General features: G+C 38.7%; 1 protein-coding gene and 1 pseudogene across 2 annotated transcripts; both read right to left on the bottom strand.

Annotated features, from left to right (window-relative positions):
* Positions 1-40,793: 40,793 nt before the first annotated feature.
* On the bottom strand, positions 40,794-41,341 carry LOC129501229 (glyceraldehyde-3-phosphate dehydrogenase-like; annotated as a pseudogene).
* Positions 41,342-57,966: 16,625 nt separating this feature from the next.
* CHD1L (chromodomain helicase DNA binding protein 1 like) lies at positions 57,967-140,430 on the bottom strand. Of its 2 annotated transcripts, XM_055312448.1 has the most exons (23): positions 140,282-140,430; positions 118,701-118,813; positions 115,807-115,913; positions 115,146-115,260; positions 114,513-114,544; positions 103,388-103,469; positions 100,313-100,475; positions 98,607-98,762; positions 97,837-97,929; positions 96,229-96,325; positions 93,259-93,332; positions 85,004-85,114; positions 82,164-82,278; positions 81,493-81,646; positions 79,290-79,455; positions 75,341-75,489; positions 74,173-74,336; positions 73,419-73,624; positions 72,271-72,369; positions 62,225-62,295; positions 60,188-60,302; positions 59,175-59,283; positions 57,967-58,277 (listed from the first exon to the last, which is right to left on the bottom strand). In XM_055312448.1, exons 1-23 carry the CDS (start codon positions 140,412-140,414, stop codon positions 58,202-58,204), a joined length of 2,700 nt encoding a protein of 899 aa, XP_055168423.1. In that variant the 5' UTR covers positions 140,415-140,430; the 3' UTR covers positions 57,967-58,201. The 2 variants fall into 2 exon arrangements, with proteins under 2 accessions (XP_055168423.1, XP_055168422.1); XM_055312447.1 differs by lacking the exon at positions 98,607-98,762.
* Positions 140,431-144,179: the final 3,749 nt, after the last annotated feature.

Below are 144,179 nucleotides of genomic sequence, written 5' to 3'. Positions count from 1 at the left end.
AAACCCAGATAACACGAAAGCTGCTTTGAATACTTGAAGAGCTGTGAGACAAATTTGGGAATGGAATACGTGTGGCTCTGAGTCCAGCAAAAGGCACAATATGTGAACCTCACTGGGAGACAAATTTCAACACAGGATAAGGAAGCACTTTCCAGCAGGGAGGGCTGTCCAAAAATGGGATGGGCTGCTTTGTGAGACAGCGAGCTCCTCATCCCTGGAAATATCCATGGAGAGGCTGAATAGCACTTGCCCTAGAGGTTTGAGAGGAGATTCATCCCTGGATGTGGGATTATGTCCTGTGACCGCTCAGATCTCTTCCAACTTTGAGAATTTCTTATTCTGGTACAATAAACAGGTATTAGAAAGCTACTATGCAGGGGTCCCTGGGTCAGTTAAGTGTCTGATTCCTGATTTAAGTTCAGGTCATGATCTCAGGATTGTGTGATTAACCCTTGCTTGAGATTCTCTCCCTCTCTGTCTACCTTTCCTCGTCTCTCTCTCGCGCGCACACACAAAATAAATAAATAAAGATAAAATAATAAAAATTTTAAAAAGGAAGCTGCTATGCAAGAGACATGAAATCCGTGCTTTGAAGCATAAAAAATAAACAGGACATGATGTTTGCCTTCAAATTACTTACCAAATAGTGGGCAAAGAGGTTAAAAAATAAATATGGTAATGCATAGTTCAAACTCCCCTTTAATAGCTGAGATTAAAGCAATATTTACATCTCAATTATTGATGAAAGAATTGAGGTTGGAAAAAAAAAGAATTGAGGTTGAAAGGATAGGATGGATATTGGACCAGGTATTGCACATGATGAAATGGAAATCCTATTAAGGAGTGACATTGATACTGTATTAAAGGGATATTTCATTCAGAAGTTTCAGGGATGATCAAACCCTACCCCTGCCCCATGACCTCTCCATTTAAAAGATTCTGATAGTTACAGACAAAGGACAAAATAAACCAAAGAAAGGTAAAGAAACTTTGTGTAATACCTGTAGATTAATTCCCAAATTCCAGGGGCCTAAGCTAAGAAAAGTCCTTTCTTTAAGTTGGCTTGAATGACCTGGAAAGAAAGTAGTCTGTTGGACCTGCTCTTTGCACCTTCCACAAATCCAATCTTCAATCCCCGTTCTGACAACCATCATGGATAACAAGGAAAAGACAAGTCTCTGCTGCAGTTCCCATGTGGATTTATAGACTTGGCTTCTGTTGCTGCCTGTCTTGGGTTCTTAATCCTGAGCTCTAGTTCCTGCAGTCATGTGGGAGAACAGAAAGAAGGACGGTGGGGCCTTCCCCAGGAAGGAAGCAAAAGGAGAGAAGAGGAAACACCACATTCATGTAGGCTGAGTCTCTTCTCTTCAAGAACTTCACCTGCTGGCAGCCAGCCAATCCAAATCTGGACTCTTTTTTAGGGGAGAGAGTTTTCTTGGATCCCAAATACCTTGTGAGAGGGCAGGATGCAAGGAAGTGTTCAGAAAGAGGCTAAGAGGGCCTTTGACTATCTCACAGAGGTCAACATTGCTGTTTCTAAGTTACCCTATAGGACTATTTAGCTCATTCATCACATCTTTTTAAGGGCTATGAGTTCTTTGAAGAAGTGCTGTCAGTGCTATGGCTTAAGACTGAACATGAGTTGGAATCTGAGAATAATTTTTTAAATTCCTAGACAAAAATTTACTGAACATAAATTATATACTAGGCAATCTGTCAGCATCTACTAATAAATTTTAAAATTTATTTTCATAATAACCCTTTGATTTAGGGGTTATTACTAGAAAAAGAAAAGGTTTTCATTTCTATCACACTTAAGTTTCACACAAATGTACTTCTTTTCACTCTGTGACAAACTATTTAAGCAAAAACTTCCGATAGTGTAGTTCTTAGTAATCTGAGGTGTGTTTATGTTTCACAGGTGTGTTTGATCCACATATATTTCATGTATCTTCTTTGCCAATACCCAGCCCTGGGTAATTCCTTATGTCTGTTTACTCTGTTGCCACTCCCAGGCTGCTCAGGATTTCTGTGAATAACCACAAAGCCATACTCTCAGGGTCCACCCTGATACATGCAATCTCTCCTGGACTGGACTCTCACTGTGTTTCAGACAATCACTTCACTTGTTGCTTTTTGACTTCGTGATACATTCTTCACAGTATCTATTCCAATTTTTTTCCACACTCCTTGAGGCATCCCCACTCCCAGCTCTGATCCCAGTCCTTTTTCAGGACCTCATTCTTGGATAGCAATTCTACTGAATATGGCTCCTCCATTCCTTCAAATGGATGCTCCCCTGACTTCACTCCATAGAGACTTGATCACCATGGCAACCACTGCCTGCTCTGGTTCATTTCCTCAAAAACCCCAACTGGCAGAGATGGCTGAATCAGGGAACTTCTGCAAGGATATGCTGGGCGCACTTGGTACTGGGAGCTGAAATCTTAAAAGCAGCTCTAATTTAAATAACCAGAAAGAAACAGATTCCATGAGCACAAAAGAATTGCTAAAGGAGGTCTGGAAATAGCCATCTCTCTTGTCCTGCCAGCCTTTTGAGGGAAGTCATAGGTTCTATGAAAAATAGGAGTAGAGGTCAGTTGGAATTTGAGATCCTAATAACAAATATTAGCATGCCTTGTTTCATTCATTGCCTTGAATACACAGTAAGGTTGCAAACTTTAAAGGAAGAAAATTAATATCTTGTATTATTTCTCCTTTAACTATAATTTCAAAACTGATTTGTGGAGTTATGGGGGTGGAATATGATACTTTGAGCCTATTCAGCAAACATTTGCTGCTGTCCTTTTTGTGCCAGTCACTGTGCTGGGTGACAGGAAAGAATGAATACAACACAGAATTTATCCTAACAGGAGATATACACACAGTAGGGAAAACAAGAAATACCAGGGGCATTTCTATCACAAAACACAAGCATTCACAAGCTTACATGGCATCTCCATGAATTTGGAGAATGCTGTCCAATAAAGAAACCATTCAACCTTCATAGCACAATCAAGTGATCAAAGCAGTTTATTCTCCTTTGAATCAGTTCACGGTGAGGCACCCTGTAAGTTCTCTATCAGGGACTCATCCTTTATAGTTCTTGGGTGTTTGAATTTTTTCTTTCCTTCATCATTCTTATCTTTACTTATACAGCAGCTAAAAAAGAAGCTCTCTCTTTACCGAAATTGAGGACAACAAGTTTGGGTTACACAACAAAAAAAATATATAATAAAATATGCTCACACTGTAACCCATGTAAGGACAAAGGAGAGTGGGAACATAGAAAAGGGGGTAATTTATTTGTCCTGGGGACTTGGGAGAAGGGCTAGCAAAAGCTTCATAGAAGAAAAAATATATGAGCTGTACTTTGTCTACCTCCTTTATTCCTAAGTGGTATTTTAAATTATATTCTCTTTTTTTGGAAAATAAAAATAACATTTCATATCCCAAGAGAAACACATATTCATAGAAATTAGAAAATCCCATAATAATTCAGATTCCAGTCCTCTGGAATGGGTAGGTGACCATGAAGCTTAAGGAGACACTCTGACAGTAATTTTGAGTACAGAGGGTTTAGAAGCTAAGTAATCATTAAGTATTTGTTAATAATCAGAACTGTATAATAAAAATAAAAATAACAGTAAGTGAGAATGGGAAAATTAGAAGAGAAGAGGAACTATCCAGAAAGCTAATTCCCTTATAATTCTTCCCAGCCTCAGTTTAGACTTGCCAGAGGGTCTTTGCCAGGTTATGGATTTGAATGTTTTTATTAAGGATGGTGTGGGATTATTCCCTCTCTATCCCACAGGACAGCAAACACTGATTCACTCTTATCCCTTAAGCCTTCATGACTTAATTTCTTTCTTCCCATTAAATTAGAATTAAAAAATCCCTTCATTTCCTCAAAGTGTTTTGGAAAGATCAAGGAAACCATCAAATTGTAAGAGTGTTGAAAACCTTGGGGGCACACATTGCAGTCAAATACTAGAGATGATATCTACTATCATTTTTTAAAATGTCTTTCATTATTCTGTCATATCCTGAAATCCCATAAAAGCATAACAGAAATAGGCTTGGGTGTTTTACTAAATTAAAATGTGTAAAGGAGGAGAAGAAATGATGGTTTACTTGATTTTCATTGTTGTTCATTCCAAATTCCAGGAAAAAGTAAATGATTAGTTAAGACAATTAGATGATTCTATATAGGAAGCCAAGGCAAGGTGTTCAAAATTTAACGGGGCTGATGAAAACAGAAAAAAATCAGCAACCAATCAAAATTTTAAGTTTCTCACTGGCCGTACTTTCTGTGCCACCCCCCAAAATGTCTCAGGACTCCACTTATACTTAGAAACCTCAACATTGCTGAAAGCACTTTAAGGTATTATCTTACTGAGTTTCCTAATTAGTTATGGTGCACATTTCTAGAGAATTGGAAGGAATTGAATATCAGGAACCCCTCCTTGATGACAGGAAACCAAGTGAGAGAAGAGAGGGGATTTGTCTCAAGACATCTAAAGGCAGATTGGAAATGACAGCTAGATTCAGATTTGGTTCAGACTGAATAAAGAAAAATGCCACCTCATTCACTGACACCAAAATATTCACCTTCACCTACAAAATGACTTCTTTCTGGCATGATTTTTTTCCCTTCGTTCAGCCTCAGAGATAATACTAATGATTACCAGCAATGGTAGTGAAAGCCAAGCTTAATCACCATAATTGACAATTAAGTTGGGTAACAACACAGAGACAGGTGATTTCACACAAGGCTAATGAAAATGGGCTATTAAAATCCACACACGTTTGGCAGCAATTATGAGCTCCTGGAGCCATTTGCTTGGAAATGTGCACATTTCACAGGCGGCTGCCTGCCAACGAGATAACTGAGAAGGACCAAGAAAGAAGAAGGAAACGATAGGCACCGGGGATTTTTGTAGGTGCGATCTCCCTTCAGTGGCTTTCTGGATCTTAATTATTACATGGCTGATATTTTAAAGTCAAAGAAAGATGCATAGTTCACAACTTCAGGAAACAATGCTACATTTTCCTACAAAACCATAACGGATTTGCAGAGGAGAAGGGAGTGAGTAATAACAAATGCATGGGCAGAGTGGAGGAGACCTTGGAGTAAGTGCAGGCCATGTGAGAGAGAACTAGATTTTCTGCCTACAGTGTACTGGAGCCCCTTATCTTAACCGTTTTCTCAAAATAAACTAGAAGTAATAATCCCTGGTTCCCAAGGATAATAGAGAATAGTTAAATGATCTCGGTTCTTTAAAGATACTTAGATTCAGGTGAGGTCACTTGACTGCAGTTTCATTTGTCTCCTGGTTCACCACTATTTTTATGAAGGAAAAACTTGGTGATAAGCAATTTGAAAGGAACAAATTATGTGCTGCTGTCAACACTTTGCTAGTAGCTTTTATGAATCAATTATTACTTTGAGTATAGAATATGCTTAAATATCAAAGACCCTAGAGATTTTTAAAAATCTCCTAGAAATTACATTGAGCACATATTATAACTTTCTGAAATGGCAGAGATTTATAGGTATCATACTGACTTCTCTGCAAGCTAATTGTTTTCCTTGGCAGTGTCCACTTTACTGATGAGCTCATCAAATGCGTTCTTCATTTCTGTTATGGTGTTTTTGATTTCTAGCATTTCCTGTTGGTTGTCTTACAGTTTCTTTCTCTTTGCTTATGTTACCCATGTGCTCTTGGATGTTTTTTACTTATTACTGTAGAGTCCTTAACCTATTAAACACTGTTATTTCAAATTCCCTGCTTGATAACTCCGAAATCTGTGTCATCTCTGAGTCTGGTTATGAGGCATGCTTTGTCTCTTCAGACTGTTTTTAATTGTGTGTGTGTGTGTGTGTGTGTGTGTGTGTGTATGTGTGAGTGTGCACCCATGCGTGTTTTAGTGTGTCTTATAATTTTAATTGAAAGCCAGACCTATGTACTGGATATAGGAACTGAGGTAAAAGGCCTTTAGTGTGAGGTATTATGTTACTCCAGCTAGAATTTGGGCTGCTTACTCTTTGCTGTAGTTACTGGTACCAGAAGCTTCAGATTCCACTGCCCTAGTTTTTCTCTCCTCCTTAAATATTGACTATGCCTTGTAGCTCTTTTAACTATAATCCGCTGTTGTTATTCTGGAGCCCTATTCATGTGGTAATAAAGTGTGGGGGAGGAGAAACATTCTATAAACTTGTGATTAAATCTCAGCCAGTGTTTCTAGACTGTAACCCCCACAACTGTGCTTTAACTTCCCCATAGGTGATAGAAGCTTAAGGTGGCTGGAGTTGAAAATCGTTCGGGGAGGAGTTAAGATAGCAGAGGAGCAGGGGGACCCTAAGCTTGTCTTCTCCCTTGGACACAGGTAGATAAATAATAAATCATTCTGAACACCCAAGAAATAGATCTGAGGACTTAGAAAACAAAACTCTACATCTACAAGTACAAAAATGACCACCTGGTGGACGGTAGGAGTTGTGGAGAGTGGATTTGGGGGAGATAAAAACTGCAAAAGGGAGGGAGCCCTGGGAGACTACCCCCAAGTTATTATAAGCAGAAGCAAAATCTGAAGTTTTAGAAGTCTGTGCCTGGATGGCTTAGCAATGCTCTTATGGGGAAAGAGGGCCGAGACCTAGGCGTGGACAGTGTGGTCTGAGGATCCCTTGTGTGGGAGAAAGTTCCCCTGCTTGGAGTGCATTGGAGTGGGAATGGCAGTAGGACAAAATAACTGGTGGCACCAATGTGCTGTGCTGCACTGTTCCCAAGTATAGGAATGAGGGAGCTGGCTGAGGGCAGAGCTCCTGGGTGCTGGCTTTCTCCTACGCTGTTTGATAAACTCCAAACTGCTGTGCAGTCCAGTGACCCCTTTTTAGGGACAAACCAGCAAACAGTAGAAGTGCTACAAGACCCTCTCCCAGAGATCAACATGGATCTGCACCTGTGTGAGCCCCTAAAATTTGGAGTTTTGAAACCAGCCACATGCCTGAGATAAAAGAGGCATACTGAGCTGTCTGGCAGACAGACAGCTCAAACAGACAGAATGAAGGCGGGATCTAACGGAAGCTGGGTACTCTGAGGGATGACTGCTCTTTTGTGAAGCCTTTCTGAAGACTGGTGGGCCCAAACTCTCTGTCCACGGGAAGACAGAGCAGGGGCAAAGCCATCCATCAGCACTGATGAGCTAAACAGGGCCGCCAAGTGGATACCAGCTGCTTACACCAAGCCCTGCCCACCTGAGCCCTGTAGGAGTATCTCCACTAGGGCAACTCTACCTAAGAATGAGCACAACAGTCACCTCCTCTAGAAGACTAGCACAAACCCCTTGCAAGCACCAAGTCAACTGATCATAGAGTGCTGCAAACCTTCTGTGCTAGGGGAAATAGGATCTAGCTTCCTTTTCATTTTTATTTCTATTTTTAAATTTTAAATTATATTTTTTATTATGTACATAACTTTTATATATTATACATAGCTTATATAATAAAAAAGTTATAATATATATTATGTAGCTTCCTTTAATAAGCAGACCAAAACACCTAGAATCTATCTTCCTTTTTATTTTTATTATACATACTTTAAAATTTTTTAATTTCAAATTTTATTTTTATTATTTTATTATTTTATTTTTTGGATCTAGCTTCTTTTAACAAACAGACCAAAACACACCTAGGATCTAGCTTCCCTTTTTTTCCTTTCTTTTTTCTGGACAAAACAACAAGACAAAAATTTACCCCCAAAAGAAAGAACAGGAAGAAGTAATAATGGCCATGGATTAATCAATACAGATATAAGTTATCTGAACTAGAATTTAAAACTATTATAAGGATGCAAAAAAAAAAAAGGATGCAGCTAGGCTTGAGAGAAACATAGAAGGGGCACCTGGGTGGCATAGTCAGTTAAGTGTCCAACTCTTGGTTTTAGCTCAGGTTGTGATCTCAGGGTTGTGAGATTGAGCCCCATGTCAGACTGAGCTCAGTGTTCAGTCTTCTTAAAAGACTCCCTCTCCTTTTCTCTCTGCCCCAACTCTGGCACTCATGCACATGCATGCTTTCTCTCTCTCAAATAATTTTTTTTTAAGGCATAGGAGATACTAGAGAAAAGGGTACTAAATGAGAAGAACATGCAGCCAAGAATACTATATCCAGCAAGGCTCTCATTCAGAATAGAAGGAGAGATAATGAGCTTCCAAGATAGGCAGAAACTGAAAGAACATGTGACCACCAAAACGGCTCTGCAAGAGATATTAAGGGGGACCCTGTAAAAGAAAGAAGAAACCCAAAGAAATAATCCAGAAAAACAGGGACTGAATATGTAATACAAGGACACTAAATTAATATCTTTCAGTAGTTACTCTGAACGTGAATGGGCTAAATGATCCCATCAAAAGATGCAGGGTATCAGACTGGATAAAAAAGCAAGACCCATCTATTTGCTGTCTACAAGAGACTCATTTTATTTTTTTGTATATTTTTTATTGGAGTTTGATTTGCCAACATATAGCATAACACCCAGTTGCTCATCCTGTCAAGTGCCCCCTCAGTGCCTGTCACCCAGTCACCCCATCCCCCCACCCACCTCCCCTTCCACTACCCCTTGTTTGTTTCCCAGAGGAGTCTCTCATGTTGTCACCCTCTCTGATATTTCCCACTCATTTTCTCTCTTTTCCCCTTAACCCCCTTCACTACTTTTTATATTCCCTGAATGAATGAAACCATATAATGTTTGTCCTTCTCTGATTGACTTACTTCACTCAGCATAATACCCTCCAGTTCCATCCATATCGAAGCAAATGGTAGGTATTTGTCATTTCTAATGGCTGAGTAATATTCCATTGTATACATAGACCACATCTTCTTTATCCATTCATCTTTTTATGGACACCAAGGCTCCTTCCACAGTTTGGCTATTGTGGACATTGCTGCTATAAACATTGGGGTGCAGGTGTCTCGGTTTTTCACTGCATCTGTATCTTTGGGGTAAATCCCCAGCAGCGCAATTGCTGAGTGGTAGGGTAGCCAAAAGACTCATTTTAGACATAAGGACAACTACAGCCTGAAAATGAAAGGTTGGAGACCATTTACCATTCAAATGGTCCTCAAAAGAAAGCACAGGTAGCCATCCTCATATCAGATAAATTAAAGTTTATCCCAAAGACTGTAGTAAGAGATGAAGAGGGATACTATATCATACTTAAAGGGTCTATCCAACAAGAGGCCCTAACAATCATGAATATTTATGCCCCTAATGTGGGAGCTGCCAAGTATATCAATCAATTAATAACCAAAGTTAAGACATACTTGGATAATAATACACTAATAGTAGGAGACTTCAACATGGCACTTTCTGCAAATGACAGGTCTTCTAAGCACAACATCACCAAAGAAACAAGAGCTTTAAATGATACACTGGACCAGATGGATTTCACAGATATTTACAGAACTTTGCATCTGAATGCAACTGAATACACATTCTTCTCAAGTGCACATGGAACTTTCTCCAGAATAGACCACATACTGGGTCAAAAATCAGGTCTCAATTGATACCAAAAGACTGGGATTGTCCCCTGCATATTTTCAGACCACACTGCTTTGAAACTAGAACTCAATCACAAAAAGAAATTTGGGAGAAACTCAAAGACATGGAGGTTAAAGAGCATTCTACTAAAAGATGAATGGGTTAACCAGTAAATTAGAGAAAAATTAAAAAGATTCATGGAAACTAATGAAAATACAACTGTAAAAAATCTTTGGGATCCAGCAAAAGCAGTCCTAAGAGGGAAATACATCATAATACAGGTCTCCCTCAAAAAATTGGAAAAAACTCAAATACACCAGCTAACGTTGCACCTAAAGGAACTGGAGAAAGAACAGCAAAATAACTAAAATCTAGTTGGGCCAAAATTAACAATGCTGTAGCTGAGATGCAAAACTGAATGGATGCCATGATGAGGATAGATGGATAGATGAAGCAAACGAATGATTCAGTTATATAGAAGATAAAATTATGGAAAATAATGAAGCTGAAAAGAAGTTAGAAAGAAAGATATAGACTTAGGGAACTTGGCAACTCCTTAAAGCATAATAACATTCATATCATAGAGTCCCAGAAGAAGAGCAAGAGAAGGGAGCAGAAAGTTTATTTGAGCAAATTATAGCAGAAAACTTTCCTAATCTAGGGAAGGATATAGGCATCGAAATCGAAGAAACAGAGAACTCTCATTAAATTCAACAAAAACCAACCATCACTGAGGCATATCATAGTCAAATTCACAAAATACACAGAAAAGGAAAGAATCCTGAAAGCAGCAGGGAGGAAAAAGTCCTTAACCTACAAGGGAAGACAGAACATGCAGCAGATCTGTCCATAGAAATGTGGCAGGCCAGAAGACAGTGGCATGATGTATTCAACATGTTGAATGAGAAAAATATGCAGCCAAGAATACTTTATCCAGCAAGGCTGTCATTCAGAATAGAAGGAGTGATAAAGAATTTCCCAGGCATGTCTGGAGTTGGGTAATTGTTTTTATTCTCTAGATGGGATAAACCTCTGATAAAGCTTTGTCCTGGAAGAGTAGGTCTTTATTATGGTGAATGCCCAGGGCATATTCCAAAATGGTTACTTTTCCCCTCCCCCCTGCCAGAGCTTTGAGGAAATTTTTTTCTTGGCTCTTCACTATGAAAGCCTGGTGGAGTTTTGGGGGGTGCAACCTACAGAGAAGTAGAGACACCTTTAAGACTATAACCACAGGAGTTTCTCTTTCTCATACTAGGTCACACCCAACCTCCACCAATTCATCAAAATTACCATTTAGTGTGGTGTCTGTTCAATTGGATGGGAACCCCCAAATGTGGGCTAACAATTGGGTGGAAGCCAGTGGTATACACAGTGAAAGGATTCACCTGAGGCAGAACAAAGGCAATAGAAATTTATTGAATACACTGCAAGGGAGCTGCAGGCAGGACAGTGGAGGAGAGGCTGTCTCCCACAAGGCAGTGAGTGGGAACTGTTTTTAAAGAGGGCAGATGAGGAGATATGACAACTATGGCATTTTCCCTTTTTGATAACTGTGCCTGGTTGTAAATAGCCCTTTGGTCAGTTGGGGTCTATGAATATTTTGAGATGGGTCACCTGATGGGCCTGTCTGTAATCAGCCAGGGGGTCACTGTGTATCCTTTTGCCTTGCTCGAGTTTCCATTGCTCAAGCCTATTGTCTAAAAGTAGTTTGTGATCCAGGTAAGCAGATCTTGGCTGTGATTCTCTGTACTTGTATCTCTCCAGAATTCAATGTGGCAAGTTTGCCCTGAAACTTCATTTCTCTAATGGGTCCAAGATAAGTGACTGAATTTCACTGACTTGAGTAGCTTTTACTTTATGATAAGAATGAGAGTGACTATTTCTAAGCTCTGAATCTTTTTTTTTTCCTTTTTGGGGTCCGAAACTGCAAATCCAATGTATCTCATTTTAGTTGTTTAAAAACTGATAGTTGATTCAGTTATTGGAAAATTTTAAGCATGTTTCAAAAAATTTAGGCATGGGAATCTGTTTTTCATTTTTTTGGGGGGAGGAATCTGTTTTTCAACTGTATATTTTATTAAATCCAAATACAGATCATGTGTTTCCAAATGGGAGATTTACCATTTGAATTGAGATGTGCAGCAAAATATTCAACCAGATTTCAAAGTCTTAATATGAAAAAATGTGAAATATCCTGTTAATAATCTCTTGTATGGATTACATATTGAAATTGTCAGTATGAAAAGCATGTGTCTTGGCTCTTAGAACAGAGGTCATAAAAATTAGAGATTGGTGACCAAAGTGAAAGCAGAAATCAGTGTCTGAGTCTCCCACTCTCAAAGTGGGAGAGTTGGTAAGCCCAGAGATGGCAACAGCCCTGAGGTTGGAGGGGTCCTCTCCTTTTATGTGAGCAAGGTCATACATCAGGGACCGGGTGGTCTCTAATGGACGCTGCTTTTAATCATTTGGGGGATTGCTTCCACAGATTGGGGCGGGCGGTTGACCTTACAAAGTTTGTACCAGAACAGTCATGGTAGCCTTTCCCCATTGGGGGGCTATACCCACAATGCAAATGCATTATAATAAGTCCATGGGTTACTGTGGAGTAGATGTGGAAGAGGAAAGTGCATACTCTGCTCTTGTAGCTCTTGGTCTGTTAGTCTCAGGGTCTTAGAAGCCACAAGGTCAGGATGTTGTGTCCCTGGACTTCTAATATGCAACATATTTATCACTGTCCTTGCCTCTAGTTCATGTGTAGCTAACTGCCTACTCTATCATTTCCCCCCTCAAGAACTTGGGACTCTCAAATCTTCCAGGTCAAAGAATGAAGGTTCCTCACAGGACATTTCTTCCATTGTTCATTTCTACATTGGTTTAAATTAAATATATCATTGAAACTAATTTTGTTTCTTTTTACATCTTTAGTGTGGCTGAAAGAAAATTTCAACTTATATGTGTGGCTCACACAAACCTTCATTTGCCAACACTGCTCTATAGTTTAAAATACACATCTTTTACTTATCACAGTCTACCTTTAAATGATAGAACACTGCACATATAATTTGAAAAAACTTACAGTAGCATATATATTTTTCCTCTCCTGTCCTGTGTATTACTTACTTTCATATATTTTTATTTCTGTATATTATGAACCACACTAAGTTGTTTTGCTCTTAGTCATCAATTATCTATTAAAAACATTAAAAATGGGGGCTCCTGCATGGCTCAGTTGGTTAAGATCTGCCTTTGGCCCAGGTCATGATCCCAGGATCCTAGGAATGAGCTCCCATAGGGCTCCCCTACTCAGTGGGGAGTCTGCTTTTCCCTCTTCCTCTCCCTCTGTCCCTCTCTCCCACTCTCTCTCAAATAAATAAATACAATTTTTAAAGCATTAAAAATTAGGGGGAAAGTCCATATATATACTACTTGGACTTTTAAAATATATCCATATATATATATACTATTTCCAGCATTCTTCAATTCTCCATGTAGATACAGATTTACAAGTAACATCATTTTCCTTTTGTCTGGAGAACTTCCTTCAATATTTCTTGTCACACAAAGCTACCACTGCTAAATTCTCTTAGCTTTTGTTTATTTGGGAAAGAAAGTTTTTATTTAGTCTTCATTTTTGAAGGATGAATTTACTGGGTAGAAAATTCTATGTAGAAAGGGTTTTTTATTCTTTCAGGACTTGAAGTTGTTCCATTTTTTTTTCTTTTTTTGTAACTTAGAGCATTTCTAATGATAAACCTGTAAAACTTCTTATCTGATATGTACAATGCCTTTTTCTAGTTGCTCCTATATATGTGTTGTGTCTTTTTCTAGTTGGTCAGTCTTCTGGTTTCAGTAATTTGATTGTGTTAGGCCTTGGGGTTATTTGGTGTATGTGTCTTAGAGTTCATGGATATTCTTCATTCTGTGTGATCATAGATTTCCAGAAAGAAACTGTTAAGCCATTATTTCTTCAAATATTTTTCTGCCTCATTCGCTCAGATAAGAAAGACAAAAATTTTGGATATACTGTAACTTCAACATTTTTCCACAGATCACTGAAAACTTTTTAGGGGAGTGTCTTTTTTTTCTCTTTGATTCATTTTGGATAAATTCTATTTTTATGTCTTCAAGTTTAACAATATTTTCTTCTGTAGTCTCTGAACTGCTATTAACCATATCCAGTAAAATTTCCATTTATGCTATTTTGTTTGTCATCTCTAGGAGTTCATTCTTAAATCTCCAACTTTTCTCCTTATTATGCTCATGTTTCTTTTACATTTTTTGAACATACGAACATATTTATAATCTCTTTTAACATCTTTGCCTGCTAATTCTATAATTTCTTTCATTTCTGAATTTGTTACTATTGTTAGAATTTTCCATGCTTTGTTCAGGTTTTCTCCCTGTGCCATAGTCCAAGGAAAAAGTTTAGGCGTGGTAGGATTCACTTCATTTATTTCTTTTCTCTCAATGATCATAGTTCTGAGCTTCCTATTATCCAATGTCTGAAAAACTTAAAAAAAAACCATAACATTTTGTCCAGTTGTATAATTGTCTGTGATGGGAGCATAAGTTTAGACTCAATTACTTAGAAGTCTACCCAACAACTTTTTCCTACAATATTATCAGTCAGAACCTAGTGGCATCACCACTTTTAACTCAAGGCAGCTGTAATTGTAATTGTTTAAGTGGATACATTTTGTACTCTCATATGCCCTTTCAGACACTTATGCCCTCTCAGACATGCTCGCCCTCACACTCACTCTCAGACACATCCCAGGTATAAAGCATTCTGTAGAAGAAAGGAAGTGGAAGTGGAAGAAGGAAGAATGGACATATTGAGTTGCCTACTAGCAGTTTCTGCTACAGCTACTTATCTTGTTTTTATAAATAGTATAAAACTCTTAAATGGCTACAAAATGTTTTGCAATATGGATGTATCATTTATTTGACCATTCATGCTCTATTAATGGACATTCAGTTTACCTGCAGGTTTTGGTGGGTTTTTTTTGCTACTACCACACTATATACATACATCCCCCTTTATATTTATGTCATTAATGCCCAACCTTATAACAACAAAGGAAATAGATTATTTCATGGAAATAATAATTACCAAAAACTTGACCTAAAAAAAGAAGTAGAAAGCTAAAATAAAAATAGATTAATAGGAGAAAAAAGCAAATAGAAAACAGAACAAGTCCAAATGGTTAGTAAATATATGAAAAGGTGTTATAGTTTGCTGTAGTTAAACTACAGTAGTTAAACTACTGTATGTTTTTGTCCTAATATCACCTGATGTTTCTAATATCACTAGTATATAATAGACACATGTGTATATGTACATATGTATAAGTATGTATGTGTATGTGTGTGGGTGGGCATTGGCAGAAATTAAAGTGATTATTAGCAGTGTGCTAGCAATAGACATTATCACTCTGATTTCTGGAAATATTTAGAATAAGAAATAATATTGTTACCTTAACTTTGTCCTAACTAGATATTAGAAATAATAGTAATCGATATGACATGGAACCCAACCAGCCATAAGTTTCACTAGCTCAAACAGAACAGATGTCACCTGTATACAAATGGCATAGTCATTTCAGTGTTCAGTGATGAAAACCAGCTGTGCATGCATATGTGTAAACATAGCCTTACATATTTGTACTAGATTCTAAAGATTGGAAATGTGCAGAAGGGTATGTGTACTTTAAATTTTAACAGATATTGTCAGATGGCATTCAAAAAAGCCTGCAATACCTCCTATTTCCATGAAAAATGTATAAGAGTAGCCTGTCTCTATGTTCACTGCCAATATCATTCAAATGATCATTTGGTCATTCTTAAAGATGATTACAATCCATTTAGATTTAAATATACACGTATGGTGGGTATTGTCAAGGAGGAGGAAAGAGAGAGAGATCAAAATTTGTTGTATCGTTTTTTCTTTCTGCTGTATCTTCATCACATTCTACTGTGAAATCTCTGTTTGATTCATTTGTTCTTTGGTTTAGAACCTTTCCTCAAGTCTTACCTCAAGTCAAGTCCTCAATCTATTATGCTGATGATATGATCTTTGAAATCCTTAGTATTTGTAAATATCGTTCTTTCACTCTGACAGCAAATGATTATATTGGCTGGGTTTAAGGTTCTTAGGTCATAGTCCTCATGGTTGGCTGTTAATGCTGTTAATGCTATTACACTACACTCTAGCTTCCAGTGTTACAGGTGAGAAGTCTGATGCAAATCTCATTATTTAAAACAAAACAAAAACAAATCTCATTATTTACCCTTTGAGAAAAACTTGATCTTTCTCTTTGGGAGTTTATAAGACTTATCTTTGTTCCTGGAGTCCAATAATTTTACTAGCAGGTATGCCATCTTTTAATATAATATACTTCTAAGTTCGGGGGTATTTCTTTTACTTAATCTTCCAGACCATCCTATTCTATAGTCTTATCCTACCCTAAAATTAATTTATTGTGAATTTTTAGTTCAATAAACCATATTGTTAGTTCCAGGAACTAACTATTGTTAGTTCCAGGGAATGTTCTAACTATTTTTTTGTTCAAACTGTTGTTAATGTCTTCTAGCTGTTGTAATTAATAAAGATTGTATTCTTCCTTCTTGCTAGATGCTAGTCCCTCATAGGTGTGCTGTTCTGTCTCTTGTCTCCTTAAATTGGCTTATATTTATCTGCCTTACATTGTAGAAGATTCACAAGTAATATAACGCATTAGAGTCTCTGCCCCTGTGAGTCAGTGAGGCAGGTTAATGTCTGGCTCCAGTCAAGGTACTATGAAGAAGCCTCTTTTCTTATTTTCCTGAAGCTTTTCCAGTCTTGGGTGTGGAGAGAACTCAATCCTCCAGTTCAGAAATTCAGTTCCCTCTGCCTCTCTGATTGAACCCTGACTGATACTGGTTGTGTCTGCCAGATTCCACCACCATAAATTTATCATTTCCTGATTTATTATTAGTAAGTAATTTGTGGAGAGATACTTAGTGACTATGTTCCTTTTTGAAATTCCAGCAACTAGTTCTAGCATCCATTGATGATTTTCTTTTGATTCAATTACTTCTATGATTTTTACAAAATGGTTATTTTCTTTTTTTTATCTCTATTATTCCTTTTACATTTTACTGGAAATTTGTTTGTTTATTACCATTAGTATGAACTTCAAATTTCCTATTTTACTTAATGGGTTTTAATTCATTACCATATTTATTTATTTACTTATTTATATGCTCTTTATTTTTATATTGAAATATAATATATAATATATTCATTTTAGATGTACAACATAATGTTTTCATGTATGTATATATTGTGAAATGATTACCAGATTGAGTTTAGTTACCATCCATCACCAAATATAGTTACAATTGTTTTCTTTCTTTTTTTATTTTATTTTATTTTATTTTATTTTATTTTATTTTATTTAAATTGTTTTCTTTTGAGGAGAACTTTTAAATTGAAGCATAAATGACATATCATATCCTATTAGTTTGGGGTATATATTATAGTGATTTGGTATTTGTATACATTACAAAATGATCCTCATAATTAGTCTAGTTACCATCTATCATCATACAAAATTTATTACCATATTATTGACTCTATTCCCTCTGCTGTACATTATATCTTCATGATATATTTATTCTATAATTGGAACTTTGTACCTCTTGATCCCCTTCCTCTATTTCACTTGCCCTAAACAGTTTAGTAGCCAATAGTTTATTTCCTTGTCTGAGTTTCTTTGTGTTTTGTTCTTTTTATTTTAAAGATTCTATTTATGTACTTACATAGAGAGAGGGTGTATGAGTGAGAGTATTAGGGGAAGAAAGGGAGGGATAGGGACAAGCAGACTTCTGTGCTGAGCACAGAGCCTGACACTGGGCTTGAACCCACAATCCTGAGATCACAATCTGAGCCAAAATCAAGAGTTGGCCACTCAAGCGGCTGAGCCACCCAGGCACTACTGTGTTTTGTTACTTAAAAAAAAAGATTTCATTTTTAAGTAATCTGTACACTCAATGTAAGGTTTGAATTTACAAACCCAAGATCAAGAGTCACATGCTCTAGAGACTGAACCAGCCAGGCACCCCTGTTGTTTGTTTCTGTTTTCTAGGTTTCACATAAAAGTGAAATAATATGGTATTTTTTTTGTCTTACTTATTTCACTTAACATAATACCCACTAGATTCATCCACACTGCTGTAAATGGCAACATGTCATCCTGTTTATGGCTGAGTAATATTCCATTGTACACATGCACACATACCACCCTACATCTTTATCCACTCATCTACTGGTGGATACTTCGGTTGCTTCCGTATCTTGGCTATTGTAAATATGCTGCAATGAACATAGGGGTGCTTATATCTCTTCAAATTGTTGTTTTTTCTTCTTCAGATAAATGCCCAGAAGTGAAATTGCTGGATCATTTGGTAGTTCTCTTTGCAATATTTTGAGGAATATTTCAACTGTTTTCCATAGTGACTGCACCAATTTACATTCCCAACAACAGTGTACAAGAGTTCCTTTCTCCACATCCTTGCCAACACTTGAGTTGTTGTTTTGTTTTGTCTTTTTGATAATAGCCAATCTGATAGGTGTACAGTGATATCTAATTTGCATTTCCATGATGAATAGTGATGTTGAGCACCTTTTCATGTGTCTGTTTACCATCTGTGTGTCTTCTTTGGAAAAAATGTCTATTCAAGTTTTCTGTCCAATTTTTAATTGAGTTATTTGGCTTTTTGACATTAAGTTGTGTGACTTTTTAATATATTTTTAATATTAACCTTGTATCAAATGTATGAATTGACAAATATTTTCTTCCATTCAGTAAGTTGCTTTTCGTTTTGTTGATGGTTTCCTTCATTATGCAAAATCTTTGGTTCAGTGTAATCCTACTTGTTTATTTCAGTTCTTGTTCTTGCCTAAGGAGACTGGCCCCCAAAAATATTGCTAAGACTGATGTCAAAGAGCTTATTGTCTAGCTTTTTTCTAGGAATTGAATGGTTTTAGGTCTTAAATTCAAGTCTTTGACCATTTTGAATTTATTTTTGTATATAGTGTAAGATAGTGGTCCACTATCATTCTTTTCCATGTAGCTGTCCACTTTTTTTTGGCTTATTTATTTATTTTTTTTATTGGAGTTCAATTTGCCAACATATAGCATAACACCAGTGCTCATCCCGCCAAGTGCCCCCCTCAGTGCCCATCACCCAGTCACCCAAACCCCCGCCCACCGCCCCTACCACTATCCCTTGTTCATTTCCCAGCGTTAGATGTCTCTCATGTTTTGCCACCCTCACTGATACTTTCATTCATTTTCTCTCTTTTCCCTTTATCCCCTTTCACTAATTTTTATATTCCCCAAATGAATGAGACCATATAATGTTTGTCCTTTTCCAATTGGCTTATTTCACTCAGCATAATACCCTCCAGGTCCCTCCACGTCGAACCATAAGGTGGGTATTTGTCGTTTCTAATGGCTGAGTAATATTCCATTGTATACATAGACCACATCTTCTTTATCCATTCATCTTTTGATGGACACTGAGTCTCCTTCCACAGTTTGGCTATTGTGGACATTGCTGCTATAAACATTGGGGTGCAGGTGTCCCGGATTTCACTGCATCTGTATCTTGAGGTAAATCCCCAGCAGTGCAATTGCTGGGTCGTAGGGCAGGTCTATTTTTAACTCTGTGAGGAACCTCCATACAGTTTTCCAGAGTGGCTGTACCAGTTCACATTGCCACGAACAGTGCAAGAGGGTTCCCTTTTCTCCACATCCTCTCCAACATTTGTTGTTTCCTGTCTTGTTAATTTTCACCATTCTCACTGGTGTGAGGTGGTATCTCGTTGTGGTTTTGATTTGTATTTCCCTGATGGCAAGTGATGCGGAGCATTTTCTCATGGGCTTGTTGGCCATGTCTATGTCTTCCTCTTCACAGAGGAAGACATGTTCATATCTTTTGCCCATTTCATGATTGGATTGTTTGTTTCTTTGCTGCTGAGTTTAATAAGTTCTTATAAAGATATTGGATACTAGCCCTTTATCTGATACGTCATTTTCAAATATCTTCTCCCATTCTGTAGGTTCTTTTAGTTTTGTTGACTGCTTCTTTTGCTGTGCAGAAGCTTTTGATCTTGATGAAGTCCCAATAATTCACTTTTGCTTTTGTTTCTCTTGCCTTCCTGGATGTATCTTGCAAGAAGTTGCTGTGGCCAAGTTCATAAAGGGTATTGCCTGTGTTCTCCTCTAGGATTTTGATGGAATCTTGTCTCACATTTAGATATTTCATCCATTTTGAGTTTATCTTTGTGTATGGTGCAAGAAGAGTGGTCTAGTTTCATTCTTCTGCATGTGGATGTCCAATTTTCCCAGCACCATTTATTGAAGGGACTATCTTTTTTTCCAGTGGATAGTCTTTCCTGCTTTGTTGAATATTAGTTGACCATATTGTTGAGGGTCCACTTCTGGATTCTCTATTCTGTTCCATTGATCTATGTGTCTGTTTTTGTGCCAGTACCACACTGTCTTGGTGACCACAGCTTGACCAACCTGAAATCTGGCATTGTGATGCCCCCAGCTATGGTTTTCTTTTTTAATATTCCCCTGGCTATTCAGTGTCTTTTCTGATTCCACACAAACCTTAAGGGGATTTGTTCCAACTCTCTGAAGAAAGTCCATGGTATTTTGATAGGGATTGCATTAAATGTGTAAATTGCCCTTGTAACATTGCCATTTTCACAATATTAATTCTTCCAATCCATGAGCATGGAATATTTTTCCATCTCTTTGTGTCTTCCTCAAATTCTTTCAGAAGTGTTCTGTAGTTTTTAGGGTATAGGTCCTTTATCTCTTTGGTTAGGTTTATTCCTAGGTATCTTATGCTTTTGGGTGCAATTGTAAATGGGATTGACTCCTTAATTTCTCTTTCGTCAGTCTCATTGTTAGTGTATAGAAATGCCACTGATTTCTGGCCATTAATTTTGTATCCTGCCACACTGCTGAATTGCTGTATGAGTTCTAGCAATCCTGGGGTGGAGTCTTTTGGGTTTTCTATGTACAGTATCATGTCATCTGCAAAGAGGGAGAGTTTGACTTCTTCTTTGCCAATTTGAATGCCTTTTATTTCTCTTTGTTGCCTGATTGCTGAAGCTAGGACTTCTAATACTATGTTGAATAGCAGTGGTGAGAGTGGACATCCTTGTCTTGTTCCTGATCTTAGGGGAAAGGCTCCCAGTGTTTCCCCATTGAGAATGATATTTGCTTTAGGCTTTTCGTAGATGGCTTTTAAGATGCTGAGGAATGTTCCCTCTATTCCTAGACTCTGAAGAGTTTTGATCAGGAACTGATGCTGTATTTTGTCACATGTTTTCTCTGGATCTATTGAGAGGATCATATGGTTCTTGTTTTTTCTCTTGCTGATATGATCAATCACATTGATTGCTTTACGAGTGTTGAACCAGCCTTGCATCCCAGGGATAAATCTTACTTGGTCATGGTGAATAATCTTCTTAATGTGCTGTTGGATCCTATTGGCTAGTATCTTCTTGAGAGTTTTTGCATCTGTGTTCATCAGGGATATTGGTCTATAATTCTCCTTTTTGGTGGAGTCTTTGTCTGGTTTTGGAATTAAGGTGATGATAGCCTCATAGAATGTGTTCAGAAGCACTCCATCTCTTTCTATCTTTCTGAACAGCTTTAGTAGAATAGGTATGGTTTCTTCTTTAAATGTTTGATAGAATTCGCCTGGGAAGCCATCTCGCCCTGGACTTTTGTGTCTTGGGAGGTTATTGATAACTGCTTCAACTTCCTCCCTGGTTATTGACCTGTTCAGGTTTTCTATCTCTTCCTGTTCCATTTTTGGTAGTTTGTGGTTTTCCAGAAATGCATCCAGTTCTTCTAGATTGCCTAGTTTATTGGCGTGTAGCTGCTTATAATAAGTTTTTAAAATTGTTTTATTTCCTTGGTATTGGTGGTGATCTCTCCTTTCTCATTCATGATTTTATTAATTTGAGTATTTTCTCTCTTCTTTTTAATAAGGCTGACTAATGGGTTCTCTATCTTATTAATTCTTTCAAAGAACCAACTCCTGGTTTTGTTGATCTGTTCTACAGTTCTTCTGGTCTCTATTTCATTGAGTTCTGCTCAAATCTTTATTAATTCTCTTCTGCTGGGTGTAGGATCTATTTGCTGTTTTTTCTCCAGCTCCTTTAGGTGCAAGATTAGCTTTTGTATTTGAGTTCTTTCCAGTTTTTGGAGGGATGCTTCTTGTGCAATGTATTTCCCCCTAAGGACTGCTTTTGCGGTGTCCCAAAGATTTTGAACGGTTGTATCTTCATTCTCATTAGTTTCCATGAATCTTTTTAATTCTTCTCTAACTTCCTGTGACCCTTTCATCTTTTTTTTTTAAATTATTTATTTATTCATGAGAGACAGAGAGAGGCAGAGACACAGGCAGAAAGGAGAAGCAGGCTCCATGCATGGAGCCCGACGTGGGATTCGATCCCGGGACTCCAGAATCGGGCCCTGGGCTGAAGGCGGTGCTAAACCGCTGAGCCACGCAGGGATCCCGACCCTTTCATCTTTTAGCAGGATGATCTTTAACCTTCACGTGTTTGAAATCCTTCCAAAGTTCTTCTTGTGATTTAGTTCTAATTTCAAAGCATTATGTTCTGAAAATATGCAGGGTACAATCCCAATCTTTTGGTATCAGTTAAGACCTGATTTTTGACCCAGTATGTGGTCTATTCTGGAGAAAGTTCCATGTGCACTTGAGAAGAATGTGTATTCAGTTGTGTTTGGATGGAAAGTTCTGTAAATATCTGTGAAATCCATCTGGTCCAGTGTATCATTTAAAGCTCTTGTTTCTTTGGAGATGTTGTGCTTAGAAGATCTGTTGAGTGTAGAAAGCACTGTGTTCAAGTCACCAAGTATAAGTGTATTATTATCTAAGTATGTCTTAACTTTGGTTATTAATTGATTGATATACTTGGCAGCTCCCACATTCGGGGCATAAATACTCACGAATGTTAGATCCTCTTGTTGGATAGATCCTTTAAGTATGATATAGTGTCCCTCTTCATCTCTTACTACAGTCTTTGGGATAAACTTTAATTTATCTGATATAAGGATGGCTACCCCTGCTTTCTTTTGAGGACCATTTGAATGGTAAATGGTTCTTCAATATTTTATTTTCAGGCTGTAGGTGTCCTTACATCTAAAATGAGTCTCTTGTAGACAGCAAATAGAAGGGTCTTGCTTTTTTATCCAGTCTGAAACCCTGCGCCTTTTGATTGGGTCATTAAGCCCATTCACGTTCAGAGTTACTATTGAAAGATATACATTTAGTGTCATCATGATACCTATTCAGTCCCTGTTTTTGTGGATTGTTTCCTTGGACTTCCTCTTTCTTTTACAGAGTCCCCCTTATTATTTCTTGCAGAGCTGGTTTTGTAGTAACATATTCTTTTAGTTTCTGCCTATTTTGGAAGCTCTTTATCTCTCCTTCTATTCTGAATGAGAGCCTTGCTGGATAAAGTATTCTTGGCTGCATGTTCCTTTCATTTAGTACCCTGTATATATTATGCCAGCCCTTTCTGGCCTGCCAGGTCTCTGTGGAGAGGTCTGCTGTTAACCTAATACTTCTCCCCATAAAGATTAGGGATCCCTTGTCTCTTGCTGCTTTAAGGATCTTCTCTTTATCTTTCAAATTTGCAAGTTTCACTATTAAATGTCTAGGTGTTGAACGATTCTTATTGATTTTAGGGGGGGATCTCTCTATCTCCTGGATCTGAATGCCTGTTTCCCTTTCCAAGTTAGGGAAGTTCTCTGCTATAGTTCTCTGCTATAACTTTCTGGTCCTTTGTCCCTTTCGGCGCCCTCGGGAACCCCAATTAAACGTAAATTTTTCTTTCTGAGGCTGTCATTTATTTCCCTTAACCTATCCTCATGATCTTTTAATTGTTTGTCTCTTTTTTCCTCAGCTTCCTTCCTTGCCATCAACTTGCCTTCTATGTCACTCACTCCTTCTTCTACCTCGTTAACCCTCATCATTAGGACCTCCAGTTTGGATTGCATCTCATTTAATTGATTTTTAACTTCAGCCTAATTAGATCTAAATTCTGCAGTCATGAAGTCTCTTGAATCCTTTATGCTTTTTTTCTAGAGCCACCAGTAGCTTTATAATTGTGCTTCTGAATTGGCTTTCTGACATCGAATTGTAATCCAAATTTTCTAACTCTGTGGGAGAGAGTACCACTTCTGATTCTTTTGTGGTGAGTTTTTCCTTCTAGTCATTTTACTCAGTGCAGAGTAGCTAAAAACAAGTTGTACTGGAAAAAGAAGAAAAAGAGAAAAAAGGAAAAAAAGGGGGGGGGAGAAATAGAAAACAAAAGAAGGATTCTATATACTGTAAATCCCTGGACTTCCCCCTGGAACTTTCCAGCGCTGCTTGGTCAAGAACTTGATCTTCTCCTGTCCTTCCAGCTGGTCTTCTGGAGGAGGGGCCTGCTGTGCTGATTCTCAGGTGTATGCACCTGGGGGAGCTGCCCAGCCCCCTGCCAGGTGCACGGCTCAGAGGGAGCTGTTTATCCTGTGAGGCCCCTGCTCAGTCCCAGGTACAAGGTGACACCAGGGGGAACAACAACAGTGGCGGCAGCCAGCTCTCCAGCCCTGGAGTCAGCTTCCGAAGTAACTACTGCAGTCTCCCAGTCCACAGGGGCCTGGATGCTCCCAGTCCACAGGGGCCTGGGGGCGGGGGGCCCAGATCTGCACAGCTCAGGGCCGCCCGGTGGCAGGAGCATCCTTACTGCCCTGTGTCCTCCCCGCCTCCATCTGTGGGGTGTGTGTGTGTGTGTGTGTGTGCAGGATCCTGGGCTGTGTACCCCCGCGCCCTGGGCTCCCGGGCCTGCGAGGCTGGAATCGCGCTCCAGGGGCCGCGCAGCCCCCTTTGCGTGGAGGCGCCACCTGAGCCACTGCCTGAGCTGCTCCCAGGCCACACAGCCCCCTCCGCCCGGATCCACTGCCAGAACTAATGCTTGTGTTCCTCCCGGGGCCCTGCCGGGCACATGCTGCAGCCCTTTCTGGTGCCGGTGGTGTGGCGCGCTCCCCCCTGGGGCGCAGGTCCTCTGTTAGTGCCCCTGGGAGCCTGAGGGCATCCCCGCCCCTCCTGGGATCCTGCCCCAGCTCCCTGCGAGTGCCTTTCCATCCGGGAAGATTGGTGAAGCTCCTGCTTCTCCAGCCGGTGCTTTTCCTGTCCTGGGGGCTCTTGCCATGGGACCTTAGCCAGCTCCTCTCAGGGCTCCTCCCCCCTGGATGCTTTTTTATTTAGTTACTTTTTTCCATCTTCCTACCTTGATAGAAGCACGAACTCTTCCCTCTGTAGCATTCCAGCTGTTCTCTCTTTAAATCTCAGGCCAAATTTGTAAGTTTTCAGGATGATTTGAAAGTTATCTAGGTAAGTTGGTGGGGACGGGTGACTTGGGGACCCTACTCTTCCGCCATCTTGCCCCGCCTCCGCTGTCCACTTTTCCAAACATCATTTATTAAGGAGACTATCATATATTCTTGCCTCTTTTGTCATAGATTAAATGGTCAATATGCAGGGACATAATTCTGAACTCTCTTTTCCATTCCATTGATTTATGTGTCTATTTTTATGTCCATACCATATTGTTTTCATTATGATAGCTTTGTAATATAGTTTAAAATTGGGGAGTCTGCAGGATCCCTGGGTGGCTCAGTGGTTTAGCACCTGCCTTCAGCCCAGGGCATGATCCTGGAGTTCTGGGATTGAGTCCCGCATCAAGCTCTCTGCATGGAGCCTGCTTCTCCCTCTGCCTGTGTCTCTGCCTCTCTCTCTCTCTCTCTCTCTCTCTCTCTCTTTCTGTGTGTCTCATGAATAAATAAATAAATCTTTTTAAAAAAATAAAATAAAATAGGGGAGTTGGAGACCTCCAACTTCATTCTTCTTTTTCAAGATTGCTTTGGCTATTTGATGTCTTTTATAGTTCCATGAAAATTTTAGAAATTTTTGTCCAATGTCTGTGAAAAATGCCATTGGTGCTTTGGTGGAGATTGTATTAAATCTGCAGATTGCATTGAGTAGTATGGACATTTAAAAAATATTAATTCTTCCAGTTCAAGGCCATGGTATATCTTTCCATTTATTTGTGTCATCTTCAATTTCTTTCATCAATGTCCTAATTTTCCAAGTAACAGTCCTTAACCTCCTTTGTTAAGTTTATTCCTAAGTATTTTGTTCTTTTTTCACAAAATTGTAAATGGGATTCCCCCCCTAATTTTTCTTTCTGATAACTCATTATTAGTGTATAGAAATATAACCAATTTCTATATATTAATTCTGTATCCCTCAACTTTACTGAATTCATTTATTAGGCTTTAACAGTTTTTTAGTGGAGTCTTTAGGGTTTTCTCTATATAGTTTCATATCACTTGCAAATAGTGACTGTTTTACTTTAAATTACAGTTTGGATTTTTTTTTTTTATCTATATCTTGCTGGATTGCTGTGACTAAAACTTCCAATAATGTATTGAATAGAAGTGAAAATGGGCTTCCTTGTCTTGTTCCTCATCTTAGAGTAAAAGCTTTCAGCTTTTCACAATTGAGTATGATGTTGGCTGTGGGTTTGTCATATATAGCTTTTGTTATATTGAGGTACATGACTTAAGACAAAACTTCTCAATAAAATAGGTATAGAAGTGGATTTTGAATTTCAATTTTGTCAAATGTTATTTATGCATCTATTAAGATGATCATATGACTTTTATCCCTTTTTATGGTACATCACATTGATGTATTGATGTTGAACCATCCTTTAAATAAATCCCTCCATCTGATCATGGGTTAAAAGGCTTTTAATATGCTGTTGAATTTAGTTTGCTAATATTTTCCTGAGGACTTTTGCATGTATGTTCATCATATATGTAATGTATGTGCCTGTGTTTGTATTGTATGGATGGAGGTTTCTGTGATTCATCCTGCAATAACTGACCACCCAGAATTGTATGTATGTTGGCAGGCTAAAGCATGTTGTTTTTGAGACTTGTGCTGCATGAGTGACCTTGGGAACCTGATTAGTTGACATTAGCTGGCCTCCAGGTCAGAACTGGCCCTTTTGGCCTGAACATCAAGAGCTATAAATTTTGCCTTACATCTCCTCTGGCTCCATGCTGGCCTCGCCCCGTAGAATGGAATCCAGGAGAGAAGGCAAGCATACCTAGCCTAGGCTCCTTGAATATGTAGACATGATAATATAAAAATGCAGCTCACTCCAAACTGCATGTAGGCAAACAAATGTTTAACTTCAGACTCTATCATTTGTCCTATAAACAGGTCCTTATGGGGATGGTCAGTTGGAAGTCTCACCTGAGGGGAAGGACACTACTCAGGCCTTTCAGTTGAGACTCCAGGCTGGCTATCTCCATGGGGCTTCCCCAGATAATGAGGTTGAATGTTGTAAGTGCCCTATTTGATGTTACTCTCTTATTCTCCTTTTTTTGCTTGTATTGTCCTAATTTATGTGTAGATTTACCTTTTCTTCTGTTTTTACCTGTTTTTTTTTTCTACTTTATAATATAGATAAGGTGTTTTTTTCCCCTTTGAAACAGAAAACAGAGCTGTTGTGAATCTTTTCTTTAGAACAGTGGTCCCTGTCTGGTTTGGGGTCATGCTAGCTTCATTAAGATGTTTTTCCTCTTTAATTTTTTAAATAATTTGAGAAGAGCAATAATTTAAAGACCTCTTCTTTAAATGTTTGGTAGAATTCTCCCATGAAGCCTTCTGGCCATGGACTTTTTGGAGGGAGTTTTAAAACTACTGATTCAATTAATTACTTATAATCTATCCAAATTTTCTATTTCTTCATGATTCAGTCTTAAAAGCTTGTACATTTCAAGGAAGTTATCCAGTTTTTCTAGATTTTCCAACTTGTTGGCATATAATTGTGATAGTCTTCTATGATCCTTTGTATTCTGTGGTGTTGGTTATAACTTCTCTTTCATTACTGGTTTCATTTATTTGGGCCCTCTCAAATTTTCTTGATGCAGCTGCCCAGAGGTTTATCCATTTTTGTTTCTTTTTAAAGAACCAGCTTTTATTATTATTATTTTTTAAGGAGTGTACTTGTGATAAGCACTGGGTGCTGTATGGAAGTGTTGAATCACTATATTGTACACTTGACACTAATATTACTACACTGTAATGTTAACTAAGTAGTATTTAAATAAAAAGTTCAAAAAAATCAAAGATCTCATTGATCTTTTCTAATTTTTTTTCTTGGTCTCCATTTCATTCCCGTTCACTCTGATCTTTTATTATTTCTTTCCCTCTACTAACTTGGACTTCATTTCTTCTTTTTCTAGTGCCTTTAGTTGTAAAATTAGATAAGGTTTTTGTTTCTTGAGGTAAGCCTGTATTGTTGTAAACTTCCCCTATAGAACTACCATTACTATGTTCCCCAAATTTTCAACTATTTTGTTTCCATTTTCATTTGTCTCCAGGTATTTTCTTTCTTTCTTTTTTTTTTTTACATGTATTTCTTCTTCTTCTTTGATTTCTTCATTGACTCATTGGCTCTTCAGTAGCATGTTGTTTATCCTCCATGTGTCTGTGTTTTTCCCATTATTTTTCTTGTAATTGACTTTTGGTTTCATAGCACTGTAGTCAGAAAAGATGCTTGATATGATTTCAATTTTCTTAAATTTATTGAGATTTCTTTTGTGACCTAACATGTGACCTATCCTTGAAAATGATCCATTTGCACTTGAAAAGAAAGTGTATTCTGCAGTTTCTGGATGAAATGTAATATATATATATAGCTATTAATTCCATCTGGTCTAGTGTGTCATTTAAGGCCGATGTTTCTTTGATTTTTCTGTCTGCATTATCTATGCATTGATGTAAGTGGGATGTTAAAGTTCCCTGCTAATATTTGCTTTATATATTTTTGTACTCCTATGTTGGGTAAACAAATATTTACAAGTGTTATATACTCTCCTTGGATTGACTCCTTTATCATTATGTAATACCTTCCTTCGCATTTTTTGCAGTCTTTTTTTAAATTTCTTTTTAAATTTTTATTTATTTATGACAGTCACACAGATAGAGAGAGAGAGGCAGAGACACAGGCAGAGGGAGAAGCAGGCTCCATGCACCGGGAGCCCGACATGGGATTCGATCCCGGGTCTCCAGGATCGCGCCCTGGGCCAAAGGCAGGCGCTAAACCGCTGCGCCACCCAGGGATCCCCAGTCTTTTTTTTTAAAGTCTAATTTGTCTGATATGAATATTGCTAGTCCAGATTCTTTGGATTTCCTTTTATATGGACTATAATTTTCCATTCCTTCACTTTCAGCCTTTATGTGTTTTTAGATCTGAAGTAAGTCTCTTGTAGGTTGCATATTATGGGTCTTGTTTTTTTTTTTTTTGTTTTTGTTTTTGTTTTTAAATCCATTTAGCCATCTTATGTCTTTTGATTAGTGCATTTAGTCCATTTACATTTAAAGTTATTATGGATATGTAGGTACTTATTGCCACTTTGTTAATTGTTTTCTGGTTGTTCTTGTAGTTCTTTTCTGTTCCTTTCTTCTCTTGGTTTCTTCTCCTGATGGTTCTCTTTAGTGTTTTGTTGGGGTTACTTTCTCTTTATGTGTTATGTATCTATTGTAGGTTTTTGGTTTATGGTTACCATGAGGTTCGTAGACATTGACTAATATATATAGCAGTCTATTTTAAACTGTTAGCTGCTAAAGTTCAAATGGTTAATTTTGTTTGGGACTCTGAGCTTCTTGGATGTGGTTGTCTGTTTCAATCCCCAGGTTAGAGAAGTTTTGAAGAATTATTCAGATAAGGTTGTTTCCTCTTACTCTCTCTCATCTCTTTCTGAGACCCCTAGAAAGCAAATGTCAGTACATTTAATGTTGTCCCAGTGGTCCCTTAAACTATCCTCACTTAAAAAAAATTATTTTATTTATCTGTTTGAAAGAGAGACCAATCGAGAGAGAGAGTGCACAAGAGAGAACAAGCACAAGTGGGGGCAGGGGCAGAGGGGGAAGCAGACTCCCCACTGAGCAGGGAGCCCAACATGGGGTTTGATCCCAGGACCTTGGGATCATGACTCAAGTTGAAGGCAGACACTTAGCTGAATGAATCACCCAGGTACCCCAAAATATCCTAATTTTTAAAAAATTCTTTCTTTTCTTCTTCTCCTTTCTTCTTCTTCTTCTCCTTCTCCTTCTCCTTCTCCTTCTCCTTCTCCTTCTCCTTCTCCTTCTCCTTCTCCTTCTTCTTCTTCTTCTTCTTCTTCTTCTTCTTCTTCCTCCTCCTTTCTTTTTTTTTTAGTTCTGATTAGGTGATTTCCACTATTCTCCCGTCCAGATTGCTGGTCTTTTCTTCCTTATTTAATCTGCTGATTGATTCCCTCTAGTATATTTTTCATTTCTGTTACTGTGTTTTTCAACCCTGATTGGTTCTTTCTTATATTTTCTAACTCGTTCTTGAAGTTTTCACTGTGTTTGTTCATTCTTTTTCTGACTTTGTTGAGCATTTTTATGACCATTACTCTGAGTTCTTTCTCAGGTAAATTACTCATCTCCATTCCATCAGGGTTTTTTTTTTTTTCTTATTCTTTCATTTGTAATGTGTTGATATTTTTCCTCTTTTTGTTTGACTTTCTATGTTTCTATGAATTAGGTGGAACAGCTACCTCTCCCACCTGAAGTAGTGGCTTTATAGGAGCACCCCTTATGTAGACTGCATTGCCTGGAAGCTTTGACAGTGCAGCTGGAACTGGAGCAGACACTGTCAGGAGGGGATACCAGGGTGTGCCATACCAGGGCCACCCTGGCAGGCACCTGGGTCACCAGGCTCGCGGGAGTGGAGTAGCCATTCCACAGCTGCCTTGGCAAGATGGCTAGAGCTGGGGCAGGCATGGGTGAGGGTTCTGTGCATACCATGCCAGGGTCACCTTGGGGGTTGACTTGAGCTGGTGTTCACCAAAGTCCAGGGGAATGCTTGGGGGGTCCTAGAAGGCTTGCTAGGGCAACTGGACCTTATTTCCACCTGTACTATTAAGGTTAAAAGGGGGACATAATGGTGCTTCAGTCTGAGTTACAGCAGTTCCCTGCTTGTTTGGTGACCACTCTAGGGTTGGTAAATAGATTTACTTCATTTATAGGCCAGTTACCTTTTCAACCACTGTTTTTTCACTGTACCTCAGCCTGGATGAGTTTGTCTGTGGGTCCTTAATGATATCCCTCCCTACAGCAAGCCACTGCATCAGGGTGGGGGGTTCCCATTATTACTATTGTCTCTGTCTCTCCCACCACTCTCTGTGTGGTTCCTCTATCATTTGTTGTGCAGAATCTATTTAGCCCTCAGTTCTACTTCAGGAAGAATCAATCTATATGTAGGTGTAAATTCAGTGTGTCCATGGGAGGAGGTGAGTTCAGAGTATTTTTATGCTGCCATCTTGGACCACCCTCTGCCTGGTAATGAGAACTTTATGATTTACTTCATCAACTTTCAAATATAAAATTCAAATATAAAATTCATAAAATTAACTATAGTCACCATGCTGTACATTATATCCCCAGGACTTACTTATTTTACAACTGGAAGTTGATACCTTTTGACCCCCTCTACTCATATTACCTACCCCGTCCCCCACCTCTGGCAACCATCAATATGTTCCCTATATCTGTACCATTATATATGTTGATGCTCATATTGTCCCAGATTTGGCCTGTGTGACCTGTTTCAAGTTGGCTTCTATGTCCTTTTAGCAAAATGCTGTTTATTTCCTATTTTCTTGCACCATCCCTGGAATCTGCCATTTCTTCAAGAAGCCTTGGTTCCTTTTACTAGGAAAAGATATTTAGAAGCCAAGGACTGAGCTTTAGGTTTGTCCCTTGCTACCTGAGTATCATTACTTCTAGGCCCTTTCAATAGACAGAGCTGAAAAAAAAAAATTGCAAGTTTGCATTTCTAATATATAAAAGTAAAATTTCTTATATATATGATTTAAGATCATATATATTCATTTATAATGTACAAAAATTATATATTTTAAATTGTTGAGTATTTGATAGCTCTAATTCCAGTCCACTGCTGCAGGATTCTTTCTTGCCTTCCCCCTATTCATACTTGTAATTTCTTTTTTTTTTTTTTTTTAAAGATTTTATTTATTTATTCATGATAGACACACAGAGAGAGACAGAGAGGCAGAGACACAGGCAGAGGGAGAAGCAGGCTCCATGCACCGGGAGCCCGACGTGGGACTCGATCCCGGGTCTCCAGGATCACGCCCCGGGCCAAAGGCAGGCGCCAAACCGCTGCGCCACCCAGGGATCCCATCATACTTGTAATTTCATTCTCCGTCTGGGAGTCCTACTTCCCAATAATATCAAATATTTCTTATTTGCTCAACTCTATAACACATGCAAAGATGTTTTGGAATCACTGCACTTTTAGCACTATTAAAAACAAGCCTACCAAGTACAGTTCAATATTAATTTACTTATTTTAATTTTAGACTAAGGACTATTGTCAAAAGTTACTTAAAATAATTATTTCCTTCCTTCAGAATGATTGTAACTTATTTTAATTACACTTAGATTAATTTGTTTCTGTCTGTGCTGAACTTGAGGATTTTTTTCCTCCTATCCCATTTTTTTGGAATATATAAAACATTAACATGGTAAAATAAAATCACTATTAAAAGATATACTTGGAGAAATGTCACTATCTCTAATTCCTTTGCCATTTTCAACCATTTCATGTAATCAATTTTAAGTTTATTTTTCCCTGGATTTCTTAATAAGTTAAAAAATGTGTATCTTCTATCTTTTGTCACATAAGAGGTAGCAAATCATACATACACATTTTTGCATTTTTTCACTTAATATATGCCAGAAACCTCTCCATATTGATCTAGAGATACGAATCTTCCCCCTCCCTTTTTTTGGTTTACAGAGTACTCTAATGCATGATTGTGCCATGTTTTTCAACCAATATTATATGTATGGGTATTTAGGCAGCTTCAATATTTTTGCAACTAAATATAATGCTAAAATAAATAAACTTATGTATTTGTATTTCTTATTAGAAATGTATCTTCAGGGTAAATATCTAGAAGTGAGATTGCAGTTCTGTTAAATATTCCCCTATAGGGGAATTTGTATTCTAACCAGCAATATAATGAATACCTATTAACTTATATCTCTAAAAAAGTTTGTCTGACTTTTGAATGACAATCTGATAAGTGAGAAATTGCTTTAAAGGGTAGTTTTGAGTTTCACTAATCATGTGTGAGGTTAAATATCTTTTAGGACCATTTTCATAAAATTTTGGTGAATTGACTGCTCATCTTTTTGTCCATTTTTCTGATTTTTAAAATCATTTTATCCCAATTTAGGAGTTCTTTTGTATATTAATAACATAAGTTCTCCATTGATAGTTATAAATATTTTTCTGCCACTTTATCACTTGTCTTTTGAGTTTGCTTATGGTGCTTTTTGTTATGAGGTTTTCTATTTTAAGTATTTGAATTTATTAATTGTTTTGTACTGTATTTTAATTTTTGAGTTATAGTTACAAAGCCTTTATCAAAACGCAGCTTGTAGAAGAATTCTCCCATATTTTTCTAGCATTTATATATTTCCTTTTTTTACACTTAGATCTGATTCATTTGTCATTTATTTTTGTGTATGGTATGAGGTATGGTTCCAATCTTATCTTTTTCCAAATGGTTAGCCAATCCCAGCACTATTTATTTTAAAGTCCATTTCCAGTAAGTTGAGAATTCCAATTATATACTAATTTTCATTACATTTGTTTCTGGAGTTTCCATTCTATTCCAAGTCTCTGTCAAATACTGTAACATGATCCTTTCACTTATAGAGACTATCATGTTTTAAAGTCTCATTTCAGCTTTTCTTCACTAAATACTAAATATCATGAACTTTACTATAAAGCTTAAGGGGAAAAAAAAACACTTGTTCATATTCCTACTTGGATTGCACTGAATTTCTATATTAATTTAGAGAATACTAGTATCATTTAATACTGACTTGTCCTATTCAATTACAAGGAAATGTGTTTTCATTGGTTCAAATATACTTTTCTGTCTTGCAGGATTATTTTACACTTCTCCTTGTATATAGGCTTTCTTATTTCGTATTGATTTTATTTTTTTTCCCCCAAGTTTTTATTTAAATTCCAGTTAGTTAACATACAGTGTAACATTAGTTTCTGGTGTAGAATGTAGTGATTCATCACTTACAACACCCAGTGCTCATCACAAGTGCCCTCCTTAATGTCTATCACCCATTTAACCTGCCCCCCCACCTACCTCCCCTCCAGTAACCCTCACTTTGTTCTCTAGTCAAGAGTCTGTTTTCTAGTTTGCCTCTTTCCCCCTCCCATGTTTGTCTGTTTTGTTTCTTAAATTCCACATGTAAGTGAAATCATATGGTATTTCTTTCTCTGACTTATTTCACTTAGACTAATACTTTCAAGCTCCATCCACATAATTGCAAATGGCAAGATTTCATTGTTTTTTTTATGACTAACATTCTAGTGTGTGTGTGTGTGTGTGTGTGTGTGTGTGTGTGTACGTATATATACACACACATACATACCACATCCTCTTGGAGATATATATACACCACATCCTCTTGATCCATTCATCAGTCAATGGATATTTGGGCTCTTTCTATAATTTGGCTATTATTGTTAGTGCTGTTATAAACCTTGGGGTCCATGTATCCCTTTGAATCAGTATCTTTGTGTCCTTTTGATAAATACATAGCAGTGCAATTGCTGGATCATAGGATAGTTCTAATTTCAACTTTTTGAGGAAGTCCATACTGTTGTTCAGAATGAGTGTACCAGTTTACATTCCCACCAACAGTGTAATAGGGTTCCCTTGATGATGAGTGACGTTCAGCATCTTTTAATGTGTCTATTAGCCATCTATATGTCTTTTTTTGGAAAAATGTCTATTTATGTTGTTTCCTTTGCTTGCAGAAACTTTTTATTTTGATGAAATCCCAATAGTTTATTTTTTGCATTTGTTTCCCTTGCCTCAAGAGACCTATCTAGGAAAAGTTATGGCTAATGTCAAAGAGGTTACTGCCTGTTATCCTCTAGGATTTGGATGGTTTCCTATCTTACATTTAGGTCTTTCACCTATTTTTAATTTATTTTTCTGTAAAATGTGAGAAAGTGGTGTATCACACTGATGGATTTGCAAATATTGAACCACACTGGCAACCCAGGAATAAATTCCAGTTGATTGTGGTGAATGATTCTTCTAACGTACTGTTAGATTCAATTTGCTAGGATTTTGTTGAGAATTTTTGCATCCATGTTTATCAGGGATATTAGCCTGTAGTTCTCTTTTTTAGTGGAGTCTTCGTCTGATTTTGAAATCAAGGTAATGCTGGCCTCGTATAATGAGTTTGGAAGTTTTCTTTCTGTTTCTATTTTTTAGTTTGAGAAGAGTAGGTATTAGTTCATCTTTAAATGTGTGTGGTGGAATTCCCCTGGGAACTCATCTAGCCTCGGAATTTTGTTGGGAGATTTTTTCTATTGAGAGGATTGGGCATAAATGTTTACAAGTTTGAGATCTTCTTGTTAAATAGATCCCTTTATTATAATATAGTGTCCTTCTTCATCTCTTATTATAGTCTTTATAATAAGTTAGTTTAAAATCTAGTTTGTCTGCTTCCAAGATCCTTACATATTGAACTGGAAAACAAAAGTCCCCCTAATCATTTGATTTTAGTTTTTTTAGAATCACATTTTTATTGTTCTTGCAAATATTTTGTCAACATATTGATATATTTGTGTGTTAATAAAATTTAATAAAAAAATAAAAAGAACTGTCAAAAAACAAATAAAAAGAATATAAATAAAAAAATAAAATCTAGTTTGTTTGATATAAGTATGGCTACTCCATCTATCTTTTGACATCCATTTGCATGATATATGTTTCTCCATCCCCTTGATATCAATCTGCAGGTATCTTTAGGTCTAAAATGAATCTCTTGTAGGTGGCATATAGATGGGTGTTCTTTTTTTTAATCTATTCTGACACTCTATGTCTTTTGATTGGAGCATTTACTCCATTTATATTCAGAATAATTTTTTAAATTAAAAAAATATTTTTTGTTTGTTTGTTAGGTACACTTCATGCCCAGCTTGGAGCCCAATGTGGGGCTTGAACTCATGACCTGATATCAAGATCTGAGCTGAGATCAAGAGTTAGACAGTTAAATTACTGAGCCACTCAGGTGCCTTCAGAGTATTTATAAACAGATATGTAGTGCCATTCTATTACTTCTTTTGTCATTTTCTGGAGATTTTCTCATTCCTTTCTAGCCTTCATCTCTTTTGGTCTTCCCTTCTGACTCAAAGAGTTCACTTTAATATTTTTTGCAAAGCTGTCTTAGTGATCACATACTCCTTTGGTTTTTGTTTTTCTGGGAAACTCTTTCTCTTTCTTTCTATTCTGAATGATAGCCTTGCTGGATAGAATATTATTGGCTGAACATTTTTCCCATCCAGTATTTTGAGTATATCATGCCACTCTCTCTGTCTTGCCAAGTTTCTGTGGACAGATCTGCTGCTAACCCCTTGGATCTTTCCTTAAAATTTAGCTACTTCCTTTGTCTTGCTGCTTTTAGGATTTTTTTTCTTTATGTCTATATTTTGCAAATTTAACTACAATATGTCTTGGTGTTCATTTGCTTTTGTTGATTTTGATGGGAGATCTCTGTTGCTTCTATATTTGGATGTCTGTTTTCTTCCCCAGATGAGGAAAGTTCTTAGCTATAAGTTCCTCAAACATTCTGCCTCCTTTTCTCTCTCTTCTTCTGGGACTCCTATTATACATATGGTATTACATTTGATGAAGTCACTAAGTTCCCTAAGTCTACTTTGGTGATTTATTTTTTTCTCTTTTGTTCAGCTTCATTATTTTCCATAATTCTCTCTTCTATATCACTTATACATTCTTTTGCTTTTTCCATCCTTGTGGTCATTGCATCCAGTGAGTTTCACATCTTGGTTATTGTATTTTTCATTTCAGCCTGATTGGTTTTTTTTTTTTTGGTCCCTTATCTTTGTGGTAAGGGTGCCCCTGATGTCATCCATGCTTTTCTCAGGCCCAGCTAGTACCCTTATGATTGCTGTTTTAAATTCTGGGTCAGGCATATTATTTATATGTTTTGATTATATTAGATCCCTGGTTATGACCTTTTCTTGTTCATTCTTTTGGGATAAATTCCTCCATATTGATATTTTGTCCAGGTGTCTGTCTTCCTGTGTGTTGGGAAAGCCCATTATTTTTCCTGCTCCTGAGAGTAATGGCTTTATGAAGAAGAGTTTCTATGATGTTCAGGGCCCAGTGCTTCAGGAAGTGTCTCTGGTTTGTGGTGCGTGCCCTCTGTGCTCCGTTTTGGTTGCTCTATCCCTTAAGTCAGTTCTCTGCAGAGTTTTTCCTTACCTACAGTAGGGAGTGTTAGGACATTGGCCAGAGTGTGGTGATTTTTAACTAAGTGTACCCTCGTCTGATTGCTAAAGGTACTATTAGCAATACTATTTCCATTAGAACTGAAGTCTTGCAGGGATTCCTGGGTAGCTCAGTGGTTGAGCTTTTGCCTTTGGCTTAGGGCATGATCCTGGGCTCCTGGATCAAGTCCCACATCAGGCTCCCTGCTTCTCCCTCTGCCTATGACCCTGCCTCTCTTTGTGTGTCTCTTATGAACAAATAAATAAATCTTTTAAAGAACTTAAGTCTTGTAGAACTCTCTGGTCAGGAGACATGATGTGGGCAATGGCTTTTGTTGGTCTTCTGGGAAAGAGGCCTACTGTGCTATGAGACAAACTTGACCGAGAAGGGCAATAACAGCAGAGTGCAGGGGTGTGGGACCTGGTGTAAATGTTAGGCAGCCAGTGTAGGTGCTGTGCTGTTTCCTTCAGGTGGCTCTGTGTTTATGCTGAGGAGCAGGGGAGGGAAATGGTACTAGCCTACTCCTTTGTCCCTGGAGAAGGGAGCCTATGCCTGCTGCCCTAAGGGAAGCACTTTCAGAGGAGCGAAAATTTTACCCTAATGCAGAACAGGCATTTTTTAGATCGCTAAATTAGATCGCTAATTTCACACTGCCTGTCTCTGAGTCCCTTGCCTGCCTGCAGCAGCTCAGTGTACCTTGGGCTCTACCCTAGCCAGACCTGCTGATTTTTAAAATTCCAAATTTCAGGGGCCTGGTTGGGACCTGCACTGATCCTCTGGGAAAGGGTTTCACTGCATTGGGACTAATGCAGGTTTGGCCCTAGAGGTCTATCACACCAGAGTGCAGGGGTGTGGGATTTGGAGCAAGCAGCTAAACAACCAGTATCCTGCTTAGCTGCCCTCAGCAGGTGTCTCTGCACAAATGCTGAGGGGCAGAGAAAGGAAATGGCGTCTGCTGGTTCTTTTGTCCCCAGAGAGACAATGCCACTTCTCACAGATGCGCTCCAAAAAGTACAAACAGTCTCTCCCTGGATTCCTTAAGTGATCCTCAGATAGTGCAGTCTGCCCCCAGGGTTGTTTCCCTGTGTCCTCTCTAGGAGTAGAGCAGTGCTCTCAGGGATCTACCAGCCAACCCCAGGAGCCTCTAAAACTCTAATCTTAGAGACCCACTAATTGCAAAAACTCATGAAATTCACTCGGTCTTATTTTCCCTCATCAATATCTTTGGGGAAGTGTTCTTGTGCATATACCTGTGAGCTCCACTCTCGCCTTTCTCCACAACCAGGGCTCCCTCCCCTCTGTAGTACCCATGACCCATTTCTCCTCCATACCATATCTCCACAGTTCCTATCTTCCTCAAAGTGGCTTCTTCTCTCCCTTTAGTTGTACCTTTTGCCCTTTCAGTCCTCTGATTGATTTCTTGAATAGTCAGAATAGTTTGATATTTATCTAGCTGTGTTTAAGAGACAAGGCAAGCCTTGGGTCCTCCTACTATGTAACCATCTTAGTTCTTCCCATGTTGATTTTATTCTTGTGTATTTTATCTTCTTTGTTGCTATTTTAGATATGCTCTTTTCCTTTCCTATATTCTAATCAGTTATAGTTGGTATATATGAATACTTGATTTTTATGTACTTAATTTTACATCCTGATACTCTGAGGGGTCTTTTTATTGCTTGAGTTTATCATCAATTCTCTAGGGTTTTCTAGGTATACTGTCATATTATCTACGAACATAGATAGTTTTACATCATCTTTTCCAGTTAGACATAATGTCTAATTGTTTTGTCTTTCTATTTGCATTGGCTAAAACCTCCAGGGTAATATTAAATAGTAGAGAATGTAACAGGTATTTTTTCTTTGTTATTGACCTTAATAGAAATGGCTTTAGTGTTTTCTCATTTAGTAAATACACTGGCTGTAGGAATGAGAGTGTACACACACACACACACAACACACACAATTGAAGTGTAGTTGACATGTAATATTAGCTTTAGGTGTACAATATAGTGATTTGACAATTATATACATTACAAAATACCACAATAAATGTATTTGCCATATCATCATACAAACTTATTACAATCTTACTGAGTTTATTCCCTATGCTGTACTTTACATCCTTGTAACTTTGTTATTTTTTAACTGAAGTTTGTCCCTCTTAATCCCTTTTACCTAATTCTCCAATGCCCCCATCTCTCTCCCTTCTGGCAAGCACCACGTTGTTCTCTTTATTTATGAGTCTGTTTCTTTTGTTTGTTTGATTTCTTTAGATTCCATATATAAGTGAAATCCAAGGCTCTCTTTCTCTGACTTATTTCACTTAGCAAAATACCTTCCAGGTCCGTCCATGTTGTCGTAAATGGCAAGATTTCATTCTTTTTTTATAGCTCAGTATATTCCATTGTGTATAAATACCACATCTTGTTTATCCATTCAACTATAAGTTGACCCCTTTATCATAGATTAATTAGCCATATAAGTGTGAACTTATTTCTGGGTTTTTTATCCTATCCATTGATCTATGTGTCTATTTTTGTGCCACTACCATACTTTTATTATTATTACAACTTTGTAGTATATCTTGAAATCGGGAATTATGACACCCGCAGCTTAGTTTTCTACAGATTGCTTTGGATTTTTGGGTCTTTTATGGTTCCATACAAACTTTAGTATTATTTTTTTCCTAGTTCTGTGAAAAATGCTATTGGTATTTTGATGGGGATTTGAATCTGTAGATTGCTTTGGGTACTATGGACATTTTAACAATATTAATTCTTCCAGTCAATGAACACAGAATATCTTTCCATTTGTTCCTGTCACCTTACATTTCTTTCATCAGTGTTTTATAGTTTTCAGAGTACAGGTTTTTTACCTCATTGGTTAAGTTTATTCCTAGATATTATTTTTTGGTACAGTTGTAAAGGGAAATGTTTTCTTAATTTCTTTTTCTGCCACTTTGTTAACAGTATATAGAAGTGGTATATATTTTGTATTCTATGCAACTTCATTGAATTTATTTATTAAGCTAGTAGATTTTTGGTGGGGTCTTTTTTTTGGCTGGGTACAGTATACTTTATTGATGGTACATTACAAGATAGGGCTCTCCAAGCCCCTCCCCTTCCTCGGGGTCTGGGATGTAAATTGGAGGTCAGGAGATTCTCAGTGTGTTGGGGGATTAAGTTGGGGCAGGGATTCCCCAGCAGCTGAGGGCCTCTCTCTTCTTCTTGTTCTTGCTGGGGCTGGTGGTCCAGGAGGCTCTTACTCCTTGGAGGCCATGTAGACCATGAGGTCCACTACCCGGTTGCTGTAGCTGAATTCATTGTCATACCAGGAAATGAGCCTGAAGAAGTGGTCATTAAGGGCAACGCCAGCCCCGGCTCGAAGGTGTCACTGTTGGAAGTCACAAGAGACAACCTGGTCCTCAGTGTAGCCCAGGATGCCCTTGAGGGGGCCCTCCGAGGCCTGCTTCACTACCTTCTTGATGTCGTCATATTTGGCAGCTTTCTCCAGGTGGCAGATCAGATCCACAACTGACACGTTGGGGGTGGGGACACGGAAGGCCATGCCAGTGAGCTTCCCATTCAGCTCAGGAATGACTGCCCGCAGCCTTGGCGGCGCCAGTGGAAGCAGGGATGATGTTCTGGGCAGCCCCTCAGCTGTCACGCCACAGCTTCCCAGAGGGGCCGTCCACGGTCTTCTAGGTGGCAGTGATGGCATGGATGGTGGTCATAAGGCCCTCCACGATGCTGAAGTGGTCATAGATAACTTTGGCTAGAGGAGCCAAGCAGTTGGTGGTGCAGAAGGCATTGCTGACAATCTTGAGGGAGTTGTCATACTTCTCGTGGTTCACGCCCATCACAAATATGGGGGCATCAGCAGAAGGAGCAGAGATGATGACCCTCTTGGCCCCGCCCTTCAAGTGAGCCCAGCCTTCTCCATAGTGGTGAAGACCCCAGTGGACTCCACAAGTACTCAGCACCAGCATCACCCCAGTTGATGTTGGCGGGATCTCGCTCCTGGAAGATGGAGATGGGACTTCCCGTTGATGACAAGTTTTCCGTTCTCAGCTTTGACCGTGCTGTGGAATTTGCCGTGGGTAGAATCATACTGGAACATGTATACCATGTAGTTGAGATCAATGAAGGGGCCATTGATGGCAACAATATCCACTTTGCCAGAGTTAAAAGCAGCCCTGGTGACCAGGTGCCCAATACAGCCAAATCCGTACACTCCGACCTTCACCATCGTGTCTCAGGGACGCGGCTGGCCCTGCACCAGAAGATGCGGCTGTCTGTCGAACGGGGAGGAGCAGAGAGCCCACCATTTATTTTATTTAGTTTTCTCGATGCATTTGCTAAAGGTTAATCAACTTTATCTTTTCAAAGAACTAGCTCTTAGTTTTTATTTTTAGTCTCTTTTCATTTACTTCCACACTAATTTTTATTTCCTTTCTTCTGTGTTTGGGCAGTGGCATCAGTGGCTGCTCTTTCTTTTCTTTTTTCTTTCTAGTTCTTTCTTTTCTTTCTTTCTTTTTCTTCTTTTCTTTCTTCTCCCTCCTCTTTTTCTTCTTCCTCCTCCTCCTCCTTCCTTGTTCCTCCTTTTCTTCCTTCCTTTTCTTCTTTGGCTTTGTTCTTCCTTTTAAAATTTCTTTAGGTGTAAAGTTAGTTTTAAGTTGTTCTTTTTTCTTAAGGTAGACCTCTATCACTATAAACTTTCCTCTTAAAACTGCTTCTGCTTTGTCTCAAATATTTTGACCCATGTTTCCATTTTCATTTGTCTCCAGGTACCTTTTGATTTTTCTTTCTTTTTTGTTGTTGTTGACCCATTGATTGTTTAGTAGCATGTGTTTTTTTCTTAGCTTCTGGGTTTGTGTTTTTCCAATTTTTCTTCTTTTAATTGATTTTTTGTTTCATACTGTTGTCACTGAAAAAGATGTTTGACATGACTTCAGTCTTCTAAAATTTATCGAGATTAGTTTCATGATCTAACATGTGATTTGTCCTGGAGAATTTATTCCATGTGCACTTTAAAAGTATATGTATTCTGTGGTTTTTGAATGGGCTATTCTGTATATATTTGATTTAATATGTCACTCAAAGCCATGGTTTCCTGATTTTCTGTCTGTATGATTTGTTAATGATGTAAGTGGTGTATTAAAATTCCCTACCTTTTTGTCTTATTGTCAATTTCTCCCTTTATGTCTATAAATAATCGCTTTGTATATTTAGCTACTCCTAAACTGGATGAATAGTTATTGACAATTCTTATATTCTTTTGTTGGATTGGCCCCTTTATCATTATACAATGCCCTCTTTGTCTCGTTATAGTCTTTGTTTAAAATGTATTTTGTCTGATGTAAGTATTGCTACCCCAGCCTTTTCATTTTATTTGTATGGAATACCAGTTTTCATCCCTTCACTTTAAGTCTTTAGACTTTATTCTGAAATGAGTCTCTTATAGGCAGATATAGATGGGTCTTTTTTTTTTTTAATCTACTCAGTCACCCTGTATCTTCTGATTGAAGCATTTGGTTTATTTATATTTAAAGTGATTATTGATATGGATGTACTTGCATTTTTCCCGGTTGTTTTCTGGTTATTATTGTAGTAATGTTCTTTTTCTCTTGCTTTCTTCCATTGGAATTTGACGACTTTCTTTAGTGTTATACTCAATTCCTTTCCTTTTATTTTTGTGTATCTATTATAGACCTTTAGTTTGTGTCTACCAAGAGGTTCAGCTATAACATCCTACGTATATAGCACTCTATATTAAGTTCATGGCCACACATACTAAAAACATTACATTTTTTTCTTCTCTATGCTTTACATAGAAGATATTGTATTTTACATCATTTTATTTTATATATCTTTAACTTGCTTTTGTTGGTATAATTGATTTTACTACTTATGTGTTTTAACCTCCATACCAGCTTTATAAGTGACATCTCCTATTTTTATTGTACATTTGCTTTTACCAGGGACATTTTTTTCCTTTCATAATTTTCTTACTTCTAGTTGTGACCTTTTCTTTTTCATTTCAAGAAGTCCCTTTCATTTTTCTTCTAAGGCAATTTCAGTGGTGATGAACACCTTTTTGTCTTGGAAACTTTATTTCTCCAATTCTTAATGATAATCTTGCCAGGTAAAGTATTCGTGCTTGTAGGTTTTGTCCTTTAGGCGCTAGGTATGCTCTACTACTCTCTTCTGGCCTGCAAAATTTTCTGCTGAAAAACTACCTGATAGCCTAATGGGGTTTACTTTTCTCTTTTGAGATTATGCCTTTATCTGTATTTTTTGCCATTTTATTATGTTCCTTGGTCTGGACATCCTTGGATAGATCTTGTTTGGAGCTCTCTGTGCTTCCTGAACTTAGATGTTTGTTTCCCTCTCCAGGTAGGTTAAGGAGATTTTCAGCTATTACTTCAAGTAAATTTTCTGCCCCTTTCTATCTTCTTCCTTTGGAATGTTTATAATGTGAATGTTAGTACACTCAATGTTATCAAGAGGTCTCTCTCTAAGATTTTACTTACTTATTTATTCCTAAGACAGAGAGAGGCAGAGACATAGGCAGAGGGACAAGCAGGCTGCAGGGGGCCCGATGTGGGACTCAATCCCAAGACCCCAGGATCATGACTGAGCTGAAGGCAAATGCTCAACCACTGAGCCACCCAGGCATCCCAAGAGTTCTCTTAACCTAGTCTCATTTAAAGTTTTTGTTGTTCAGCTTGGTTGCTTTTCACTACCCTGTCTTCCAGACTGCTAATTTATTCTCTTGCATCCTCTGATCTGCTGATTCCATAGGGTATATATTTTTCATTTACATTATTCTTCAGTTCCAACTTACTTTTTTATGTTTTCATTGAGTTCATTGATTCTTTTTAAAACTCTAGTATCTTTATGACCATTACTTTGAATTTTTTATCAGGTGTAAATTGCTTGTTATCAAAACCAGGTGCTCCAAGGATATCCCTGTGTAAGCTTGGGCAATCTTTTATTTTGGCTGGACCATGAGAACTTCTGGCATGCTGATAGGTGGGATAGCTCATTACACACCTAAGTTAGAGACTCTGCTATAGCTACTGCCAGGACACTGGTGGGTGAAGCTAGTGCCCTACTCCCAGGACAGCAGTTCTTTTTTGGGCAAATGCCATTCCTGAGGCTGCCCACTGGATGTGGTGGGATGAGACTCGGATAGAGGGTTACCTGCAAACCCAGTATAGATGGGTTAGGTAGGTAGGGTCTGCAGCAAGAACACCAGGAAGGGCAAGCAGTGCAGCAAGGTAGAGGGGCAGTGTCAGAATTGGCTCTCACATTCTTCCATCCCACTAGGCTGAAGGAAGGCAAGAAAAAAAAATGGTGCCCACCAGCCTTTCCATTTCTGGAGAAAGCTCCTGCAAGTCCATGCCTCTTAGGTACACATCCTAAAATTAGTCAATAAATTTTCATGTATACCCCAAGCACTTTTTAAAGTGGTGCTTCTATGCTGTGTCTCATGATGAGTGTTATAGTGCCCTGGCCCTTTTAGAGTGGAGACTCATTTCCTATAGCCCTACACCTCTCCCAGAGCCAAGTCTCACCGATTTTTCAAATCCAGATGTTACAGTGCTTTGTCTTCCCATGAAGGTCCCCAGGGCTGGGGGTGCCCAGCATAGGATTTGATCCCCTCACTCCTCCATTCCTGTGATACCCCTCCCATTTGTGGGTCATTGCTCTAGGAATTTGGTTTCTGTCTCTGCCATTCCTATCCTTCTGTGTGGCCTTCTCTTTATCTCTCTAGCACTGAAAGATCTCTTCTTCCAATCAACAGGTTGTTTTTCAAGTGAGTTGTGTTACATATAGTTGTTGCCTTGGTGTTTCTGTGGGAGATGAATTCAAGATCTTCCTAGCCTACCATCTTCCCCTGCTCTCATATTTCATCATGTTTAGGCTTTTTCCATCAATTCCTATTTGAGTATTTTAAAAAATCACGATGATTACTGAAGTTTGCCCAAGATTTTCTCAGCATCTGTGGTGATAATCTTATAATTCTCCCCTTAGATATGTTAGAGAATATTGCCTCAATTTTCCTCTCTCTCTCTCTCTCTCTCACACACACACACACACATAAGATATATTGTAGGTATAAAGTTAATGATAGTTATATTTCTCTTATACATTTCATTCATTTAAGGTATCTTTCTTTGGTCCTTTGTTTTGAATTATATTTGGACTAAAATGAACATTTGTCAATCTCAATTTTTTGCTGTTAGTATTCCTTGGCATATACTTTCTACATTATTTTATTATAACAAAGGAAGTAATAGCACATCTCATACATTGTGCAATCCTTTAGTGGCAACCCAAATATTAGTTGACTTCTTCCCAAGTATGTGCAAACTATATTATATTTCTGGGATCAAATTAATGGGAAGTTCAGAAATTCCATTTTTATTATACCTAGTATCTATAAGTGTTAAATGGCTGTTTTCTTGTTATCTGTATCAGTAAGCTCTTACTCCATAGCAAACAACCACAAACTCTAAGTGCTATACAGCAATAAGCATTTATTTCTTCTACGAGCCCTCTGCTTTAGGCTGAGGGAGACCTGCCTCTCACTACAGTTCTGTAGGTCAGCTGGGGATAGCTCTATTTCACATGTGTGGCTCTAAGGCATAGGCTAATGGGACAGCAGCTACTCAGTGGAACATCATATGGAGACAGCATAGGGAAAGAAAGCAATATAAACAACTGAGGCCTTAAGACTGAAGGTCAGAATTGCAGAGTATCACTTTTACTCATATTACATTGATCAAAGCAGGTCACATAGCCACCCAAAGTCTAGGAGTGTTGATGTATACTATCCTGATGGCCAGAGACAGATGTGGATGCAAGAAGTGTTAAGAGTTGATGACAATTTAACCTCTACATTGACCTTGTACCTATAGTTTTTTTCCCCCCAAGGATTTTTTGTTAAATCCATTTATCTCCATATAGCAATACAAAAATAAATTTTATATTGTTTAACTCTCTCTCACTCATCTCTTGGGATAGCTGATCTATTTAATCTTATCCCAAGTTATTTAAGTTTATCCTCTTTTCTTTATAATGGCCTTATGGAGATATAATTGACTTAAAAGACTGTATGATACTCAGTGTACATTTTGATTTGTAATATGTATACATTGTAAAAGTATTCCCCACATCTAGTTGACACATCTGATACCTCACCTATTTTTTTTAAAAGATTTTATTTATTCATGAAAGACATACAGAGAGAGGCAGAGACACAGGCAAAGGGAGAAGCAGGCTCCCTGCAAGGACCCTGATGTGGGACTCGATCCCAGACCCTTGGATCATGCCCTGGCCGAAGACAGATGCTCAACCGCTGAGCCACCAACGTGTCCCCCACATATTTATCTTTTTTTTGGGGGGGGATGTGATAACATTTTAGTTCTCTTACCAAATTTCAGTTATACAATAGTGCTGTCAACTATAGCCACCATATTGTTCATTACATGATCAGACTTTATTCATTCTATAGTTCAAAGCTTGTAACCCAAATTCTCCTTATTTCTTCTACCTGGGGAACGCTTTTCTACTCTGCTTCTATGAGTTTAACTTTTTTTCTTTTAGGATTCCACATACCAGTGATACCATGCAGTATTAATCTTCCACTGTTGGGCTTATTTCACTTAGCATAATGTCCTCAAGCTCTATCCATGTTGTTAGCAAATGGCAGGATTTCCTTTTTCTCATGGTTAATATTCCACTGTGTGTGTGTGTGTGTGTGTGTGTGTGTGTGTGTATCATGCCTACTCTATCCATTCATACACTGATGGACACTTAGATTGTTTCCACCTTGGCTACTGTGCATAATGTTGCAATGTACATGGGGATGCATGTATCTTTTTAATATTATGTTTAATTTCCTCTGGATATATACCAGGAAATGGGATTGCTGGATTTCATGTTAGTTTTTTAAAATTTTTTGAGGAACCTCCATATTGTTTCTCTTAATAGCTGCACCAATGTACATTCCCACCAATGATGCACAATGGTTCCCGGTTCTCCACCCTCACCAATACTTACCTTTAAAAAAAAAATGATAGTCATTCTAACAGGTGATGTAATATCTCTTCATGGCTTTAATTTGCATTTCCCTGAAGATTATTGATGTTGAGCACCTTTTTACATGCCAGTTGGCTATTTATTTGTATGTCATCTTTGGAATAAATGCCTATTCATAATCTGCACATTTTTAAATCAAATTGTTTTTTTTAAAATTGAATTCTATGAGTTTTGAATACTTTTATATATTAACCCTTTATTGGTAAGTGATTTGCAAAAATGTTCATCCTACTCCATACGTTTTCTTTCATTTTTTCATTTTGATGATTTCTATGATGTGGAGTTTTTTCTTTTTAAGATTTTATGTATTTATTCATGAGAGACACAGAGAGGCAGGCAGAGACACAGGCAGAGGGATAAGAGGCTTCCTCTAGGGACCCTGATGTGGGACTTGATCCCAGGACCCTGGGATCATGCCCTGAACCAAAGGCAGACAGATGCTCAACCACTGAGCCACGAGGCGTCCCTGGAGAAGCTTCTTAATTTAATATAATCCCACTTACTTATTTTTGCTTTTGTTGCTCTTACTTTTAGTGTCAAACCCAAAATATCATTGCTCGGACTAATGTCAATGAGCTTATCTACTATGCTTTCTTTTAGGAGTTTTATCGTTTCAGGTTTCACATTTAGTCTTTAATCCATTTGAGTTGATTTTAGTAATGGAGGAGTTCAATTTCATTCTTTATATGTGGCTATCCAGTTTTCCCTACACCATTTACTGAAGAAAATGTCTTTTGACCATTTTATACCCTTGACTCCTTTGTTTTAAATTAAATGGGTTTATTTCTGGTCTCTCTTCAGTTCCATTGATCCATATTTTTGTTTTTATACCAATATCATACTGTTTGGTTACTAATAGCTTTGTATTATAGTTTGAAATCAGGAAACACACATTAGTAGCTTTGTTCTTTCTCAAGATTGTTTTGGCTATTTAGGATCTCTTGTAGTTTGATGCAAATTTTTTTTCATGCTTCTGAAAATTTTATTTTTTTTAAGATTTATTTATGATAGACGGAGAGAGAGAGGCAGAGACACAGGCAGAGGGAGAAGCAGGCTCCATGCCAGGAGCCCGACGCAGGACTCGATCCCGGGACTCCAGGATCGCGCCCTTGGCCAAAGGCAGGTGCTAAACCGCTGAGCCACCCAGAAATCCCCCTGAAAAATTTATTTTAATAAAAGATCAATCTGGAAGCACCAGGTACACCAAATGTGCAGTAGCAGTGAATACAGATTTGTCAGAAACAAATCCCTCAAGCCACTATAAATTTTGTCTCTTGTCTAATTTGCTTTGTAAATGGGGGAGAGTAGGCACAATAGCATCTACTTTTATTTTGGTAAGATATAATTAAAATATATCTTGTATTGCATATTTCCAATTATCCATGCATATTTTAAGATGGTTTGTTCTGTTTCTGTGAAAAATGCCACTGGAATTTTGATAGTGATTGAATTGAATCTATAGATTGCTTTGGGTATTATGGACATTGTAAATTATTCATTCTTTCAATCCATGAACACAGAGTATCTTTCCATTTATTTTATTTTATTTTTTTAAAGATTTTATTTATTTATCCATGAGAGACACAGAGACAGAGAGAGAGAGGCAGAGACACAGGCAGAGGGAGAAGCAGGCTCCATGCAGGAAGTCCGACGTGGGACTCAATCCCGGGTCTCCAGGATCACACCCGGGTCTGAAGGCCACACTAAACCGCTGAGCCACCGGGGCTGCCCTCTTTCCATTTGTGTCATCTTCAGGGTTTTTTTTTTTTGGCTGTTGTTGTTGTTTTAATCACTATCCTATAGTTTTCAGTATACAGGTCTTTCATCTTTTTGGTTAAATTTACTTCTAGAATTTTGTTTTTAGTTTTAACTTCTAGGTATTTTTTAATGCAATTTTAAATGGGATGGTTTTCTTATTTCTCTTCCTGATAGCTCCTTATAAGTGTATAGAAACACAGCTGATTTTTGTATTGATTTTATATCCTGCAACTTTACTAAATTTATTTACTCTAATAGCTTTTTGGTGAAATCTTCAGGTTTTTCTATGTTTAATATTAAGTCACCTATAAATAGTGATAGTTTTACTTCTTCTTTTCCAATTTGTATGCCTAACTGTTCTGCCAAGTACATCCAATACTATGTCTAATATAAATGAGACTTGCCATCCATGTCTTGTTCCTGGTCATAGAGGGAAAGTTTTCAGCTCTTCACTGTTGAGGATGTTACCTGTGAGTTTCTCATATTTGACTTTTATTATGCTGAAGTATATCTACCCTATACCCACTTTATCGAGTTTTTATCATAAATGGGTGTTGAATTTTCTCAAATGCTTTGTCTGCATCTAATGAGATGATTATGACTTTTATTCATTTCTTCATTTTCTTCTTCATTTTATCTCTAGAGTAAATCCCAGTTGATCATGGTGTATGATCATTTTAATGTGCTCTTGAATTCAGTTTGGTAATATCTGAGGATTTTTTTTTTTTTTTTAAATCTCCACTCACTAGTGATATTGGCCTGTAGTTTTCTTGTTCTTGTCTGGTTTTGGTATCAGGGTAATGCTTGTCTTGTAAAAATGAGTTTGGAAGTATTTCATTCTTCTTTTATTTTTCAAAGAGTGTGAGAAGGACTGTTTTTTTTTTCTTTTTTAAAGATTTTATTTGAGAGAGCATGAACAGAGGAAGGGGGAAGAGAGAGAACAGATTCCCCACTGAGCAGGGAGTGGGGCTTGGTCCCAGGACCCTGAGGTCATGACCTGAGCTGAAGGTAGATTTAACTGAGCCACCAAATGCCCCAGATTGGTATTAATTTTTTTAAAATATGTGGTAGAATTTACCAATGAGGCCATCAAGTCCTGGATGTGTATTTATTAGGTTTCTGATTACTGATTTAATCTCCTAACGAGTAATTGGTCTGTTCAAAATTTCTACTTTTTCATGATTCAGTAGTGCAATTGTTGGATCATAGGGTAGTTCCATTTTTTTTTTCTCTTAGAGACAGAAATAGAGTATGAGGAGGAGGGGGAGAGGGAGAATCTTTTTTAAATTTTATTTATATATTTATTTGTTTATTTTTATTTATTTATTTATTTATTTTTGGGAGATAGAATCTTAAGCAAGCTCCACACCCAGTGTGGTAACCGAGGTGGGGCTTGATCCCATGATCCTGAGATCATGACCTGAGCCAAAATCAAGAGTTGGATGCTTAATAAACTGAGTCACCCAAGCACCCCATTTTTAACTTTTTGAGGAACTTCCATACCATCTTCCATAGTGCCTGTACCAGCTTGCATTCTCACCAACAGTGCATGTGGATTCCTTTATCTCCGCATCTCACCAACATTTGTTTCTTGTGTTTATTTAGCCATTCTGACAGATGTGAGGTGATATCTCATTGTAGTTTTGATTTGCATTTCTCTGATGATGAATGATGAGCATCTTTTCGTGTATATATCTGCTTTGAAGAAATGTCCGTACATATCTCCTGTCCATTTTTTAATTGGATTTTTTTTAGGGGTGTTGAATTGTATACTTTCTTTTGGATACTAACCCTTTATTGGATATATCATTTGCAAATATTATCTACCATTCAGTAGGTTGTCTTTTTTATTTCCTTTGCTGTGTAGAAGCTTTTTATTTTGATGAAGTTCCAATAGTTTATTTTTGCTTTTGTTTCCCTTGCCTCAGGAGACCTATCTAGAAAGATGTTGTTACAGAGGAGCTTAGTCTTTTAATTGGACATTACTGTATTTGCATTTACTGATTAACAACATACTGATTTGCTTCTACCAGTTTACTTTTTTTATGTCAATCTGTGTCTGGTTCTTTTTTGTTTTGTTTTGAAGGGAGTTGTTAAATTGATATTTATAGCTTCTCTCTAAATAAAGAGACCACTTCTTGGTTTAATCCCCACCATACCCTCCAATTCTCACCTGCAACAGCATATGCAAAAATACAATGAGGTACCTTTTTAAAATACTAAAAGAAAGAACCTTCAAACAGATTTCACATCTAGCCCAAAAGTCATTCATACCTGTATGAATAGTAAGAAGATCCTCAGATATATTAAGTTCTTCAAGTAGGATGAGGGAAGCATCTTAGCAATGTAGTACGTTGTCCAAGGCAGCCTCTGCTGGTTTTATTCCTACTTGAATAATTCTGTCAAGTGTTTTTAAATTTTCTTGTGTGTATGGTGAACTTTGAGGCTTTTGAGATTATACCATAATATGTCTAGCAGTAGGGGGTTCTTATCTCTTCTAAGGTGTGTATTCTTTTTATTGCTTTTATTAGTTTTCCAAGGACACTATCAATCTCAAGTAGTTAATCTTTAAATATGAGAAACTTGTCATATATATATGCATATATGTATATATATACATATGTATAAGTATGTATACTTATGTATATATATATATACACATAAGTACATGTGCATATATGTATATATAATGTATTTTTTCTATTTCTTTATTCTTCCATTTCCTTTTGGAAGGTCTTACATCTAATTGTTTAATTTTTAACTATCATTCTTCTGAGATATTCATTCTACTAGTTATCCCATCTTTTGAGTTTTTTCACACATACTTCCATTTGATTCTTTTTTTCTAATTTTCATATTGCTGGGATCTTCCTTTAGGTCTTTCAATATTAGTTATTTTACATATTGTAAATTCTTAGTTTTTCTGTTTGAATATTAGTTTAATGTTAACTTTTTCTATTGAGGCAGTTTTAATCGTCAGGTGTCTTATTATAGTTATATTACCCTGGGAATGTTTGACTATCTTTTAATGTGCATTGGAGGATAGATATCCAGATCCAGTCCAGACATTCAGGTCCTCAGCCCTAGTAGCTTTAGAACAGAGGGGAATGAGCCCGAGCGCAGGGAGACTCAGGTGCCACAGATCCACTGTCATCTTTTTTTTTAAGTTACTCTATCCAGCAGTTCCTTAGATCTGAGCTTCACCTTTGAACTCTCAAATAGAAAAACAATATGGGGGAGAGGCACTCCACAGATTTTTTTTTTTCCAGTTCTGTGGATTTGAAGAGAAAGGATAGAGGAGTAGGTGCTTGAGGCTGCTCATTCTCAATCTATTGGCCCCACAGGTCTTTTTTCCTGCCCTGATTTTACCCTTGTAGTTATCTGGGCTCTTGCCTTGAATTTCTGTAGGGAGGTGGGACGCAACAATGGATCCAAGGGAATGTTGGGGTGGGGTGGTGGTGGCATGATCAGAATAGCTCTTCTTGAACAGCCTCCTAGAGCCACACAAAGGCACTATCTCTATACACCAGTTCAAGATTTTCCATCCACCCTGGAATTTTTAATGTTTGTATTTCTTAGATTCTATGCTTCCATTTTTAGTTCCTCCAGGGTTGATTTTGGAGGAAAGAGCCCAGGTTAAATTGACATTTTTGGCAGGTACTAGAATGTCCTCTTTCCAAATTGTTTAGGATACGTAGTCGATGGATACAGAAAATAAGTCATACTAAGAATTTTGGTTTTTACCCTAAGAATGAGAAGCCATTGAAGGTTTGTTTGTTGTTTTTTTTTTTTTTTTCCATTGAAGGTTTTAAAATGCGTGATGAGAGGATTTGACTTTAAGACTACTCTGGCTGCAACATGGCGATCAGAATGGAAGGGAGTGAGAGTCAATATGTCAATATAAGGTCAAAGTTAGAAGGGCTTGCAGTTTTCCTTATGAGATAATAATGATAGTCAACACTAAAGTGATGGTGGAGATGGAGAAAAGTGGATGAATTCAAGAGATATATGCAAGCCCATTGTGTAAGTTATCACTCATGGATGGATGTATTTGGGAGAACTGGAAGGGATTGAGTTAACTCAATTTTGGGTGTGTAAATTTATAATCTCTTTGAAATATTCATTAGACATGTCAAGTAGGCTGCTGAGTATATAGGCTTGGAGTTCAGAGGACAGAGCTGAGCTAGCTAGAGGACTCACATATTTATAAATGAATGAAATAACCTTGAGAATTCAGAACAGAAGAAGGGGACCTGGAAATGGAACCTTCAGAAACTCTAACATTTAATGGCTGGGTGTTATAGAATTGTCCTCCAAAATTTATATTTGAAGCCCTAAGCCCCAGTACCTCAGATTGTGACTGTATTTGCAGATAGGGCCTTTAAAGGACAATTAAGTTAAAATAAGGCCTGTAGAGTGGGCCTAATCCAATCTGGCTAGTGTCCTTATAAGAAATTTGGACACACAGAGTAGCAACAGGAGGGAGTGTACACAGAGGTAAGATCACGTGAGGATATAACAAGGAGGCAGCCATTTGCAAACTAAGGAGAGAGGCCTCAGGAGAAACTAAATCTGCTGACACCTTGATTTTGTACTTCAAAGTCACAAGAACTAAGAGAAAATTATTTTCTGTTGTTCAACAGCTACCCAGAGAGTGGTTTTGTTATGGCAACTCTAGCAAAATAATACAGTAGGTTAAAAAAAGATTATGGGGGGAAAATGTACAAAGGTGATAGAAGATAATTCCTGGAGATTATTTTGTCACAGAGGAGTACTTTGTCACAGAAGCCAAGGCAAGTGTTTCAAGAAGTGGGAAGCAGTCAACAGTGTTAAGCCTGGCTGACAGGTCAAGATGAAAACTAAAAATGGTCCTCTGGATTTAGTGAGTTGGGAGTTCGACAGTATTCTTAACACAGATTCTTGGTGGTGTATAGAGAGGCAGAAAGGTATGGGTTAGAGTGGAGGGGAAGGTGAAGAAATGGCAGATGATTATGGATAACTCTTGAGGTTTGTGATGGGGAAGGAGGAATGAGGAATGGAGTTCTTTTTAAATGGGAGAGACTTGCCTTGTTTTTTCTCTGGGAAGTTTTCAGTTTAAAAGCAGAAATTGAATGTACACACAAAGGAATTGGTAGAATAGCATTCTTCTGAAGGGTGGAGGGGACAGCTGAGATGGGGGAGGGTTGACACTTTATTAACAGAGAAAGAGGGGTCCCTGGGTGGCTCAGCGGTTTAGCACCTGCCTTGGCCCAGGGCATGATCCTGGGGTCCTGGGATCGAGTCCCACATCAGGCTCCCTGCATGAAGCCTGCTTCTCCCTCTGCCTGTGTCTCTACCTCTCTGTGTGTCTCATGAACAAATAAACAAAATCTTAAAAAAAAAAAAATGAAACAGAGAAAGAAAGGCTGGGAACAGATGTAGACACCTTCAGAGTAACTCAGGGGCTAGAGGAATGACTGCTTGTGCAATGTCTGGTGAAGTCCTTGGTTTTTAAGCCATCTTTGCTTCCTAAAATGAAATCTCAGCTCAACTTTGCCTTATGGCTAGTGTCATTTCCTCTCATATTTTGGCATTTGGTTGGCTGGTTGTCTCTTTTCAGGGTGGTTGTGAGTCTTCACCTTAATGCCATTGGTATTTTAGTGAGAAGTTTTGAGAAGCTTCAAAGGGCAGCTGCTAGCCAGACACCATAAAAATGACAAATTTCTGTCTTCTCAGGTTTTATATTTAAATACTTAAGCCATCTGGAGTTTATGATATATGGGGGACGTCTGATACTTTTCCCAAATTGCTAGCCAGTTATTTCAATACCATTTCAATTCAACAGATATACTGGAGTGCCTACCAATCACTGTGTGTGATACGAGAAATCTTTCTCAAAGACCTTAGTGTTTCAGCAAGGGTTAAGTAAATAGACCAATAAATGTAAGCTACAAGCAAGAATGTGCTGTAAACATAATTATCATTAGCAGTTCAAACACAGAGATTGAATTTTTGTACAATTATAGGAAATGCCTTTTTCTGGACTCTTAAAGAAAACCAGACCTGACAGTGGAGAGTTGGAAAGAGGGGAAGGGATTTAGAGGAGTAAGGAAGTCAGGGAGAGGAACTGGCATGATGAGCAAAAGCCCAAGTGAGAAACTGCAACACATCTTTGGGAAATAAGGTTAGATTATGGTGGAAGGTAAGCAGTGCTCAAGTTCATACTGAGTAGATAGCAAAGAAAACTCACTGGCCTAGATAGTTTGGGGCTATAAAATGCCTTGAAGCTATATTTAAAGAAGGCTAATTAACTTAACATACACTTTAGATTGATGGGGCAAAAAATTAAGTCATAGGCTTGTTATAAAAGGTAAAGGATAGTTTATTAAAAATCAGGAAAATGTTCATGTTGTATATATGGAAAAAGTTCAACAGACTTATCCCTGCTTATTAAGATAATGAGGATCCTTTCATACTTATGCAGAGGTACAAACTTTTCCACAGAAGCTCATCAGTGAATAAAATCTTGTACTGTCCTCACAACCCTGTCTTAGCGTCCTCACAGGGGCAGGCTAGAAGGCATCAAGCATTAAGTGTAGAGGCTACTTTTAGGCAAATAGGCTTGAGTGATATAACATAGAAAGGGCCCACTGCAACCCTCTGGCTAAACACAGACAGGCCCATCAGGCAACCCACCTCAAAATATCCATAGGCCTTCATTGATCAATGGGCTACTTACAACCAGGCAGTTATCAAAAAAGGAAGATTCCACATATTGACATACCTCCTCACACTCCCCCCTTAAAAACCAGGGTGCCTGGGTGGCTCAGTCTGTTAGGTATCACACTCTTGATTTCAGCTCAGGTCATGATCAAGCCCTATGTTGAGCTCACACTGGGCATGGACTCTGCTTAAGATCCTCCCTCTCCCTCCTCCTCTAAAAACAACCAAAAAACAGCCCCCACTCTGCTTCCTTATAGATGGTTTCTCCTCTGCTGTCCTGCCTGCAGCTCCCTTGTAGTATATTGAATAAACTTCTATCACCTTTGTTCTGCCTTAGGTGGATTCTTTTCATGACCTATGCCACCCACAGGTTTCTACCTGTCAATACCCCCACATTTGGGGCCCTCATCCAAACAGGAGAGACACCACAATATGCTGTTAGAGAACAAAACCCTTGGGATGAACAGAGTAGGCAGCTTTACTCTTTCCCAGAGAATGACAGTTCTTTGGGAAAAGGGAAGGTATTATAAAAGTTAGGAAAGACTTTTGAAGACATAGGGCAGTGTTAATGACTCTGAAATGCTGAGGTAGACAAGCAAAGCAGGGGGCTGCCACTACTAAGTGACCCCACTTAAGGGAGAATGTGTTTTGAGTTTCCTAATCCTCTGTATTATTTTTGCTCAACTTATGAGATAAAGGTTCATGGCCCAGGGCCTCCATTCAGAGGAAAAATCTCATATGGCTAGAGCATAGAGGACATAGTGCAGGGTGATAATGATGCACCTCTACCCCCAAAACAACTGTGCCCCTGAAAGGTCAGCTATGTTCTCTTTGAGAATGAGTTCCCTGCTCTGATGCTTCCCTCAGATGATCAGAAACATCCATAGTTGTCCCTGTGCCTTCAGAAGTGAACGGCAGCTTTCCAGGAGAGCATACAGCCTCTGCAAATCAAGTTTTCTTTGCATTTGCTAATATCTATTTGTACCAAAGCTGCTGCTAAAGGCATGACCATTTACCTGTGCATCAGGTTAGGTTTCACTATTCTCCCTTTAAAGAGTTCCAATTCTGTGTCTAGTTATAGGAGAGACAAGATGCCAGTCAAAAGGTTCAAGTTATGGGGATCCCTGGGTGGCGCAGCGGTTTAGCGCCTGCCTTTGGCCCAGGGCGCGATCCTGGAGACCCGGGATCGAATCCCACGTCGGGCTCCCGGTGCATGGAGCCTGCTTCTCCCTCTGCCTATGTCTCTGCCTCTCTCTCTCTTTCTGTGTGACTATCATAAAAAATTTTTTAAAAAAGGTTCAAGTTATGATAATAACCTGTGTGTCAAGGCCTAGCAGTAAGAGTACGAGTTAAGAGGCAGTAAAAATGAAAGAATTTTGGGGCACCTGGGTGGCTAAGTCAGCTGAGCATCTGACTCCTGATTTTGGCTCAGATCATGATCTCAGGGTTGAGATTGAGCCCTGTATTGGGCTCCATGCTGGGCATAGAGTCTGCTTGAGATTCTCTGTAAAAAAAGGAAAGAAGTTTTAGGAGGAAAAAAAAATGAAGGAATCATGAATTTAGGGTCTAATAGGTTTTCAACACAGATGCTAAAATTGTCGAAGGGTGAAGGTACCAGGGAGGGAGTTAAATAGAACAGCACAATCCAGGTGCTATAGATATCACCTTCCTTAAAAGGTTCTGGTCCTGACTCTGAATGCCCCACTAGCCAGGCACCTTGAAATCAAGAGCCCAGGGCAGAGGCTTCTGAAGAGGTCTCTGCAGAAGTGCTGAGGTCTTAAAATCAGCAGAAATTAGGCTGGTTGAGGTCAGCCAAGACTGAGGCTTTTTGTACAAAAGCATGAAAAGCCACAGTTTATATAGCGTCTCCCCTGAAAGATTCATTCTCTTGTGATTCTCAGCCTCTGCCCTCCCTAGTACTACTAGTCATTCTGTGCTGGTTTTGTGCCATTTCCACAATTCCCTTATTTCTTTAAGCTGAACTTGATTTGGTGGAAAGGGGAAAGGTGATCCTGTCACATTAGACAGGCCTCTAGGCCAATGTTTTGTCTTCTAGATCTTGATGCTGAGCACTGTGAAAAGAAGGGCAGGAGAGGCTCCACTCATCTAGATCAGGAATCTCACTTGTCAGGGTCTGCCCCTCAGAGTCCTGTCGTTTGTCCCAAGGCATAAAAGGAAGGTGCTTCCTTCTCCAGAGCAACCTGTTTCATTTCTCCTTAATCTACACACCCAACCCTCTGTAAAGAAATTAGTCTGATGGAGGAGAAGAAAACTGGATTGAGGAGAAAGCAAGCAATGAAACCATTAGAGAAAGAAAATTTATTATTATGCAAAAAAGCTATGAAAACTGGAGCCCTGGCAAACTGCCAGAGGACTTTCCCAATTAAGGTGTGCATCCTTGTATTACTGATACTGAATCAGAGTAACACATCCTAGAGAACAAAATGAGAATTCGAAAACACAGTATCTCAGAGGCCCACCAGATCTGGACTCCTTTTTGAAACCCTCTAATTCAGTAGCTCTGGGGAAATATTAACTGCTAAGGCATCAGCTGTCTTGGGGAAGAGGAGGACTGTGGATGAAGAACAGCCACCCTGCTTCTAGGAAAATAATATCTGATAAGGAGAGTCAAGGAAGTTCTATTTCACGACTTTAAAATCAACTTTACTAAAACTGCTAGTTCTCTAATTTAGTAATCATAGAAATAATCACTCTAGAAGTAGCATGACTTAATTCCCTTTCACCATCTCATAAATTCTTCAATACTGTTAGTACTCATTACTGCTATTATCTCATTATTAAAACTCTTCTGATAGTGTTTGAATTGTACAAGCATATCAAATGTGACTTTTCTGCTGTTTTTATGGTGATTAAAGTGTCCTGAAAAACAACACTGAATTAATAAGTAAGTAAAAAGATGAAGTTTCTGTATGATTATAACTCTTGGGGGTCAGTTCAGCTTCTGGTGATTATCTTTTTTTAAGACTCAATGTAATAGTTTAAATAATGCTAACTGATACAGCAAAGAGAACATTCAAAGAAAATAATAGTCTGGTAGTACTAAATTATATCCTAATGGTCAAAAAGCATTTCAAAATGCATCCTAAGAATACGCTGAATAGGTTCAAAAGTAAAATAGTTTACTCATTTGTTTGATTGTTCATTCAATTAAACAGAGTGAAATTCTTAGAATTAGGCCTTGCTATACAGGCCTCAAGCATCTCTAGAGACCTGATGTGAAAAGATTCAATGTTATCAAATGACAATTATTCAGTGAACTCCTCCCTTCATACACCTTTTAATCTACTTGCTGGCACCCAGAAATGCTTGGGTGTATTTATCTCCCTGGATATGTACCAGTTACAAAATACTTCTTAAGTTTTTGTTTCATTGGTGGGGGACAGAGTAAAAAATGTGGCAGAAGCAGCCCAGGCCTTGATTAGTGATACCAGAAAATGCAAGATATTTTCTCTGAGCTGAGAGAGCACATTAATAAGATCACAAAAGGATACATGTAAGTTGGGATGCCTTTTGCAGCCAAGTGTTTCCGAATAAGTCGTTCAGTACCATACCAGTTAAAAGCTTTTGTGGCATGTCCAATGCGTGGAAGATGAACACTTGCTATTAAAGAGGGAAAAAATAGATCATGATGTTGTCATTTGTCAAAAACTTGATTCAGTATAAATATATATAAGAGACAACTATACTTTCAGTCACTTTGTGGTTTCCAACAGACAAAATGTATATAATCATGGTATGCATCCCACACAAAGCATACAATTACAATATCAAAAAAATATTCTGGGGTGGGACCATAATATGAAAAATTAAGTAATTCTATTAAACACAAAAGACTTACAGGCTCTGGAAGTAAGAAGGTACAATGAACATAGAATATGATCAATGTTGGAGATAAAAAGATTTTTAAGAGGGGGAGGGGGAGAGGGAGAATCTTAAGCAGGATCCACGCTCAGTGTGGAGCTGGACTCAGGGCTCAATCTCATAACCCTGAGATCATGACCTGGGCTGAAATCAAGAGTCGGACACTAATGGATTGACCCATGCAGGTGCCCCATAATAAACAGATTTTTTGACAAGTCAATCAGTTCAACAAACTCTGAGACACAATGGAAATAAAACTTCACTCTGACTTTTGGCAGAAAACTATCTGGTGTGGACAGTGTGTGGCTATCCAAGAGGGGATGGGATAGGATAAACAGCATTCCTCAATTACATCTAACCAGATTACTACATCTCTGGTCTTCTGCTTCCTCATCTTTAAAATCATGATACAACTACCCCAGTGCAGGGAGATGGTCCACAGAGATAATGAATACAAAAGTGACCTGGAAAGGAAAAGAGGCTAAGATGATGTGGTGGTTACTTGTGTGGTCTCTTATATGGGGGCTTACCTTTATCATATATATAGAATGAGGTTTTAACATTTCTCACCTCCCTTTAAAAATCCTGTCACATGCCTGGAAACGGAAATGCATCTACTCCTGAGCACAGATGAAAAGCTTACCTTTCTTTTTCTTTGCTGCTAAATAGATCTTCCTCAGGCCCTCTTCTAGGGCTGCCATCTTAATGCCAGACAGGACATTGGAGCGATCACGGTGCTGAGCCACAATCAAGGCCAACTAGGAGGACAACCAACACATGGTTGACGACATGAGAAGGCTGCACTGTTAACAAAGTGACCTGCCCATAGAAGGGAGCTTTGTCTCCATTGTCTTTGTTTTTTGTTTTTTTTTTTTTTGTCTCCATCATCTTTGAATGCTCTGCCTTCAACAACCATGTCCTACCAGATTCATGACTTAATTTTCCATCATCATTGTTTTATTTTGTAGTAACTTTATACACATGCATTTCTTCTTCTTTTTAAGATATGCTAAAACCGGTGTTCAAAATATGCTGTCTTTCCTAAGTACTCTCAACAGTAGAGAAAGAATTTTTCAGTTCCTGTATCCAGCCCTCTGGCTGATGCTCAAGTCAGCTCCCAACCCTCATTCCATCTCTGTTCAAGTAATTCCCACCTGTCCTAAGTGGGGGAGACTGGAGAAAGTGTCAAGGGAATGTCTGGGACTGACATCTCTACCATCCTATCACACCAGTTGTAAATAGTTTTGAGTCACTTGAGCATTTATGCCATAACCACTAGGTTTTTTTTTAGCATTTTAGAAATGACTGAAAAAAATGACTGAATAGGCAGAAGCCACTTTGTTGTCAAACACACAAGTCACCAAACTCAAGATATATATATATGTCCCTTTCAGCCTGGTTTCTAAATTTCTTTTCTCAGTAAGATTTGGCTTTAAATTGAATATGAAGAAAAAAAAAATAAAAAAATAATTGAATACGAATTCAGGCCCTTGAGAAAGCCAGGTTAAGTGTGGTTAGTAAAACATCTTACAGGAATTATAAGAGGACTGGTAAAGTAAGAGACACTTAACATGGAAAAGGTGAAACTTTTTTTTTTTTTTTTGAAGAAAAAAAGGGTGAGCAGGGGGAGGGGCAGAGGGAGAGGGAAAAAGAATCTCAAGCAGGCTCCATGCTCAGCACAGAGTCCTGTTGCAGGGCTCAATCTCAGGACCCTGAGATCATCACTTGAGCCAAAATCAAGCTAAATGCTTAACCAACTGAGTCACCCAAGTGCCTCAAAGGAGAATTTTAATACAGGTAGAGGAAATACAGATCAGCTCCTCCCCTCTGCTTATGGCTAACTACTAAACAATCTTTTACACAATTTTTCACATAATAAATGAGGAAATGCTTGGAGTTTTGAGTCATGTTTTCTTATTCAATGTTTCCTGAGCATTTCCCATGAGCTGGTACTGTGTGAGGTATTAAGGATAAAATGACAAAATGAGTCCACACTCTTCAGGAGGAGACTGCCTTAGGTCAGCGCAGGGAACAAGCCAAGTTAGGGGACAGTGTTATAGCAACTATGATGGACAAAAGCAAGGGGGATGGAGAGAGTGTGGTGGAGTGTGAGGCCCAACCTGCTTGTTATGGGTTGAATTGTGTCCTCTCAAATTCGTATGTTGAAGCCCTAAGCCTCACTACTTTAGAAGTGACTGTATGTGGAGATCGGGCCCTCAAAGAAAGCAAGTAAGCTAAAATGAGGCCCCTAGGGTGATGCCTAATCCAGTCTAACTGCTGTGCTTACAGAAAGAAATATGGATATACACTGAGACACCAAGGATATATACATTGAGACACCAGGGATGTGTACACAGAGAGGAAAGACCAGGTAAAGACATAGACAGCAGGCGACCACCCCTAAGCCAAGGAGAGAGACAATAGAGGAAACTAGCCCTGTTGGCACCTTAATCTTGGACCAGTAGGCTCCAGAACTAAAGAGATTAATTTGTTTTCTAAGCCACCTAGTTGGTAGTGTTTTATAACAAACTATAGAAATGATGCCTGAAAGTACAGTCTTGGGGTGTTTTGTTAGAGTAGCCCCTGCGACTACTACACTGACAGGCCCACATGAACAGAAGTTTCAAGGAGATGATGTAAGCCAAAATTTAGTTTTGATAAGAGACTTTTTTTTACTTACCAGATCTTGCCCTTTGTTTCTTGACTCTTTATCATCAACAGGAAATAAAAGGACACCTCCCAAATTCAAGTCTGAGGTAAAGTAAAAGAGCAACAGACAGAATGTGAGGTTCACTCCAGAACGAAACCCCTGACAAGGGGCTCTGGTGAATGCCCCTGACTCCTTTCCTTTTCCAGCCAATCAGGTTGCAATCTCACCTTTTCTCATTCTCTTAACTTCAGTCACTGCCTTATAATCACAGTGGATCATATGATCCATTCCTGAGGGCTGTTTTTACTCAAAAACATTTTTTTAAAATGTTTTATTCTGGTAAAATACACCTAACATAAGATTTACCATCTTAACCATTTTTAAGCACACAGTGCAATAGTGTCAAGTACCTTCATGCTGCTATGCTATCCATCTCCACAGTGCTCTTCACCATGCCAAACTGACACTCTATATTCAGTAAACATCATCTCCCCATCTCCCCTGCAACCACCACTCTTTCTACCTCTGAATCAGACTACTGTAGTTACTTCATCTATGTGAAATCACATAATACTTGTTCTTTTGTGACTTATTTTACTTGGCATAATGTCCCCAGGATTCATCCACATTGTTGCATGTGTCAGTTTCCTCATTTCCAAGGCTGAATAATAGCTCACTGTATGAATATATACCACACTGTTTATCTATTCATCCATTAGACACTTAGGTTGCTTCCACCTTTAGGCCATTGTGTGTAATAATGCAACATGTGTGTACAAATATCTGTTTGAGTCTCTGCCTGCAGTTCTTATAAGAGGGACTGCTGGATCATATGGTAATTTTATTCTTGATTTTTTTCAGGAAACACCATACCGTTTTCTATAGCAGTTGCATCATTTTACATTCCTACCATCAGTGCAAGTGTTCTAATTTCTCCACATCCTCATAATACTTGTTACTGTATTTTTTTTTATTGAAAGGTAACTGACATATAACATTGTGTAAGTTTAAGGTGTACAACATACTGATTTTACTATGCTGCAATACAATTGCCATAATACTTGTTATTGTGTATTTTTTTCATTGTAACTGACATATAATATAGTGTAAGTTTAAGGTGTACAACATACTGATTTTACGCAGTTATGCTGCAGTACAATTGCCACTGTAGCATTAGGTAGTATTTCAATCACATCCGATAATTGTCACTCCTAGTGGTAGGAACAATTAAGACCTAGTCTCTTAGCAATTTTAAGGTTTGCAATAAAGTTCTGCTGTCTGTAGTCCCTGCACTGTGTATTAGAACGCTAGGACTTACTTATCTACTAAGTACAAGAATGTACCCTTAAACATCATCTCTACCATTTCCACCAACCCCAGCCTCAGGTAACTACCATTTCATTCTGGTTTGTTTTTTTGTTGTTTTGTTTTGTTTTAGATTCCACATGTTAAGGGATGTGTGTGTGTATCCATATCTTCTTCCATTTTTGTTGTCAGGCACCCAAGTTGTTTCCATACCTTGACTATTGTGAATAATGCAGAAATCAACATTGGAGTGCAGTTATCTCTCAGATAACCTGTTTTTTCTCTTCCTTTGAATAAATACTCAAAAGTAAGATTACTGGATCATAGGATAGCTCTAACTGTAATTTTTAAAGGAATCTCTATACTGTTTTCCACAATGCACCAGTTTGCATTCCCACAGATCCTGAATGATGGTTTCCTTTTCTCCATATCCTCATCAATAATTATCTCGTCTTCTTGATGACAGACATAGACAGGTGTGAGATGATATTTCATTGTAGTTTTGATTTGCATTTCCCTGATGATTACTGATGTTGAACATCTTTTCATGTCCCAGTTGGCCATCTGCACTTTTTCTGGAAAAATATCTATTCAGTTCCTCTGTTCACTTTTTAATCAGATTGGTTTTTTTGTTTTGTTTTCTGTTGAGTTGTCGGGAGTTCTTTATAAAATTTGAATAGTAACCCTTTACCCGATGTGTGGTTTTCAAATATTCTCTTTCTGTAGGTTGCCTTTCCATTTTGTTAGGTTTTTGTTGTTGCTGTTGTTCTTTTGGTGTCTTCCCCCCAAAAATTACTGCCAGGGCCAATTTCAAAGAGCTTCTTCCCTAAGTTTTCTTCTAGGAGTTTCATGGTATCAGTTCTTATGTTTAAGTCTCTGATCTATTTTGAGGTAATTTTTGTGACTGGAATAAGGTAAGGGTCCAATTTCATTTTCCTGCAGGTGGTAATCCAGGTTTCTCAACATCATTTGCTGAAAAGACTATTTTCCCTATTGGATGTTCTTGGCTCCTTTATCAAATATTAGCTGGCAATGTATGTAGAGGTTTAACTCTGGTGTCTGCATTCTGTTCTGTTGGTCTATGTGTCCATTTTTATGTTGGTACCATAGTTGTAGTATAGTTTGAAATCAGGAAGTGTGATGCCACTTGCTTTGTTCTTTCTAATGACTGCTTTGGCTATTCAAGGTCTTTTGTGGTTTCACTCAAATTTTAGTATTTATTCTATTGCTGTCAAAAATGCCACTGGAATTTTGATAGGAAATGTATTAAATCCAGAGATGACTTTGGGTAAAATGAGCATTTTAATGATACCATCTCTTCTGATCGTGAAATATCTTTCAATTGTTTGTATCTTCTTCAAATTCTTTAAGCAGTCTTGTATTTTTCATTATCTAGATCTTTTACTTCCTTGGTTAAATTTATTCTTTGGTATTTTATTGTGTCTGATGCTACTGTGAGTGATAGTTTTCCTTATTTCTTTTTCAGATGTTTCATTGTTAGTACACAGAGAAGGAACTGATTTCTGTGTTGATTCTTTCTTTCTTTCTTTCTTTCTTTCTTTCTTTCTTTCTTTCTTTCTTTCTTTCTTTTTCTTTTTTGTGTGTGTGTGTGTTGATTTTCAATCCTGCCACTTTACTGAATTGACTGATTACATCCACTAGTTCTTTTTCCAACTGATTAAATCCAACATATTGGGAATTTGGGACTTTTAATATATAAGATCACATCATCTGCAAACCATGACAATTTTAATTTTTCTTTTCTGATTTGGATGTTTTTTAAGAAGTTGTCTTGCTTGATTGTTGTAGCTAAGACTGCTGGTATTATGTTAAATAAGAATGGAGAGAAGAGGCAGGCACCTCTGTCTTATTCCTGATTTTAGAGGAAAAGCTTTTGATTTTTCTCTGTTGAATACAATGTTAACTGTGGATATCATATATGGCTTTTATTATGCTGATGTATGTTCTTCTTATATTCTATTGAGGATTTCCATCATGAAAGGATGTTGTACTTTGTCAAATGCTTTTACTGCATCTATTGAGAGGTTCAGTGATTTTTGCCTTTCATTCCACTAATGTACTGTATCACATTTGATTTGCATGTGATGAACTATCCCTGCATCCCAGTGAGAAATCCCACTTAGTCATGGTGTGTAAATCCTTTTAATGAGTTCTTAAATATGGTTTGCTAGTATTTTTTTTTTTTTTTGAGAATTTTTGCAACAATATTCTTCAGGATATTGGTCTATAGTGTTCTTTCCCTATACTGTTCTTACTTGGCTTTGGTATCAGGGTAATACTGGCCTCACAGAATAGTCTGGAAGTGTTCCCTCCTCTTCAATTTTTTGGGAAGAGTTTGAGAAGGGTTGGCAATAATTCTTCTTAAAATGTTTCGTAGAATTCATCCATGAAGGCATCTGGCACTTTAAAACCTGAGTCAATCTCACTCATTATCAGTCTGCTCAAACTTTATATCTCTTTCTGCTTCAGCCTTAGTAGGTTGTGTGTCTATGAAATTTATCCATTTCTTCTAGATTATCTAATTTGTAGGTATAAAATTGTTCATAATAGTGACTTATGATCTTACCAGCTATAATTTCTCCTTTCATTTCTGATTTTGAGTTTTTTTAATGGTTCTTGCTAAAAGTCTGTCGATTTCATCTTCTAATTTGTGTTAATAAAACCATAAAACTATAAACAAAACAAAACAAAACAAAAAAAGCTCTTAGAGTCACTGATCTTTTCTATTGATTTTCTGGTCTCTAATTTTATTTATGTCAGATCCTTCCTTCTGCTAACTTTGGACTTAATTTGTTCTTCTTTTTCTAGTTTCTTGAGGCATAAACGTGGGTTATTTGAAATATCATTTAATATGCATTTATTGCTATTAACTTCCCTACCAGAAGTGCTTTTGAAGCATCCATCACTGCTTGGTATGCTGAGTTTCCATTTGCTTTGAGATATTCTTTGGTTTGCCTTTTGATTTCTTCAACTCAATGGTTGTTCAGGAGTGTGCTATTTAGTTTCCATATATTTGTAGATATTCTAACTTTCCTCATTAAAGATCTCTAGTTTCATACCATTGTGGTTGGAAAAGATACTTGATATGATTTCAGTCTTATTTTGCTATGATTTGTTCTGTGCTCTATCATATGATGCATTCTTAAAAATGTTCCATGTATACTTGAGAAAAATGTGTATTCTGTTGCCATTGGATGAAATTTTCTATAGATGTCTATTAAGTCAGTTTGATGTAATATTTGGTACAAATCTATCATTTCCTTGATGCTTTACTCTGGATAATCTGTGCATTGCTGAAAGTGATATATTAAAGTCTCCTATTGGGACCCCTGGGTGGCTTAGCAGTTAAGCATCTGCCTTCGGCTCAGGGTGTGATCTTGGAGTCCCATGATTGAGTCCGACATCAAACTCCCTGCAAGAAGCCTGCTTCTCCCTCTGCTTATGTCTCTGCCTCTCTCTTTCTGTGTCTCTCATGAATCAATAAATAAAATCTTAAAAAAAAAGTCCTATTGTTTGTTGTCTATTTCTTCCTTCATAGTTGTCTTCTTTCATAGTTGTTAATATTTAATATATTTAGATGCTCTGATGTTAGGTGCATATATACTACTGTTACACCTTCTTGATGGATTAATCCCTTCATCATCATGTAATGACCTTACTTGTCTCTTGTTATCATTTTGTTTTAAAGTCTACTTTGTCTGATACAAGGATAGCTATTCCCACTTTCTTTGGTTCCTACTCACATGGGAGTTATCTTTCTCCATCCCTTCACTTTGTGTTTTTAAGGCTCAAGTTGATCTCTTGTAGGCAGCAGATAGCTGTGTCCTGTTTTTTGTTAGCTTTTTTCCATCAGCCTCTCTGTGTCTTTTGCTTGATGAATTCAATCTACTCACATTTAGAGTAGTTAATTTACAGAAGTCCTTACTAATGCCACAGTATTCGCTGTTTTCTAGTGGCTCTGTATTTCCATTTTTTCTTTTTCCCCTCTGTTTCTGCCTACCTTCATAAACTGGTTATTTTCTGTGGTGGTATAGTCTATTCCCCCTTTGTCTCTTATGGATCTGCTCTAGGTTTTTGCTATGTTGTTACCATAAAACATCTTACAGATAAAAAAGGCCATCTTATCTGACAGTAACTTATATTCAATCGCCTATTAAGGCTCTCCTTTTATCCTTTTTTACCTCTTTTTATGTTGCATATTAACAATTTATAGTACCTATGGTTCTTTTTACTGCTCTTTTCCTTTAACCTTTATACTACAGGTGAGTGGTTAAAGCATCATCCTAATATAGATTACAGTTACCTAACTCCATCTATTTTTCATTTTTACTAATGTATTGTGTACTTCCATGTTTTCATGCTATAGATTAGTATTTTTCATTTCAGCTTGAAGAACTCCTTTCAGCATCTTGTAGGGCAAGTCTAGTGGTGGCGAACTCCCTGAGCTTTTGTCTGGGATATCTTATCTGCAAGATAACTTGGCCAGATACTTGGTTGGTGGTCTTTATCTTTGGCACTGAATATGTCATTCCACTCCCTTCTGGCCTGTAGTTTCTACTGAGAAATCTGCTGATAGCCTAATGAGGGTCCTTTGTAGGTTATGTTCTTCTCCCCCCTACTCAACCTCCCAGCTTCATTTAAGATTCTCTATCCTTGATTTTTCAGTTTCATTATAATGTGTCTTGGAGAAGACCTTTCTGCATTGAGATAATGGGATGACCTATTAGCTTTGTGGACTTATATGTCCAAGTCTTTCCTCAGTTTTGGAAAGTTCTCAGCTATCATTTCTTTAAATAAACTCTGCCCCTGAGGGGCGCCTGGGTGGCTCAGTGGTTGAGCATCTGCCCTTGGCTCAGGTAGTGATACCAGGAATCTGGGATCAAGTTCTACATCAGGCTCCCCATGGGGAGCCTGCTTTTCTCTCTGCCTGTCTATGCCTCTCTCTCTCTCTCTCTGTTTCTCGTGAATAAGTAAATAAAATCTCTACAAAATCAAACAAAAAAAAAATAAAATCTGCCCCAAGTCCCTCTCTTCCCTTTATGGAAGACTGCTTATTCTGATATTTCTCTTACTCTGATAGTTGTCTTTTTGATCCAATCCCATAGCTCATGTACTTTCTTTGCTCTTTTTTAATCTCTATTCTTTCATCTCTTCTGTGTTGTTTCAAAATTCCTATCCTATAAGTCATGTATTCTTTCTTCCATGTGGTCTGCCCTGCTACAGCTGCTCTCTATTGTATTCTTCATCCCATTCATCAAATTCTTCAGCTCCAGAATTTGTCTGGTTCTGTTTTACAGTCTCAATCTCTTCGGAACAGAACTCATTTTGTTCATATGGTTTATTTCTGATTTCAATGAGTTGCCTTTGAGTTTTCTTGTAAGTCTTTGAGTTTATTCATAACTGTTTTTCTGAATTCTTTATCAGTTAGACTGCAATATTCTGTGCCTTTGAGCTTGGTTGCTGGAGAACTGTCATTTTGTTTCTGTGATGCCAAATTTCCTTGATTTTTCACATTTCTCGTGTTATGCACTGCTGCTTTTGCATTTGAAGTAGCAGATACCTCCTTAACTCTGTGCTCACTACTTTCAGCAGGTAGTTTTATCTTCTGTAGTATTGTTACTATCTAAGTTATTCCTTGTGCGTGAGATATACCTGCTCCACTCTTCTTGTTCTCTTGGGACCAAATTTTTAAGTCTTTGTGTCAGCTCTTGTTGTTACAATTCACCAGGTTGGCTATTGGAAATAGCATTCTAGAAGAAGCATTCTAGAAGGTTTGAGGTTTTATTCTTTGACCAATGACCATGACCTATTCTGGGTGTGCTGCCTGTCCACCAGAGCTTGTCTCACAGACACATTTGGGAGCTGGCAGCAGAGTCAGGAAGAGTGGGTTTTGCCTAGGTGTTTTTGGGGAGCCTGTAGACCCAGGAAGGAAATTCCTGAGTGTAGCATTCCCAGAGACTTGTGGGTGAGCTTCCTGTTGTACACAATCCCTCTGATGCCATTCGAAATTCTGATCTGCCTCCTCCCAGTCACAGAGCTCCCACCTTAGTACTCTGGGTGCTTGTAGAGAAAAATGGGTTTCTTCAGCTGTGTTCCATCTAACTGGGACAGCGGGAGCTTACTCACCACTTTCCTTTCCCTCCATAGGGGAGATCACCTCCACTATATACATCAGTCCATTCAGTGTTTCCTTGGTGGAAAGGCAGCAGGAGAGTTTCTCTTACCACCTCCACTGCAACCAATTCCTATCTTTCTTTCGTTTTTTTCTTCTTCCTACAGGAAGGCTGGATTTCTGCAAGTTCTGTCTCCTCCATGAGTAACCACCACCACCGCCCCCCCGGCCCCATCAGCACTCATCTGATTTTTGCCTGACATGGGCAGGAGGGGTCTAGGCAACTGTGCTGTTTCCACAGCCTGTAGGAAGGTTTGTCTGTCTCTTCTGGGTGGCAGCTCCTTTGGAGTAAGGTGTTAGGTCCCCAAAGACCTACCAATATGCTTTTGTTTGTGTATGGATGTCTAATTTATCAATTAAAAGAGGGAATAAAAGGAGGAACACTGCTTATGTCATCTTCTTCATTTCTGAATTTTTATGATCTCCCAATTCAATGTCCCCTACATATTACCTACAGAGTACTCCTGCAGGCATTGGAGAGTGAATGCAAACTAGAGGCATCTGGGGATGTGAAGGGAAGAGCATTATGAACTTTAAATTTCTTCAGAAGTCTTAGCTTTGTTTTTAAGCACTCAAACATTGTACTCTACTATATCTGTATCTATCTGTACATTTTCCTAACTCATCCAAATCAAATTAATGCTCTAGAAAAATGTGCTAAAATAATTCTATGGCTTTATGTACTTTGGTTTGAACCCCAATCTTTTAAGTCATTCTAAAGAGTCTACTGGCTCTGTTAGGCCAAGTATCTCCTAAATGACTAACCATTACCCACTAGATAAGATCCTGCTTAGAATGGCATCTCCCTGAAAAAGCCATATGCAAAGCATATGCTAATGCCTTCTATAATGTGGTCCAAATCCTTCTCTTTAAAATCAAACTCTCAGGGTGCTTGGTGGCTCAGTGGTTGAGTGTCTGCCTTTGGCTCAGGTTGTGATCCAAGGGTCCTGGGATCAAGTCCCACGCTGGGCTCTCCACAGGGAGCCTGCTTCTCCCTCCACGTATATCTCTCATGAGTATATAAATAAAACCTTTTTAAAAAAATCAAATTCTCCTCTCTTCATCAGCCTCAACCCCCTCCTCTGGCCTGCCTGGCCTACACACCATTCCCTAAACACATTCACCATGTAACTGCCTGGGTCATTCAATACCCTGTCCTGGGAATGACAGGAATTGCGGGAATATCAAAAAGTATGAGACATAGTCAGGGATCTTTTTCCATTTCTCTCCACCCACTTAAATTCAACCTATCTTTCCAGGCCCAAGATTTACTTTCACTATCTCCACAAAGCACTCCCTGGTAATTCTAGCCCACATTTTCATCTACCTTAATTCAGTTCTTCTTCAGAAAACGTACCCTCTCAACCCTGTTTTGTCATTGACACTTACACCTTAACTCTGCAATGTAGGTTTAATCTTCACAGTCTCCTCTCCAAGGTCATGCAAATCCAATGGACTTTTCTCAGTTCTCACCCTCACTTGGTGCCTGACAATGCAGACCTTCCTGACATCCTCTCCTCTTTCATTCTCAAGGTTCTCTTAGTTGACAATTCCTTCTGTCTCCTCTTCTTGTTGCTTCTCTTAAGTGGAGGTTTTTTTCCATGCTTTGTTCTCTGCCCTCTCATTTTCCCATCCTGCTTCCTTCACAGTTTCAGACAAGGATCCAAACAAGCATTCCTCGGTCTTGATGTCTAGCTCTGATCTGTCCTGAATTCTCTGCTTTCCCACTGCCCAAACAATATCTAGATCTCAGTTATTTTAACCTATTAAATCTTCTGTCAGTGAGCTATTTTAGTACAAAGAGTATTCCTTCTAGGTCCTTACATCCCTTTCTACCCTAGAGAACTAGGCAGAAGAATTAGGGAAAACCAATCTGAGGAATCTGAAGGGCTCTTCTCTATTGAACAAACTCCGTTGGCCTCTCAAGTCCCCAGGAAATAATGACAATAGTAATTTTACTCCTTTTGCTACTTTGTGATTTCTCCACATAAAAGAAAGTACCCTTTCTCCTTCTCCATGCCAAAGGAGACTTCCAAGTTCCTCTGGCCCCAAACATCTTTACTTCTGTCTCTAAGAAGTGCTGTATCTCAGCCTATACTAACCTCATAAGACAACCTCTTCCTCTTCAACATTCAACCCGAGCTCTTGTTAGCACTTTCATGGTGGGTCTGATTTCTCTCCTACAGGTCTCTGACATTTTTTGGAAATATTCCCTTATGTAGATGGGGTGAGTTGGTCATAGTGGAGGTAAACAATGAAATGCTCTTCATGCCAATACTTGAACACACACACAGGGATTGACATTATCAAAACACCTGTATATCCACTCTCCTCATTATAGTCCCATGATGTAGGTAGAATAAGTACTATTCACAAATTACAAATGAGAAAACAGACACAGAGAGAGTAAGAGACTGCCTCAAAGTCAAAAAACTAGTTTAATGATGATAAAACTAGCTAATGAGACTCCAAACTAGCTCTCTTAACTCTTTAATGTTTCATAACCCATGTGATACCTATCCTGTGCTCTCTCTTCGTTTATTCCATTCCTACCCCTTTTCTCTGCTTTGATTCTTACCTTTCATTTTCCCAGCTAGCTCATATATTCTTCTTGGCTCAGCAGACCGTGTTTCCAAAGCTGTGAATAAACCACCTCTGCCCCAGCGACCAGAATCATCTGGTAGAAAACAACAACAAAAAACATCCAAATCCCAGTTCACAATTCAAAAACACAAAAAAGTATGCCAACTAGATTTGTAGGAGAATGGTTTTTCAAAGGGAAGAAACACCTATGTGGCCTCCCAGGAATACCACGGGTTAGACTTCTCAAATATGTTTAGGTTTTATGGAATACACCTGGCTATCATAATAGGAAAGATGGAAAGCAGTTGTAACATAACAACAACTAAAGCATTGGTAATACAATAGCATACAACTCCCATTTTACAGGTAAGGAAGAAAAAATGTTAAATGACTTATTTGAGCTGCTACTAACATAGCTGGTTAGTACCTTCTATTTACAGTCATTCAATCATCCTACAAATATTTGTTAGCATGTATTATGTGTCAGACACTGTTCTAGGAACTAGTGTTACAACAGTGGATTAAAAAAAATCCTGCTCCCATGAAGTTTATTTTCCAGTGCAATGAGACAATAATATAAACAAACACATACATAATATACCAGGTGGTGATACATGTAATAAAGTAAAATAAGGTAGGAAAAAGGGTAGAGAATAATAGAAGCATGGGGGTGGGGTCTGTTTTATGTGAGGCACTTGGGGAGATCGGAGATGCAGACATTTAAACAATACTTATTGTGGCTCTCTGTGGAAAGAGGGTCCAGGCAGAGGAAGTAAAAAGTGCAAAGATCACAGAAGTGGGGGGAACATGCTTGGAGTTTTACTTTTTCTCAAAAGATGTCTCTTCCCCCTTCTTAAAGACCTTGTGCAGAGAACAGGAAATTATCCAACTGTACCAATAAAGAAACCTGAGGCCCAGGAGATTAGGCTATGCAACCAGTTAAAGGAGAGCACCAAGAGTCAAATCTATGTTGCTGGATTCTAAAACGTGCCCCCTTTTGACCACAGGACTGCACTGGACCCATAATCACCCCTTGGTCAGGCCCCATAATCACCCCTTGGTCAGGCTTCTGCCTCCTCCTCCCCAGTTCTTAGCACCATAAAGAACAAGGCACCCATCCTGGGCCAGTACGACTTCTCCTACCTACGCAGTGCACGATGACAGCATCCTCTGCCCCAGCCTGTGGGTGGGTGACATCACCTCTAACATACTTGATGGCAGCTGAATCTGGATCTTCATAATCCAGCTGGGCAGAACTCTCATCTTCCTGGTCCTCTAGATCCTCTGGTTCGCTCTCCTCGGAAGGCAGGCAGAAGGACTGGTAATTGTTGGATTCCCACCACACCATCCTTCAACAGGCCAGAGAGAAAAGGAAATTAACCTGGCCTATCACAATTTCCCTCAGAGCATACTCCATCCTGCTATTCACAAACACCAAGTGCCCAGTGGAAATGCAATTAGACAGTCACCCTGATTGCAGTATTCTGCTCATTTGTAAATCAACAGGAAGTCTTACTGACTAGCCTAGTTGCCTCCTGACTATACTTCAATAAAGAGCAGCCACCAGATGTCCCTTTTTTTTATTTTTAGATGTCCCTGTTTTTAAGAACAAGATTAAGGTACTTTCAAGTGAACTACTCTTTGTCAGCTACAATAAAATCTTAACATCTTCTCACTTCAACTGAATGAGTCTTTCTACCTTAGGCACTTAGGACATTTTGCAAAAGTACATTGTTAGAGTTAAAGTTCAATCTTTAAAAAAATATTCTATTATCAGAAGGAGCTACCAGTTTTATAAAAATTTACTGCAATTTTAAAGTGTTCAACTGCAGATTAAGTGTATCCTTAAAACATGACCCTCACCAGCTTTTTTATAATATCATTGAATAATACATACTTTTTCTCGTGTTCCACCTTTTCCTTTTTCCTCTTTTTCTCCTCCATTAGTCTCTTTCTCTTAGCTGCTGCTTCTTGTCTCTTCTTCCTTCTATCCTCCAGTTCCTCTGGGCTCAAAATCCGCTTCCTTTTGGTAGATTCCTCTGAAAGGCCTGGGAGGAGAACCTGGGAAGAACAAGATCTATAACTGGGAAGTTGGAGGCTGCATATCCCTTCATGAGTTCCATTCATCTCCTAGAACACATTCTGTGTAGACAGCAACATGCTTAATATTTCACAAAACTACATCTCCATACCCCCTTCTATGGTGGGAAGTGGTGGCAAGACACTTCGATTTACTGTTCACATTACACATCTTATTGGCCCTGTGACCAGGATAGTGCTCTAAACTTAACCAAAGCACATGGTTGTTATAGCAGTACATCATTTGATTAATTTCAATAGGAATCAGGTACTTCAGAAAAGTAACCTTTTTTTTTATAAAAAGCATACCCTACAAGAGGCCATTTTAGGTTTAATCATTTTTATTTTTTTATAAGATTTTATTTATTTGAGAGCAAGAGACAGAGCATGAGCAGGGGGTAGGGGTAGGGGGCAGAAGGAGGGGAAGAAGCAGACTCTCTGCTGAACATGGAGCCAGATGCGGGGCTCGATCCCAGGATCCTGGGATCATGAACTGAGCCAAAGGTAGATGCTTAACCAACTGAGCCACACAGGTGCCCGGATTTAACTATTTTTAAAGGAAATCCTCCTATAATGTATTATATAATTCTTTCTCAAACAGTATTTCAACATCACGATTTATCTTAATAATAGCTAACATTTAATGAGCACATACTAAGTGCCAAATACCAAGGACATTACATATATTGTTCATGACTGTTACCCTCTCTTAGTGGCATAGGGATATATTATTGGAAGCATTTTGGTGATCTCTTCTGGGATGGTTAAGATGGACAGGGCTGCTTTCACCTGCATTAAATGGTAAAATACACTCTTCTTGTTAATGTTATTTATGGTAACTTTTACATAGGTTCTATACTAGAGTAAATTATATTTCAACAAATATTTACATACTTATTTCTCAATAAATTACTCCTATCATCACTTTTTATTCTCGTAGGGTGTGAATTTGGGAGAATTTATTCTTTTACATGAGTAGTCCTTACATTGCCTTTATTTCGGAGTAACCGGCCCTCTTGAGTAGTTTTCTCCAAAAAGGTCTTTTGAAGGTTCACCAGTTGTTCAAATAATTTTCTGTCTTCTTTACTAGGCTCCTTGGAATAATCTTTACCTTCAAATAAGTACATATGGTTTTCTAAGAACATAAAACACAAAAGAGAAATGTCAGATACTAGAGAAAAATTGATTAATTCTATTCAAAGCAATAACCAGGGCAAATAAGAGAACAGCCTGTATTCTAAATGGGCTAAGACTAGCTTGTGATGAAGGTACTGATTTTGGGTCCCACTAACAGTGACAGGGATCTCACACATTTACTACTTAAAGGAGAGGACATGGCTAATGCCCTCTGGTCTATCTCTAGTTGGTCTGCAAGTCTCTGCTGGATACCTCACCTCCTCCCTGTTGAATCCTGGGATCACACTCATCACTAATTCCACACCACTCTTCAGCATAGGTCTCACTGATAATAAGATCACTTAATAAAAGATAACCAAGAACATAATTTTTTTATTCTGCACATACTTAATACTTAACTCTTTCCCCTCTTTTCTATAATATAAAAGGAACAAGTGGGAAATCAGTGAGAAAATGGAGAATCACAAAAATAATCCCTTTTATTCTTTTCAGATTTCATGAAGTAACTTTATGAGCCTCCCCACAATCCTGGTATAAGTAACTCTGCTGAAGAAAGGGAGAAATGAGGCTCAGACAAGGATTAAGGGACTCCCTGGTTCTTACTGCTAATAAATGAAGAAGGCAAGATTTTGACTCAAAAGCCAGCATGCTCTTTTCAGTGCATTACTGTTGTTTATAGAAGAATGGAGAGTGAACAGGCCAGCAAATACTAATTATAATAATAACAATAATGAAATAGTGTAATCTTGACAGTATTTTATGCTATCAGAACACTTTCACATCTATTATCACATTTGATTTTTCAACTACTTAAAAGAGTAAAGCTACATTAACAGCACCATTTTACAGATGAGGACACAGAGGCCAAAAGGTTGGGTGATGTGCCAAGATCATGAATCACTGATAAGGAGAAGTCATGACAAGCCAAGATCAGCAACCAGAGAGAGGTGAGATAATGATTCTAAAGTGAAGCATATTTAATAGCACATATTACCAAAGAATGTATTTTCACAGCATTATGAAATCAGCTTTAAGTATGTTTTCTTTGGAGAGTATGAAAGCAAAACATTTCATTCTCAAGAGATCAATTGCTTCACACTTATACCCAAATCCAACCAGCTGTAATTCTAATTGGCATTTGCTAATTAAATCAGCAGGGGGCTTTCAATGAGGTGCTCTATCAACAAGTGAGAAAAAAAAGAGCTGGGAAGTGTCAAATATGATCAACATATGTAGCTTCATATTGCATGCAATTCTCAACTTATAAACATGCTTTTTAAAAAACGCTGCCATTCCAGATAAAGCAACCCTATTTTTTTATTTGTTTTTAATTGGAATTGCTTTAACTAATGTCTTTCATATTCATTTATATTATTTTTAATCATATTCCCTGTTCTCATTCTGCAGCCAATAGGAGGCTGGAGACCATAGGCCTAGACCTTCATCTATGTCCTGCTAGGAGAACCATCTACCACAGAATGAACATGTACTCACTGATCAAAGACAAGATTCCAAATTTTAATACAAGTAGGAAATCTTTTCTGGCAGCTGCATTGACTAAGGAATAAAATTATATTTCTGGAAAACAGCAAAATTTTATTTTGTCCTAGTAACATTAGGAAAATAAGCTGAAATTAATCCAGATGAGTGCAGAAATAGGTGCAAGCTTCAGTATTTCATGTAATCCAAGTATAACTTCAAAACACAGTCACATGGATCCATTTAGAGACCTAAAACCACTAAATGGCAGTGAAGGGATTTTGAAAAGATATGAGACAATAGTGGATGGAAAGTTCAATAACTCTTGGAAAATATAAAAAGTGGCTGAAGCAATGAGAAAGCACAAGCAAGGGGATTGGCAGAGGGAGAAGGAGACTTCCCACTGAGTAGGGAGCCCGATGCGGGGCTCAATCCCAGGACCCGGGATCATGACCTGAGCCAAAGGCAAATGCTTTAACCAACTGAGCCACCCAACTGCCCCTTTTAGAGCTTTGAAAAGCACCACCTGCTGCTCTCTCTCTCTCTCAAATAAGTAAATAAAATATTTAATAAAAAAAAAAGTGGGGCGCCTGGGTGGCTCAGTCAATTCAGTCAGTTAAGCATCTGTATTTGACTCAGGTCATGATCCTGAAATCCAGGGACAGAACCCAGCATCAGGCTCCCTGCTCAGCAGGGGGCCTGTTTCTCCCTCAGCTCCCTATCCCGCTTGTGCTCCGCTCTCTTTTGCTCTCTCTCAAATAAATAAAATCTTAAAAAAAAAAATAAAAGTTATATTAAATGTCTCAAGAGAGGACATTATGAAAACAGGATGAGATTAAAACTAAGAAAGAGTACTCAAAAAAAAAAAAGAAAGAGTACTCAAAGAGTAAAGATGGGATACTAATATTATGAAATTTAAAAGCAAAATATGAGAAGAGTCCAAGATCTGTGTCCTATAGAATAATACTAGCTGCCTAGTAAATTCCAATCTCTCCATATACCCTATGAAACCACCCCTAATCTATGTCTACTATAAAACTAGGAGTTAGAGAACATTATAAACTTCCATTTGGAGGTAAATAGAGAAATAAACATCCAAGTGCCAACAGAGCCAGCTCCTAAGCCCACACCAGAGTACAAAGTGAGGCAGAGACTAGCAGTGTTGCATGCAGACCCCAAAAATAGTGCCACATCCTACATGGGAAAATGATAAGGGCAAAATATCTCAGACTCAGTAGATCAGAACATGGGCTACTAAGGAATTGAAGTGAAGGGACCAGAAAGTGCATGCAGCTAGCAATCTGGGAAGGCACTGCTCCTGGAGGAGAAAGAGACATCCCTTGGCAGTTCTGTGGAAAAAAAAAAAAAGGAAGGAAGTGATTGAAATTGGCAATTTTATGGCAAAAAAGGTAAGCAAGTGATGGAAATTGGGAATTCTAGAGAAACAAGAGAATCACAAAACTAGAAGTCATGCCAACCCCATCCCCTACCAAAAAAGGAGGCATCATCTAGTAAAGAAACTACATGTCTGCGTATCTGTGGAATAAGATACTCTTGAATTAAAAAGTCTAGAATAAGACTCTCAAACCTCACCCGGTCCACACTGAATCACTGCTGCCACTGGTGCAAGACAAATATAAGTAGAAGATAGCAAGGAACATCCTTACAAAAACTACTATGTGAAAAAACACCTCAAGTCAGAAATTCACATACCCAGAGCTGAAATGGACAAAAAAGAACAAATGTTGACCAAATTCAGAAAAGATAAAATCATTTCATGGTTAATTGTATTATATCACTTAAAAAAAAATTAGTGGCACCTACACCTTATGGGGGTATGGTGAAGGTAAAATGAAAAAACAGATATAGAACACATGATGCAGTACACACTTCTGATCAAGTATAGAATAAATGTTCAACCAGTGTTAACAACAATGTAAAAAAACCAAATCATTCTACTGTTCAGAAAAGCAATCACTATGTGGAGGGTGCCATACTAAGGACAGTGGGATTTATGAATAAAGGAGAAGATACTTGCAACCAAGGCAGAAATAGTACAAATTAGAATCTTTGAGATACTACTACAAGTGTTAATATCATTGAGTGAGTTCAAAGTTCAGCTACAAATTGAGAATTTCCAGTCAGTCTAGTAAGAATTCTTAGACCAAGAAACTTAAAACAGCGTGCCTAAGATGAGAATAGGGCTGGGTAGGAAAAGATGCCCCAGGGAGCACTATCCAGGACTTTCTATGGGGACCAATCTCACTCAAGTCTAACTCAGGTGGCTGTGCCATTCACTCTACCTTACCCCCAACTTACTGCCTTCCTCCTGCTCCCTGACTCCTCCTTCTGTTGTTGCCAAGGCATCAGAGATCCACTGGCCATTTTTTGTTTCTCCCAGGATTCTCTCCAGGTCTATTTCATCCATGGTGCTCCCCTGAGACGATAGCAGTTTATCCAAACCGAATTTGAGTATCTCACTCAACTTGAATGGAGAAAACGAAAAAGTCCAGTTAGTTCTCATGAACCAAGTATTGGGATGTAGCTTAATGACACAAGGCAAATTCCTTCTCTGTTGGTCAGCCATTCTTCTCTTCCCATGATGATACTGATAAGGCTATTTAGTAGGTGGATGGTGGCCAAGCAGAAAGGTGATAAATCAGTGATGCTGACTTTGACAATTCTCCATAACAAGAAAAATTAGTCAATTTTTTTCCTAGAATAGTAACATCCTGCATTAACTATAGGACTTCTCAGAATCTTTTTCATGGGCACTTCTAGTAGCCGCATCAGAGACTCAGTTAGCTTCTCTCCCATAGATAAACTTGGAAGAAGACGGCTATACTGGGTACTTTCCCTCTACTATTAACTGACTTATTTCCTTTGGTAACCTGGGTTCCTACCACAGCGCTCTATGGAAACACCTTTACAAAGGCAAGTTAACAACTGACAGCCAGACCTGAAGGCCATTTCTCAATTCTAATCTTCTTGGATATTCCTCTGGCACTGTACTATCCTGCTTCTCTTCCCTTATCTCAAATGTACCCTTAGTCTACTACCTAGGGACATAGGAACCACTCAAACAGTTCAAATAATTTCCCTGGCTTTAGCTTCCTACTTCCAGATTTGCAACTTCTTAAGCACTAACTCTTTGAGATTCCAAATCAAGGTAGACTCATATCTTGGCTTCTAGTTCCTATCTTATCCTTTTAGACTGGGTTAGTTATCTCTAGATGGCCTAGTATTTGTGAGCCAAACACTGGTGGGAACATAAACTGTTCCCAACACCGGCTGTTTAAGAGAGTTCTGTCAGACTTCTTGCCCAGCTCAAGGATACCAGAAGGTTACATTCTGGCTCTAATGTCTGCTTTCTCACTTCTCCATCCAGACTATACTAGTTATCTCTTTGGTTGCCAAAAACAAAGGTGACAACCCAATGCCCTTGTTTCAAATGAAAGCAGTCTGTTGTTTTAAAATAATCCAATAATAAAAGATGTGGTTGTGGCTTATTAAATCTAAGAGGTATAAGATTTTCAAGTCCTGAAAGAAGGAAGCAGGTTCATTACCCTAGAGAAAGGCAGATGTGAACATTTATTGAATGCTTATTGTGCACTAAGTATTGTCTGAAGTGCTTCTGACTATTTTAGTGAATATGAACCCCGGGACAAAATGGAAGAACTTAAGATATATTATGAGTTCTAATTTTAACGCAGGGGTTAATGAAGAATAAACTCAAAGCCTTCTTCCAGAAGAGAAAATCTTCAAGTCATTGTTTCCTACCCAGTATTCCCTTCTTCAAGTAATTAGCTCTATTCGTTCATCCATTTTTCCTAAAGCATAATTTTGAATTCTCATTTTCCCTCCTCTATGAAGATTAGTGATCAAACGGTCTAGGGTTAAGATGAGGTATGGGGGCGGCCCCCGTGGCGCAGCAGTTTGGTGCCGCCTGCAGCCTGGGGTATGATCCTGGAGACCCAGGATCGAGTCCCGCATCAGGCTCCCTGCAAGGAGCCTGCTTCTCCCTCTGTCTGTGTCTCTGCCTCTCTCTCTCTCTGTGTCTATGAGTAAATAAATAAAATCTTTAAAAAAAAAAAAAAAAGATGAGGTATGGGATCCATAATCATTTATTATGCTTAGTTCTTTAGTTTATCTAATTTTTTTAAACAATCCTCTGAGGTAACTTCCAGTATTCTCATTTTTTGAGAAGCAGAGTACATCTGAGAGGTTTTAAGGTATCTGCTCAAAGCTACACAGCCACTAATTGACCAGGTGTGGATCTGAATCCAAGTGAGGGGGATCTAAAGCCCATCCTTGTTATTCCATATTCTGCTTAACATATCATGTTCATTTTTAGCTCCTTGCCTGCATGCAGTAGATACCATGGCAGATATGTTTGGCCAGGGAACAAATGTATGGTTGGGGAGAGTTGGTTGTTAATGCCAGTTCTTTGTGTTTACTTTCTCACCGACAACAAAGTACTGACAACATGACACATTCTTAAGGGGAACACAATGTATTATACCTGGAGGTCAGCGTCGGCTGCAGGTTTTTGGGCCCCCAGAGTAAAATGGCCTCCCTCTATGATTGCATTGGTAAGCTGCAGTTTGGAGGCTGCTTTCCTACAGACTATTTCCTCCACAGTGTCTCGGCCAATCAGCCGAATAACTTTAACAGACCTGTATGGAGTCAAAGGAGAGGAATCTGCTGTGAGGGTCTGCACGGGTGAGCACAAGGTTAATATCCCTAAAAGGAAACAACCCAAAATACCGCATCCAGAGTACAACTGAAGGGAGACTGTACTATGTGGGCCTGAGCATTTGTTAGAGAGATCTGGCCCGACAAAAGCTTTCCAAGGGATTCAAGGAAGGGATGAGGAGAGGACCATAAATGGTTTTCTGATGGGAACAGAAGAAGAAAACCTCTGGTAGATCTCAATTGTCCTCTGGTCAAAGGGTAAGATTCATCTTTTTAGCGTAACTCCACAATTCTATAACTTCATTTTTAAACTAAATTAGATCTTAACTCAAGAAAAAGGAATTAAATAACTTCTAAGGGTTCCTCCTAGTCTTTTCAGTGTTTGTGCTTTTAGTGAAGCCAAGTCTGGTAGTCACAGGACTAGCTTCATTTCCTTCCCACGCCAGAACTGCTGAGGAGCCCAGGATGTAGAATAAGGCTGGTGTTGCAATCTCTCACTTGTTCTGGCCAATCCGATGAGCCCTGGCTGCTGCCTGCAAGTCATTCTGAGGATTGAAATCACTGTCGACAAAAATAACGGTATCTGCAGCCGTTAAGTTCATGCCAACTCCTCCTGAAAACAATGCAAAAGGAACGTGATCAGCAGCATGCTGGCCAGAACCAGATAATAAAGACGCAAGGCTACAGCGGTATGAGTGCTAAAATAAGATCCGTCAAGACAATTGGCGTCACCCTGCAAACTGACACCCCATCCCCAACTCCAGGACCTTGTGTGATTAACAGTGCTACCTGGGCTCATATTGCCGACTTGGGAAAATTTAACTACCAAAAGTAACAATGAGAGGAGCAGAGGCAAGAAGCAAAAGTGCATGCTTAAATTAGTGCCAGGAAACAATTTTAAAAGGCTTGATGGGTTTTAGGATACTCTTTGTAAGAGGATGCATCCTCTTTCAAAGGAAAACAGCTTTAAATACACAAGAGGTCTTCTGCTGTGGGCGCCATTAAGAGAGGAGTTAATATCCACCTCAGGTTACAACTAAGGTAGCAAGATCCCTGATACAAGCTAATGAGAACAGGGGATGACATTTATTTTACACTCCTAAGTAGAGCAGGAAACTACCTCCCTCTGACAGGAAAAAACTTTAGAAAGTCTTTTCTGTATCTGTTTCCATATTAATTAAAGAGAAGGTAACAAAACCAACCACAGGACAAGAACACTCCATGGGACAACTTTCTGATCCTTCTTCAGCGTTGTAGGAAAACGGCTAAGGAGGCTCTTTGGATGATGAGAATTAATTAAGAGAACCATGAAAGCAAATTACAGCCTTGTCTTTGATTAATGTGGAAACAAGTACAAAAGGGATTCCCTCTTGCCAGGGGTCGTTACAGCTCATTGCTGAAACAAGCGAGCCTGAAAGGGCTTGTTCCAAGAGCCTGAATTAAGAACTAACTTTTAAGATGGGCTACTGACTCTAGGCTGGCTCTCAAGACTAGTCAGGCAGGAACGTTCTAATTAAAGACTTCATATAAAATTAAACTTGGAATAAAGTGATAATAAAGACTGATTACTGAGACATGTTAAATTATACCTTATAATAATGCCAGCTACACTTGTGCTGTGCTTACTACATGCCAGGCACTGTTCTAAGCATTTTACATATTTCAACTCCTTTAATCCTCACAACAACCTTATGAGTATTGTATTATTATTCTCATTTTATAGATAAAAACAGAGAACCCAAGGGACTTAGCAGAGATCACACAGCTAGAAAGTGAAAGGGCCAGGAGTCAGTCCCACAATGTCTGTCTGGCTTCAGGGCCTTAGCTTTTATCCACTGCACGTTAATGATCTCTCAAGAACTTATTAACATGTGCTACATAAAAATTATCATCTTCTTCTTGGGTTAATGTCATCTCAGTTCAGCTCTGCCTCATGGAGATGTAAGGTTTTACAAATAAGCCAGTCTCCTGCTTGTTTGGGACTTATCGTGAGCTATTACTGCCACCTGGTGGCAATATGCTTGCTTCAATCACAGAAATATTTGAAAGTTTGAGGAAAACCTGTTAAATAAATAATACACTAATCTACAGCTAAACAGTGATGGCAAACATGACCATTAGTGCTTCAAAAAGGCTCACGTCCAGGAATATTTCAGTTCTTAAAAGATTACTCAGTATTGATTGGTTCTGAGTACTTGTCCTAATTTTAGACTTTTCAAACATAATGATACTCTGAATATGAAAATGATGAAATCAGTAACGCATAAATAGACCTGTTTTCCAACACTGAAGATACACTTGCCCTGATCCTTCCAGTGTCTCCTAAGACCATCGCTGAGACAACAGAGAACGTGAATAAACGGCTGACTCAGGGTGCAGTCTATAATGGAAACAACTGAAGCCAAATGCATGGGATTATACCTTTGTAATACAGAGATGAGACATACACAAGTGAAACAATCTCCTTATGGTCAAGATTCTACCTAACACATCTTTTATGCTCCCTTACAGTACGAGACAGTTAATAAATACTTTCTAAGTAAGATGGAGCTCTCTCTTTAAAAAGATATTGATCTACCTTTAATAGAGGACACACATCCCTTTAGTGTTCCTGCATCTATTCCATCAAGATTTAGGTCTATAAAAAATAACATAATGAAACTAAGATTCTAAAAATGCAAAACTAATTTAAGGTTGACTTGCTCCATGACATAAGAATAGTTTCATCTCTAAGAACTGATTTCAAACGACTGAAGCATCTTTTAAAGCAGTCTTTAACAGGTAAAGCACTATAAATGTCACATAAAATATTTATGACTTAGCTCATAAAGATAGTGTTAAAAATAATTCTAAAGAGCTAGTAATTTCATTATAATCACAACTTCTTTTAAAAAAGAAATTTTAATTAAGCTTCTACAGCACTATTCCAGAGCTACTTATGGAGGAGGGGTAATTAGCAGACAGGTTGTTATCTCACTTCCCAAATTCACAGCTGGCAAGGAAAGTGTTCTTTACTGAATGTGAATAAAACTTTCCACAAAATTACAGACATCTTATAGGACAACCCCAAGTCAGTGGTCAAAGCAAATTAAAATTATTTTCCAACAACCCCTGATTTTAGCCGTACTTCTCTGAGCTGGCAGCTTAGATAACTTAGACAGGAAAGAACTCCATGCTAGGGGTTAACTTACAGCCACTCCCTCAATTCCCCTTTTTTTACGTTCCTAGGCAACAACCTCACCTTTCAGAGAATTAAGGGAAAACATACTAATTGTCGGGATGGAAAAGTACTGTGTCTCCCCTATTTGTCTGCTTTTGTCAATACCTATGTGGCCTACCTGCCCTGGTACTCAGGAGAAAAATAAAAACAGGCTGCTGTCCAAAGTTCTTAATGGCCAGGTGTCTCTCTTCTCCTCTCACAGAACCATCCACACGCTCGTAGCTGTACCCTTCAAACAGAAAAAGAAAACAGAAATAGAAACTCTTTTCATGTATTCTTTGGGGAATAAAACATTGTCAGCTCAAAGCCAAATGCTAATTTTGTCCCTTTCTGTATATAGGTATATGCCTCTACTTCAAGCAAATCCCATGGGAAAAATCTAAATTTAGGTGATATTTCATTGTCTTATGAAAGAACTCAACATAATATATCTCTCTGGATATTTTAAGTACATGCAGTTGAAATACTTGGCATTTGTGGAGTTAATAGTCAATTCTGACTATCCCAACCCTGAAGCACATGTGAACCATGCTATGTAGTAGTTTCCAACTCTGCATGATAGAATTCTTACTTATGCAAGCAGTAAGACAAGCACTTGGGCGCTGGCAAGTGAGCCTGCCCAAAGGCCCAGCAGCTGCCTTTCAATGAAGCTTCTGGTTTTCCATCCATCCAAGACCCGTTGGGATCTGTTTGTGAATCTGGGGAATCTCAACATACCAATGGCATTTCCGGCAAGTGTCCAATGGACCAGGTATACTGTAGTACTTGGGGCATCAAGTGGCTCTGACAACCCTACTGCAAATTCATGTTTTAAACAGTAAGGTCTGAAGCTGATACTCCCTCACCACTGATCTCAAGGTGAATCAGTGTTATGGCCTTACCCCATCATTCCACATACATTTTGTTATATATTAAACAGATTCCCCAGATAATAACTTACATTCCCTATTGTTTATATAGAAAAAACTTACCCTTAGTTGATATGTGCAATCTCTGTAATTTCATTTTTTTCTACTGATCCTGAGAAAGTGCTCAACTGTTGAATGTCACAAGACACCAAAAGCTCTTTTTTTTTTATCAAACATTTTCAAAGACACTCAACATTTCTGTAACTCAGATTTTTTCCACTACCCATAATTTTAAATCACATCACCAGTGGGAACGTGTTTATTTCTGCCCATGTGTCTCTACCTGGCTGTCAATCCTTGTGTAACACACCTTTCCCCTTACTTTCAATCTTTCTTTGGTTCAGAATAATGTTCTTTCACTTCTTTCCTTTGTGACATACCTCCCACCCCAGATTACTCCTCACAGACCTACTAGACTGTTAAGTCTAAAAAAGGCTTAAGCAGAGGGAGGGGCAAGATGGTGGAAGAGCAGGGGTCCTCAACTCATCTGGTCCCACAAACTTACCTAGATAATTTTCAAAACATCCTGAACACCTACAAATTCAAACTGAGATTTTAAAGAGAGAACAGCTGGAATGCTACAGAGAGAAAAGTTTTAGCTTCTAACAAGGTAGGAAGGCAGGAAAAAAAAAAAAGAATAAGGTGGGGGAGAGGAACTGTGACTAGCAGAGCTAAAGCCAAGTGGGGAAAGCCTCCATGGCAGGAAAGCCCAGCCCTGGAAAAGCAGGAACTCTAAAAACCTGCACTGGAGTTTTCCCTAATGGAAAAGTGCTCAGCAGGGAAATCAGGAGAACTGCAGAAGGGGCAGTGAAGCCCCAAGATTCCAGAGTCACTATAAAAGGAGGGGCGCCCGGGGTAAAGCTCACTGCAAACCATGAGCTTTGCAGATCCAGTATTGGTAAAGGGCTGGAGTGTCGCAGCCCTCCGGGGGCATTTGGGAAAAGCCCAAGCAGATCAGTGCACCTGTGCCTGCCCCCAGAAGCATCTAGACCAATGCAGACTGCAAGACTGCAGTTAGTTACTCCAGGGGAGCTCGATTCCAGAGCTGGAAATCTGGTCACCGCCATTTTCGAATTTTCTCTGTTTCACCTTGTGCCTGGGAGAGGCAGGACAACCAGGGAAGGCCTCACAGGATGAACAGCTCATACTGAGCCCAGCACCTGTCCAGGGACAGGGCATCTCTGCAAAGGCACAGACACCTGAGAATCAGCACAGCAGACCCCTCCCCCAAGAACTATTGGAAGAACAAGGGAAGAGCAAGTTTACTGAACAAGCAGCGCTGGAAAGCTCCAGGACTGAGAGAAAATAGTATATAGAACTAGAGGGTCCTTTTATTTTTTTTTCCATTATGACTTGTTTTTATATCCGACTAAAAATGTCCAATATTTTTTCTTTTACCACCTTAACTACAATATTTTACCAACTCTTCATTTTTTTTTAAAGATTTTATTTATTTATTCATGAGAGACACACAGAGAGAGAGGCAGAGACACAGGCAGAGGGAGAAGCAGGCTCCATGCAGGGAGCCTGATGTGGGACTTGATCCCAGGTCTTCAGGATCACGCCCTGGGCTGAAGGCGGCGCTGAACTGCTGAGCCACCCGGGCTGCCCTAACTCTTCATTTTTAAGCTTTTTCCTTTCTGGCTTTCATATTCCTACAAGTACATGTCTTAGATATATTTTTCACTTCTGGATTCCCTTCAACATATTAAATTTAATTTTGGTAGATATACAAGATATGGGTATTTGTTTTTTGTTTTTCCTGCCTCATTTAGTTTTACAATGGTGGAAGTTAGTGCTTTCTAAAACATGACCAACATACACCCAGAACGAAGTGGAACACCATGTTGGTTCACACTCTGTGAGATTATATTCTCTCTTCCTTCCCATTCTGCCCCCCCTCTTTTATCTTGTTTATGTTTTTATAGTTGATGTTGGGGCTTTATAGAAGTATTGCTGGTTTATATAAATTTGGGATTGTGCATCTTCTAACATACAGAAAATACACTCAGAACCAAGAGGATCACACTCTAGGACCCCTCAGGTAGACAACATTCTCTCCACTAACACTTCCTCACCACCACCATGAACCCCCCTTATTTTTCTCTTTACTTTTTCTTTCTTTTTTCTTCTTTGCTTTTGGTTTTTGGCTTTTTATTTTTGCTACTTTGTTTTAAAATTTGTTTTTCACTTTAGTGGTCCTTTTGTTTTATTTTCTTCTGTTCTTCTTTTTCTTTTATTTTCTGGTCTCTGACCTCTTCAGAATCATCTATGGTGTACTTTACTTAGGTCATGGTTGGTATTTTTGACAGCCCACTCATACAGCCACATTGCACTGGACAAAATGAATAGAATGAAGAATTCACCAAAAAAGAAAGAACTGGAAACAATACTCTCTGCCATAGAGTTACAGGATTTGGAATTAAATATGATGCCAGAAATTCAATTCAGAAGTACAATTATAAAAATACTGGTGGCTCTGGAAAAAAGCGTAAAGGACTCTAGACACCTCATTACTGCAGAATTGAGATCTAATCAGGCCGAAATTAAATCAGATTATATGAGATGCAAACCAAACTAGACGTTCTAACTGCTAGGGTTAATGAGGTGGGAGAAAGAGTGACATAGAAGACAAGTTAATGGGAAGGAAGGAAGCTGAGGAGAAAAGAGAAAAACAATTAAGAGCCCACGAGGAAAGGCTTAGGGAAATAAATGATAGCTTGAGAAAGGAGGATATATGTCTAACTGAGTTTCCAGAAGAGGCTGAGAGAGAGAGAGGACCACAAAGTATACTTGAAGAAATCATAGCTGAGAACTTCCCTAATCTGGGAAAGGAAACAGGCATTCAGATCCACGAGATAGAGAGGACCCCAAAAATCAACAAATCTGTTATTAATAAAAATCAATAAATCTGTTATCAATCCCAAAAAATCAATAAAAATTGTTCCAACACCTCAACATTTAAGAGTGAAACTTGCAAATTACAAAGATAAAGAGAAAATTCTTAAAGTAGCTCGAAACAAGAGACTTTTAACTTATATGGGGAGAAATACCAGATTAATAGCAGACCTCTCCAAAAAGACCTGGCAGTCCAGAAAGGGCTGGCAGGATATATTCATGAGAATAACATGAAGCAAAAAATACTTTATCCAGCAAGGCTGTCATTCAGAATAGAAGGAGAGATAAAGAGCTCCCAGGATAGACAGAAGCTGAAAGAATATGTGATCACCAAACTGGCTCTGCAAGAAATATTAAGGGGCTGTAAAAGAAAAGAGGAAGTCCAAGGAAACAATCCACAAGAACAGGGGCTGAATAGGTAATATTATGACACCAAATTCATATTTTTCAATAGTTACTCTGAATGTGAATGGGTTAAATGATCCCATCAAAAGACACAGGGTATATGACTGGATAAAAAAGCAAGACCCATCTATATGCTGTCTCCAACAAGAGACTCACTTTAGACATAAGGATACCTCCAGACTGAAAATGTGGAGAACCATTTACCACTCAAATGGTCCTCATAAGCAAGCTGAGGTAGCAATCCTCATAACAGATAAATTAGAGTTTACACCAATGTAGTAAGTTGAAGAGAGACACTATATCATACTTTAAGGGTCTATCCAACAAGGAGACCTAACAATCATGAATATTTATGCCCTTAATGTGGGAGCCACCAAGTATATCAATTAATAGCCAAAGTGAAGAGATATTTAGATAATAATACACTAATATAGGAGAATTCAACACGGCACTTTAAGCAAATGACAGATCTTATAAGCACATCACCAAAGAAACAAGAGCCTTAAATGATACACTGAACCAAGAGATTTCACATATATATACAGAACTTTCCATCATAATGCAACTGAATACACATTCTTCTCAAAGGCACATGGAACTTTCTCCACAATAGACCACATACTGGGTCACAAATCAGGTCTCAACTGACCAAAAGATTGGGATGGTCCCCTGCATATTTTCAGACCACAATGCTTTCAAACTAGAACTCAATCACAAGAAGGTTTGGAAGAAACTCAAACACATGGAGGTTAACGAGCATTCTACTAAAAGATGAATGAGTCAACAAGGAAATTAGAGAAGAATTAAAAGATACGTGGAAACTAATGAAAATGAAGATAACAGCTATTCAAAATCTTTGGGATACAGCAAAAGCAGTCCTAAGAGGGAAACACACTGCAATATAAGCCTCCCTCAAAAAACTCATATATACTATATATGAGTATATATAGTATACTTTATGTACTAAGCTAACCTCAGACTTAAGGGAATTGGAGAAAGAACAGCAAGTAAAGCCTACACCAAGCAGAAGAGAGACAATAAAGATTTGAGCAGAACTGAAGGAAATAGAGACTAGAAGAACTGTAGAACATATCAACAAAATCAGGAGCTGGTTCTTTGAAAGAATTAATAAGACAGATAAACCCCTAGCCAGCCTTATTAAAAAGAAAAGATAAAAGACTCAAATTAATAAAATCACAAATGAAAGAGGAGCGATCACAACCAATACCAAGGAAATACAAACAATTTAAAAAATGTATTATGAGCAGCTCTATGGCAACAAATTAGGCAATCTAGAAGAAGTGGATGCCTTTCTGGAAAACTACAAATTATCAAAACTAGAACAGGAAGAAATAGAAACCTGAACAAGGCAATCACCAGCAAAGAAATTGAAGTAGTCATCAAAAACCTCTCAAGACACAAAAGTATAGGGCCAGATGGCTTCCCAGGGGAATTCTATCAAACATTTAAAGTAGAAATAATACCTATTCTACTAAAGCTGTTCCAAAGGATAGAAAGGGAGGGAGTACTTCAAAATTCGTTTTACGAGACCACATTACCTTGATTCCAAAACCAGACAAAGATCAGACCAAAAAGGAGAATTATAGACCAATATCCCTGATGGAAATGGATGCAAAAATTCTCACCTAGATATTAGCCAATAGGAATCGACAGTACATTAAGAAGATTATTCATCATGACCAAGTGGGATTTACCCCCGGGATGCAAGATTGGTTCAACACTCGTAAAACAATCAACATGATAGATCATGTCAACAAGAGAAAAAACAAGAAACATATGATCCTTTCAACAGATGTAGAGAAAGTATTTGACAAATTACAGCATCCATTCCTGATTAAAACTCTTCAAAGTGTAGGGATAAAGTGAACATTCCTCAATATCTTAAAAGCCATTTATGAAAAGCCCACAGTGAATATCATTCTCAATGTGGAAAAACTCAGAGCCTTTCCCCTAAGATCAGGAACATGACAGGGATGATCAATCTCACCATTGTTATTCAACATAGGACTAGAAGTCCTAGCCTCAGCAGTCAGACAACAAAAAGAAATAAAAGGCATTCGAATTGCCAAAGAAGTCAAACTCTCCCTCTTCACAGATGACATGATACTCTATATAGAAAACGCAAAATACTCCATCCCAAGACTGCTAGAACTCATACAGCAATTCGGCAATGTGGCAGGATACAAAATCAATGCACAGACATCACTGGCATTTCTGTACACTAACAATGACACTGAAGAAAGAGAAATTAAAGAATCAATGCCATATACAATTGAAACCAAAACCATAAGATACCTAGGTCAACCTAACCAAAGAGGTAAAATATCTACTCTTAAAAACTACAGAATACATATCAAAGAAATTGAGGAAGACCTAAAGAGATGGAAAAACTTTCTACATTCCATGCTCATGGATTGGAAGAATAAACATTGTGAAAATGTGAATGCTACCCAGAGCAATGTACACATTCAATGCAATCCCTATCAAAATACCATGGACTTTCTTCAGAGAGTTGGAATAAATCATCTTAAGATTTGTGTGGAATCAGAAAAGACCCTAAATAGTCAGGGGAATATTGAAGAAGAAAACCAGAGCCGGGGGCATCACAATGCAGATTTCAAGCTGTATTACAAAGTTGTGATCATCAAGACAATGTGGTACTGTCATAAAAACAGATACATAGATCAATGAAACAGAATAGAGAACCCAGAAATGGGTCCTCAAATCTATGACCAACTAATATTTGACAAAGCAGGAAAGACTATCCACTGGAAAAAAGACAGTCTTTTCAATAAATGGTGCTGGGAAAATTGGACAGCCACATGCAGAAGACCATTCTCTAGACCATTCTCTTACACCATACACAAAGATAAACTCAAAATGGTTGAAAGACCTAATGTGAGAGAAGAATCCATCAAAATCCTAAAGGAGAACACAGGCAACACCTTTTTTGAACTTGGCCACAGGAACTTCTTGCAAGATACATCTATGAAGGCAAGGGAAACAAAAGCAAAAATGACTATTGGGACTTAATCAGGATAAAAAGTTTCTGCACCAGAAAAGAAACAGTCAACAAAACTAAAAGACAACCTACAGAATGGGAGAAAATATTTGCAAATGACATATCAGGTAAAGGGATAGTATCCAAGATCTATAAAGATCAAAAAAAAAAAGAACTTATCAAACTGAACACCCAAGAAACAAAAAAATCCAATCATGAAATGGGCAGAAGACGTGAACAGACATTTCACCAAAGAAGACATACACTTGGCCAACAAGCACATGAAAATATGCTCTGCATCACTTGCCATCAGGGAAATATAAATGAAAACCACAATGAGATACCACCTCACACCAGTGAGAATGGTGAAAATTAACAAGACAGGAAACAATAAATGTTAGAGAGGATGTGGAGAAAGGAGAACCCTCTTGCACTGTTGATGGGAATGCAAACTGGTACAGCCACTCTGGAAAACAGTGTGGAGGTTCCTCAAAGAGTTAAAAATAGATCTACCCTATGACCCAGCAATTGCACTAGTGGGTATTTACCCCAAAGATACGGATGTAGTGAAATCCCGGGACACCTGCACCCCAATGTTCATAGCAACAATGTCCACAAGAGCCAAACTGTGGAAGGAGCCACAATGTCCTTCAGTAGACAAATGGATAAAGAAGATGCAGTCTATATATACACTGGAATATTACTCAGCCATCAGAAAGGATGAATATCCACCATTTGCTTTGATGTGGATGGAACTGGATGGTATTACGCGGACTGAAATATGTCAATCAGAGAAGGACGATCATCATATGTTTCATTCATATGTGGAATATAAGAAATAGTGAAAGGGATTATGAGGGAAAGGAGGGAAACTGAGTGGGAAAAATTAGAGAGGGAGATAAATCATGAGAGATTCCTAACTCTGGGAAACAAACAAAGGGTTGCAGAAGGGGAGGTGGGTGGGGTTTGGGATGATGGGTGACGGGCACTAAGGAGGGCACTTGATGGGATGAGCACTGGGTGTTATACTATATGTTGGCAAATCGAATTTAAATAAAAACAAACGTAAAAAAATAAATAAAATAAAATAAAAATTAAATTAAAAAGGCTTAAGCAACATAGTAGCCAAGGAATATTCACCTCTGTAGTCCATGTAATCTTGGAGAATATCCAACATCTGGGTCATTTGGGAGAAAAGTAAAACTCGATGGCCCCTGGCAAGAAAGAGAAAAGAAAGAGCTGCCAACTCTAAATTTTTAAGGGGAGTTGTCCTCAGGGGAATCTTACCAAAGAATGCAAGTTTATAAATAAATGAAATACTGAAGCGGAAATATAAATACTGTAATCATTTGTAGAGACTTCCTCATAAATAACTCCACAGGTAGCCATATCCTGCAAAGTAGAAGTAATCAAACCACAGATACATATATTCACAGGAATATGTGTCAATGCACCAGGGGGTTTAGAAAGCCCTGTGATAACCAAGGCACCTCTTTCTGGAATGTCAATTTACTAATGGAAAGAAATACACACTTTAATTTTAACTGCGAAATAAATAAATATGTAAATAATAAAATGCAAAATTCAAATGCACAAAACCCAACTCTGAATCCTGAAGAACTTGTGGTCATCCATCTACAGACATTCTCTACTTGGGGATGTGAAATCACTATCCTCTCATCTACAGCTGTATTGGTTGAAAAGTCTGAGAAGTATCACTTTAGAGAATCAAGGGGCAGGTGGCTTCTCATATTCCATATAATACGTTAAAAATTATGTATGGGGGGCAGGGAAAGGAGGAGGCAAAATGAATTAGGCCAAGAATAAAGATAAGCCTATAGCACCCATGCTACCAGGTATTATTTTAAGTCTTCACAAAGAAAGAAATAGGACACTGTCAAAATACAGGAGTCTCATTAGGAAAACTAATTTAATCTGAGCTTGCAATGTGTGTACAGGAACAATTATGAAAAACCCCTTCAAGACTCTAGCCTCAAATGTGTGGAAAACGTATTGAATTTGAGGACCTCAATTCTAATTCCATCTCTGTCATTTGCTGGCTGTGTGACTTTAAAGAAGTCACATGACCACTCTGGGTCTGTTTTGTACCTGTGAAAAGAAAAGGTTGGATAGAAGATATTTACGGGTCCTCCTTCACTTGTAACACACTTGTACTAGATATATCAGAGCCAATAAAATACACCACGGCATGCAATTATTTAGTTTGCACGTTTCTTAATGTTGGGTAGTTTTGCCATATCTGAGGTTTAATGGTTAGTTCAGGCTCACCTGGAACAGTATGAAATCCTTAGGAAGCTGGGCCTTTTTTATACTTGTCTTCTCACTGGGGACCAGAAGGACCAGGTAGAGGCTGGATACCAGGCCACTGAACACATAGCTGGACCTTTTAAGACTCCAGAAGTGACTTGGTCTTCTGCTACCCAATTCATGTCCCTGGGAAAGAGTCCCCCAAGTTCTCTCTGAACCAAACCCCACAGGTTAACTAAGGTGTATATTTACTAAGCCGTCATTAGGTGCCAATTCAATGCAAGATACCAGCAGGTAATTAAAAAAGAAATGCTTGGTGCTATCTCTGTCTTTGTGGAACTAAACAATACAGGTGAAGCAAGAAGATTATAACATACCAATTAAACAGAGAGCAGATTTATCAGATAAAGGACTGGTATTCAAGATCTCTAAAGAACTTATCAAACTGAACACCCAAGAAACAAAAAAATCCAATCATGAAATGGGCAGAAGACGTGAACAGACATTTCACCAAAGAAGACATACACTTGGCCAACAAGCACATGAAAATATGCTCTGCATCACTTGCCATCAGGGAAATATAAATGAAAACCACAATGAGATACCACCTCACACCAGTGAGAATGGTGAAAATTAACAAGACAGGAAAACAATAAATGTTAGAGAGGATGTGGAGAAAGAGAACCCTTTTGCACTGTTGATGGGAATGCAAACTGGTACAGCCACTCTGGAAAACAGTGTGGAGGTTCCTCAAAGAGTTAAAAATAGATCTACCCTATGACCCAGCAATTGCACTAGTGGGTATTTACCCCAAAGATACAGATGCAGGCCAGGACACCTGCACCCCAATGTTCATAGCAACAATGTCCACAAGAGCCAAACTGTGGAAGGAGCCACAATGTCCTTCCACAGATGAATGGATAAAGAAGATGTGGTATATATATATACATATAAAATGTGATATATATATGTGTGTGTGTGTGTGCGCGCGCGTGTGTGTGTGTGTATATATGGAATATTACTCAGCCATCAGAAAGGATGAATACCCACCATTTACTTCAATGTGGATGGAACTAGAGGGTATTATGCTGAGTGAAATAAGTCAATTGGAGAGGGTTTCACTCATATGTGGAATATAAGAAATAGTGAAATGGACTACAAGGGAAAGGAGTGAATCTGAGTGGGGAAAAATGAGAGAGGAAGACAAACCATGTGAGACTCCTAACTCTGGGAAACAAAGGGTTGCAGAAGGGGAGGAAGATAGGGGTATGGGGTGACTGGGTGACAGGAACTAAGGAGGGCACTTGATGGGATGAGCAATGGGTGTTATTCTATGTGCTGGCAAACTGAATTGAAATAAAGTATTAAACAAACAAAACAAACAGGAGACTAAGGCAGTGCATTGTGAAGTGCTAGATCAATTAGGACCCTAGGTGCTATAGGAATTCAGGAAAGGGAAGGATGATTACGGAGGGGATGAGGTGGGATGGGATAGGGTGCGGGTGTGGTTGCAGAGAAGGAATCAGAATCAGGGTTTTAAAGAAAGGAAAATTGGAATCAGTCTCAAGAAATCAGTGAATTAGGGTGCCTAGGTGGCTTGGTTGGTTAAGCATCTGCCTTCGACTCATGTCATGGTCCTGGGGTCGAGTCTCACGTCAGGCTCCCTGCTCAGCAAGGAGCCTGCTTCTCTCTCTCCCTGCCCCCTGCTCATGCTCTCTCTCACTCTCTCTCTCTCAAATAAATAAATAAAATCATTTAAAAAAAAGATAAAGAAATCAGTGAATCATTATTTGGTTTTAAAAATTACCAGCTCAGAGCAGAAAATGTGAACGGTCCACCTACCTAGAATACAGGAATGCCAGAAGCTTATCCAGTAGATGAAGTTTCCCACTGGCCTCAATCAAGTGGTCACCAATTTCAAAAGGCTCTGGTTCCACACCTATAAAAGAAGGAACCTCCTCCCAATAATGTGTCCCTGGTCAGGGCAGACTTCTTAAATAGAGAAGCTGATGGTGAGGCTATAGCAAGAGGACAAGTTCCTTCTAATTGATAAGGGGCCTAAGTCTCATCTCTCTTTGAGACATTTTAAAATTGTTTCCGTGACAATCTTGGTGCTGCTTAATACCAATCATAGAGCCTAACAACCCCAATATGCCTAATAAATGTCCATCCAAGGAACAAGCCCACTCTAGGAAAGGGAAGCACAAGGATATGCTAAAGGTCAGAGAACTACAAATTTGAGACTCAAGAAAACAAATAATTAATGCTGAGATGTATAAACTAATAATTCTCAAGGTGGAGGGTGGCTGTCAGAATAACCTAAAGGGCTTCTTTCAAAATCTACATGTTCCCAATAACCCCTGCCTTTAAAAAAAATTGTGAAATGTACCTAATTAAGATTCTGTGACATTTAAAACAATTCCTAGTGTTACTTGGCAAATACTCCCTTAAAAATGACTGTAGCAAACTCTCCACACTGATCCTATCCGTTTGAGCACCCCCATGTCCACAGAGGTCCTAGAAGTGTCCCAAAGGCTACTCTTCAGAGTAAATCAAAAAAGCCCTAGTTTGAATAAAAATGAAAACACTACAAATGTGAAGTAGCTTAGAAGGAAATTTGCAACACTTAGAAGGAAATTTGCAGACCATCTCTAAGATGGAGGGGAAGCAGCAGAGGTAGGCAAATGGAGAAGAGAAGGCATTGTTTCAGAAGCCAAAGGAAGAAAGTGTTTCAAGAAAGAAGTGATCAACCGTGTGAAAGGTTTTGATTAGGTTAATTAAAATGTGAACTGACAACCACTGGAGATCACTGGTAAACTTGTAAAGTTCAAGGATGGTGGTGAAAGTCTGACAGTGGAGTGGGTTTCAGACAATGGGACATCTAGGGGTGCCTGGGTGGTTTGGTTGGTTGAGCGTCTGACTCTTGATCTCACTCAGCTCAGGTCTTAATTAATCTCAGGGTCATGAGGTCAAGCCCTGCATTGAGTTCCATGCTGGGTGTGGAGCCTAACATAAAAAAAAAAAAAAAGACAATGGGACATCTAATCATGAAGAAATGATCCCTAAATACAGGTTTATGAGACAACCTGCAAGATGGCCTTGAGATTCTTCAAAACTGTTATTTCAGACAAGATCAAAAAGGGAAAAAAAAAAAAGCTGAGGAATGTTTCTGGATTATAGGACAATAAAGAGACAGACAAATATAATTCACAATTTATGACCCAATTTTGAGTTTTAAAAAAAAAGAGGAATCAAAGCCATAGGGACACTAACAGGACAATGGAAGTTGGATATGAGCAATATATTAGATACATCAACATAAAACATTAACAAGAAAATGGGACGAAACTAGATGGTAAATACAGGTAATTGCTTTGAAGAACTGTGCGATGATGTTGGCCACAAAAATGTTCATGAAAAGCAATGTGAGAAAAAAGGGCACTGTCTCACCCTCAAACAGATATGGGTGATCCACACACTTTCGAAGCTGGGATAAGACATTTTGAAGTTTGACTTTCTTTGCCATCTCACTTTCAAATGCATCTGAAAACAGAGAGACAGAAAGAAAGATACAGACTACTGAATAAAAACAAAAGAACAAAATGAAAACTCTAAGTTAAGCGTATTTATTCAGTAATATATCTCTCAAACCTGTATTAACCTCCTTAATTTCACTGAATTACATGAATTAACAACACATCCACATGAAGTTTACTTAACTATCACTTTGTTTTAAGGAAGCCTAACTATAAAATGAACTTGGGAGTACTTTGTTACTTTTGCACAAATTCCCTTAACTACTGTTGTGAAACTCAGGAAGAAACTCACAAAATGACAGCCTGTTTTACTCTCTCTCTCTCTCTGTTCCCACTCCCAACTCCTCTCAGTAAATCTGATCCAACAAAAAAGCTCTGCAATGTGTTAAATATCTGACAGGTTAGGAAGATGAAAGCCATGACTGGCATACCTAGAAGTGTTCACTTAACTAACTTCTAAGCAATAAGGACAAGTGGTGGTGGGGGGTAAATTTCACAAGTGCAACAACCAATAAAGTCTGCATTATGGTAAAGATAATGGTTTCACTGTGGCTGACCTGAACATTATTCAGAATACAAAATTCTATCCCATATTACTATACAAAGTCAGTGTGATAATAAAGTATTTCTCTGCATGAACATTACAACCTCATTTAGTTTCTAAATCAAATGCCCTCTGATTACCTAGGTCTTTCATCAAAATGGCCTTGTAGTATTTTTTCTGCAATGCTGACATGCCGTGGTATAGCACTACCTCTGTCTTCTTGGGAAGCTCTGTAGCTACCTCAGCTTTCACCCGCCTCAATAGAAATGGCTGCAAGAGTTTGTGTAGTTCACTTGCTGTGCAAGGAAAAACAACCAACAACACAAGAGTAGGATGAAATTTTCAGGCTGGACTAGTATGGTAATTTTTCATAGTACAGGTGAATCTTGAACATGGTTTGAACTGCTCAGGTTGACTTAAACACAGATTTTTTTTTCAGTAAATACAATACAGTACTGTAAAATGTATTTTCTCTTCCTTAGGATTTTCTTAACACTTTCCTTTCTCTGGATCACTTGATTGTTAAGAATACAGTATAACACATATAACACACAATATATGTGTTGACTATTTCCATTACCAGTAAAGCATCCAGTCAACGGCAGGCTATTAATAGTTAAGTTTGGGAAGTCAAAAGTTATAACAGATTTTCGACCATGTGGGGGCCGTCAACCCCCCTGATTGAATAGTCAACTGTATTTCTTCCTTCACTGGGCTCTTTTTCCCAACTCCTGAAATTGTTACTGGCTCTCAACTCAAGAGCTAGAAATAAAGAACTTGATTTTTATTAATGATCTCATTTGCATGAAGTTTTACTGTTTCTAGGATACTTCTGCACTTAATCTGATTTACCAGCATAACAGCTTAGAAGTTAGCCAACAGCCAAGTAATATCGTTCCCATTTTTATAGCTAAGTTAAGTACACTTTATCCAAAGTCATATGGCTGGATGCTAATGTTATTATTCAAACTTAGTTAAATTCACTTCAACTCCCTTGTTCCTTCCCTAGGTGTTATGAACTTCAAAAACTAGGTTGAACTAGAATTTCACTACATGTTGGGTTGCCAGGTAGAGCAAATAAAAATACAAGAATGCAGTGAAATGTAAATTCCACAGAAACAACAAATAGGAGTACGTCCCATCTAATATTTGACTAGGTGTCATATATTTTATCTGTCAACTCTAAACATAAGGGCAATCAGAGGAGGTTTCCCAGGTAATCTTCAGCTTGTGGTATGGGCATTTTAGCTATGAGAAGCCCTCCCAACTCATACTCATTTAGTACACAGATACCCATTAGTAGGCATGCCTAGCATTTATTTTGAACAATCATCCTGAGATAAAAATCCAGGGGTAGACAGAGGGGCAAAGGTGCAAGAGGAAGAAGACTGCAACTGGCAGCTGTATAAACGAGGGCAGCTCCCCTCCTTTGCTTCCACCACCCACTCATCCTAGACTTGGTTTTGGTGCACTGTTAACAGAAACAGCAGTGCTGTGGAATGCTGAAGAGTAGTTTGGAACTATAGCACCCACATACCCTTCTGCCTCAGGAAACAGCACAGAAAGTTAACAAACTACAAAATTACAGAAGTTATATGGGGGGTGGAGGGAAGCAGATACCTTCTATTTCTTCTAAAAATGATCCATTAAGCCCTACTGTAGAATCATATAACATGATTCTTATCAGGATTCTTATCCTGAATTTTGTGTGGCTCTTTATCTTCCTGGAAGGTGTCCTCTGGCTATCAATTCTCTTTCTTTTCTACCTATGACACTGTATGAATAATGCACCAGGGCAGTTTCTGGGCCCAGACCTCTTGGCATGATTTCTAAGAAGGGAACTTGCCTGAGTCGGACTCTTTCTCAATATCCTGGTAACGCTGAACAAAATCTCCCACCTGCTCCTTGGGAAAGAGATCAGGCTCCACAAAACTGAGGAGAGAGTAGAGCTCTTGGAGGCTGTTCTGGATGGGAGTTCCGGTCAACAGGAGACTGAAGACTACTGAGAACTCAAATACATAAATAAATAAAGTAAAAAATCCATAACCTTAAAAAGCAAGACTGAGTTCCCCATCACAACCTTCACCTGTACAAAGAGAGGCATATTTTAATGGGATGACCGTGAAGACACAAAATAAGAAGATTCAGATTCAAGTGGTATACTAGAGATCTGATGTAGGAAATAATACCTCTTCAGTTGTAAGGAGGGGACAATAATCCTGTGAAGGAGATACTGTTATAAGGAGGTAAGTAAAATCGCTGTGTGAACTCTGAAGTACTACATAAATATTTGATATGGCTCTTGTTATTCAATCTTAGTGAGGATTCAAGCTGTATTTTATTACTCACATGGCTGAGTCTAGTGAGGCATCAGAGGAACATGGTACATATTCAAGCAGTTTGAAAAAGCTATAGATAGCATCAGGCCCACCATGACAAGCGAGATCTATACGAAAATAATATCCTTCTATAAAACTTTACAGTACAGCACATCCAAAACATCAAGTCTTCTGGATGTTCCAGGGCCTTACATAAGCCAAAATGAAAGATATTCTTTAAATTTTGAGCAACAGATAAGAACACGAAGAATAAGAGACTAATGAAATAAATGGTTAGGAAAAACAATAACAGATATTAGGTTAAGCAATGGACAACCTCTAAACTGACTTTAGTGAGAACTTATGCCATTTTAGTTAAATAATGCAGCAAAAATGGAAAGCCATATCCTGTTTGTGCTATTTTAAATACTGCAATACAGTAAGGTAATATATACACGTATGTGTAGATATACATATCTTATAAATATAAAAATACAGTATGTTTTGGTTTTTAAAATAATATATATGCATATTTATGTGATTGGGTTTTCACACAGTAAAGGCAACAGATATACCAAATGTTAACATATGCAAGGGAGTAAGATAATTATTGTTGGTTTTTATTTTAATTCTTGTGTTTCTGTATTTTGATTTGGGAGGGGGTCATAAGAAGATAGTGATTTTGTATTAAGAAAACATGTCAGATCAGATAGAATGACACAATTAAAAGTGATTTGAAAATGTTATTAGTATTTTTTTTTCAAAGTCCTTTTTTTGTTTTCTTTTAAAACTGTTTAATCAGTGTCCACCCACTCATGCCTGCTTTGTTGGTAAGGGCAATGTTTTCTTAGAATTTAAGTACAGGAACTGGTCAGAAATAAATGCTTTCAACAATCAACTCCTCTTTTTATGGTATGTGGTCACCAAGCAAAGACTGGGTTGACCAAAGAATATGAAGTCAAAAAGATAACCAGGGTTAGTGTTCACCACAGTCAACTTATACTGTCATATGAGCTAATATATTTATTCACAGTAGTGTCCATTTGGCATCAAAACTTTTAACTGGGTGAAAAAAATCCAGAGATGATCTCTTTGTATACAGTATTTTTAAAACTGCTTTTTTGTAAGGTATTTTGCAGAAAATTCTCATGTTGTTAAATATTTTTCTACATAATCTTTCATGGCAGCCTTACTTTGTCAAGGTATAAGTACTTACTTTGTGAATGTACTTTATAAATGTAAATGAGGCACACTGCATAAACCAACTCCCTATGTTCCACTACAAAGTGTTTCCAGCTTCTACAAACAAGCTGGAAACAGTATTATAAAGGGGGGAAAAGGGCACTACCCTTCTCTTCATCTGTCAGCCCTATCAATAAATGCAATTCTTTCCAACCAACAAGTTGTCTGCAATTCAAAGCTCACCTAAAAAAGAATGCGTAGATGACTCAGAAATTCCTCACATAATCCCTCTGAGACTTAGTTTCCTTATGAATAATAAGGAAAGGCTCTGGGACATGCAACAGAACTTGGTTTCCCCACTCCAAACCCAGGGTTCCTTTATACGGGCTTCTCTTCTCTCATCCCATTACACATTAGTAAACTGCCATGATAGTTTATGAAGCAGTCTCTTATAGGGTTAGGAGCTACTATATGAAAACCTCTTGGGAAAAACATACTGTTAAGTGTCCCTAAAAGAAGCCAAAGACATCATAGAGCAGAGGGGGCCCCACTGGGAAACAGCAATAACGTCTGAGAGTGGACTAGTAATAGACAGTGACAGTACCTGCATTAAAATGCTAAAAACTGCAGCTTTTAGACCATGAATTGAGAATTCAGACCTAAGACTTTCCTCCAAATCACCTTTAAATTTATTAACTGATTTGTTATAGGATATGATGTTATAGGACAGGGACCAAACTTCAGTAATGGTTACAGGAATTCACATATGTGGTGTCATTTATAAGGTCAACAAGAAGGGTACCTGTTACTTACAAGCTGTTCCACGGGCTCCTCTGAAAATAGGGCAAATCTAAGGCTACACTGACATTTCTCATTTCTCACCAGGCCAGAATGGTGCCAGAGATCAGGGGAAGGGAATGAGATCAAGGGTATCAAGACTTAAAAGTGTGACAAAGACAAGAGAGACTGGAGCTAATAGTCAATGGCATGCACTGGGGTCTCTTCATTACTCCATGTGAATGGTCAAATCCTTAAAAAAGGTAAATGGGAGAGGGGCAAAATATGTCAGCATTATCTGCTCTTGCAGACAGAAGAGTTATAATAGGATTATTTTTAAAGAATTACCCCTCTGAAGAAGATCAAAAGAGAGTTGAAACATTTCAAAAAATACAGCGTTATTTTACTGAGGTGGTATCTTATTATTTGATACCCAGATTTCAGTAAATGTCATCTCTTACATAAAAGATGAGAGCAAGAAGTTAGGCTATATTAAGTACTACCTGTCACTCACAAAATGTTTATACAGCCCTACCGAAATCGGACTAAAAAAATCTTTCAACTTACCTAACTCTATACAGGCCCAAGATAGTATTTTCTTTAAAGGGAGTTGAATAAAAACTAAGACTATCCTGTGAGTTTACCTCCAAAAGTGTCTTATGCAGCAAGGAGTTTTGGTTTTTCAACCTGTGAGCTTCGTCCACAACAAGAACACTCCAAGGGAAGCTGTGAGAGAAAAATCCAAGCTTTCAGTTTTGTGTAACTCAAATATGTATCTCCTACCCAAAAGCCATAAAACTGTAACTAATTGGGAAGACTAGTATTAAGCCCACTCTATTAGAAACACATTCAAACTGCCTTTTTTTTTTTAAGATTTATTTATTTGAGACAGTGCATATGCGCATGATTAGGGGGAGAAGCAGAGAGGAAGAATCTCAAGCAGACTCCCCACTGTGCATGGAGCCCAACACAGAGCTCCATCTCAGGACCCTAAGATCATGACCTGAGCCAATATCAAGAACTGGATGTAACCCAGGTGCTCCTCAAATTGCCTTATCTAAAGCCTGCCATGTACATAAAACATCTGCATAAGGTAGTAAACTTAAGGGAAATTGTTTTCTAGGACAGGAAAGATCTGTGCATAGGGGCAGAAAAGAAGGAGCTAGAGACAGAAAGCAAAGGAAACTCTTATGACCACCTACTATGTGCGAGACCCTGTGTCATGGTTGGGACTTTATGTCTGTTATCTACTTCAAAAGAATAGGTGAGTAGACATTCTGCTACCAACAAAGAGACTAAAGCTCAGAGAGGTTAGGTGACTGGCTCAAAGTCCTAAAGCTAGAATCAGGCAGAGCTGAGGTTTAAATTCAGAAGAAAAATCAAGAAAAATGATGTCACAGTAGCTTAAAAAGGGTTTTAAAAATGGAAAAGCAGAGAGTAAGATAAAATGTTTCAAACGGACATTTGAGAAGATATATCCATTGAATATATTATGGAAGTTACTGGTGGCTATCTATAGAGCATAAAAAAATTCAAAATACGGAAAAATATGTTTGTATGAATATGTTCCAAGCCACAATATTTAAAATAGCAAAAAGCGGGATCCCTGGGTGGCGCAGTGGTTTGGCGCCTGCCTTTGGCCCAGGGCGCGATCCTGGAGACCCGGGATCGAATCCCACGTCGGGCTCCTGGTGTATGGAGCCTGCTTCTCCCTCTGCCTGTGTCTCTGCCTCTCTCTCTCTCACTGTGTGCCTATCATAAATAAATAAAAAACAAAAAAATTAAAAAAAAAATACTCATAAAAAAAAAGAAAAAAAAGATATATTAAAAAAAAAAAAAAAAAAAAAGAATAAAATAGCAAAAAGCCGGAAATAAATAAGTCCACTTATAGGTGACAAAATATTAGTATTTTAAATACTATGATTATCTTGCAATAAAAAGGCCTATATAAACTAAAATATATATATACATATTATGTATCCCTTTTCACAAATGAGAAACCATGCAAGAGATAAGTGACAGCTATAAGATTTTTAAATTTTTATTTTGTGAAGAGTCAGATGCTTACCAACTGAGCCATGCAGGAGCCCCTCATTGGGTTTATGTTATTTTTATTAATGGATTTATATATTTAGGTACTCCCAAGTTGGGGACATAAATACTTAAAGTTATTAGATATTCTTGTTGACTGGACTCCTTTATTATGATATAGTGTCCTTCTTCATCTCTTGTTACAGTCTTTGGTTTAAAATCTAGTTTGTCAAGATGGCGGAGGAGTAGGGTCCCCAAGTCACCTATCCCCACCAACTTACCTAGATAACTTTCAAATCATCCTGAAACCCTACAAATTCGACCTGAGATTTAGAGAGAGAGCAGCTGGAACATTACAGAGAGAAGAGTTTGCACTTCCAACAAGGTAGGAAGACGGAAAAAAATAAAATAAAAAAGAATCAAGTGGGAGAGGGGCCCCGCGAGGAGCTGGGCTAAGGCCGGGCAGCAAAAGCCTCCTGGGACAGAGAAGTTCAGTCCCAGAGAAGCAGGAACTTTAAAAATCCACACTGGATTCTTCCCGGACAGAAAGGCGCTTAGCAGGGCAGAACCACAGGAGGGGCAGTGGAGCCTCCAGTCTCCTGGGGTCACTAACAGAGGAAATGTGCCTGGGGGAGAGCGTGCCCAGACCACAGGCCGATCCTGGTAAAGGGTTGGAGTGTGCGCCCGGTGGGGCCTTGGGAGAAGCTCAGGCGGAGGATCCAGGCAGAGGGGGCTGCACCCTGCTGCCTTTGGGAGATACAGCCCAGGTGTGCAATTCCAGCAGCACAGGCCCCAGTTCCCAGGGTGCTGGGGGACACAACCCAGGATCCTGCACTCCCCCACCCCCAGGGCAGGCGGAGGCAGGGAGGGCACAGGGCAGCAAGGACGTTCCTGCCACCAGGCACCCCCAAGCTGTGCAGGTCAGCACTCCCTGCGCTGGGAGCATCCAGGCCAGTGCAGACTGGGAGACTGTGGTAGTTATTGTAGGAACTGACTCCAGGGCTGGAGAGCTGGCTGCAGCCAGTGGTGTTGCCTCTCCTGGTGTCACCCAATGCCTGGGATGAAGCAGGGCCACCAGGGAACAGAGGCCTCAAGAGGTAAACAGCTCCACCTGAGCCATTCACCTCCCAGGGGGTGGGGCAGCACCTCCAGGTACAAACACCTGAGAATCAGCACAGCAGGCCCCTCCCACAGAAGACCACCTGGAAAGACAGAGGAGGAACAAATTCTTGACCCAGCAGCACTGGAAAGCTCCAGGGGAAGTCAAGGGATTTACAGTATATAGAACCAGAGAAGACCCCTCCTTGTTTTTTTTTTGTTGTTGTTTTTTTCTTTTTTCTTTTCTTTTCTTCCTTTTCCCAGTACAACTATTTTTAGCCACACTGCACTGAGCAAAATGACTAGAAAGAAGAACTCACCACAAAAGAAACAATCAGAATCAGTACTCAGTAACAGAATTTGGATTACAATTCGAGGTCAGAAAGCCAATTCAGGAGCACAATTATAAAGCTACTGGTGCCTCTGGAAAAAAGTATAAAGGAATCAAGAGACTTCATAACTGCAGAATTTAGATCTAATCAGGCCGAAATTAAAAATCAATTAAATGAGATGCAATCCAAACTGGAGGTCCTAACAACACGGGTTAATGAGGCAGAAGAAAGAGGGAGTGACATAGAAGACAAGTTGACAGCAAGAAAGGAAGCTGAGGAAAAGAGAGAAAAACAAAAGACCACAAGGAAAAGTTAAGGGAAATAAATGACAGCCTCAGAAGGAAAAATCTACATTTAATTGGGGTTCCAGAGGGCACTGAGATGGACAGAGAGCCAGAAAGAATATTTGAACAAACCTTGGCTGAGAACTTCCCTAATTTGGGGAGGGAAACAGGCATTCAGATCCAGGAGATAGAGTCCCGCCCTAAAATCAATAAAAACCATTCAACGCCTCCCATTTAATTGTGAAACTTGAAATTCCAAAGATAAAGAGAAAATCCTTAAAGCAACAGGAGACAAGATATCTCTAACTTATATGGGGAGAAATATTAGATAACAGCAGACCTCTCCACAGAGACCTGGCAGGCCAGAAATGGCTGGCAGGATATATTCAGGGTATTAAATGAGAAGAACATGTAGCCAAGAATACTCTATCCAGCAAGGCTCTCATCAGAATAGACGGAGAGATAAAGAGCTTCCAAGATAGGCAGAAACTGAAAGAATATGTGACCACCAAACCAGCTCTGCAAGAATTATTAAGGGGGACTCTGTAAAAGAAAGAGGATGTCAAAGAAATAATCCACAAAAACAGAGACTGAATAGGTATTATGATGACATTAAATTCATATCTTTCATTAGTAACTCTGAATGTGAATGGGCTTAATGATCCCATCAAAAGACGAAGGGTTTCAGACTGGATAAAAAAAGCAAGACCCATCTATTTGCTGGTAACAAGAGTAAAATGAGTATTTGCTGGTAAAATGAGTATTTTAGACCTAAGGACAACTATAGCCTGAAAAATGAAAGGTTGGAGAACCATTTACCATTCAAATGGTCCTCAAAAGAAAGCTGCGATAGCAATCCTCATATCAGATAAATTAAAGTTTCTCCCAAGGACCTTAGTAGGAGAAGAAGCGGGACACTATATCATACTTAAGGGATCTATCCAACAAGAGGACCTAACAATCATGAATATTTATGCACCTAATATGGGAGCTGCCAAGTATATCCATCAATTAATAAGCACAGTAAAGACATCCTTAAATAATAATACACTTACACTGGGAGACTTAAATACAGCACTTTCTGCAAATGACACATATTATAAGCACAACATCACCAAAGAAACAAGAGCTTTTTTTTTATTTTTTATTTATTTTTTTTATTTACGATAGTCATACAGAGAGAGAGAGAGGCAGAGACAGAGGCGGAGGGAGAAGCAGGCTCCATGCACCGGGAGCCTGACGTGGGATTCGATCCCGGGTCTCCAGGATCGCGCCCTGGGCCAAAGGCAGGCGCCAAACCGCTGCGCCACCCAGGGATCCCGAAACAAGAGCTTTAAATGATACACTGGACCAGATGGATTTCACAGATATTTACAGAACTTTACATCCAAATGCAACTGAATACACATTCTTCTCAAGTGCACATGGAACTTTCTCCAGAATAGACCACATACTGGGTCACAAATCAGGTCTCAAGCAATACCAAAATAATAGGATTGTCCCCTGCATATTTTCAGACCACACTGCTTTGAAACTAGAACTCAATCACAAAAAGAAATTTGGAAGAAATGCAAACACATGGAGGTTAAAGACCATCCTGCTAAAAGATGAAAGGGTCAACCATGAAATAGGAGAAGAATTAAAAAGATTCATGGAAACTAATGAGAATGAAGATAAAACCGATCCAAATCTTTAGGATACGGCAAAAGCAGTCCTGGGAGGGAAATACATCGCAATACAAGCATCCCTCAAAAAACTGGAAAAAACTCAAATACACAAGCTAATCTTGCACCTAAAGGAACTGGAGAAAGGACAGCAAATAAAACCTACATCGAGCAAAAGAAGAGAGTTAATAAAGATTCGAGAACTCAAATAGACACCAGAAGAACTGTAGAACAGATCAACAAAACCAGGAGTTGGTTCTTTGAAAGAATTAATAAGATAAACCATTAGTCAGCTTTATTAAAAACAAAAGAGAAAAGACTCAAGTTAATAAAATCATGAATGGAAAAGGAGACATCACAACCAATAGCAAGGAAATACAAACGATTTTAAAAACATATTATAAGCAGCTATATGCCAATAAACTAAGCAATCTAGAAGAAATGGACCCATTTCTGGAAAACCACAAACTACCAGAACTGGAACAGGAAGAAATAGAAAACCTGAACAGGCCAATAACCAGGGAGGGAGGAAATTAGGCAGTCATCAAAAATCTCCCAAGATACAAAAGTCCAGGACCAGATAGCTTCTCAGGGGAATTCTATCAAACATTTAAAGAAGAAACTACACCTATTCTACTAAAGCTGTTCCAAAAGATAGAAAGGGATGGAATACTTCCAAACTCGGTCTATGAGGCCAGCATCATCTTAATTCCAAAACCAGACAAAGACCCCACCAAAAAGGAGAATTATAGACCAATATCCCTGATGAACATGGATGCAAAAATTCTCAACAAGATACTAGCCAATAGGATACAACAATACATTAAGAAGATTATTCACCATGACCAAGTAGGATTTATCCCTGGGACGCAAGGCTGGTTCAACACTCGTAAAACAATGTGATTCATCATATCAGCAAGAGAAAAAACAAGAACCCTATGATCCTCTCAACAGATGCAGAGAAAGCATTTGACAAAATACAGCATCCATTCCTGATCAAAACTCTTCAGAATGTAGGGATAGAGGGAACATTCCTCAGCATCTTAAAAGTCATCTATGAAAAGCCCACAGCATATATCATTCTCAATGGGGAAGCACCGGGAGCCTTTCCCCTAAGATCAGGAACATGACAGGGATGTCCACTCTCACCACTGCTATTCAACATAGTATTGGAAGTCCTAGCCTCAGCAATCAGACAACAAAAAGACATTAAAGGCATTCAAATTGGCAAAGAAGAAGTCAAACTCTCCTTCTCCGCAGATGACATGATACTCTACATAGAAAACCCAAAAGACTCCACCCCAAGATTGCTAGAACTCATACAGCAATTCGCAGTGTGGCAGGATATAAAATCAATGCCCAGAAGTCAGTGGCATTTCTATACACTAACAATGACACTGAGGAAAGAGAAAGTAAGGAGTCAATCCCATTTACAATTGCACCCAAAAGCATAAGATACCTAGGAATCAACCTAACCAAAGAGGTAAAGGATCTATACTCTAAAAACTATAGAACACTTCTGAAAGAAATTGAGGAAGACACAAACAGACGGAAAAATATTCCATGCTCATGGTTTGGAAAAACTAACATTTGTGAAAATGTCAATGCTATCCAGAGCAATGTACACATTTAATGCAATCCCTATCAAAATACCATGGACTTTCTTCAGAGTTGGAACAAATCATCCTAAGATTTGTGTGGAATCAGAAAAGACCCCGAATAGCCAGGGGAATATTGAAAAAAAAAAAAAAAAAAAACCAGAGCCAGGGGCATCACAATGCCAGATTCAAGCTGTACTATAAAGCTGTGATCATCAAGACAGTGTGGTACTGGCCCAAAAGCAGACACATAGATCAATGGAACAGAATAGAGAATCCAGAAATGGGCCTTCAACTTTATTGTCAACTAATATTCGACAAAGCAGGAACGACTATCCACTGGAAAAAGGACAGTCCCTTCAATAAATGGTGCTGGGAAAATTGGACACCCATGTGCAGAAGAATGAAACTAGACCACTCTCTTACACCATACACAAAGATAAACTCAAAATGGATGAAAGATCTAAATGGGAGACAAGATTCCATCAAAATACTAGAGGAGAGCAAAGGCAATACCCTTTTTGAACTTGGCCACAGTAACTTCTTGCAAGATACATCCACAAAGGCAAGAGAAACAAAAGCAAAAATGAACTATTGGGACTTCATCAAGATAAGAAGCTTCTTCACAGCAAAGGATACAGTCAACAAAACTCAAAGACAACCTACAGAATGGAAGAAGATATTTGCAAATGACGTATCAGATAAAGGGCTAGTATCCAAGATCTATAAAGAACTTATTAAACTCAACAGCAAAGAAACAAACAATCCAATCATGAAATGGGCAAAAGACATGAACAGAAATTTCACAGAGGAAGACATAGACATGGCCAAAAAGCACATGAGAAAATGCTCCACATCACTTGCCATCAGGGAAATACAAATCAAAACCACAATGAGATACCACCTCACACCAGTGAGAATGGGGAAAATTAACAAAACAGGAAACAACACAGAGAGGATGTGGAGAAAAGGAAACCCTCTTGTGCTGTTTTTGGGAATGTGAACTGGTTCAGCCACTCTGGAAAACTGTGTGGAGGTTCCTCAAAGAATTAAAAATAGATCTACCCTATGACCCAGCAATTGCACTGTTGGGGATTTACCCCAAAGATACAGATGCAGTGAAATGCTGGGACACCTGCACCCCAATGTTCATAGCAGCAGTGTCCACAACAGCCAAACTGTGGAAGGAGCCTCGGTGTCCATCGAAAGATGAATGGAGGGGGGAATCCCTTGGGTGGCTCAGCAATTTAGCGCCTGCCTTTGGCCCAGGGTGTGATCCCTGAGACCCGGGATCGAGTCCCACATGGTGCTCCTGTGTGGGGCCTGCTTCTTGCTCTGCCTGTGTCTCCACCTCTCTCTCTCTCTCTGTGTCTGTCTCTGTCTCTAATGAATAAATGAATAAAATCTTTAAAAAAAAAAAGATGAATGGATAAAGAAGATGTGGTATGTGATACAATGGAATATTACTCAGCCATTAGAAACAACAGATACCCACCATTTGCTTCAACATGGATGGAACTGGAGGGTATTATGCTGAGTGAAGTAAGTCAGTCGGAGAAGGATAAGCATTATATGGTCTCATTTATTTAAGGAATATAAAAAATAGTGAAAGGGAATAAAGGGGAAAGGAGAGAAAATCAGTGGGAAATATCAGTGAGGGTGACAGAACATGAGAAACTCCTAACTCTGGGAAACGAACAATGGAAAGTGGAGGTGGGCAGGGGTACGGGGTGACGAACAATGGAAAGTGGAGGTGGGCATGGAGGGGGGCACTTGACTAGAAGAGCACTGGGTGTTATGCTATATGTTGGCAAATTGAACTCCAATAAAAAAAATATACAAAAAAATAAAAAATAAAAATAAAATCTACTTTGTCTAAAAATTTTTTTTGTTTGTAAACATTCTATAATCTCATTACATTGTTCCTTTTTTTTTTTTTAAGAATTTATTTGAGAGAGCACTAGCAGAGAGACAGGGAGAGGGAGAAGCAGACTCCTTCTGAGCAGAGAACCCAATGAGGGGCTTGACCCTAGGACCCTGAGATCATGACCTGAGCCGATGGCAGACATTCAACAACTGAACCACCCAGGCACCCCCTCATTACAATGTTCTTAGACTTAAAAAACTAAATGTATATACAAGTAAGACAGAACACTGGAAAGACCGCTGGAAAGATAGTAATTATGGAACTAGAAATCAAAGATCAGAGAAAGATCTTGAGTAGATGTTGGCCTTACAAGAAGAAACCCTTTTCCTCTGAGGTTACAGAGAAAATCCAGAAAACAGGTATAGAAACAGAAACCTATTGAGTCTACCTATTAAGAATGACAGTGAGAGGGAGAATTTGGGGGCAGGCGGGAGAGGTCCAAAGAGAATAGTAGCTGGGATCATTTCTGCTGGGTATCATTTGGAGGAGAGACACTGAAGAATTACAAGGAGTAAGTGTCCAACCAAGGATAGACAGTGGTCATGAGATAAGGTGGCAAAGTGGCCATAATAAAGCACCTGGCCTGTTAGAATTAGCATTCAAAACTATTTAGATCCTATTTCCTTGTGAAGAATTGGGTATTTAAATTTTATACTTGGTAAGCATGCAGTAAAAGCTTATTCAATGAAATAGCCTCCAGGGAAGGTGGATGTGGGCTCAGTGAAAGTAAGGAGGGAAGAACACCAAAGTACACTAAAGGATACTCCCTGAAGAGGAAGAGGTGGAGTGAATTCTAGCCCTGAATGTACAGTGGGGTGAGGGAATTTCTAATCTTCTTGACCTGACAATTTCATAGTTCTATTATCCAAAAAAATTTCGTATTTTTCATATTGGTATGTGCACAATCTTAATTCCTCATTAAATCTCTTTAGGGCAGATATTACATTACACTTTCTGGCTCTTCTCAGTGTGTGATATAGTAATATACAAAATAACCTTGTCAAGTATATCAAAAGAATAAATCTGTGTCCCTGGGGTTCATACTGTTAGCAACATTATAAATGCCTCCTTATTACTTAGGTTCTTAAATTCATGTGGAATGGATTTAAGATGGATGATCTAATATAAAAAGATTGTATTTCTGATGAATAACGTGAAATTCCAGTGCACCTAGATAATTTGAGAAGGTGTACCTGGGGGTTTTGTTTGTTTTTTTCTGGAATCAGTATCAGATGTTTATTTATTTATTTATTTTTTCAGAAGATCTCTTTAAAAGTCTCCTTAGCACTGCATGCTGCATTTGGTTGTCTAATTTGCCATTATTAGCAATGAAGCCCTGGCTGGGTAACCTAATTTCTTACTTTCTTCATCTATAATGTGGACAATACATAATACCTAACTACTAGGGTTTTCATGAAGATTATGTAGGATAATTTAAGAACCCCAAAACATTTATGTCCCCATCTTCTAGACTTTTGAGACTTCCCACATCTTGCCTTGTATTATGGATATCCAAATACTGCCTCTCCCTCTAGTGGAATCCATGTCCTGTTAGGGAGCTCTATAATTTACTTTCCTGGCACTGCTGGCAACTCCCAAACAGCATCTTTCCAAAGAAAAGATCTTCAACAAGTATTAAGTTGGATATTAAAAAAGGAAAAGAGAGGGAAAGCCTATTTTCTTCTTAAGAAAAGTAAGATAATGTGCTTACTTAAATGAAACTTAAGTGAACCAAAATACAGGGCAGAAATCATGAAATCTATGACTGGGCCTTTAGTATCTCAAAATAAGATGAAAACAGAAATCCAACTCCAAAGAACTTGGATGAGAATTAACATTTAAAATACTGATAAAGCACTTTAAAGACAAAAGTTTCTGAATAATAAAGATGCAAATCCCCACCTAACCACATCATAACTACGCATGCAATAGAGAATGAAATCTTGTTAATAAATCTTTTCTTATCCACCTAAAGTATGGCTAATGTTTAAAATTTACATTGGAACCTGTAGTCTTGACCTTATACTGCAACATTATTACCCCAAGTATCAGATGGTATGAAGAATTAAATCTAAGTTTACTATACTTTATGAGCTGATATGAAAGCCTGAAAGCTAATCATTTAAAAGTATATTTAAGACTTCCTTAAAATCGAATTTTATAGCACAAACTGCTTTAGGACATTTCTAGGAAAAGGCTCAAATAATTCACTTCCTATATTATAGTAAAATCTCCAAATAGCAGTCCACAGAAGATATGCGATTTGCAATGTAAAGAATCTAGTATTGGGCAGCCCGAGTGGCTCAGCAGTTTAGCACTGCCTTCAGCCCAGGGCGTGATCCTGGGTCCTGGGATCAAGGCCCACATCGGGCTCCCCACATGGAGCCTGCTTCTCCCTCTGCCTGTGTCTCTGCCCCTCTCTCTCTCTCTCTCTCTCTCTGTGTCTCTCGTGAATAAATAAAATCTTTAAAAATAATAATAATAAAAATAAATTAAAAAATAAAAAAAAGAATCTGTATTTATTAACCACATACCATGTACATCTTATTTAATCCTCACAACAGCCATCTGAAGTGAGATTTAATTATCCTCATTTCACAGATGAAGAAGCTGAGGTTCACTAAGGTTAAGTAACCCAAGGACACACAGCTAATAAGCAAGGGGCTATATAGAGCTGGACTCCTGTTATGTCATTTGCCTGCAAATAAAACTTGTGGAAGACAAACCAGGAAGATATACCTGACATACCATGAAAGAGACAAAGTACTAAAACGTAAAGGAAAGACATGACTCTCGTGATATATTTAAGCTTCTGAGGCAGTGCAACATACTCACGATTTTAGAAATGATGAATCTTTCAAGCAAATCTGAAAAATTAAGAGAAAAGACACAGTATAACTAGTATTAACTGATACTATAAAAGTTTTTTGTTTGTTTTTTGTTTTTTGTTTTAGCTAAATCCTGCAGTTTAAGAGAGTTTTAAGTCTGATTCATTCACCAAGTAAAAAAAGTTCGGAGCATAATTTTTAAGTAGCACTATCTCAAAGGAAAACAAAATATGGGCACAAATAAGTGGAAGGTCTTGCTTATGGTGACTCAGTCTTCACTTAGAGAATAGCAGCTTAAAATGAAACTGGAATGGAGTGTCCTCCACTTCCATCCTGCGATAACAGAAATGCCTCAGCCCACAAAAACCCTTTCTCCCACCTGCTTGCTCCTTCTATTCACTGGCCAAGTGCCACCTCTTCCCTTGATGCACAAGGAAAGAGGGAGAGATAGCCAACTAATCCAGAACACAATGGTCGTCCTTTACTTTCTTTGGTCATGGTCCCTCTCTAAGAATCTAATGGAAGTAGACTTTTCTCCCAGAAGAATGGTCTCAAAAAAAGTGAAATTTAATTCCAGTGGATTCTATAACTTCTGTGGTCCCAAGGTAAGAGATCTTGCTATAGAGAAATAAATGGATACCTCATAGGTAGTTAGCAGCACATGAAAACGTGACTCTTGTTTTAGGTCTTGCTGTAGGCGGGCTCTTTCCTCCTTGTCACCTGCATACATTACACAGGAAAGCCCTGGAGCAAATCTGAATCCAAGATAAGAGGTAGATGAACACCAATGCAGGACCAAAGGGAAGGGAGGACATATCTGGAAAATTACATTTCCTTCAAGGATTATGGACATGCAGACTTCATGATGTCCTACAAGCAGAAAGAGTACTAGGATCTGGAATCTTATCTAGGGTAACATTAAACCTATAGGTAAGTTCCTGTGTGAATAGGTGAAGGGCTGGATGAGTATCTATAAGGGCACTGTACTAATTCTAAAGAGAAAATTATTTTTTTCCATGTTGGTTATTTCCCAAGTCACTGTGAAAAAGATGGTTTCTCCTTTAGTTCAGCAAAATTTACTGAGTACTGATCTTCAAATTGCCAAACAGTAACAAAAACATCCACTGAACTCTCCCCACCATCAGATTTTTTTCTCTACCTACAATGTCTCAGGTCTGAGTTTTCTGGAAGAAATAAAATCACTAGTTGGGACAATATGCTGGTAGTATATTTCACATACTACCCAGAAAAAAATCTTAATCAATGTAAAAAACAAAATTTCAGCTACATTTGCTCTGTACCTCTCCATCTCTTCTGTCCAATTGCTCAAAACAGACAAGGGGCAAAGAATCAGAAATGGTCCTTCATCATTTAATCTTCCTGCCAAGTAAATGAAGAGAGCAATAGTCTGGAACACACAAAAAGAAGGCAGTTTTTATCACATTTCAACATGAGAAACAACCACAAAGTTCCCATGACCTTGAAGGGAACACAAACTCATACAGAAGATTTAGTGTATAAAAAAATAATGTACAATCTTCCACACACAGGGAGAGTCCTCCATTTCTAACATGAAATCATATAAGCCTAAATATATAATTGCCAAAGACATTTATGGTACTCAATTACATCAATAGTTAACAAACAGTGGTGCTCAGTATTTATGTAATTGAACCCTGTAATGCAAAAGGAAAAAATCAGGAAAGATACAGAAATAAATGAAAACAATGCAAATAATGCACAAAATCAAGAATACTCTGAAAACACGAGGCAAGAATGTCCAAGATGTGACTCCCACGTGGTGGCCTCTGCTGCTTGCCACTTTCTCCTGAGGGAAGATGTTCTCCTTCCTAACTTCCTCCCCCATTTCCCTAATGTTTTCCTTCCTTCTGCCTGCATTTATAGAGCGCCTTGTATTTGTTAAGCACTATTCCAAGTTCAAGTATATAACAGTGAATAAAACAGACAAAACTCCTAGCTCTCATGGAGCACACATTCTATGAGGAAAACAAACAATAAATAATACCTCGTAAACTTAAGTAGGCATAGAAAACAAAAATCTTTATAAAGCCAAACAGGCATATTTTAGGACATGGCTATACATACTTTCAACTAGAAGTTTTTTTAAGAGGTTGCTGTGATATACAGAGAAAATAGCGCTTTATAAAAAAATGTTTGAGGAGCCCCCATCCCCAAATGCTGAACCATTCTGAGAAAATCTATCCTAAAACTACAATCCAAAATCCTGAAAAAGCTATATATCCAAAGATGTTCACACAAGGTTAATATAGCACAAAAAGAGGGGACACCGGCCATTTTTCTTCTATAGAATATTTAAATTAATGATGAATTCTCTTAATGGAATATTAGCAGAAGATGACTGAAGAATATAAAATAGATAATCACAATGATTGGATTGGATTAATAAAATACAAACTACCTTTTAAAACACTGCTATTCATACTTAATGGTAGAGTGTTGTGGCTGTAGGGTGACAGTTACTTTTTAACTGAGATTACATTCATTTTATAATGGAAATAATTTCCTTTTTAAAAAAAAAATTCCTTTTTTAACTATCCATTGCTTCTCAGCCCAGGTTGTACCAGAGCAATCACCCAATAAGTACTTCCTGGAATAAAATCATTCTGTTTAGCTTTTGCTGAGGATACTATTGGAAGAAAATTTATCTTTTGTTAACCATAAACCAGATGTATCTACAAAATTAATTTGGATTCACTAGTGAATTCTACTAAACATTTATAGAAGAAACAATGCCAATTCTACACAAATTCTTTTAGAAAACCAAGAGGACAAAACTTCTCAATTCATTCTATGAGTCCATCTTTACCACAACACCAAAACCAAAGACATTTTAAGAAAAGGAAACTACAAATATTTTTCATGAGGACAGATGTAAAAATTCTAAACAAAATTTTAGTAACAAGAATTTGGTGGTATATTATTTTTAGAGGACACTTAAAGTAGAGCTATATGAACACTCTGGAGAAAGGTAAAGGACAAGTGGAATTTGCTGGCTCCGAATGAAGTCCGAGGGATTCCCATGTGCAAAGCAAAGGAGACTGCAGGGAGGGTTCTGTACACGATCCACGTAGTCTCACAGCCTGGCTCCCAGAGACATCCAGTAACCTTACCTTTGTTCTAGTTCCATAGCTCTCATGTTAGCAATGTACTAGAACCAGATTTATTTGCCTGAGAAACCTAAAGGTGACAAATGAGGCCCTTGAGGATACCATACTCAGAAGTCATTTTGTATTCTGAATAACCCCAAGATCAATGAGTTATATCTGGCTTAGATAAAGTAGTAGTCTCCAACATGTAGTCAGACAGAATGTGTAGAACTTTGTGCAGAACTGCTCCAACTGGATCTGTATGTATGTGAGGTCAGACTTACAAGGGGCAGTTGACCTTCTAAAGGAACCAATTACACCTTCACTCATTCTAGGTGTTTACTGGTAAAACCTTTTTGGTATGCATAAACTTTTAAGTCCATGGTTTCTGATCAAGTGACCTCTATTGTATATCTGGACTGTACTGACTTCCTTTAGAATCCTATAAATGAGTAAACCTTGTGTGACTAGCCCAAGAGATGTCTGTGTCTGGACTTTAATCCAACCTTACCACTGACATCTGTCAACACAGGGTTGTGTTGGTGATCATCCTACCAGAATAATCAATCTAAACACATCACCTGCTTATCAATGCCCAAGGAAGCCACATCTGATCCTCTAGGTCTCTAGACTGGGTCCTCCCACCAGATGGCTGAGGCATTTTAGAAGACAGGATTCTTCCTCTGCACTTCTTTACTAGCATGCCAGAGAAATAGGAAGTAGTCCTACCAACTACTGAAGAAGGGAGATAAATATTAGAAGTGATCCAGTTATCTAAACAGAAGTATTGCTAAGGAGGGCAGAGTCCATTTGATTCCAGGGGACAGGTATATTTACATAGAGAAAAACCCTGCCCATTAATTGCAATCCTATGTCAAGTGACACAGTTCAAAACCATCCCAATACCTAGAAAAGTCAATTCCAAGGCCATGATCTTATAACAAAGGTTCAGGCATTTCACCTCCTAGGATAAAAACCCATACTAGTAGCTAGCAGCTGGAGATAGTAATGAGTTGTGAAGAGGTATTTCAATGGACGTGAACAGTGGTCACTCCACAGTAACATACCTGGCATGTCTTACCCAGGCCCATCTCATCCCCCAGGATACAGCCATTCTGACAATGGAAGCACCGGGCGAGCCAGTTGACTCCCTCCAGTTGATAAGAGCGTAGACGAATCCCTAGAAACAAAAAATATGGCAAATCTGAAAAGCAGCCATCTCAGCACACACAACCAATCTTCTAACACTTCAACTAAAGAACACACAACTGTATCCTTTGCTAGGAACTTCCAGATGTAAACATGTGCTGACTTCCAAATGATTTTTTTTTCCTTCCAAAATGACTTTTTGAACAGCTTTAGTCATCATTATATTTGAAGCCCTAAAACAGCCTCTCCATGTCACAGGATCCACTTGACAGATAAGAAAGTCAACCTGGGATTTGGCCTCTACATTGCCTGGCTCTCCTCCATTCTAGGAAATAGGCATTACTAATGCAACATAACCATAAACAGCAACACTTGGAGGTTATACGCACCTGGCTGCTTAACTGTAACCATTTAAGTGTGCCAGGGGTGCTAAAGGAAAAAAAAATCAAGAGAGGACTAGATTAAATTGTTTCAATAGAGGAGCAGCCCTGCTAAGAACTGAAATGATGTTGCATAGAGTACATTTAACAATGCATAAGAAGAGCAGAAAATATCTGAAAAATCCACATGGAGCTTCTGCTGTTTTTTCTCTGCTTTGGGAAAAAATAACCCAATTTCCGAGAACAACCCTTTCTGGGGGAAAAGGAAGATCCCAAACATACTTTAACAAAAACTCATGAACTCATGACCTTTAAAAAAGAAACCAGACAGTGTGTAAGTGTGTATGTATGTGTGTGTGTGTAAATGTGTATATATATATATATATATATAACTGTAGAACATTAAAAAATGAAGTTATTTTTATTAAGCACTTGCTAAATCAAGGAAGAGCACAGCAAATACTTTACAAAAATTGTCTCATTTGATACTTATCACAATCTCATGTACTAGATATTGTCCCCATTCATAGGTAAGAAAATTCAGATAACTGAGATTCCAGTTCAAGATGGCAGTGTAGGGATGGTGGTGAGGGGATGGGCAAAATGGGTGAAGAGAAATGGGAGATACAGGCTTCTGCCAGATGGCAGCTGCATTTGTAATGAGCATATAGAGAGCACAACATATAGAGTTTAATCACTATATTCTACACCTGAAACTAATGTAACATTGTGTGTCCAACTATACTCTAATTAAAAGTAAACAAATAAAAGTAATTAAGAATTAAATAACGTTTTAAAAATACTGGAATATAGGAAGATCCCAAACTTACTTCCTCCCAAGATACACCAATCTACAGCTACATATGGAACAATTTCCTCTGAAAAGAACTTAAAAACTGTGTTGCAGGGTAGGGAAAAAAACCTAAAACTTAAAAACTGGCCGAAGGACTTCTTCACCATAGGCAAAAGAGAGGGAAGCCACATTACAGAAGGCAGGAAAGGCTGAGACACAATCTCACAATAAACCCCACCCCCAATGATCTGAACCACAGTCAGGAGGGAGTGAAGGGTTCACACCTCACATTGGGCATCCAACTCTTAAGACCAGCACCTGAGAGTGGAGTGCCTGAGTGTCTCAATTGGTTGAGTGATCAACTCCCAATTTCAGTTCAGGTTGTGATTTCAGGGCGATGAGATACAGCCTTGAATTGGGCTACCTGCTCAGCGGGAAGTCTGCTCCTCTCTCACACCTTCTGCTCACATACATGAGCGTTCACGCTCTCCTCTCTCTCTCAAATAGATAAATAAACCTTAAAAAAAAAAAAAAAGACCAGCACCTGAGAGGAGCCCCCCAAACACCTGGCTTTAAAGACCAATGGGCAATGGCATCTGCAAGACCCATAAGGCTGTGGTAAACTGAAGAACGACTCTAAAAGGACCTGCATACAGACTCACAGGCCCCAGGGCCCAGAAGAGCAGCAGCTCTCTGAAAAGTGCTCAGCCTTTCTATGAAAAAGAGTCACTTCTTAACTGTAGAGTATTGTGTGAGGGGCAGGGGCCTGCTGGGGTACTCTCCAGGGATGGAGGCTGGTGGGCACCATCTTCTTGCACTCTTTCTGCCTTGCTAAAACAAGCAGGCATTATCTCGTTTTTTTTTCTTTTTCTCCCCCAGCTTTTTTTTTCTTTCTTCAGCGGATGTCATCTTCACGTTATCCCTTTGCATACTCTAGAACACCAATATCTCCCAGAAGGGAGCTTCTACACACATTTCATGCCCTAGTTTTTACTCCTGGTGACCTGGTTTCTACAAGTGCTACCCAGAGGATACTCCTTGAGTGACTGGCTCTGGAGGCTAAGAGGGCTTGTGTTGCTGGGTCCCATGGGACAGTAATAGGAGATTCTGTTCTTGCCAGACTACCACCCTCAGGGCACTGAACAGCCAACAGACAGAAACATGCCCCCAGTCATTCTGAGAAAGCCTCTTTGCCTGTCCATGAACTTGGCCAGAGAGGCAGGCTTCTGGTTTGGCACACTTACAGGGGCCTACAGAGTTGATCTCAGGGAACAGAATATGGTAGATGCAATCTTTGCACTTTTCCTTAGTCTCATCCAATTCACCAAATCCTTCCAAAAAGAAGATCATATCCTTCTCCGGCAGGCTATGATTTTTGCAGCTATTATCCAGATACATCTCTACATTGTCTAGATCTGGTGACTGGCAGGGTTTACAGCCACGGATTTAGAGGACTCCTAACTAATGAAGAGAGAGTTCTTAAACAGCTACCACCCCGGGGCACGGCAAGAGGCAGCAAGCCCAAGGGCTCAATCTTTCCATGAAAGAGGTCTATTAGGGATCCCTGGGTGGCGCAGCGGTTTGGCGCCTGCCTTTGGCCCAGGGCACAATCCTGGAGACCCAGGATCGAATCCCACGTCTGGCTCCCGGTGCATGGAGCCTGCTTCTCCCTCTGCCTGTGTCTCTGCTTCCCTCTCTGCATCTCTCATGAATAAATAAATTTAAAAAAAAAATCTTAAAAAAAAAAAAAAAAGAAAGAGGTCTATTAGCTTATCATATCTATGTCCTGAGGGATAGCTTATCAGACACACCTCTAAGGCTGACTAACTATAAAGCTTTCCTGAGGTCTAGGAAGACAGGCACTATGTTCATACTCTCGCTCTGTGACTCCAGAGTGCCAACACCTCTACAGGGGAGCTCTTATACATGTCTGGTGCACTGGTTTTTGTGTGTGCCACCCAAGGGATTTCCTGTGGCTGCCTGGCCTGGTGGCTAGGGGGATTTATGTTCTGGGGTCCCACAGGTCTATAACAATGACATGGGATGCTGCCACCCCCAGAGCAGTGAACAGACAAGAGACTGAAACATCTGAAAAGACCTTCTTACTAGTCCTGGAACTACAGCCTTGGGGTGGTCTTTACCTTTGCTCGATCTAGAGGCTACAAAGGTGCTCTCAGGGAACACAGCCTGGATGGTACCATCTGTTGCACTCTCTGCCTCCCGGATATAGCTCACTGAAATCTCCCAAAAAGGTGCTTACATACTTGTCTAAAACCCGAATTTTGTCACTGCTGCCCAGCTAATACCTTAAAATTGCCTGGCTCTCAGGGAAGTGGGGTTTCTGCTTGCAGTCCAACAGAACTGTATATATTTGCATTCTTTTTTTTTTTTAAGATTTTATTTATTTCAAAGAGAACACACACAGGTGAGGGGAGGGGCAGAGGGACAAGCAGACTCCCCGCTGAATATGGTGCCTGACATGGGGCTCTATCTCAGGACTCTGAGATCATAACCTAAGCTACAGTCAGACACTTAACTGACTCAGCCACCCAGGCACTCCACTCCAGGACTATCATTTTATGCATAGAAATCAATACAGAGAGATAAGCACAATGAGGGAACATAGGAATATGTTCCAAATGAAAGAACAAATAAACTCCTGGGGAAAAAGCTTCAAAGAAACTGAATTAAATAATTTACCTGATAAAAGAGTTCAAAGTAATGGTCATAAAGATGTTTATCTAATTCAGGAGAAAAACAGATGAACTACATGAGAACTTCAACACAGAGACCAAAAATATGAGTTCCAAACAGAATTCAAACAGCTAAAGAACACATTAACTGAACTGAAAAGCAAAAAAAAAAAAAAAAAGTATTTAAAAAACCAACAACAGGGAACCCTGGGTGGCGCAGTGGTTTGGCGCCTGCCTTTGGCCCAGGGCGCTATCCTGGAGATCCGGGATCGAGTCCCACGTCGGGCTCCCAGTGTATGGAGCCTGCTTCTCCCTCTGCCTGTGTCTCTGCCTCTCTCTCTCTCTCTCTCTCTCTCTCTGTGTGACTATCATAAATAAATAAAAAATTAAAAAAAAAAAAACCAACAACAGAGGAGTTCAATAGCAGACTAGAGGAAGCAAAAGAAAATACCTGTGAACCTGAAGACAAAGCAGAGGAATTCACCTAAACAGAGCAGCACAAAGAAAAAAAAAATTTTTTTTTAAATGAAGATACCTTAAAGGGACCTTTGAGACAACATCAAACACACTAACAGATGTATTATAGGAGTCCCAGAAGGAGAAATGAGAGAAAAGGAGGGAGAAAACTTATTTAAAGAAATAATGTCAGTTTTCAAGGAAGATGGTAGAGGACTAGGGAACTCTAGTTTCATCTGGTCCAGGAATTCAGGCAGACAGGTATCAAATCATTTTCAACACCTGTGAACTCAACTAGAGATCTAAGGAAAGAATTGCTGCAATTCTACAAACAGAAAAGTGACCATTTTTTAAGAGGTAGCAGGTACAGAGAAGTGAGTCTGAGGTGATATACGGGAAGATAGAATCTAGGGAGGGGAGCCTCCATAAGCTGGCTCCTGGAAAGTGAAAAAGGAGTCTATAAAGTTTGGAGACTCAAAACGGGGTCTCCTGCCTGAGATAAAAATGCTTGGTGTACAGACTACGTGAACACAGAGTGTGGAGGGAAACCAGGGAGACAAGAGTGATTACTTTTCTGTGAGGGCTCACTGAGGAGTAGGGGGTACAAACTTTCATCTCCAGGGCTAGAGATTAGGGCAACACCATTGTCATTTTCATTTCTATCTCTGAAAGTAGTACACAAAGCCTTCAAGGAACAAAAGCCACATAGAGCAACCTGGAGCCTCTTACACTGAGCTTGGCCTCCTGGTAAGGGGCATGCAATTCCACCTGAGCAATGACACCTAAAAATCAGCACAAAACACCTCCCCCCTCCCCCTCCCCCCCCCCCCCCCCAGAAGACCAGCAGAAACCTTTGGCTAATACCAACTACACTGATTACAGTTTTGTGCCAATCACAAAACGGCAAAATTCCAGCACTAGGGGAAAACAATATATGGAATTAATGGATTTCCTTCTCATGATTCTTTAGACATTCAGTTTTAAGTTATTTTTTCCTTTTGAACTAATTTCTTACTTTATCAACTTTTTTAAGTCCTTTTTAATTTCCATTTTTACATTTACTTTTTAAATATGTTTTTCATTTTTGGCTTTCATTCATTCATTTCATTCAGTTTTACATCTTGTATATAGATATATACAAGAGTATATATATATATATAGAGAGAGATATACATATATACCTTTTTCTTTCTTTACAATTTTGGGATCTACTTTCTTCTAACAAACAGACCAAAATACACCCATGATCTAGTGTATCACTCTATTCTGTTCACCTGTTGAATTACATTCTCGTTTCTTTTTTCTTTCTTTTCTGGTTTCTGATCTCTTCCGATTTGTTTCATGTATACCTTTCTGGGGTCATTGCTATTTTTGTATTTTGTTATCTCCTTCACCTATTTTCTTCTGGACAGAATGACAAGACTGAAGAACTCACCCCAAAAAACAAAACAAGAGTCAGTACTAACTGCCAGAAATTTAATTAAGATGAATATAAGTAAGATGTCAGAACTACAATTCAGAATAACAAACGTAAGACACTAGCTGAATCGGTAAAAAGCATTAGAAGACATTAGAGAATCTCTTTCTGGAGAAATAAAAGAACTAAAATCTGATCACGTTGAAATAAAAAAGGCTATTACTGAGATGCAATAAAAAATGGAGGCTCTAATGCTAAAAGAGGCAGCAGAGAGAATCAGTGATATACAAGACAAAATAATGAAAAATAAACTAAGAAAAAGATAAAGAAATACTCGATCATAAGTGGAGAATTCAAGGTAAGTGATACCCCATTAAGCAAAACATTAAAATAATTGGGGTCCTAAGGAAAAAGAAAGGGAGAGAAAGAGAGACAGAAGGTATATTTGACCAAATAATAGCTGAGAACTTCCCTAATCTGGGGAAGGAGATAGGAATTCATGTCTAGGAAGCACAGAGAATCCTCTCTAAAAACCAATAAAATCAAGTCAACACCTTGACATATAACAGTGAACTTTAGAAATTTCAGAGACAAAGAGAAAATCCTGAAAGCAGCTTGGGACAAGACGTCTTTAACATACCATGGCAGAAACATAAGGCTGACAGCAGACCTATCCACAGAGACCTGGCAGGCCAGAAAGGGCTGGCGTGATATATTCAGGGTGCTAAATGGGAAAAATATGCAGCCAAGAATACATTATCCAGCAAGGCTGTCATTCAGAATAGAAGAGATAAAAGAGCTTCCAGGACAAATAGAAACTAAAAGACTTTATGATCACTAAACCAGCCCTAAAAGAAATATTAAAGGGACTCCTGCAAGTAGAGAGAGTCCAAAAGTAACATAGACCAGAAAGAAACAGAGACAATCTACAGAAACAGGGACTTTACAGATAGTACAAGGGCACTAAATTTATATCTTTCAATAGTTAGTCTGAATGTAAATGGGTGAAATGCTACAATCAAAAGACACAGGGTATTAAATTAGATAAAAAAGCAAGACCCATCCATATGCCATCTACAAGAGACTCATTTTAGACCCAAAGGCATCTCCAGATTAAAAGTGATGGAGTAGAGAACCATTTATCATGCCAATAGACATCACAAGAAAACTGGGATAGCAATCCTCATATCAGACAAATTAGATTTTAAACCAAAGACTGTAGTGAGGGATAAGAGGGACACTATATCATAACTGAAGGGTCTATCCAACAAGAAAGATCTAACAATTATAAATATTCATGCTCCTAACTTGGAAGCAGCCAATTATATAAAACAATAACAAAATTAAAGAAACATTCATAATTATACAGTCATAATAGAGGACTTCAACACCCCACTCACAGTAATGGAAAGATAATCTAAGTAAAAGATCAACAATAAAATAAGGACTTTGAATGACACACTGAACCAGATGGACTTTATAGATGTTCAGAGCATTCCATCCTATGGCAACAGAATCCACATCCTTCTTGAGTGCACATAAAATATTCTCCAGAATAGATCACATACTGCGTCACAAATTAGGCCTCAACTGTTATCAAAAGACTGAGATTATTCCCTGCATATTTTCAGACCACAATGCTTTTAAACTTAAACTAAGTCACAAGAGAAAACTGGGAAAGAAGTCAGACACTTGGAGGTTGAAAAGCATCCTACTAAGGAATGAATGGGTCAACCAGGAAATTAAAGAATTTTAAAAACTCATAGAAACAATGAAATTGAAGACACAACTGTTCAAACCTTTGGGATACAGCAAAAGCGGTGCTAAGATGGAAGGATATAGCAAAACAAGCCTTTGTCAAGAAGCAAGAAAAGTCTCAAACACACAACCTAACCTTACACCTAAAAGAGCTGGAGAAAGAACAGCAAAGAAAGCCTACACCCAACAGAAGAGAATTAATAAAGATTACAGTAGGAATCAATGAAAAAGAAACCAGAGAACAGTAGAAAAAAAATCAACAAAACTAGGAGCCGGTTCTTTCAAAGAATTAACCAAAACGATAAACCCCTGGTCAGACTTATCAAAAAGAAAAGAGAAAGAACTCAAATAAATAAAATCATGAATGAAAGAGGAGAGATCACAACCAACACGAAAGAAATACAATCATAAGAACACATTAAGACCAACTATATGCCAAAAATTAGGCAATCTGGAAGAAACTGATGAATTCTGAGAAACTTAGAAGCTGCCAAAACTGAAAAGGGAAGAAACAGAAAACCTGAACACATAACAAGCAAAGAAATTGAAGTAGTCATCAAAAACCTCCCAAAAAACAAGAGTCAAGGCCCAGATGGCCTCCCAGGGGAATTCTAACAAACATTTAAAGAGAAATTTATACCCAGTCTTCTGAAGATGTTTTAAAAAATAGAAATGAAGGAAAATTTCCAAACTCATTTTATGGGGCAAGCGTACCTTGATACCCCCATCAAATAGGAAAATAATACACCAATATCCCTGATGAACCTGGATGCCAAAATTCTCACCAAGATACTAGCAATAGTATCCAACAGTACATTAAAAAGATTATTCACCACAACCAAGTCCGATTTATTCCTGGACTGCAAGGGTGGTTCAACATCCACGGATTAATCAATGTGACACTACATTAATAAAAGCAAGGACAAAGGCACCTGAGCATCTGTTTTTGGCTCAGGTCGTGATCCTGGAGTCCTGGGATCAAGTCCCACATCAGGATCCCCACAGGGATCCTTCTTCTCCTTCTGCCTAGCTCTTCCTATCTCATGAATAAATAAATAAAATCTTTAAAACAATCAATAAATAAAAGCAAGGACAAGAACCATATGATCTTCTCGTATATGTAGAAAAAGATTCTGACAAAGTATAGCATCCTTTCTTGATTAAAACTTTCCACAGGATAGGGCGGAAGGGAACATACCTCAGTATCATAAAAGCCATCTATGAATGGCTTCCGTGGGGAATTCTATTAAACGTTTAAAGAAGAAACCATACCTATTACACTAAAGCTGTTTGGAAAGATAGAAGACAGAAAGAGATGGAATACTTGCAATCTCGTTCTATGAGGCCAGCACCACCTTAATTCCAAAACCAGACAAAGACCCACCAATAAGGAGAATATCCCTGATGAACATGGATGCAAAAATTCTCAACAAGATACTAGCCAATGGGATACAACAATACATTAAGAAGATTATTCACCATAACCAAGTAGGATTTATCCCCAGGATGCAAGGTTGGTTCAACACTCGTAAAACAATCAATGTGATTCATCATATCAGCAAGAGAAAAAGCAAGAACCATATGATCCTCTCAACAGATGCAGAGAAAGCATTTGACAAAATACAGCATCCATTCCTCATTAAAACTCTTCAGAGTATAGGGATAGAGGGAACATTCCTCAATATCTTAAAAGCCATCTACGAAAAGCCCAGGGCAAATATTATTCTCAATGGGGAAGCACTGAGAGCCTTTCCCCTAAGATCAGGAACAAGACAGGGATGTCCACTCTCACCACTGCTATTCAACATAGTACTAGAAGTCCTAGCCTCAGCAATCAGACAAAAAGAAATAAAAGGCATTCAAATTGGCAAAGAAGTCAAACCCTCCCTCTTCGCCGATGACATGATACTCTACATAGAAAACCCAAAAGCCTCCACCCCAAGATTGCTAGAACTCATACAGCAATCTGGCAGTGTGGCAGGATACAAAATCTATGCCCAGAAGTCAGTGTAATTTCTATACACTAACAATGACACCGAGGAAAGAGAAAGGAAGGAGTCAATCCCATTTACAATTGCACCCAAAAGCATAAGATACCTAGGAATAAATCTAACCAAAGAAGTAAAATATCTATACCCTAAAAACTACAGAACACTTCTGAAAGAAATTGAGGAAGACACAAAGAGATGGAAAAATATTCCATGCTCATGGATTGGAAGAATTAATATTGTGAAAATGGCAATGTTACGAGGGCAATTTACACGTTTAAAGCAATCCCTATCAAAATACCATGGACATTCTACAGCGAGTTAGAACAAATTATTTTAAGATTTGTGTGGAATCAGAAAAGACCCCGAACAGCCAGGGGAATATGCCCCATAGCTGGGGGCATCACAATGCCAGATTTCAGGTTGTGCTACAAAGCTGTGGTCATCAAGACAGTGTGGTACTGGCACAAAAACAGACACATAGATCAATGGAACAGAATATAGAACCCAGAAGTGGACCCTGAACTTTATGGTCAACTAATATTTGGCAAAGCAGGAAAGACTATCCACTGGGAAAGGAACAATCTCTTCAATAAATGGTGTTGGGAAAATTGGACAGTCACATGCAGAAGAATGAAACTAGACCACTCTCTTACACCATACACAAAGATAAGCTCAAAATGGATGAAAGATCTAAATGTGAGACAAGATTCCACCAAATCCTAGAGGAGAACACAGGCAACACCCTTGTTGAACTTGGCCACAGTAACTTCTTGCAAGATACATCCACGAAGGCAAGAGAAACAAAAGCAAAAATGAACTATTGGGACTTCATCAAGATAAGAAGCTTTTGCACAGCAAAAGATACAGTCAACAAAACTCAAAGACAACCTACAAAATGGGAGAAGATATTTGCAAATGACGTATCAGATAAAGGCCTAGTATCCAAAATCTATAAAGAACTTATTAAACTCAACAGCAAAGAAACAAACAATCCAATCATGAAATGGGCAAAAGTCATGAACAGAAATCTCACAGAGGAAGACATAGACATGGCCAACAACCACATGAGAAAATGCTCCGCATCACTTGCCATCAGGGAAATACAAATCAAAACCACAATGAGATACCACCTCACACCAGTGAGAATGGGGAAAATTAACAAAGCAGGAAATCACAAATGTTGGAGAGGATGTGGAGAAAGGGAACCCTCCTGCACTGTTGGTGGGAATGTGAACTGTACAGCCACTCTGGAAACTGTGTGGAGGTTCCTCAAAGAGTTAAAAATAGATCTGCCCTAGGACCCAGCAATTGCACTACTGGGGATTTACCCCAAAGATACAGATGCAATGAAACGCCGGGACACCTGCACCCCAATGTTTATAGCAGGAATGTCCGCAATAGCCAAACTGTTGAAGGAGCCTCGGTGTCCATCGAAAGATGAATGGATAAAGAAGATGTGGTTTATGTATACAATGGAATATTACTCGGCCATTAGAAACGACAAATACCCACCATTTGCTTCAACATGGATAGAACTGGAGGATATTATGCTGAATGAAATAAGTCAATCGAAGAAGGACAAACATTATATGGTCTCATTCATTTGGGGAATATAAAAAATAGTGAAAGAGAATGAAGGGGAAAAGAGAAAAAAATGAGTGGGAAATATCAGAAAGGGAGATAGAACATGAGAGACTCCTAACTCTGGGAAACGAACTAGGGGTGGTGGGCAGGTAGGAGGGCGGGGGGTGGGGGTGACTGGGTACAGGCACTGAGGGTGGCACTTGATGGGATGAGCACTGGGTGTTATTCTATATGTTGGCAAATTGAACACCAATAAAAAATAAATTTATTTAAGAAAAAAAAGCCATCTATGAAAAGCCCACAGCAAAGATCATTCTCAATGAGAGAAAAGTTCAGAGCTGTTTCCCTGAAGTCAGGAACACGAAAAGTATGCCCAATCTCACCAATGTTGTCAATATAGTACTAGAAATTCTAGCCTCAGCAATCAGAGAACAAAAAGAAATAAAAGGCATCCGAATCAGCAGAGAAATTAAATTCTCACTCTTCGCAGATGACAAGATACTCTATGTGGAAAACTGAAAAGACTCCACCCCAAGATTGCTAGAACTCACACAGCAATTCAGCAACATGGCAGGATCTAAAATCAATGCACAGAAATCAGTTGCTTTTCTATACACTGAGACAGAAGAAAGAGAAATTAAGAAATCGATACCATTTACAACTGCACCAAAACCCGTAAGATATTTACAAATTAATCTAACCAAAGAGGTAAAGGATCTGTCCTTTGAAAATTATATAACACTCATGAAAGAAATTGAAGAAGACACAAAGAAATGGAAAAACCCATGCTCATGGATTGGAAAAACAAATATTGTGAAAATGCCTATGTTTTCAAAGCAATCTACACATTCAATGCAATCTCTATCAAAGTGCTATCAACTTATTTCACAGAGCTGGAACAAATAATCCTAAACTTTGTATGAATAAAAAAAGACCCAAAATAGCCAATGGAATGTTGAAAAGAAAACCAAAACTGGTGGCATCACAATTCCAGACTTTAAGGTGTATTATAAAGCTGTAGCTATCAAGATAGTATGGTACTGGCACAAAAACAGACACATAGATCAATGGAACAGAATAGAGAACCCAGAAATGGACCCTCAACTCTATGGTGAACTAATATTCAACAAAGCAGGAAAGACTATCCACTGGGAAAAGAACAGTCTCTTCAATAAATGGTGTTGGGAAAATTGGACAGCCACATGCAGAAGAATGAAACTGGACCTTTCTCTTAGATCATACACAAAGATAAACTCAAAATGACTGAAAGATCTAAGTGTGAGAGAAAAATCCATCAAAATCCTAGAGAAGAACACAGGCAACACCCTTTTTGAACTTGTCCACGGAACTTCTTGCAAGATAGATCTATGAAGGCAAGGGAAACAAAAGCAAAAAGGAACTATTGGGACAAAAAGGATAAAAAGCTTCTGCACAGCAAAAGAAACAGTCAACAAAACTAAAAGACAACCTAGAGAATGGGAGAAGATATTTACAAATGATATATCAGATAAAGGGCTAGTATCCAAGATCTATAAATAACTTATTAGACTCAATACCCAAAAAAACAAAAAATCCAATCATGAAATGGGCAGAAGACAAGAACAGGTATTTCTCCAAAAAAGTCATACACATGGCCAACCAATAAATACCTGAAGAAATGGTCCACATCATTTGCCATCAGGGAAATACAAATCAAAACCACAATGAGATACAACCTCACACCAGTGAGAATGGTGAAAATTAACAAGACAGGAAACAAATCTGGAAAAGATACGGAGAAAGGGAAACCCTCTTGAGCTGTTGGTGGGAATGAAACTGGACCATTTTCTTATAACATACACAAAGATAAACTCAAAATGGTTGGAAGACCTAAATGTGAGACAAGAATCCATCAAAATCCTAGAAGAGAATACAGGCAGCAATCTCTGTGACCTTGGCCACAGTGACAACTTGGTAGATAACATCTCCAAAAGCAAGGTAAACAGGTAAAAATGAACTACTGGGACTTCATCAAGATAAAAAGCTTCTTCACAGCAAGGAAACAGTCAGCAAAACTAAAAGACAACTGACAGAACAGGAGAAGACACTTATAAATGTCTTACCAGATAAAGGGCTGGTATCCAAAAGCTATAAAGAACTTATTAAACTCAACAGCCAAAGAAAAAAATAATCCAGTCAAGAAAAGGGCAGAAGACATGAACAGACATTTCTCCAAAGAAAACAAATGGCCAACAGACACATGAAAAAAAATGTTCCACATCACTTGGCATCAGGGAAATGCAAATCAAAACCACAATGAGATCCTACCTCACACCAGTCAGAATGACTAAAATTAACGAGTCAGGAATCAACAGATGTTAGCAAGAATGCAGAGGAAGGGGGACCCCCTTACACTGTTAATGGGAATGCAAGCTGGTGCAGCCACTCTATACAATAGCATGGATGTCCATCAAAATTTGAAAATAGAACTACTCTACAACCCAGCAATTCCACTAGTAGGTATTTACCCCAACAATAAAAATGTAGTGTCCAAAGGGGCACCTGCACCCCAATGTTTATAGCAAAAATGTCCACAACAAACTATGGAAAAAGCCCAGATGTCTGTTGATAGATAAATAAAATATGTGCTATATATACACAATGAAATACTACTCGGCCATCAAAAAAGAAATGAAATCTTGCTATCTGCAACGACATGGATGAACTAGAGGGCATCATGCTCAGCAAAATAAGTCAATCAGAGAAAGACAATTTTCATATGATCTCACCCATATGTGGGATTTAAGAAACAAAACAAAGAATCACTGGGGAAGACAGGAAAAAATAAAACAAGATGAAATCTGAGAGGGAGTCAATGCATAAGAGAGTCTTAACCATAGGATACAAACTGAGGGTTACTAGAAGAAGTGTGGGATGATGTGGAAACTGGGTGATGAACATTAGAGAGTGCATATGATATATACTAAGTACTCAGTGTTACATACAACTGATAAATCGCTAAACTCTACCTCTAATACTAATGCCACTATATGTTGATTAACTGAATTTAAAAAAATTAATTAAAATTTTTAAAGAAAGAAAAAAATAAAACAAGCAAACTTCCCTAACCTAAGAAAGGGGGAAAAAAATTCACATCCAGGAAGTCCAAGTTCCAAAAAAGATAAATCCAAAGAGACCCACAAGTACATTCTAATTAACATGTCAAAAGTCAAAGGCAGAGAGGAAATATTAAAGGTAGCAAGAGAAAAACAACTTGATATGTATATGGGACCTCCTTTAAGACAATCAGCAGATTTATCAGCAGAAACTTCACAGGCCAGAACAGTGGCACAATATTTTCAAAATGCTGAAAGAAAAAAATTTCCAAATAAGAGTATTCTACCCAACAATGTTACCATTCAAAATTGAAGAAAAAAAACGAGTTTTCCAGAGATGCAAAACTTAATGGGCTTCATCACCCACAAACCAGCCTTATAAAAATGTTAAAGGGATTTCTTTGGCCTGAAAAGAAGGAATTAGTAACAAAAAACATAAAAATATAAATCTCACTGGAAAAAGCAAAGAGAGTAGATTAAGCACTTATAAAAATAGGATGAAAATTAAAAGACAAAAGTAGTAATAACCATAACTACAATAATTAGATAAGGTACACAAAACATGCTAGTGAGGGAAGAGTAAAAATGTAGAGCTTTACAATGAGTTCAAAACTAAGTTACCATCAATTAAAGTAGACAGTTATAAGTTTTATACATAAACTTCATGGTAACCACAAAGCAAAAACCTATAGTAGATACACAAAAATAGTAAGAAAAGCATCCAAGCACACTCGCTATAGAAAGTCATCAAACCACAAAAAAGCAAGAAAGGAACAAAAGAACTACAAAACCACCAGAAAACAATTAACAAAGTGGCAATAAATACACATTCTAATAATCACTTTAGATATTAATGGACTAAATTCTCCAGTTAAAAGACACAGAATGGCTAACTGGATAAAAAAAACAAGACCCATCTATATGCTGCCTACAAGAGACTCACATCAGACATAAGTATATAAACAAAGTGAAAGTAAAAGAATGGAAAAAGATATACCAAGCAAATGGAAACAAAAAAAAAAAATAGGGATAGCTATGCCTATAACAGACAAAATAGACTTTGAAACAAAAACTGTAATAAGACACAAAAAAAGGGAATTTCATAATCATAAAGGGGTCAATTCAACAAGATGATATATCATTTGTAAATATTTATGCACCCCAAAATAGGAACATCTAAATATATAAAGCAAATGTCAACAGTCCTAAAAGGAAAATACAATAGTAAGAAATACAATAATAATAAGACACAGCAATACAAGAATAGTAAGAGATTCTAATACCCCAATTGACAACAATGGTTAGATCACCCAGACAAAAAAATCAGTAAAACATCAGCCTTAAATGACATATTAGACTAAATGGACTTAATAGATATATAGAGAACATTCCACCCAAAATCACCAGAATGCAGTCTTCTCAAGTGCACATGGAACATTCCCCAGGATTGATCATATGTTAAGCCACAAAATAAGCCACAAAATAAGCCTGAAATATCAAGCATCTTTTCTGATGATAATGGTGTGAAACTAAAATCAACTGCAAGAAGAAAACTGGAAAATTCTCAAATATGATTAAACAACATGCTACTGAACAAATAATGGGTCAATGAAAAAAATCAAAAGCAAAATTAAAAAACACCTTGAGACAAATGAAAATGTAAATACAACATACCAAAACTTATGGGATGCAGCAAGAGCAGTTCTAACATGGAAGTTCACAGAGAAAAACGCCTACCTCAAGAAACAAGAAAAATCTCATATTAACAACCTAACTTTACACTACAAGGAACCAGAAAAAGGAAAAACAAATAAAGCCTAAGTTAGCAGACAGAACAAAATAACAAAGATCAGAGCAGATATAAATGAAAAAGAGACTAAAAAGACAAAGAAAAGATCATTGAGACCAAGAGTTAGTTCTTTGAAGAGATAAACAGTATTGGCAACCCTTTAGCTAGATCCACCAAGAAAAAAAAAAAAAAAAAGGATTCAAATAAACAGAATCAGACATGAAAGAGGAGGGGCACCTGGGTGGCTCAGTTGGTTAAGTGTCCAACTCTCCATTTTGGCTCAGGTCATGATTTCAGGGTCATGAAATCAATCTCCACATTGACTCAATGCTCAGTATGGACTCTGCTTGAGACTCTCTCCCTCTCCTTCTGCCCCTCCCCTTGTGTGCAAGGTCACTTGCTCTCTCTCTCTATAACAAATTAAAAATAAAAAAATAAAAAAATAAAAAAATAAAAAATAAAAAAATAAAAAGAAACGAAAGGAGACATTGCAATTGAAACCACAGAAATACGAATGAGCATAAAAAACTACAATGAACACACTAATAAACTGGACAACCTAAGTAAATACATTTTTAGAAACATACAACCTGGGACACCTGGGTGGCTCACTTGGTTAAGCATCTGCCTTTGGCCCAGGTCATGATCCTGGGGTCCTGGATGGATCCTCACATTGGGCTCCCTGCTCAGCAGGGAGTCTGATTCTCCCTCTGTCCCTCCCCTTCGTTCTCTCTCAAATTAAAAAAATAAATAAAACATACAACCTTTCAAGACTGAGTCTTGAAAAAACAGAAAATCTGAATTGACCAATTACTAGTAAAGAGATTGAATCAGTAATCAAAATCCTCCTGAAGGGGAGCCCAGGTGGCTCAGAGATTTAGCGCCACATTTGGCCCAGGGCCTGATCCTGGAGACCCAGGATCAAGTCCCACGTCAGGCTCCCTACATGGAGCCTGCTTCTCCCTCTGTCTGTGTCTCTGCCTCCCCCGCCCCCGACTTTCTCTGTGTCTCTCATGAATGAATGAATGAATGAATGAATGAATGAATAAATAAATAAATAAATAAATAAATAAATAAATAAATAAAATATTTTAAAAAATAAAAATAAAACAAAATCCTCCTGAAAAACAAAAGTCCAGGACCAGATGGCTTCACTGGTAGATTCTACTAAACACTCAAAGAAGAATTGATACCAATTCTTTTCAAAATTTCCAAAAAAAGAGGAGGGAGGAACTCTTCCAAATTGTTTTTACAAGTTTGATATTACCCGGATACCAAATCCAAACAAGAAAATTATAGGTCAATGTACCTGAAGAACATGGATGCAACAACCTCAACAAAGTATTAGAAAACTGAATTCAGGGGCAGCCCTGGTGGTGCAGCAGTTTAGCGCCGCCTGCAGCCCAGGGCATGATCCTGGAGACCCTGGATGGAGTCCCAAGTCAGGCTCTCTGTATGATGCCTGCTTCTCCCTCTGCCTGTGTCTCTGCCTCTCTCTCTGTGTCTCTCACGAGTAAATAAATAAAATCTTTAAAAAAAGAAAAGAAAGAAAGAAAACTGAATTCAGTAATACATTAAAAGTATCCCACACCATGATCAAGTAGATTTACTCCAGGAATAAGGATAAGCATCCACCAATTTGATATACCATATTAACAAAATGAAGGATAAAAATCATGCAACCATCTCATAAATGCAGAAAAAGCATCTGACAAAATCAACACACATTTATGATAAAAATTCTATACAAAGTGGGTATAGAAGGAATTGACCTCAACATAATAGAGGCTGGGATCTCTGGGTGGCGCAGCGGTTTAGCGCCTGCCTTTGGCCCAGGGCGCGATCCTGGAGACCCAGGATCGAATCCCACGTTGGGCTCCCGGTGCATGGAGCTTGCTTCTGCCTGTGTCTCTGCCTCTCTCTCTCTCTCTCTCTCTCTCTGTGTGTGTGTGACTATCATAAATAAATAAAAATTTTAAAAAAAACATAATAGAGGCCATATATGATAAGCCCACAGCAAACATCAATATTCAATGATGAAAAACTGAAAGCTTTTCTTCTAAGATCAGGAATAAGACAAAGATGCCTATTTTTGTCACTTTTATTCAACATAGTATTGGAAGTCCTAGCCACAGCAATTAGGCAAGGGGGAAAAAAGGAATCCAAATCAGAAAGGTAGAAGTAAAATTGTCACTATTTGCAGATGACATGATATTATACACAGAAAACCTTAAATATGCCACCAAAAAACTATTAGAACAAATTAATTCAGTGAATTTGCAGGATGCAAAATGCACAGAAATTTGTTGCATTTCTACACACTTCTAACAAACTATCATTAAAACTAAGAAAACAATCCCATTTTATCCTCTCCCAACCCTTTTCAGATTTATCATGGAAGCATTATTATGTAGGCATCATCAATCATTTAACTTCATTTTCAGCCCTTTTCCCATCTCAAGAGAATGGGGGACAGAGCTGCAAATTCCAAGCTTCTAATTTCGGCTTGTTCTTTATTGTGACTAGCCCCCACCCAAAAGCCATCCAGGAACATACTCAAACACCTCATCAGAACAAAAAATACTCCTCTCACCCAGGAAATTACAAGGATTTTGGGCATCCTATTCTGGGAACCAGAAGGCAGAGCCAATATGTATTTTCCATTATCTCACAAGATCATTACTCCGTCAGCTCCAGGACTGTACCCACCTCATCCACAATCTGTGCCAGTAAAATGGATGTTCAGTATCCACCTAATCTCCCTGAAGTTAGGTCTAGTCTCCAAGGGAAATGTAGAAAACCGAAATCCCTCCCAGACTGTGGCTTTTCCTTCATTTCCCCTTCCAAATTTCCCACAGTCATCATGCACAAGAGAACTACAAGGGAGTCTGGGAAATGTAGTCTTTTGTTTTATAGTCTCTAGGATGTGGTAAGGCAGGCTTAGGGTTTGGGCAAACAATAAATGTGAGGGTGCCCATCAGCTATATCTATCACAGAGCTGTTTGAATTCTCTTGCCTACTTCTCAGGAGGATGAGTACAGGCATACCTCATATTATTGTGCTTCACTTTACTGCCCTTCACAGATGCTGTGTCGTTTTTGTTTTGTTTTTATAAATTAAAGGTGTGTAATACTGAGTTAAGCAAGTCTGTGTCATTTTTCCAATAGCATTTGCTCACTTTGGGTCTGTGTGTCATATTTCGGTAATTCTCACAATATTTCAAACTTTCTCATTGCTGTATTGGTGTATTGGTTATGATGATCTGTGATCAGTGATTACAACCTACTGAAAGCTTAGATGATGAGTAAGCATTTTTCAGCAGTAAAGATTTTTTAAATTAAAGTATGCACATTGGGTTTTTCTGACATTGCTACTGCGCACTTAATACAGTATAAGTATAAGCTATGTTATGTTTATAATATAGTATAAACATAACATTTATATGCACTGGGAAAAAAAATTCACTTGACCTGCTTTATGACAATATTCAGTTTATTGCAGTAGTCTTTAACCAAACCAACTTGCAGTATTTCTGAGGTATGTCTCTCATGGAAAAGCAGGCAAAAACACCAAGAAGTAATAAGTCTGTTTATTCCAAAAACAAAGCGGTCCTAACATACCTCTATGATCCAATGTATTTTGGGTTTCTGAAGTTCACTAGAATGTATGGGATGTATCTGTGACACTCTTCAGGGGAAGAAGATCAACTAAAAGTTTTTTAATAACTAGAAAGGATACTGTAGAACAAAATACTTGCTTTAGCACTTTTCAAAAAATGGGTAAATCATTACATATTTGAGAGAAAAAAAGACTGTCAAATTTCTTCCTAATATATTTCCATAGAAATAAAAATTTAAATATAAAGCGATCATAACTGTACTAGAAGAAAAATATTAAGGGGTGCCTGGGTGGCTCAGTTAAGCATTTGCCTTCCGCTCAGGTTGTGATCCCAGGGTCTTGGGATCAAGCCTTATGTTGGGCTTTCTACTCAGAGACTAATTCTCCCTCTCCCTCTGCTTGCCGCTCTGCCTACCTCTGCACCTGCTCGCTCTCTCTGTCAAATACATAAATAAAATCCTTAAATAATGAAAAATTTTTTAAAAAGAAAATATTAAGCCAACAACAATAAACTTAGAGTAGTAAAGTCCCGCCAATGCAAAATACTAAAGGCAAAAATCACTTAGAAAAAGGCTGAAAGATTTGACTACAAAGAATGTATTATTTGCAGTCTGTATCAACGTGCACACTTCATTTAGTCTTCCCCCACAAATGTTCTCAAAGCATCATACCTAAAAACACATGCAAGGAAACAGACACAAATATGTTAAGATACCCACACAAACACCAGTCCATAAATTCCTATTTAGATTGGATACACACTCCTTACAGACACAGATGCAATCATCCACAAAGCCTCAGAGACACAGGAAAGGAGAGGTCTTTCTCTTTCCTGTCTGTATCCTACCCATTCTTCTTCATTCCTCTTCTAAGGTGGACAGAGAAATGCATCTTCTGTTTCATTCTGAGAATGAACAAAACCTCACACTTGCTTGGCATTTAGTACCTAACAAGAGTTCAATAAATACTAGTTTATACTTCTGGAAGCACTCACAGTCCCCAATGTAGAAACTCCAGGAGGGCAGGGCCCGGTGTTGATTTGATTTGTTCATCTCGGTACCTAACATCTCACTGTATGTGGCTCTCAGTAGCAGTGAATAAATAATGAATTTAACGACTACACCACTGATTATTATTGATCCAAGTTTCTACAATACAGTTAAAGCCTGCACTGCATTCCCCATTTTGTAATTCAAAATATCGAGGATTGGAGAGGTTAGGTGGTGAGACGGGCGAAGGCCGAGCCAGGAAATAAAATAGGGCCTGACTTTTTCCATCCACAGGAAATGGTGTCACCCTCGCTGTCTGTGCACAATTTTCCAGCTTCAAAGTTTCAAGGGAAGAACTGGTATAAATAAAACACGATCTGCGGTAAGGACTAATAAATGTTTCTCAGCTGCATAGTGGAAAATAGAGTACTGGGGGAGAATGAATCAGTGGGAAATGATGTAAGAGCTTGTACGTGCACGGTGAATGAAGAAGAAAGCTGAAGTAGGCGAGTTCTGACAGTTTTATAGGACGACTCACGAAATCCCCCAGGCCAGGCCTCCAAATCCGCCGGTACAGAAACTTTAAACTCATATCCTTGGGGCTCCAGGACGTCCTCTGCATCCTCAGAGACAAAGGTTTCTCCTTGGGGGAGGGGTCTCCCCCTCCCCGAGTTCCTCCGCTCTGGCGCGGGTGTACGGGGCCGCGGACCCGGAATCTCCTCCACCCCGCGCGGCGCAGGCGAGGGCAAGGGCTACCCAGCACCTCCGCAGTGAGGGGGAAGTACGGCCCTGCCCGGAGTCCACAGGGAAAAATCCCACAGGACGGTGCGCCTAAGGCGCCGAAGGCCCGTTCCCGGCGCGGGGTCCCCCGGCCCAGCAGAAGCGAGTCCCACCGAGCTGGCAGGCTCCGGAGGAAGCTGGCCCCGGGCCACTAACCTGTCAGGCCCCACTGCTGTAGGTCCTGCTCCTGCACCCGTGCCCGCGCCGCCTCGCCTCGGCTCCGGCTCTGAACCGCAAGTAGGAAGCCCGGCACCTCGCCTCCGCTCCTCCTGGCGCCCGCGCGCTCCATCCCGGCCGCAGAGTCTCGCGGCGCCCGCGCGCTCCGTCCAAGCCGCAGAGGCTCCGCCCCCCCAGCGCCCGCGCGCCCCGCCCAGCCCGCACAGGCTGCGCCCCGCGGGGCCCGCGCGCTCGCTCCATCCAAGCCGCAGAGGCTCCGCCCCCGCAGCGCCGCGCGCTCCGCCCAGCCCGCTCCATCCCGGCCGCAGAGGCTCCGCCCCGTGGCCCCCGCGCGCCCCGCCCAGCCCATAGAGGCTCCGCCCCGCGGCGCCCGCGCGCTCCCTTCCCGAGCCACCCGGTCGACCCCAGCGCGCAGCCGCCGCCGCCAGAGGAGGTGTCCTGCGCCGAGTTCCGCGCGCGGGCTTTGCTCCCGGTTAACCCTTAGGCTCTCATTTTCACGGTCTTTGCGGTTGAGCACTGCCTGCGTTCGGCCGGCCGGGAGGTCGGACTATGCTCACCATTCATTTATTAGCAACACTGACTATGCTCCAGGTGCGTATATACTCTGGGGTTAGAGAACTGGGTAAGACATGGACCCAGTCCTCCAGCGAGCGAGTCACAGCAAGAATGTAAAGGACGGTGTGCTCAGTTCAGTTTGCACCGGTAATAAACTGGTTTGGGCCCTGAAATCCTCTTACCCGTTGCCTATAGACCAATATTAGGAACATCTGAATGGTAGGAGATTAAAATCATGAAAACTGTCATCACCACCACATTTCTCAAGTGAATTATGGGGAGCAAATTGAAGCGATGTGTTAGGTTAGGGGTCACCATCACATCAGCTTTGAGTGGATTAATGATGCAGTAATTTATAATTAGTAGTGTACGAATATAAAATTATAATAACCAAATAACTGCAGTTAATGATGCAGTTAGAGGTGCTGCCCTAAGAGTTTTACAAGGATTTATTTTCTCATTTGACCCTCACAGTAACCCTATAAATAGGTACTAGAATTGTCCCCACATTAGATGAGGAAAGCTAGAATAGGAACCATATTATTCTCCGGGTAATGCTATCAGAATACTAGTCCCATTTAGGTTAACCTGGGTGCTTCTATCTTGAGGAAACTCAGATTAAAATTGCACCCACCACCACTCCCCTCCCAGTTCTCATCTACCCTTAAAATAAAAGGGAGAGATTAGTTCTGAGCTACAAAAAAAGACAACTTCGGGTTGATTTATTCATAAAAACCCAAAGCACTGTTTTTTGAAGCTAATTTTGTGTGGAGTCATTCTGTAAATACTAATTGAGTACCTACCATGTGTCAAACACTCTTGGCACTGGAAACAGAGGCCACTAGTCTCATTTTCTTTCTTTCTTTTTTTTAAGATTTTATTTATTCATTCATGAGAGACAGAAAGAGCTAGAGGCAGAGACAAAGGCAGAAGGAGAAGCAGGCTCCATGCAGAGAGCCCGACATGGGACTCGATCCCAGGACCCCAGGATCACACACCAGGCCAAAGGCAGGCGCTCAACCGCTGAGCCACCCAGGGATCCCACTAGTCTCATTTTCCAGACATTTATGTAAAACATATTTATATTAGACTTACATTTTAAATTAAGTGTATATTTTAAAAGGAAGATACGGGCAATAAGCAAATAAAAATCAGGTAGGGTGGATTGAAGAGCATGTCATCAAGAAGATGACATTTGAGCTAAGATCTGAATGATGAGAAGCCTGTGGTGTGAAGTCAGGAAGAAGACTGTTCAAGATAGACCACAGGACAAAGGCACTGAGGCAAGGTTAGCAAAGATTCTTTAGGTTGTTAAGGGTACAGCAGGAGACTCGGTCATTGACTGGATATAGGGCTGAGGAAGAAAGAAATTATATTGATGCTGGGGGCTTTGGCCTTGGATTACTAGGTGGATATTGATACCAGTGCTGAGATAGAGAATACAGGAGATAACAGCTGGTTTGAGGAAAGGAAGATAAGGATTTCACTTTAGGGATATGTTGAATCTGTACATACAACAGTGGTCAGCATATAAATGCACTCAATAAGTAGAATTACCAGATGTTTGAATGAGGTGCCTAGAGAACAATTCTAAAGTCCAGGAGCCATGATCATTATAACCCTGAAGCACAAGAGAAGACATTTCCCAGATGGGCAAATTTAGGCAACATTGTTTCTAAGAAGTCATTGCTAACAGCCAGAATAAAATCTAACCCCAACTCCTTTTAAAATTCATTGCTCAGGTTATGAACAAATAATTAGTATGGTTTCATATTAATTTTTGAAACAGATAAGAAATAATTAATATGAGACCATAGTAATTATTTGTTTTAGTACTCTACAGAGAAGGTAAATCCTCTGGCAAGAGCCATTCAGTAAGATTAATGTAACTAGATTATGCCCTTGATGGGTCTTAGCATCTGCCCACCCTATGAAAACAAGCGTGATCACACACAGGTTAGCAAACAAGTTACTTGTTGACCATTATGTTCCTGTTGGGTAACAGCAGGATACTGGCTAGCAGCATCCAGTGAATTAGTAATAAAGCCTGAGTAAAAGCTTTGACCACAGATGAAAATTTGTACAAACCTCTTCTTAGGTATGTAGACTTAGACCTTTGGGCTCAGGTCAGGCTGAGGTCAGGGCCCTAAAGTGGAAAGATCATTCTACTGGGAGGATAGAAGAGTTTTCTCTCTCCCAAGAAAAGAGAAAACTTCATTTTGACTTTTGATATGATTATCCATCTTTCAGGTCAAATATCACATAATAAATTTAAAAGCTAGAAATCCAGGGGAATGTACTATAGAGAGTACACATTTAAGTATATCAACAAAATAAATCTGGTTTACAGATTTATTTATTTACTTTACCCAGTCAGCTTAGAAAGTTGCCACTACTCTTTAATACCAAAGGTGAGGGTATAATACTGGAATATTATCAAATTAATCTCTGAGGACAAAGATTATAAACTAGCCATGGGTCAAATTTTTCCCACAGGTGTTTTGGATTACAGAGCTGGGTTTTTTTTTTTTCTTTTTATTTGAATGCCTTTCAGCTGTCATGCCTTGCCATTAAATTTACCACGTGCAGTTTCACACTCTTTTCTTCATCAAGCACAACATATAACGTTGTCCAATCCACGTACCCTGGGCACAGAAAGCTTTTGAGTTTGCCACTTCTGGAATTTAACTTCTGTGACATATTTCCACAGAAGGAACAGGACATTTCTATAACAACCATGAAGCAAAATGTTTCCCGTGACTCAGCCTACATCAAAATATCTTTCAACAGTGTGATCTTGCTTGCAAAAGATACAATCCTAAAAATTCTCTCCTGCTCTGGTTGACAAGAGCCCAAAGCTATGTTGTGCCCTAACCCCATAAAACCTGAGTCTTAGGTTTCAAAAATGAGCACACCCATTGCACACATATCTGCATTTCTCAGAAATGCACTGTTGTAACACTGATGCAAGGGAGTTGTCATACTTCCATCCCCTAAAACTGCTCAAAATTGGCCTGTAAAATTAATCTTCATAATCAGAGTTTTAACAATCAGAAAGTGCTTCTGAAAGGCAGAGGATATAACTTATAATGAGGATAATAACAGCTACCCTATAGTGATGTTCTGAAAATGAAATTAAAATTGAATAATTTTTAATAAGGAACTAAACACAAATTTAAATGTCCAGGGCATTGTGAAGGACCAAAAAACTTAAGTTGGGAATGAGCCTGGTGATCACTCAAGTATCTACACCTCAGGGGTGGAGACTCAGGAAATTGGAAATCATCCCTCATTGTTGAGGTCACATTGTAACCTCATTTGC

This window comes from Nyctereutes procyonoides, unplaced genomic scaffold, assembly GCF_905146905.1.
Source record: "Nyctereutes procyonoides isolate TBG_1078 unplaced genomic scaffold, NYPRO_anot_genome, whole genome shotgun sequence".
In the NCBI taxonomy this organism is placed as follows: Eukaryota; Metazoa; Chordata; class Mammalia; order Carnivora; family Canidae; genus Nyctereutes; species Nyctereutes procyonoides.
This window is presented reverse-complemented; position numbering and strand designations above follow the sequence as displayed.

Bases quoted from the DNA above. Each gene is read 5' to 3' on its own strand.
- CHD1L (XM_055312448.1), bottom strand. From the start codon at position 140,414: ATGGAGCGCGCGGGCGCCAGGAGGAGCGGAGGCGAGGTGCCGGGCTTC. The intron at 79,456-81,492 runs GTATAATACATT...TCTCCATTCAAG, and splicing joins CAGCCGACGCTGACCTCCAG to TTGAGTGAGATACTCAAATT. The intron at 74,337-75,340 runs GTAAGGACTACT...TGTTCTTCCCAG, and splicing joins TACTCCGAAATAAAGGCAAT to GTTCTCCTCCCAGGCCTTTC.